Here is a 140,958-nt window from a genome sequence, read left to right as displayed (position 1 = left end):
TGTGTGTGTGTGTGTTAGGAACTCTGTGTGTGTGTCTGTGTGTGTGTGTGTCTGTGGTGTGTGTCTGTGTGTGTGTGTGTCTGTGTGTGTCTGTGTGTGTAGGCCTATTGGGGAGGTTGGGGTTGAGGGGGGGGGGGGGCGAGGGGGGCAGCCAAACAGTCCAACAGAGCTTGAGGACGTTATTTACAGTTATGCCAAAAACTGGTTGAGAAAAAACTGCTTGTTCATACCGATACATACCATAAGAGAGAGACGCTTTTTTTTTGACGCTTTGATATTTTATTGTCATTACCTGCCTAGGTCTATTGACAAGTGGGTGATAGGGTTAATCCATAAGAGAGAGAGAGAGAGAGAGAGAGAGAGGAGGGAAGAAACATAAAAATAAAAAAAATAAAAAAAAAAAAGAGCGTGCGGTGATTTCACGTCAGTCGTTAGCTTCTCTGAAAGGCCGGAGACTCAGTGGCTGACGTCTCTAGCGGTCTCTCCAAACACAGACGTCCGTCTGGAACTCCTGCAACGTTGTGAACGGGCTGAAACGTGTGAACGATCTTTCCACCCACTACTCCTCTCCCCCCCCCCCCCCCCCCCCATCTACTCCGCGTCTCCGGTGCTTTAAAAAAAAAAAAAAAAAAAAAAAAGGACAAAGGAAAAGAAACCCGCTACGTCAACTCATGCTTGTGAAACACACATGCCATCACAACTGAGAGACCAGACCAGAATACCCACCCCCCCCACCTCCTCCACTCCCCCTCCTCCCCCCTCGCCCCCCCCCCCCACCCCCACCCCCACCCCACAAACCTTCACCACCCCACCCCCAACTCCCCCCCCCCCCCCCCCCCCAAAAAAAAAGTGTCTAAAATAGTCAAGAAGAAACCAAGCAAACGAGAAAAAAAACAAAAAACAAACAAACAAACACCGTTAACGACCAAAATTTTACATCACCAGATAACACAATTGAAAAGTACTACTTGTATAACTCTTTTGTTTTTCCTTCTCACAACAGATTTCTCTGTGTGAAATTCGGGCTGCTCTCTCTCTCTCTCTCTCTCTCTCTCTCTCTCTCCTCCAGTACAGGGTGAACGCGTGGCTACACTGAGAGTGCCACCCTCCCCCCCCCCCCCCCCCCCCTCCCCTTCTTCCCATTTTCTGCCTGCAATTTTGTTTGTTTTCCTATCGAAGTGGATTTATCTACACAATGTTTCCGTGGGTTCTTTTACATGCGCTTAGTGCATGCTGCACACGGCACCTCGGTTTATCGTCTCATCCGAATGACTAGGGTCCAGACCACCACCACTCAAGGTCTAGTGGAGGGAGGAGATAATACTGGGGACTGTGGGATTCGAACCAGTGCGCTCAGATTCTCTCGCTTCCTAGGCGGACGCGTTATCTCTAGTCCATCACTCCGTGTGTGTGTGTGTGTGTGTGTGTGTGTGTGTGTGTGTGTGTGACTAAATCAAAGTACAAATCAAACCTTCAGGATCTTAAAAGTTTTCTCGGCGTGGAAAACACTGCAGAGCAGGGGAAGGGCCTTCACTGGGCCAGTTGATACATAGGCCGTCAGACAAAAGTTGGTATCAAGTACGTAACGCAGTGAACATGGACTTTGTGTGTGTGTGTGGGGGGGGGGTATGGGGGTATGGGTGGGTTGGAGGGTGTAAGCGAAAAGGAATAGAGGGAGAAGAGAGAGGGGGGATAGAAAAAGAGGGGGGATAGAAAAAGAGAGTGTATGTGTTTGTGTGTGTGTGGGGAGAGAGAGAGAGAGAGAGAGAGAGAGAGAGAGAGAGAGAGAGAGAGAATGACAATGACAAAATAATAAACTGATGTACTTTTGGCATTGTAAGCACATAGAATGGTAAGACTGTAGGTTACATAGCAGAACCTGAGCCACAGAGAGAGAGAGAGAGATAAAGAAAGAGAGAGAAAGACAATGACAAAATAATGACTGAATGTACTTTGGGCACATGTGGTTCGTCCGTCGGGATCGACGAGGACCATCTAGTCATCCTGGGGGTGGGTGGGTTGGGCTCTGTGGGTACGCAGATGACTGGTCAGGCTAATCCGCGCCCGGAAGGTTCTGACGCAGTGTGGACAGGGGATGGTGGCGGCTGTCGGGGACTTGCTGGCACTGCTTTTCCTGGCCTGTCTGCGTTGCTCTGCTGCAGCGATTCTGTTGGCTTCACAGGATTTGGCGCCTTTGTGGACAGCTGAGCGCCACTTTGGTCTGTCCATTGCATTCAGCTCCCATGTGTCGTGGCTGATGTTGAAGGCCTTCAGAGAAGCTTTCAGAGTGTCTTTGAAGCGCTTCTTTTGGCCTCCATGGCAGCGCTTGCCATGTTGGAGTTCGCCGTACAGCAGTTTCTTGGGGAGCCGGTAGTCTGGCATGCGAACTACATGGCCTGCCCAGCGCAGCTGGGCCTGCATCAAGATGGTGTCAGGGATCTTCTCTTGCCACTTTATGCCGAGAAGTCTTCTGAGGCTGGTGGTGTGGAAGTGGTTCAGCTTTTTGGCGTGGCTTTTGTAGACCGTCCATGATTCACATCCATAGAGCAGTGTGGTGAGAACTATGGCCTTGTATACTTTGAGCTTCGTCTCCAGGGTGATGCCTCTCCTGTTCCAAACGTTCTTATGGAGTCTGCCGAAGGCAGCGCTGGCTATGGCGAGTCTGGCATTCACCTCGTCGTCGATGACAACTGTGCGAGAGAGTGTACTGCCCAGGTATGTGAACTTGTCCACCGCATTCAGTCGTTGCTTGTTGATGAAGATGTTTGGTTCAACGTAAGGCTTTCCTGGAGCTGGCTGGTGCATCACCTCAGTGTTCTTTGTGCTGATTGTGAGGCCAAAGTTGTCACAGGCAGCAGAGAACTTGTCGACGCTGTGTTGCATGTCAGCTTCGGAGGCAGCATTGAGAGCGCAGTCTTCAGCAAACAGGAAGTCGTTGACGGTGTCTGTCCTCACCTTGGTTTTTGCTTGAAGCCTCCTGAGGTTGAAGAGTGAGCCATCTGTGCGGTACCTGATGCCAGTGCCTAAGTCAGCGTCTCTGAAGGCATCTGTCAGCATGGCTGAAAACATGAGACTGAACAGGGTGGGTGCAAGAACACACCCTTGCTTGACTCCGTTGGAGACGGAATGATTCTGAAGTCTCTCCGTTGTCTTGGACTCGGGCCAGCATCCCATCGTGTAGTTGCCGTATGATGGTGATGACTTTCTGGGACATCCGTACTTCGCCATGATTCTCCAAAGGCCATCTCTGCTAACAGTATCGAAGGCCTTGGTCAGATCGACATAGGTGGAGTAAAGGTCGGCGTTCTGTTCCTGACACTTCTCCTGGAGCTGCCTGACAGCAAACACCATGTCGATAGTCCCGCGTTCTTTCCGGAAGCCACACTGGCTCTCTGGTAGGAGACCTTGCTCAAGGTGCGCTATGAGACGGTTGAGTAGCACTCTGGCCAGAGTCTTGCCTGCGACGGACAGCAGGGATATTCCAAGATGGTTGTCACAGGCCTGACGATTTCCTTTGCGCTTGTACAGGTATATGATGGAAGCGTCTTTGAAGTCATGTGGAGCTGCCTCATGCTGTCAGATGAGCTGGAATAGCTGATAAAGCTTCTCAGTCAGCGCCATACCACCTTCTTTGTAGACCTCAGCTGTAATGGAGTCTGAGCCAGGGGCTTTGCCATTGGATAGCAGACGGGTAGCTTTCTGGGTCTCCTCCAAAGTTGGAATGGCATCCAACGACTCACTGACTGGCACCTGGGGGAGTCGGTCGATGGCTCCATCATTGATGGTGGAAGGGCGGTTCAGTACGCTGTCAAAGTGTTCAACCCATCTCTCAAGGATCCCATCCTTGTCAGTGATTAGGGTAGAACCATCAGCACTGAGGAGTGGAGCAGATCCGGAGGTGGTGGGACCGTAGACTTCTTTCAGGCCGTTATAGAAGTTCTTCATGTCATTCCTGTCTGCAAAGCCCTGGATCTCATTAGCTTTGTTGCTCAACCAGGAATCCTGCATCTGCCGCAGCTTCAGCTGAATGGTGCTGCGTGTGCTCTTCAGTATGTTTTTCTTTGACTGTGACTTGGGATCCTCAATGTGGGCTCTGTAGGCTTGGCGTTTGTCTTCCAGCAGCTGCTTGATCTCAGTGCAGTTCTCATCAAACCAGTTTTTGTGCTTCCTGGCAGAAGGCCCCAGGCACTCCATGGCAGTGTTGTACACCGTCTGATGCAGTGCGTCCCATGCTGCCTCCACATTCTGGTTGTCCAGCACAGTGGACTCAAGGCGTTCCTCCAGGGTGTCAGCAAATCTCTGCTTGATGTTGCCTAGCTCCAGCTTGTTGACATTCAGGCGTTTGGGTGTTTTCATGCCCTGAGACCGTCTCTTGGGCTGGATGCGGAGGTTGAGTTTGGAGACGATAAGGCGGTGGTCTGTCCAGCACTCGGCGCCGCACATGGCCCTCGTGACTCGTACGTCCTGCCTGTCCCTCTTCCTGACGATGATAAAGTCGATGAGATGCCAATGCCCAGACCGAGGATGCATCCATGACGTCCTGTTACGGGTAGGGAGGCAGAAGACGGTGTTTGTGATAAGAAGGTCGTGCTCGGCACATGTCTGGAGAAGTAGTTGACCATTGCTGTTACAGTTGCCAACCCCATGCTTCCCAATCACGCCTTCCCAGGAGGTGCTGTCACAGCCAACTCTCGCGTTAAAGTTACCAAGAATGATGAGCTTGTCTGCTTTGGGAACAGTGGTGATGACAGCGTTCAGGTCCTCGTAGAACTTGTCCTTGACCTCATCCGGGTTGGTCATGGTGGGTGCGTAGGCGCTGACAATGGTGGTAAACTTCTTCCCGTTGCATAAAGGGAGTTTCATCGTCATCAGGCGATCGTTCACTCCTTTCGGGGGGCCAGCCAGCTTGCCAACGAGGGTTGTCTTCACTGCAAAGCCAACTCCAGCCTCACGTCTCTCTTCAGGTCCGCGACCACTCCAAAAGAAGGTGTAGCCTGCGCCTCGCTCACAGAGTTCGCCTTCTTCTGCTAGTCTGGTCTCACTTAAGGCAGCGATGTCGATGTTGTACCTGGCTAGTTCACTCGCAATGAGTGCTGTGCGTCTCTGTGGTCTGGCTGAGTCGCCTCTGTCCAGAAGCGTACGCACGTTCCATGTGACAATGGTCAATGGGGTGCTCCTTGTTTTCTTCTTTCTTTCCTTTGTGTGTCGACCGCTTGAGTAGGGTCCCCGTCAGCCGCGGTATGCTGACTAGGGTGGTGTGGAACAGGCAATGTTTAGGGCACCTTTTCTAGCCCCTTCCTCATGCCATGGAGGTGAGCAGTGCTGTCCTGAAGAGGGCTGCTCAGTCGCTCAGGGGGCTGCCGATCTCCACCGCTGCTCCAGTCGGTGAAAAACGACCCTATGGCCTGAGCTGCCTGTGTGCAGGTCCGCGGCTACGACTGCCAGTGTACCCACACCTGTCGCTTCGTCGCTCGCCTGTCGCCACAGGACTTGGGGAAAATGATGGTATGGGATGAAGGATGACTGATGACTTGCGCAATGACTTTGTTTATAGTGAGGAGGAGTTGCGCACCGTCGACCTCACTTTCTTGTCCGAGACCGTCTGTATCCAGTGGCAAGACGAGGTCAAGACGACTGGAGATGGAAACGGATGCAGTGGATGACCAGGATGTCCTATGTGCCTCATCCTGCCCTCAGCACTCCACAGTGCTCTGCTGCAACCGCCTTCCTCTCCGTTGAACCATGAAGGTTTCTTCCGCAGAGTCCGCCGGATCCAGTCTTCACATGCTTGGGTAGACAAGCCCTAACTCACCGAGGGTTTGAGACCCGTCGGCTACCCTCACCTAGTTTAGCCAGCCTGTCAAAGCCGTTGCCCGGGGGTTGGGTGCTGCCGCATGCTAGCAGCTTCTAGGACCCATAGGTGAGAGCTGAGTGCCGGTGGGGACCAACAGAGGACGAACCACTTCCGGATTAAAGCACATAGAGTGTATTTAACATAGCAGACACTCTGAAAAAGAATGAGAGAGAGAGAGAGAGAGAGAGAGAGAGAATGAAACAGTCAGACAGATAGAGAGAAAGAGAGTAGACAGGGGATTGGGGGGGGGGGGAGGAGGGGAGGCCGGGGGGGGCGGGGGGGGGGGGGCATGACTAACATGAGACAGAAGAAGAGAGGTCAAGCCTCTAGCGGATCCTCTGTAAGCCTTCACATCAAGCCAAGCCCGTCTCCATCGTCGACAGACGGTCAAATGACCAGCGTCTGCTTCTCAAGCCGTAGCCATTTTGGGGATTTCTTCTCCAGGTGACCCTGTAGTTAGTTAGTCCTGCTGGAGAAGACAGCCCTTCCGACCACAGAGATCAGCTCACAAAAAAAAAGTTGACCAACAGCTCCCTGTTCGTTGACTGGAATAATAATCTTCATTCCTTTGTCTGTTCATATGGACAAGAGTATCAGTATCAGTTTGAGTAGCTCAAGGAGGCGTCACTGCGTTCGGTCAAATCCAGATACGCTACACCACATCTGCCAAGCAGATGCCTGACCAGCAGCGTCACCCAACGCGCTTAGTCAGGCTTTGAAAAAAATTTTTAAAGAAAAGAAATAATAATAATAAATAAATAACAATAAAATAAATAAAGTTAAAAAAAATATTTTTTTTAAATTGTCAATTTCTGGTGGGGGAATCAATTGTTAAAGTGTATTTGCGTCTTTGTGCGAAGGGGCTCGTTTTCTTTCATGACACTCTTTTTTTGTTTGTGTGACATCTGTAGATGATGAATGAATGAATGAATGAATGAATGAATGAATACGTTTCAATGCCCCCTAAAGGAGCACAGGAAATAAAAACAAATGGGTTGCCCTTGCGCATTGCCCTCTCCATAGACAATAACAACAACCCCTAGATGGTCCATTTTCCTCTACGCCCCCTTCCCGTCCCTCTCCCCCTCCCCAATCCCCGCCAAAAAAAAAAAAAGATGGGGAAAAAAAAAGAAGAGATGTTAGTGTTCATGCCTTGCACAACTCCCCTAGGGTTCCACGACAGTAATCACAGTATTGATAGAGCCTTCCGCCTTCTGGACCAACTGTTCCAGAAATCTCTCTCTCTCTCTATCTCTCTCTCTCTCTCTCTCTCTCTCTCTCTTGTGGTTCCAGAAAGCTCTCTTTCTCTCCCTCTCTCTTGTGCCTTGTCCTTTTTCTCTCTTTTATTTAGTGTCTATCATCATCTATTCCACATTCTGGTCCACTCTTTTCCAACAAAAGTTTATACCTGAACATCAGTAAGCATCGACCAGACACACAGTATAACTATAAATGAAAGACCCACAAGAAAAGTGACAGATGGGGGTGGGGGCGGGGGGTGGAGGTGAGAGAGAGAGAGAGAGAGAGGCTCTATAATTGGATTTGGTTTTTCAAGTAACCTCTCCAGATTTTCTTCTCTCTCTCTCTCTGTCTCTCTCTGTCTCTCTTCCCCCCCTCTCTCTCTCCCTCTTCCCCCCCCCCCTCTCTCCCTCTCCCCTCCCTCTCTCTCTCTCTCTCCCTCTTTCTCCCTCTCTCTCTCCCCTCCCTCTCTCTCCCTCTCTCTCTCCCTCTCTCTCCCCCTCCCTCTCTCTCTCTCTCCCTCTGCCCTCCCTCCCTCTCCCTCTCTCTGTCTCTCCTCTCTCTTTCTCCCTCTCTCTCACTCTCTCTGTCTTTCTCCCCCCCCCCCTCTCTCTCTCTCTCTCTCCCCCCCCTCCCATCTCTCTCTCTCTCTTTGTTTTTGTTACAGGATGCAGTGTAGGGGGTGTGGTGTGGAGAGTGAACAGGGGAAAAGGGGGTGGTGGTGTGTGGAGAAGCGGTCTGTATCGATATCTCATAATACCCTTACTATTTTGGTTGGTTGCACACACCCCCCCCCAGCCCCGCCGCAACCCCCCCCCCCCTCCCCGCCCCCCCTCCCCCCATTTTTAATACATGCATTGTATGCGCAGTAGAGATAAATATCAGGGATATCGGAAGGAACCACCAACAGTAAGAACATACAGCTGTGACAGAGAGCAAAGAAATTTAGGAACATGTACTAACAACTGCTGTGCAGGACCGTTCGAGAAAGCCGAGCGGGTTCTCGAGAGAGAGAGCATTGGACTTTCCTTCAATCTGACGGTACCAGTGTCTTCTTCTCTGTGACTGTTCGCTGACCTCTTCATCTTCTTGACTCTCCTTACCTCCACCACCCCCCACTCCCCCCACCATCCGTCACCACCATCATCCGACCACCCTTCCCCCCCCCCCCCATGCCCCCCCCCCCCTCTGCCCTTCACCCATCTCCCGTAAATAAAGTGATACGCGCGACCTATGCCTGCACTTCCAGAGGGGGGCTTGCATTGTGGAAAAAATCAATGGCATTAGCGCCAGTGTCCATGGACTGGGTACGACCGGCCGTTCATGAGAGGCTTCAAGTTTCTGGGGGCATCAGAGCTGGAATGTCCCGCCCCCCCCCCCCCCCCCCCCACCCCCCCCCCCCCCACCCCGCACACCTCTATACCCCCTCCCTCAGCCCCTAACCACAAGCAAACCATCCTTTCCACCACCACCACCACCACCATCCTACCTCGCCCCCCCCCCTTTCCCTCCTCCTCACCTCCCTTCGCCCCCTCCATCCCATCTCTTCCCATTCGCCTGCATAGACTCTCCGTTAACTCTATGCTGGCATTGGCAGACGTAGGCAGCATCTATTTGCATTATTTTATGCACTAATTAATCGGAAGGGGGTGGGGGGGGGGGCGGGGGGGGGGCGAAGGCGCAGAGAAAGATCGTGGGCCTATCGTGTCATCGTGTGTTTATTGGACGCTTCCCGTAGAGTCGGAGACAAACTGTGCGCAGCGACTCTCGCCACATTTGTATTCCGTCACGGATTAAAATCAACGTTTTGTATCGAGTGTTTGCCCAGTAACTATAATTATTGTCAATAATTTGGAACCGAAGACATGACATGCTGTTTCCCCCTTCGAGGAAGTTAATAACGGAAACGGAAATTATAAAATCTCTCTCTCTCTCTCTCTCTCTCTCTCTCTGTCTCTCTCTCTCTCTCATATAATTATATTATCTATATATCTGTATATGTAAATATATATATATATATATATATATATATATGTGTGTGTGTGTGTGTGTGTGTGTGTGTGTGTACGGTAGTTTTAATAGGAAGTTTATATATAAATATCTGTGTGTGTGTGTGTGATGTGTGTGTGTGTGTGTGTGTGTGTGTGTGTACGGTAGTTTTAATAGGAAATTTCGGCATCAGTCTGACGTAGGCCAACGCCCATCTGATCCAGACTCTTTTCCTCTTCTATTTCCGCCTTCATGGTCTGAAGAAGTTCCTGGACGCGAAAACTGAGACACCCTGCTTCTCGGCTTCATGTGACCGGTCCTCAGTGTTGAAAGTTTAATGCGATATAATTATCTTCTTCATCTCTGTAGTCGAATACAGAGTCCCCCAACCTCCCCTCCCCCTTCCCCTCTCTCTCTCTTTGCCCTTCCCACACCCCCTCCCTCATCGCCGACGTTCATCTCCTGCCATTCTATCTCTGTCTCTCGAATCACAATCTGAGGAATAACGAGGGATAAATACAGCAGATACGTGTGCACATGTGCTCGTGCAGGTGTGTGTGAAGAGCACGCGCGCGCGCACACACACACACACACACACACACACACACACACACACACACACACACACACACAGCGCGCGCGCACCTTCGTCAGTTCACACCCAATTCAAAGGTGAAAGAATCAAGTTTCACGATTTAATATATAGCAAGCTTAACAAGTAAGTGCATTAATAACAGATGATCATGTAATCACTTGCAGTGACCGATTGTTAGCAGGTGCACACAAACCAACTGATCGAAACAATTAACTCTCAACTGTATACATGCAGTATACATGATCATGTAATCACTTGGAGTGACGGATGGGGTAGCGGGTATATAAAAAACAACAACAAAAAAACAGCAACAACAACAAGTGATCCAAGCAATTAAATCCCAACTACATACATACAGTCGTCTCTTTCTGTTTCTTTTTTTTTGTGTGTGTGTGTTTTGTTTGTTTGTTTCTTAATTTCACACCAGCTAACATCTACCATCATTACACATACTATTCTCACTCCAATCCTCAAAACTCCCACACCCTCATCCGCTCAGCCAAAACAAATGATAGAAATTCCGACCGTTTTCCCAATAGTTCCCATCAATTTCAATCCTGAACCACCACCACCACCACCACCATCACCACCATCATGACCACTACAACCATCAACATCACCCCCATCACAACAACAACAACTAGCACTAGCACTACCACCACCAATCAATAATCACCATAATCAATACCACAACAACTAGCACTAACACTGGAACCATCACCACCACCACCACCATAACCACTACCACCACCATCACCACCACCATAACCACTACCACCACCACCACCACCACCATAACCACTACCACCACCATCATCATCGCCACCACCACCACCACCACCATCACCATCACAACCACTAACACTACCACCACCACTACCATGTACCACCATCATCATCACCACCACCACCATCACCACCACCATCACCGCCATCATGACCACTACAACCATCAACATCACCCCATCACAACAACAACAACAACAACCAGCACTAGCACTACCACCACCAATCAATAATCACCATAATCAATACCACCACAACTAGCACTAACACTGCAACCATCACCACCACCACCACCACCATAACCACTACCACCACCACCACCATCACCACCACAAGAACCACTAAGCACTACCACCACCATCACCACCACCACAACCATTATCATCACCACCACCATCACCACCACCACAACAACCACTAGCACTGCCACCACCATCACCACCACCACCACCACAACCACCACCATCATCACCGCCACAACAACCACTAGCACTGCCACCACCATCACCACCACCACAACAACCACTAGCACTACCACCATCATCACCACCACCACAACCACCACCATCACCACCGCCACAACAACCACTAGCACTGCCACCACCATCACCACCACCACAACAACCACTAGCACTACCACCATCATCACCACCACCACAACCACCACCATCATAACCGCCACAACAACCACTAGCACTACCACCTCCACCACCACCACAACCACCACCATCATCACCGCCACAACAACCACTAGCACTGCCACCACCATCACCACCACCACAACAACCACTAGCACTACCACCATCATCACCAACACCACAACCACCACCATCATCACCGCCACAACAACCACTAGCACTGCCACCTCCACCACCACCACCACCACCACCACCATAACCACTACCACCACCATCATCATCGCCACCACCACCACTACCATGTATCATCATCACCACCACCACCACCACCATCACCATCACCATCCTTCCCTTATCGTCTCCGAAGCCTGCAGTATTGCTCCAATCGATCTGCAACGGTCTAGCTGTCAACAGAAACAAACTGTGTTTCCTTCCGCACGGCGGTTCCTTCAACGGGCGGCTAATCACAAACTGTAAAAAAAAAAAAAAAAAAAAAAAATGCGTCCAAAACAAATAGCTTCCATCCCGAACCCAAACTCCCCTGCCTCCTCTCTCTCTTTCTCTATCTGTGTGTGTGTGTGTTTGTGTGTGTGCGTGTGTGTGTGTGCATGTGTGTACGTGTGTGTGTGTGTGTGCGTGTGTGTGCGTGTGTGTGTGTGTGTGTACGTGTGTGTGTGTGTGTGTGTGTGTGTGTGTGTGTGTGTGTGTGTGTGTCTGTGTGTGTGTGCGTGTGTGTTCGTAAGCGTGTGTGTGTGTGTGTGTTCGCCACCAAAACAGTTTTCACCACCATCCCCCAACCACCAGCCTCCTCTCTCACTCTCTCTCTCTGGAGATGTCCAACTACGTGTGTAGTAGTAGTAGTAGTAGTAGTAGTAGTGTAGTAGTAGTAGTGTGTGTGTGTGTGTGTGTGTGTGTGTGTGTTGGAGGGGGGGAGGGGGTTGCGTGCATGTGTACTCAACCAAAACAGTTTCCACCCCCATCCCTATCCTTCTCTCTCTCTCTCTCTCTCTCTCTCTTTCTTTGGAGATGTCCAACTACCTGTGTTACTTATTGCCGAGCATGAACATGCGCGCGCAAGCACACACACACACATGGATACGAACACACACACATACACACACACACATGCTTACTAACACACACACACACACAGACATGCTTACTAACACACACACACACACACACACACACACACACACACACACACACACACACACACACACACACACAAATGATGATAATAATGATAACGATGATGGAGTACTGGGGCGGGGTTGGGGGTTGGGGGGTGGGGGGGGGGCAGAGAGTTAATTACATGCACGTTTCACGTCAAGACCCACCACAGTTGATACAGCCGACGGAGGGGGAGGGGGGGAGGACAATCCCAGCAAAGTGGGGGAGAGGATCTATCTATCTACCTATACACATTGTCACCACCTGAAAATGACACCACGTATAAAGATGGAGCAGGGAAAATGCCCCTTCTTCTTCTTCTTTTCTTTTATCTCTCTCTCTCTCTCTCTCTCTCTCTCTGTGTCATATGATTCTGTGATTCGAATTCGCAACATTTTGAAAACAAAGCTCGGTGTTCTACCAACTGAGCCAATCAGACACCCGCATAGACACACACACACACACGCACGCACACACACACACACACACACACACACACACACACACACACACAGAGAGAGTCGCGGAATAAGGGTGGTGGATGGAGTTAGGGGAGAGAGAGAGAGGCAGACGGACAGACCGAGTGAGAGAGAAACAGTGAAAGTGAGACTGGGAGAGACAGACAGACAGACAGACAAACTGAGAGACAGACAGAATGAGAGAGAGACAGAGATAGAGACAGACAAACAGAGAGAGACAAGACACAGACACAGAAGTCTCAGAGACAGAGACAGACAAAACAGAGAGGAACAAGACACAGACACAGAAGTCTCAGAGACAGAGACAGAGACAGACCAACAGAGAGAGACAAGACACAGACACAGAAGTCTCAGAGACAGAGACAGACCAACAGAGAGAGACAAGACACAGACACAGAAGTCTCAGAGACAGAGACAGAGAAAGAGACAGACAAATAGAGAGGGACAAGACACAGACACAGAAGTCTCAGAGACAGAGACAGAGACAGAGACAGACAAACAGAGAGAGACAAGACACAGACACAGAAGTCTCAGAGACAGAGACAGAGACAGAGACAGACAAACAGAGAGAGACAAGACACAGACACAGAAGTCTCAGAGACAGAGACAGAGATAGAGACAGACTAACAGAGAGGGACAAGACACAGACACAGAAGTCTCAGAGACAGAGACAGAGACAGACAAACAGAGAGGGACAAGACACAGACACAGAAGTCTCAGAGACAGAGATAGAGACAGACAAACAGAGAGAGACAAGACACAGACACAGAAGTCTCAGAGACAGAGACAGAGACAGACACACAGAGAGAGACAAGACACAGACACAGAAGTCTCAGAGACAGAGACAGAGATAGAGACAGACTAACAGAGAGAGACAAGACACAGAAGTCTCAGAGACAGAGACAGAGACAGAGACAGACTAACAGAGAGGGACAAGACACAGAAGTCTCAGAGACAGAGACAGAGACAGACAGACAGAGAGAGACAAGACACAGACACAGAAGTCTCAGAGACAGAGACAGAGACAGACAAACAGAGAGGGACAAGACACAGACGTCTCAGAGACAGAGATAGAGACAGAGATAGAGACAGACAAACAGAGAGAGACAAGACACAGACACAGAAGTCTCAGAGACAGAGACAGAGATAGAGACAGACAAACAGAGAGAGACAAGACACAGAAGTCTCAGAGACAGAGACAGACAGACACACAGAGAGAGACAAGACACAGACACAGAAGTCTCAGAGACAGAGACAGAGATAGAGACAGACAAACAGAGAGAGACAAGACACAGACACAGAAGTCTCAGAGACAGAGACAGAGATAGAGACAGACAAACAGAGAGAGACAAGACACAGACACAGAAGTCTCAGAGACAGAGACAGAGATAGAGACAGACTAACAGAGAGAGACAAGACACAGACACAGAAGTCTCAGAGACAGAGACAGAGATAGAGACAGACTAACAGAGAGAGACAAGACACAGAAGTCTCAGAGACAGAGATAGAGACAGACTAACAGAGAGAGACAAGACACAGACACAGAAGTCTCAGAGACAGAGACAGAGATAGAGACAGACAAACAGAGAAAGACAAGACACAGACACAGAAGTCTCAGAGACAGAGACAGAGATAGAGACAGACTAACAGAGAGAGACAAGACACAGAAGTCTCAGAGACAGAGACAGAGATAGAGACAGACAAACAGAGAGAGACAAGACACAGACACAGAAGTCTCAGAGACAGAGACAGAGATAGAGACAGACAAACAGAGAGGGACAAGACACAGAAGTCTCAGAGACAGAGACAGAGATAGAGACAGACTAACAGAGAGAGACAAGACACAGAAGTCTCAGAGACAGAGACAGAGACAGAGACAGACAAACAGAGAGGAACAAGACACAGACACAGAAGTCTCAGAGACAGAGACAGAGACAGACACACAGAGAGAGACAAGGCACAGACACAGAAGTCTCAGAAACAGAGACAGAGAAAGAGACAGACAAAACAGAGAGAGACAAGACACAGACACAGAAGTCTCAGAGACAGAGACAGAGATAGAGATAGAGATAGACAAATAGAGAGAGACAAGACACAGACACAGAAGTCTCAGAGACAGAGACAGAGACAGAGACAGACAAACAGAGAGAGACAAGACACAGAAGTCTCAGAGACAGAGATAGAGACAGACAAATAGAGAGGAACAAGACACAGACACAGAAGTCTCAGAGACAGAGACAGAGATAGAGACAGACAGAGAGAGACAAGACACAGAAGTCTCAGAGACAGAGACAGAGATAGAGACAGACAGAGAGAGACAAGACACAGAAGTCTCAGAGACAGAGATAGAGACAGACAAACAGAGAGAGACAAGACACAGACACAGAAGTCTCAGAGACAGAGACAGAGATAGAGACAGACAAACAGAGAGAGACAAGACACAGACACAGAAGTCTCAGAGACAGAGACAGAGACAGAGACAGACAAACAGAGAGAGACAAGACACAGACACAGAAGTCTCAGAGACACAGACAGAGATAGAGACAGACAGAGAGAGACAAGACACAGAAGTCTCAGAGACAGAGATAGAGATAGAGACAAACAGAGAGAGACAAGACACAGACACAGAAGTCTCAGAGACAGAGACAGAGATAGAGACAGACAGAGAGAGACAAGACACAGAAGTCTCAGAGACAGAGACAGAGACAGACAAACAGAGAGAGACAAGACACAGACACAGAAGTCTCAGAGACAGAGACAGAGACAGAGACAGACAAACAGAGAGAGACAAGACACAGACACAGAAGTCTCAGAGACAGAGACAGAGATAGAGACAGACTAACAGAGAGAGACAAGACACAGAAGTCTCAGAGACAGAGACAGAGACAGACACACAGAGAGAGAGACAAGACACAGACACAGAAGTCTCAGAGACAGAGACAGACAAACAGAGAGAGACAAGACACAGAAGTCTCAGAGACAGAGACAGAGACAGAGACAGAGACAGACAAACAGAGAGAGACAAGACACAGACACAGAAGTCTCAGAGACAGAGACAGAGATAGAGACAGACAAACAGAGAGAGACAAGACACAGACACAGAAGTCTCAGAGACAGAGACAGACAAACAGAGAGAGACAAGACACAGAAGTCTCAGAGACAGAGACAGAGATAGACAGACAGAGAGAGACAAGACACAGACACAGAAGTCTCAGAGACAGAGACTGAGATAGAGATAGAGATAGACAAATAGAGAGAGACAAGACACAGACACAGAAGTCTCAGAGACAGAGACAGAGAAAGAGACAGACAAACAGAGAGAGACAAGACACAGACACAGAAGTCTCAGAGACAGAGACAGAGAAAGAGACAGACAAACAGAGAGAGACAAGACACAGACACAGAAGTCTCAGAGACAGAGACAGAGAAAGAGACAGACAAACAGAGAGAGACAAGACACAGACACAGAAGTATCAGAGACAGAGATAGAGACAGACAGAGAGAGACAAGACACAGACACAGAAGTCTCAGAGACAGAGACAGAGACAGAGATAGAGACAGACAAACAGAGAGAGACAAGACACAGACACAGAAGTCTCAGAGACAGAGATAGAGACAGAGATAGAGACAGACAGAGAGGGACTAGACACAGACACAGAAGTCTCAGAGACAGAGACAGAGACAGAGATAGAGACAGACAAACAGAGAGAGACAAGACACAGACACAGAAGTCTCAGAGACAGAGACAGAGAAAGAGACAGACTAACAGAGAGAGACAAGACACAGAAGTCTCAGAGACAGAGATAGAGACAGACAGAGAGAGACAAGACACAGACACAGAAGTCTCAGAGACAGAGATAGAGACAGACAAACAGAGAGAGACAAGACACAGACACAGAAGTCTCAGAGACAGAGACAGAGATAGAGACAGACTAACAGAGAGAGACAAGACACAGACACAGAAGTCTCAGAGACAGAGACAGAGACAGAGACAGACAAACAGAGAGAGACAAGACACAGACACAGAAGTCTCAGAGACAGACAGAGATAGAGACAGAGACAGACAAACAGAGAGAGACAAGACACAGACACAGAAGTCTCAGAGACAGAGACAGAGACAGAGACAGACTAACAGAGAGAGACAAGACACAGAAGTCTCAGAGACAGAGACAGAGATAGAGACAGACAAACAGAGAGAGACAAGACACAGACACAGAAGTCTCAGAGACAGAGACAGAGACAGAGACAGACAGACAGAGAGAGACAAGACACAGACACAGAAGTCTCAGAGACAGAGACAGAGATAGAGACAGACTAACAGAGAGGGACAAGACACAGACACAGAAGTCTCAGAGACAGAGACAGACAAACAGAGAGAGACAAGACACAGACACAGAAGTCTCAGAGACAGAGACAGAGACAGACTAACAGAGAGAGACAAGACGCAGACACAGAAGTCTCAGAGACAGAGACAGAGACAGAGATAGAGACAGACAAACAGAGAGAGACAAGACACAGACACAGAAGTCTCAGAGACAGAGACAGAGACAGAGATAGAGACAGAGACAGACTAACAGAGAGAGACAAGACACAGAAGTCTCAGAGACAGAGATAGAGACAGAGACAGACAGAGAGAGACAAGACAGACACAGAAGTCTCAGAGACAGAGACAGAGATAGAGACAGACAGAGAGAGACAAGACACAGAAGTCTCAGAGACAGAGACAGAGATAGAGACAGAGACAGACAGAGAGGGACAAGACACAGAAGTCTCAGAGACAGAGACAGAGATAGAGACAGACAAACAGAGAGAGACAAGACACAGACACAGAAGTCTCAGAGACAGAGATAGAGATAGAGACAGACAAACAGAGAGGGACAAGACACAGACACAGACACAGACAGCTCCCAATGATAAAGAAGAAGGTAACGACGACTGATAGCGACGACAACAAGAATGACAATGACGACGACAACGACGACGACGACGAAGAAGATGATTATCATTACAACGAAGCTGCTGCTGCTGATGATGATGATGACCATGATAATGACAATGATGATGATGATGATGATGATGATGACGATGATGCAACTTTCCGGTGAAGCGGCGCAGCGTCAAGATGTTGGGCGATGATGATGGATCGATGTCAGCCCAATCTCCATATCAATCAGGTTCACCGGCCCTAATTCAACAGGACAGGGCCACGGCACACAAAAAAAAAAAAAAAAAAAAAAAAGGAAGGAAACTCAGATATTGATGGAGCCTGCTGATTAACTTCTTTGATGAAGAAGAGGACGGTGGGGGTGAGGGTGGGAGATGTGGGGCGGGGGGGCAGGGGGGGGGGGGTGTTAGCAACAACGTTGAAATCAATTGTGTGTGTGTGTGTGATTTGATATATATATCATACATATATATATATATATATATATCAAATCACACACACACACACACACACACACAAAATAGATACATAGATAGTATAATTATATATAGAAAGATAAAAGAGATTTTTTTTTAAAAGAAATGTTTCGTCCATACGCTCAAACCTCACCACAAAAACCAATACGCTTGAGCATGTGTACGTCTTTTTGGTTTTTACTTTATTATATTGTATGTTTTGTTGTTGTTGTTGTTGTTGTTTTAAATCCGTCCTCTTCGTTGACTTTTCTTCTTCTTTTTTTTATTCTTCAAGGTCTCCCCCCCCCGCCTCCTCCCCTTCTCCCCCCCCCCTCCGCCCCCCCTTTCCCTCTCTTTACATCGTTTTGTTGTTTGTCGTGGTTTAATTGCATTTGCAGTTCTTGTAGGTGGGGGTGTGTGGGGGGGGCGGGGGGGGGGAAGTTGGAGGGGCAAGAAAGAGGTCTGTTAATCAGCAGGGCGTGCTTTGTTTGGAAAATGGCTCAACGCAGCCCACAGGTTGTTGCTTCTCTTCACTTTACTCGTTGTTCACAGCCAAACCCCTTTGTTGATTCTTCCCCAAGCTGCTATGTGTATATCGAACAAAGGTGCTCAGACCCCCACCCCCCAGCCCCCCCTTACCCCCCACCACCCCCCTCCCCCTCCCTCTCCTCCACCCGTCCCTCCCTCCTCGCTTCTGTACAGTATGATCTCTGGTTGGCGAGGAATTCAACTACAGAAATGTAGCGCTGAACGATACACTATTATATCTGGTTGGCGAGGAATTCATCTACAGACAGATCAAGCTGAACGATACACTATTATCTCTGGTTGGCGAGGAATTCATCTACAGACAAAGCTGAACAATACACTATGATCTGGTTGGTGAGGAATTCATCTACAAAGCTAAACAATACACTATGATCTGGTTGGCGAGGAATTCATCTACAGACAAAGCTGAACGATACACTATGATCTGGTTGGCGAGGAATTCATCTACAGACAGATAAAGCTGAATGATACACTATGATCTGGTTGGCGAGGAATTCATCTGCAGACAGACAAAGCTGAACGATATACTATCATCTCTGGTTGGCGAGGAATTCATCTACAGACAAAGCTGAACGATACACTATGATCTGGTTGGCGAGGAATTCATCTACAGACAAAGCTGAACGATACACTATGATCTGGTTGGCGAGGAATTCATCTACAGACAGAGAAAGCTGAATGATACACTATGATCTGGTTGGCGAGGAATTCATCTGCAGACAGACAAAGCTGAACGATACACTATGATCTGGTTGGCGAGGAATTCATCTACAGACAGATAAAGCTGAACGATATACTATCATCTCTGGTTGGCGAAGAATTCATCTACAGACAGATAAAGCTGAACGATACACTATGATCTGGTTGGCGAGGAATTCATCCACAGACAGACGAAGCTGAACGACACATTATGATCTGGTTGGCGAGGAATTCATCTACAGACAGATAAAGCTGAACGATACACTATTATCCCTGGTTGGCGAGGAATTCATCTACAGACAGATAAAGCTGAACGATACACTATGATCTGGTTGGCGAGGAATTCATCCACAGACAGACAAAGCTGAACGACACATTATGATCTGGTTGGCGAGGAATTCATCTACAGACAGATAAAGCTGAACGATACACTATTATCCCTGGTTGGCGAGGAATTCATCTACAGACAAAGCTGAACGATACACTATTATATCTGGTTGGCGAGGAATTCATCTACAGACAGACAAAGCTGAACGATACACTATGATCTGGTTGGCGAGGAATTCATCTACAGACAAAGCTGAACAATACACTATGATCTGGTTGGTGAGGAATTCATCTACAAAGCTAAACAATACACTATGATCTGGTTGGCGAGGAATTCATCTACAGACAAAGCTGAACGATACACTATGATCTGGTTGGCGAGGAATTCATCTACAGACAGATAAAGCTGAATGATACACTATGATCTGGTTGGCGAGGAATTCATCTGCAGACAGACAAAGCTGAACGATATACTATCATCTCTGGTTGGCGAGGAATTCATCTACAGACAGATAAAGCTGAACGATACACTATGATCTGGTTGGCGAGGAATTCATCAACAGACAAAGCTGAACGATACACTATGATCTGGTTGGTGAGGAATTCATCTACAGACAAAGCTGAACAATACACTATGATCTGGTTGGCGAGGAATTCATCAACAGACAAAGCTGAACGATACACTATGATCTGGTTGGCGAGGAATTCATCAACAGACAAAGCTGAACGATACACTATGATCTGGTTGGTGAGGAATTCATCTACAGACAAAGCTGAACGATACACTATGATCTGGTTGGCGAGGAATTCATCAACAGACAAAGCTGAACGATACACTATGACCTGGTTGGTGAGGAATTCATCTACAGAGAGAGAAAGCTGAACAATACACTATGATCTGGTTGGCGAGGAATTCATCAACAGACAAAGCTGAACGATACACTATGATCTGGTTGGCGAGGAATTCATCTACAGAGAGAGAAAGCTGAACGATACACTATGATCTGGTTGGCGAGGAATTCATCTACAGACAAAGCTGAACGATACACTATGATCTGGTTGGCGAGGAATTCATCTACAGATAGACAAAGCTGAACAATACACCATGATCTGGTTGGCGAGGAATCGCGCAAGCAAGCAAATACACACTAACAAGTAATTTTCCCATAGCAATCACCCATTTCGTCATGGCAACTTGTTCTTGTTGCTTATAGTCCAGCGACCGCACAGGGCCATATCAGGACTGTCAACCCCATTTCGCCATGGCAGCTCCTAGACTGCTCCTGCAACAGTTCATATCGGTCTCCACAAAGACCAGGGACCTGACGGTATCCCCAGCTCTGTCCTCAACAACTGTGCTGACTGACAAACATTGGCACCAGCACTAAGGGCCATCTTCCAACAATCACCGGCCATCAGCACTTTACCACCACACTGGCGAGAAGCAAACGAAATAATCATCACGTGCTTTCCGGAAACGAAAACGCCACGCCCGCCCAAGTCAACTGCTGCACTAACATCAGTTCCCTGTGTCACGAATACACGTTTTTCTGTTGTTGTTTTTACGCCAGATCCTCTACCACAGTGAAGAGCACGAGCTTTACTTCCATATTCTCAAGTGAAAAAAAAAAAGCTCCCATGACTCCATCACCTCTTTCAATACGGTTGGAAAACAAAATAAAATTGCTGACAGGAAAAAAATACAAAAAATCGGGTGGTGCTGTCAATCAAGCGACGCGCTCTCCCTGAGGAGATCAGCCCGAATTTCAGACAGAGAAATTTGTTGTGACAAAAAGAGTAATACGATACAATACAATACGATAATAATCGCACGTTGACATTGCGGGTCTTTGATTTCTCCAAGGCATTAATGTTTTAACACCACAAGAATCACTTCTTACCTGCGTCTGTTCATGTCCCAGTTCCATCTGTTCACCGACGACTGCTTCCACTACAGAAAAAATCAATCCCTTGACGATCATATCGCCTACCAGAGGCTTTTTTTCCCTTACCTGGAGGATTTGAATCAACGATTCTAAACGCAACATCTTCAGCCTTTGCTGCACAAAACAATCATCAAGAAAGTTTCAGTAAAGCCTCACTTGCAGACACGTTTTTTTTTAAGATCTCTAATGGGGCCCCATATAAATATTACAACGAAGAAGGCAAACTCTACCCTGGGCTTCCTTTTCGGAATCCTGCATAATAACTGCATAATAAGTATCCATATCATCATCATCAACCCACATACGTACAGCCTATCTCACCCACATCACACCCTGCAATGGATGGGCACAGTCGCCGAGTGGTTAAAGCGTTGGACTTTCAATCTGAGGGTCCCTTGTTCGAATATCAGTAACGGCGCCTGGTGGGTAAAGGGTGGAGATTTTTCCGATCTCCAAGATCAACATTTGTGCGGCTCTGCTTGTGCCTGAACCCCCTTCGTGTATATACGTAAGCAGGAGATCAAATATGTACGTTAAAGATCCTGTAATCCATGTCAATGTTCAGTGGGTTATGGAAACAAGACCATACCCCGCATGCACACCTCTGAAAACGGAGTATTGCTGCTTACACAGCGGGGTAAAAACGGTTATACACGTAAAAGCCAACTCGTGTACATACGAGAGAACGTGGGAGTTGCAGCCCACTAACGAAGAAGAAGAAGAATACCCTGCAAGGTTTTGGCACAGGTTATCTGCGACCCCCGTTTCAATGAAGATATTTACAGGATGAAGCCCACTTGTTCCATGGCGATTATGAATCCTTGACACCTGGCAGCATCACCAAGCTAACTGCAGCCACTGACAGAACACTGCTCATCTCACCTTGTTCTGCAGGACGGTTGAGGATTTGGTGCAGGTACTGACTCCAGAATACCTTCATTGACATTACCACCACACTGCTCATCCCCAGTCCTGCTTCAACGTTCAGCCACACCCAGCTTCTTTCACTGTAGTCCCAGCATCAGCACACCACGGGGTAATACTGATATCAGGTATCAGCATTTTTTTTTTTTTTTTTTTTTTTTTTTTTTTTTACGTATTGTGGTGCCTGTGACTCAAACTCACATTTTGAATGTGAGTTTGGTATTCTATATACTGAAACAATGAGGCACCATGTGGACAACAGATTATTTCACAAGTGCTTCACGTTCAGGAAGATAACAGTGAATGGATATTAAACAAAAAAAAACTAAAACAACACCCCCACACACACAAAAAAAAAACCCTCTTCATTCTTCATTCACCTGGCCTTCCATTCCCTTTCAGGCCCAGCAGTGCATGCTGCTGCAGAGCGAGAACCCTCTGGTATACAGCTGTGTGACTGAACCAGTCAGCTTCATATATATGTGTGTGTGTGTGTGTGTGTGTGTGTGTGTGTGTGTGTGTGTGTGTACATACACCTATTTCTTTCCTAATAAACAAAAATGACATGTAAATGTTCCACAAGGTTCCCTAAACTGAGTCACTACAAAACTGTTCCGAATTCACTCATATCACCAAAATAAGAAGACGAAGAAAAAAAAAACTGCTTCATATCAACCATAACATATATCTCTTAAAGGTTGTTTCAGCATAAAACGAATCCAAAAGAGAAGAAGAAGAAGAAATGAAACGGAGAGAATGTTACAAAATGGACAAAATGCAACAACATAAAAACAGATTTTCACTTTTGTTCAACATGAACAGTTTATTTCCCAAATTGCCCCTTTCCCTTTTATCACACAGATGTACATCCATCCTCAACTCTGTACACAATCTGTCCCTGGGGAGCCAAGGAAAACAAAAGACAAAAAGAAGAAGAAGAAGAAAAAAAAAAAGAAATCAAACAAAAACAGAAAAGATTACAAGATACTGATAACAAGGGCAAAAAGCGCATGATGAACGGAATAAATGGCAACGACAAAAGATTGGTGTACCGATCTACAGCATAACTTGGATGTGTTTTTTTCCCGATATAATATTTCTCAACTGTTTTCCACCATACTCCACCTAAAACTGAGCTACATATTGATATCAACCTATAATTTCTACTTATGTAAGTCTACTTCTAACATTCTACTGTAACTTCCTAATTCAGTTGTTGATAATGACATGTATTCGAAAGCATTTTGTGTGGGTATCTTAATCTGGGGAATAATTAAGTGGGATTTTTAATCAAAATCCATAGCTGGGTGGCAGTTCTACATTTGCTTAACTTTTAAGAATTCCCTCAAGACTATACCAAGTTCTACTGTCTCTTAAAGAGCCTAGCCTTGAACAATCTGAAGGAAAGTTGATTCTGAAAATCAAATTCTGCAGTTAAACACTAAAAGATGAAAGCTGCTCTTGCATAAATAATATTGTAATTAATTCATTAATAACTGACTGATTAGTTGATTTATGAAAGTGACTTCACATGACTTAAGTCTTTCATCTGAACCAATATCAGTATCAGTTTTGTTTCTAAATCCCTTGTGAAAGAGCTGAATAAATCATCACCCCCTTTACCCTTCCTCTTCCACACACCACTGTCGATTCTCTCATTTCACATGGAACAAAAGTGTGTGTCTTCAAGTCAAACTGTGGATTTGTAATGAACTATGGACAATGGCTTGGTTGCCCATTCTAGGAAACCATATCTGAAAAGATCCAACATCTTAATGCACTGCAGAAACCTCACACACACACACACACACACACACACACACACACACACACACAAACATACATGAAGCCTAATTTCACCAATACTGGTGTTCATCTGAGGGTGGACAGAGAAATCAAAAGCCGAGTCAGTATCTCAGAACACACCCAGCTTATCAAAAAACATTTCTCCTTCAGCCTACAAACAATGTCAACATATTCAACAAAATCAAGCCAAAGCATATACAGACAATAAGCACAGCATTACAAGGATATAACCGTCACATTACTCTGTCCAAAAAAAGAAAAGCAAATATTTTACAGGTTTTTCTATCAACAACAACAAAAACGAGGAATAAAAAAACAAAAAAACACACACAAAAAAAACAAGCATAATTTTCATGATCGTTGTCTACAACAAGAAGACCTATCTGCACATCAAACAATGACCAAGCCACAAAAATCTATGTACTGCCAATCTTGTGAGCAGCCTGAGGAACAAGACTTGGCACATCTCACTACCCCAAAGAGGAGACCAGACGCTAAGTACAGACATCTGAAAGCAAAAATCAGAGAGCAGACATCAACCTCATGGTTTTTACGACAGCAAAACAACATGGAAAATAGGGAACTGTACAGCTACCATAAAAATTAGGAACTGTATAGCTACCATACCTGACAACCAAACAAGTTGTCAAACCATTTTCTCTGGTCACCGTGATCTCAACAAGTCTAAAAAGTCCGCAATCAACTATACATTTGAGAATGCTGCAGTGAGTCTTGCCTAAATATGGTTTAATATACTTTCGGGTAAGTTCAGGGCAAGTGCTAAGTATACTGAAATATTTGCTTATACATGATAGAATAAAAAAAATGAATTTACAGAAAAAAATAATATAAAAAAAAAAAATATATATATATATATAAGTGACCGTAACATATGAGTGTGCTTGCTAAAAACTGTAACAGGAAAAAAAAAAGGATTATACGCGTACCTGGCTATAATCCTACACAAAAATATACCCATTTCATCTGAAAAACAGCATCTAGACACACATATATATATATTTTTTTAAGGGACAGAGATGCAGTGCGATAATATGTTCCTGGGAACATCTGTCCCAATTTCAAACTAAAGCAAAGCAATCAAAACTAAACAAAAACCAGCTGTGAAAACAAACACAGCACCAACAAAATTAAAACACACACTATTTTTAATGGCTCTGTTCAATCAGCCTTAGAATATATATACAACACGACATGGATACACTTTCTGTTGACAGATAAATAAAACATGTAGCAAACTGGAAAATGCATAGGGAAAAAACAAAACAAAACAATGTGCGACAGAGAATCAAATAAATAAGACAAAATTACACACGACCCTGAAGCTAAAGCCTACCCTCCTACTCAACACTGTGTTACCATCAGCAAAACAGCAGTTCATTGAATCATCAGCAACTCCACTGACTTTCCTACATTACATATACGCACTAAAAAAAACATAGCTTGTATGTAAGTAAGCGAGTACAGGTCAGTATGCAGGAAAAAAGTTATGGATGGTGGTTGAACATGTGTTGATGGATAGAAGGTTTGGTGGCGGTGGTGGTGTTTTAGGGACAGGGGGCGGGGGCGGGGGGCTCTCTTTTTTCCCCTGTCCAATCTTCTGTACCGTCAAAGTGGCATCATTCCCACGCCACTCATCACCACACTATTCAGGCATCAAACATCGCTGAACAGTGAACAGACCAGAAGGAAGAACATGTCAGAATGGCACTGTGAACTCTTGTTTGTGTTTTTATCCTGTGAGTTTCCAACAAAATAAATGTTGTTTCATTTCATGAAAATATGATATCCCCCTACATCATTCATATGCACTGTGTTCAGTGAGACAGAAATCCCAATCTGTGCCTCACTGTGCATAATCATTACCGTGAGTGTCAGAAGTAGGGGGTGTGTTTTCGTTCCCCTTTGTTCACGGTCCAGCCCAACCACACAGGGGGCCCTATCAGGGTTGAAATCAACACAGCCAAAAAACAACTGTCAATTTACTATTCTCAGGAACCTGATAAAGAAAACAACCTGACAGAGAAAATCATGCAAACAGTACTGTCAAGCACACCTAGCAACTGCCTAGACATTAAACACTAGTGTTATTTGTTTCGTCAAAGCCAGCAGGTATAAGGACTGATATTCCAGTCGTTGGGAAACGTCAAGTTAACCATCTAGTAATGTTCCATGAACTGACATGCACTTTTCGGTATCATCCAATATCTTCATAACTACCCATCATTTCTGTGTATGTGACAGGTGTTAGGTTTGCGTGCAATTTCATTTCAACCAGTGTAATTCCATGTCACTAAGTGTACATGTTATCCACACGCTTAGTAGCTATCGATGTCTCTCTGCACAGTTGAGAAGTCCATGGCATCTGATTTCACTTTATCACTACAAGTTACTGAAGTCTATCTATCACCCAGTTAATAACTGGTAACTATCCATTTCTGTTCATATGAATGAGGAGTGATGCATATAATGTTCATAAAACTCCTATGCACATGGAATATGAAACAAGTTATGAACATCTAACACAAAAAGACAAAACAATGCAAAAGCAATCAATAATATCAAAACGACAAACGGAATGTTGCAGAATAAGGAAAAAGCAATATTCATGTAAAAAGTATTCACAAAAAACATAAAGCTTCACAGAAATGAAAATTCATCATACATTTGACTTCAAAGAGATATGCAACACTAATGCTGAATCATCCATGTTAGACCTATTCCTAACAGAGGAAACGGACTGACTACATTCCTCTCAATCAGGAAAGAGATTATGACTGTCCAATGGTGTGACTGTTTGTGTGCATGCATGCGCATGAATGTGTGTATCAATGCATGAGTGCACGTTCAAGCACACAGGCTAAATTTACATTATCAACAAACTAATACATGGATGCATCTGCATACACATATTTGGCCTACAGCAATGCAAAGGGACAAAGCATAGGCTTCGAGAACAATATGGTTGTATCTGTCCTATCTAACCGGCAACAAAAACTGGTGTCACTTCAACGGTTAGTTCTTCCACCATAAGTAACATGACACCACAATGCTTCAGTCAGCTGTAAGCAGTTCTGTACTCAATAACATCATGACAGTTTTAAATCAAACCCATCCAAACTGCCCAGTAATTTCACAACACAATAATTATATACATTATTCATGATGCTTTTTTATTTCATAACTCATATTAACAACACTGGTTATTCATGATGCATTTCATATCAGAACCTGTCGATACTGATGGTTCATGATGCCTTTTATTTGGAATTTAACAACACTAATTATATATGCTACCTTTTGTTTCAGAACTTAATAACACTGATCATTTAGGATACCTTATTTCAGAACTTGACAACATTGATTATTCATGCCTTTCATATTGTAACCTGATCTGCATACAATTTATGAAAAAAATTAAAAAGTCCTGATTATCAATCTCTGTATACATGCATGTAATCATAAGTATCAATCAATATTTCCTACTTCCGGGAGGTTATCGGCCGTAGTACTTTCGTTTTCTCCGCATAGGTGGATAGTAGTTTGCACAGGACAGGAATGTCAGACCACTGCCGGAGTCTGCACTAGTTGGGTCACGGTTAAGTATGTGTAATTAAATCAATATTTCTGCTTGTACAAAAACGTGTTTGGATGACTGCAGTAACCATGACAAACAATAAATCAAAATGGTATGAACAGAAGAGATGATCACAAGCTTCTTATGTTTTATCTACCCACAAAACAAAGGTATATTTTTCCAATCCACAAAACAAAGGCATGTTTTTTCTAACCACAAAACGAAGGTATATTTTCCTATCCACAAAACAAAGGTATGTTCTATCTATCCACAAAACAAAGGCATGTTTTTTTTCTTACCACAAAACAAAGTTGTGTTCGGTCTATCCACAAAACAAAATTGTGTTTGATCTATCCACAAAACTAAGCTGTGTTTTAACTACCTGCAAAACAATGTTCATTTTCCTTCCGATGTCAGCCTCTCTTTAGTGACTGTGACTTTGCAGATCTTTCAAAAACAAACTGGAATGGCCATCCACATCTATGAGGATGATGTTTTGTACAAACAGAAATCCAAACATAATCTCACATACAAGCAACCAGCAAAAAAAGCTGCTAATCAAGTAACAGCTTGCAATCTACACATGCTCTCGTTGTAAACGGACCAATACCAAACCCTAAAAAATCAAGCCCTCAGTGCAAAGCACTATGTAAAATGTATAACAAAAACCTGTTCGGGTCTAAATTAGGACCTACAGATCATATCATCAATTATGTTTTAAAAAAGTACTGCAAAAATAGGCAAGACAGCACTTAAAAGAAGAAGAAAAAAAAAGTATGCTGTATTCAACTCCATTACAACTAATGCAGACAAAGGACCTGAAACATAAGTCAAAATTTCTCAAATATCTCCTCATCTTCTACCCAGATTCTCATCCCTAACTGATCTGTCTCACTCCACCCACACCGCAAAGCCCCTGCCCCTTCCCCAACACACACACACGTTCCACCCACACCCCAAAGCCCCTGCCCCAACACACACACACGTTCCACCCACACCCCAAATCTCCTGCCCCTTCCCCAACACACACACACACGTTCCACCCACACCCCAAAGCCCCTGCCCCAACACACACATTCCACCAACACCCCAAAGCCCCTTCCCCAACACACACACACGTTCCACCCACACCCCAAAGCCCCTGCTCCTTCCCCAACACACACACACACGTTCCACCCACACCCCAAAGCCCCTGCCCCTTCCCCAACACACACACACACGTTCCACCCACACCCCAAAGCTCCTGCCCCTTCCCCAACACACACGTTCCACCCACACCCCAAAGCCCCTGCCCCTTCCCCAACACACACGTTCCACCCACACCCCAAAGCCCCTGCCCCTTCCCCAACACACACACACACGTTCCACCCACACCCCAAAGCCCCTGCCCCTTCACCAACACACACATTCCACCCACACCCCAAAGCCCCTGCCCCTTCCCCAACACACACACGTTCTCTTAAGTCTCTACAGCACCATGAACACTACTTGAACACCCTCCATGATCAGGTGAGATGTGAAACCCCTCTCCCATACCCACCCCACCTTCTGTGACTGAGATTCTACTTAACAAGACGTTCAAGGGCACACAACTTGATATGTAGCAGAAAGAGTCCAAACAAATTTTCCCTGTACATTTTTTTTTTTTTTACATGACTCTACAGCTAACAGAAAGAGTCCAAAAATATTTGTCCCAGTGCATTAATTTTTTATTTTTTAAATTTTTTTTTACATAACTCCACAGCTGGCCAAGTCATATAATGGAAGCACACCTGTGAGCAAGCATTCAAATTTCATCCATCAGGTTTACCAATTTGCCAAAACAGTGCACAAACTGCTGACGCAAATCCTCTTCAAACTCAGATACACTGGACAAACTGCCACCCACAACAAAACAACAGTAGAAAATATACAACTCACTCCAAACAGTCTTGTAATAATGGATACGACTGACACCTCTTCTCATGGGAAAAAAAAAAAGGTTATGAATAATAAAAGATGCTGTGTCTGTTTCACGTGATTCTCTTTCCAGTTTCATCAAGACTGACAATCATTTTCTGATCCCTGAGACTGCACATTTCAAATTCCCTTCTCTAAAGATTTTTCTTCTTCTTCTGAATGTGACCAACTGTTTTCTTTGCCCTAAGAGACTATAAATTTCAAATTCCATTCTCAAATGATTCTCGCTTCTTTCAGAATGTGACCAACCATTTTCTATGCCATAAGAGACTGCAAATTTCAAATTCCATTCTCAAATGATTCTCGCTTCTTTCAGAATGTGACCAACCATTTTCTTACCCTTTGTGAACAGCTGCTTTATATAAGACATGACCGATTAAAAGAAACCCATCTTTTTCAAACCCACTTTGATACATCATATCCAGAACTGATTCCAGAATGGTGGGGACTGGGAAACGGATAGCCTACAAGACATCAACATTACCAGAATGAATGATAATGGGCAGTCTACCTTTTTTTTGAGTGACGGAAGATGGCATGGTTTGGTCACGTCATACGACATAACACCCTCTCCAAAACCATCCTGCAAGGGACTGTAGAGGGAGGGCGCAGACAGGGGCAGCAGAGAAAGAGCTGGTCCGACAACATCAAGGAATGGACCAAAATGACGATGCCAGATCTCCTCACGACAGCTGCCAACAGAACGGCGTGGCGAGCTATGACATCTTCCTCATGTCCCCCCAACGACCCCAGCGGTCGAGGGAATGAGTGAGTGAGTGATAATTCTCTGCAAAGAACTTCCTCCCTTCTGCTCCATCAAGGCCAAAGAGGAAAACAGTCCTTAACTTCTGTCAAAGTCTATATTTCCATCTTTCCAGTTATGCCCTTGGGTCTGTGACCCACAAATTTGATGATGTCCATCTGATGTTTTCCTTCCAACTAAATCTTAAATCTAGTTGTGCTTTGTGTTACAAAAATGCAGCATCTGTTCTTAAGATATCATCATAGCACCTGAAAAAAAAAAACCCACCCATTTCATTCCTTAGTTAATTAAAGAACAAACTTTCAACACGATATTGAAAAATCTGTGAAAAATTGTTTTGCAATGGTAAAGCAATGAACAACCGCACATCAACCACATATACACCAATCAGATTCTTGCGCGCATTTGTGCAGACATGCATGCATGTGCACTCTCTCTTTTACACACATGTATAGGAGAGACACCAAAATCCATCCACAGTATCTGTCCAACCAAATAAAAATTGACCCCTTCATGTCTTTTTACATACTTCTGTGGCCTCAAATGAAAAGGCAAGTCAACAGATAGTATCTTCAAAGTTTTAATGGTATAGTCAATATCTGCACAATTCTCTGGCTGAAACCAACACACACAACAAGAATATAGGTAAGAAAAGAATAAACAATATCTAAAGATTATCAAAAATAACATGATAACAAAAGATTATTGAAATAGAGAATGTCTTCATGACACATCAAACTGGCATAGTCTTACCAATGTAAACCATCACCAAAGTGTTTACAATAAATCCACAATGTGTGGATTGTAACGAAACAATGGCAGCTATTTTCTGTCCTCCTGTATACACTGCTTGTGACTCCTGTGTGCACCGTTTTCCTCAAGCAAGCCCACTATGCACATGGGCTGTCACACTCCACCACACCACTCCACTCCCCTCCCCCCCTCAGACCCCCTACCCCACCCCCTTCCTCCTCACTTGCTATTTAAGGAGCCATGTCCCATTTTCTGAGTATCACCCGCTTTGTATTTCATGTTACCATTACCCACTGAACTCACAATATGATCTGTGGAATCTTTAATGTGTGTAATTTCAATCAAATGCAGGCGAATACACATCGAGACAGTTGAATCGCTACTGGCAGTTACAATTATAGTTTGCCTGAAAGATCTTAAAAAAAAAACAAAAAAAAAACATTTTTTTAAATTCTACTCTTCACCCATCAGACACTGCTAGGATTTGAACCCAAGCCTTTCAAGACCGAAGGCTGACCTGTTCACTCACTATCATGCACGTCCAAAGATGAGCACAACATACATACTCAATGAGCTGAGGTTCATTACTCAGACTGCAGCCATTTTCACACAGCCTCACACCAACAATTCATCAGCAAAAAAAACAACAACAACAGCAACAACAAGCATTGGCGATAATTACATATTCACATTACATAAACAAGAAATTAATATACAAGAAATTCCCCTCCTCAACGAAAACAAACATAGCTGAACATATTGGCAGGACACAAATAATGATAGGAAAAAATAATAATAATAATGGCCTCAAAGCAAGCAAAAATGGCAAGAGCTGGGAACTGCTCATTCAAGGTCACCTTTTTCTTTGGAGGGGTGGGATATGGGGAGGAGGGGGGGGGGGGAGGTGATTTCTTTTGTTTCATCGTTCACCTTCAAAACCCATCAAAAAATCTCTATCAGCATAACAAAAACAAAAAATTAATAAATAAAAATATAGAAATACCCCCCCCCCCCTGTCCCCCCCAAAAAAAATAAAATAAAGAAAAGAAAGAATGGACCCCCTCTCCCCCAAGATATTTGGAATCATGATTATCACAATACATGTTCCCACAGAAATTACTTGGCATGGTCGATGGTGTTGTATAGGCACTGCATTGCACTTTTTTTCTGTCTAACATGCACCCACCCACTCAGTACAAACATTTCCTTGGTGGCAGTCCTTCACATCAAAGCAGGAACGCCAAATAAACAGGATCCACAGCAAATAAAACAAACAAAAACCAAAAAAAAAAAATCACAGGTCTGTACTGAAGTCATCGGAGCTCCTTGGTGTTTGAGCATTATCATGTGTTAAAACTGGACACACAGTCTTTCACAAACATAACGCATGGACACATACAAAGATGTGCACACATTAACACACACACACACACACACACACACACACACACACACACACTCCAAAACAGATTCTGACAACAACAAAAAAACATGCTTCATTAAACAACGCATCTTTTAGGATCTACACAGCTTCTGAAACATTTAATCGACATTAAATGGTCCATCCCTGACCAAGATGTCTAGCCAATACAAATATAAAATGTTCCATCTTCTTTTGAGCTCAATCCACTAAGCCTAGGGGTATATATTAATAGAGTCTATACATCAAAAAAAAAAAAAATCATGATCCTCATTTTCTTTAAAGATCAAACAAAACTGAAGAAAATCAATTTAAAAAACTGAAAAAGAAAGAACATAATATTCTGCAGAATCCTATGCAGTAACCATCACCGAATTCCCCACTCCTGTTTCAGAGTTGTTTCAGCCAGCTGAACTTGGAGGAGTCAGTAAACAATACTCTTTTTTTTTTAATTTTTTCCTGATAATAACATAATTTGTTTTGTCTGTGAATTTTGACACCAAACATCAAACTACACAAATAACACAATAATTATAATCCATTTGTTCAGAGGATTCACACTGACCATATATCATCTGAAGGGGTGAACACTGCACGCAAACATCAAGACCTTCTGCACAAGCATGCATATTCAGCCATTTTCACAATAAATGCATGAATTTTTTTTTTTTTTTTTTTTTTTTGTATGGCCATTCACAATTCAATGAATGAAAAAGCATGCAATCAAACAGCACACCGCCGAACAATACAAACAGATGCCCACATGCAACTAATTACAAGCACACACACACACAAAACATCACTACAATCATACAACAAATACATATACATTAACACACACCTCTCTTCCAACCCGCCCCCCTCCCCCAACACATACAAACAACCCAGACAACAACACCACCCATCACACACACACACCCTTCCAACCTCCCCCCCCCCCCCACCCCCCACCCCGCACACAAACAACCCAGACAATCACACCACCTATAACACATACACACACACAACACACTCACACTCACACCACCCCCCGAATCACCCCCAACGAACCAACCTCCCCCTACGTCTCCTCCCCTCCATCCCCCGCGCCCCCTGCGGAGGACGCCGCGGTGCTGTTGTCACGACTCTGGCCTTTCTCCTCGGCCGCCGAAGACGCAGGACTGTGGTGGGGCCCGGCCTCCTCGTCCCCGCACGACACGGGGGACGCCTGAGAGCCCGTGCTGCCTGGGCTCTGCAGGCGGATGTCCGCCTCCGTCGCGTTGGCCACGTTCTGCACGGGAAGCTTGCTCAGGCGGACCAGCTCTTGGGACATGGTTTCCAGGTCCTGCCCAGTTTCAGTTTCAGTTTCAGTTCTCAAGGAGGCGTCACTGTTATCACTGTATGGGTGAGTTTAACGACCTATTGACATTTCGCCCTTAAGGTCAAGTTCTTTGTGGCTAAGGCGTCACTGTGTTAGGACAAATCCAAAACGACACCACCACATCTGCTAGGCAGGAGCCTTGACCAGCAGCAAAAACCCAACACGCTTAGCCAGGCCTCAAGTGCATGTTTATGTGTTTGTGTACCTATCCGAGAGGATTTTTTCTGCAGAATTTCCCCAGAGGGTTAACACTCTCGTAGCAACGGGGTTGTTTTTTTTTTCAGTGCGCCAAGAGCATGCTGCATACAGGACCTCGGTTTATCATCTCATCCAAACGCCTAGACTCTCAGTTTGGTTCTTCAGTCAAACTTGGGAGAAAGGATGAGAGCGGGAATCTTCTTCTGCTTCTTCTGCATTCATGAGCACGAGTGGGCTTTTACGTGTATGACCGTTTTTACCCTGCCATGTAGGCAGCCATACTCCGTTTTCGGGAGTGTGCATGCTGGGTATGTTCTTGTTTCCATAACCCACTGAACGCTGACATGGATTACAGGATCTTTAACGTGCGTATTTGATCTTATGCTTGCATATACACACGAAGGGGGTTCAGGCACTAGCAGGTCTGCACATATGTTGACCTGGGAGATCGTAAAAATCTCCACCCTTTACCCACCAGGCGCCGTCACCGTGATTCGAACCCGGGACCCTCAGACTGACAGTCCAACGCTTTAACCACTCGGCTATTGCGCCTGTCAGAGCGGGATTCAAAACCACACCCTCACGGACTCTCTATACTGACAGCTGAGCGTCTTCACCATTCTGCCACCTCCCTCCTGCCCAGCGACATGTCACCAAACAAGCTTTGCTCGCTCCCCTTGTCATGTGTAGCAGCAGCAGCTGAGAGAATGCCAACATTAAGGTTTTACCACAGACACACACACACAGAGAAACACCAGGTCATTACAGAGTCTCCCTTTGTTTACACATGTGAGCTCCTGCCCCCCCTCCCTCACACCCCCCCCTCCCCCTCCAAAAAATGATCAGGGTCCAGTCAAATCATGTTGCCTACAACCCAGCCAACCGATCAACAAGGGGCCCTGTCAGGGATGCTTTAAAAGCTGTTATAAAAAAAAAAATCAATTCATTATCAGACAGCAACCAAAAACGTTAATCAAAAGTTCAATTAAGAAAATCTACTGAAAAACAGAAAAAAAACCAATTCAAAACCCAGGTCTTGTTCAGGCCCAGGTTAAGAATTAAATCAAGAAAGCCATTATTGTCGTTAGTAGGGGGCTTAGTAGGTGGTGTCCAAAGTATGTTAAATCAGAACAGGCACCACTGAACGCCACCCAAGTGACTCAGCAGCAGTGCAGGGTCTCCTCTGGTGTGTGGCCTCCTGGTGACCTAACATCGATGGTTCCCTGTGGACTGCCGACGCTGGAACTGTGACGGATGAACCCAGGTGTGGCCGTGTATGGGGGAATCTAAATGAGTGGCGTGGGTGTAATGCCACTGAAACGGTGCAGATGATGGGGCAGCAAAAAAAAAAAAAAAAAAAGAATTAAATCAAGTCAAAAACACTGGCTTCTTTCAGGAGACCAAAACTAGTGTCAGGCAGAACTTCATGAAACAGGGTCTTCCAGATCCAGCAATGAAGTATTTGTGTTTGGTATAATGAAACCAAGGTTGTTAGTAGATTATAATACTGAGAGGTTTTTGCAAGGCACACAACATGGAGCATTCTTCACCTTTCAGAAGGTAGGAACGCTTGAGAAGCAAGTGACCTGCATTCAGCCAGCACACGACACACTCTCCTCTTCCCTACTTCCCCCGTAACAGAAAAAAAAAAAAACTCTCTAAAATCAGGACTGGTCTACAAGACTTTGCTGTCAGACTGGGACCTCCATTCCTCTTGTGCGTTACAGTCGCACGTTTCCTACCTGTGTCAGGTGAATGATGCCCCCACAGCAGCCTGATTTCACACTGTGAAATCGGTTGTGACAACAACAAACAACAACAAAAAAGTAATACAAAACACAAAACAAAACAACACAATACAACATAAGCCAAGACAATGCCTGTCCCCCAAGAGTAACCATGTGTGGGTTGGGCATGTATCTTGTGTATTTGTTTTCTTTCCGTGTGTGTGTGTGTGTGTGTGTGTAGGGGGTGGGGGTGGGGGGGAAGAGGTGTGTATGCGTTAGCGTGTAGGTGTGTGTGTATGTTTGCAGACAAAGTGTGTGTGTGTGTTTGCAGATGAATGTGTGTGTGTGTGTGTGTGTGTGTGTGTGTGTGTGTGTGTGTATTTTTTTTGTTCTGTTCTTTGTTTTTTCCCGGCCAATGAAGAAAGCCTCATGTTGAGCACTCAAAAAAAAAAAAAAAAGAAGAAAGAAACAGAAACAGAAAAAAAAGGAGAAGCAGAAAATGAGAATACATGCAATCCACAGACTTGCACGCAACTGATGCCACAAGGAAAATAAGAAGGAAAAAAAAAAGAGAAAAAAAAGGTGCCTGTCACTCCTGTCACCCCTTCCCCTCCCTCCCTTACCTGCTGCAGGTGCATGTTCTTGGCTCCCTTCCTTTACCTGCTGCAGGTCATTGTTCTTGGCTCCCCTCCCTTACCTGCTGCAGGTCATTGTTCTTGGCTCCCCTCCCTTACCTGCTGCAGGTGCATGTTCTTGGCTCCCCTCCCTTACCTGCTGCAGGTGCATGTTCTTGGCTCCCTTCCCTTACCTGCTGCAGGTGCATGTTCTTGGCTCCCTTCCTTTACCTGCTGCAGGTGCATGTTCTTGGCTCCCCTCCCTTACCTGCTGCAGGTGCATGTTCTTGGCTCCCCTTCCCTCACCTGCTGCAGGTGCATGTTCTTGGCTCCCCTCCCTTACCTGCTGCAGGTGCATGTTCTTGGCTCCCCTCCCTTACCTGCTGCAGGTGCATGTTCTTGGCTCCCCTCCCTTACCTGCTGCAGGTCATTGTTCTTGGCTCCCCTCCCTTACCTGCTGCAGGTGCATGTTCTTGGCTCCCCTTCCCTTACCTGCTGCAGGTCATTGTTCTTGGCTCCCCTCCCTTACCTGCTGCAGGTCATTGTTCTTGGCTCCCCTCCCTTTACCTGCTGCAGGTGCATGTTCTTGGCTTCACTTCCCTTACCTGCTGCAGGTGCATGTTCTTGGCTCCCCTTCCCTTACCTGCTGCAGGTGCATGTTCTTGGCTCCCCTCCCTTTACCTGCTGCAGGTGCATGTTCTTGGCTCCCCTTCCCTTACCTGCTGCAGGTGCATGTTCTTGGTGAGGGTCTCCTCCAGCATCAGCTGCAGCTTGCGGTTCATCTCGTGCAGCTCCCCGTGGTCGCCGCTCTTCACCAGCTCCACCACCTTCCTCAGGGTGGCCAGCTTGTCCTCACCCCCACCCCCGCCACCACCCGACCCCTGCTGCTGGGGCTGTCGCCGCCCGCCCGCTGCAAAAAGGGAGGAACAGGTGTGCGTCACGACACGCCGACGAGATCAGCGGCATTGGACATTCAATCATAATAATAATAAAAATAATAATATTAATAATGATGATAAGGCATTTGTATTTCACGTTTCTCAAAGTTAATTTGCACTCGATCGATGCAGTGGCAGTTGTCTATATTCACTCACGGCCACACCTGAAAAAGACTAACCGCACCCAACTGATCAAACAGAGCACCCACGAGCCAAAAACAGCTTAAATCTAATTGTGCAGAAAAAAAAATTCACAAAAGCACCTCACAGAACAGCTCAGTTTTTTTTTTTTACTGAATTCGAATAGAGGGAGTGTTGGCTGTTGCCAAAGACTGACAGGCAGCAAATTCCTGTCAGATAGTGCACAAAAACTAAAACTGCAGTAGCCGAAAGACTTAACAGTTCACTGTGGGTACTTTAAAGATTTTACCCCCTGTTGCTAGGAGTCCAGTCGACAGCCCAGCGAAGAAAATTCAACTGTGTTAAACAATTACCATCATCAAAATATTGCAATCGGAAGGCTCTTATACTGAAGAGGTAAATGTTGACAAAGAAAACCACAATTCTGACGACGGAAGCTAAAGGTTGGGTCATTCAGACACCCACTGGACATCCGAGGGGTCTGTGTAGAGGAGAAGAGAGGACTGGCCGTACTGAGTGAGTTAATAATCCCAATAAATACTACAATGTCAATCAATCAAAGTTGTCGTTTGCTAAGACAATGTATCATGGGGTCCCACAAAGAGACAGAGATCACCAGAGGGATAAAGTCTCCTTTGGAGAAGAGTGAGGCCCTGGTGAGTATCAACCACACTGATGGTTTCCCTTTCACTTTCAAAGTGGTGTCAAAGCATCTGGACTGATCTGTATACACTACACAGCATCTGCTGTAAAAGAGAAAAAACAAAACAAAACAATCAGCAGCAGTTACCTGAACTTCGCATAAACCCAATACTCTGGTTGAGAGCCTACACTGCGTTTGTGTAAAACACTAACATAAAATGAAATAAATACACTAAACAGAACAAAAAAAAGTAAATAAATACGTTAAAATACAATAGAACGACAGAGATCTTGGAACTCAACTAATATCTACCACATCAGTGGTGGTGATGCCTTTACATCTAAGGAAACTAATATGTTATGTGTAAGTGATGTGTTCTGTGATGTGCATCTTGGCTGACAGTGTAACAGCAATAAACCACAGACAGGAAACAAATCATAATCCAAAACGAAAAGATTTTCTGTTTGAGGGAATTTGATCTTATCAGCAAAGTAAGATTAACTCTCTCCATACAAACGGCGAAAGAGACGACGTTAACACCCCAATTACCATCATCAAAATATTGCAGTCGGAAGGCTCTTATACTGAAGAGGTAAATGTTGACAAAGAAAACCACAATTCTGACGACGGAAGCTAAAGGTTGGGTCATTCAGACACCCACTGGACATCCGAGGGGTCTGTGTAGAGGAGAAGAAAGGACTGGCCGTACTGAGTGAGTTAATAATCCCAATAAATACTACAATATCAATCAATCAAAGTTGTCGTTTGCTAAGACAATGTATCATGGGGTCCCACAAAGAGACAGAGATCACCAGGGATCTATATAAATGCCACTATGTAGAAATGAATTTCAGCACTGCTAAAATACTACAGAATTGTTATTTCTACTGTCTATAACAAGGCACCATGCCGACATGACACTTTCATGCTAACATCTCAAATGATTGGAACTCCTTAAAGAACCAAGGAAAACAAAAGTAACATTTCTTTCATGCTTACAAAATGATGTATATTTTATGATGCAAAAAGGAAAGTTTCAAACATGACAAGCAAAAATTGTCTCTCTCCCCAAATGCTGTACATGAACATGAACAAGAACACACGAATCCCTCTTGCTATTGCAGAAGGTTTGCTGCATAGTCCAATTGGACATTTGTTATAATTGTTACAGTTGTTTGATGTTAGCGTTTCCTTCTATATTGTGCCTATGTCTCCCCTTTTAATGTCTTATTTTTTCCAATGCTCTGTATCTTTCCCCCCCCCACGCCCCCCCCCCCCCACACACACACACATATGCGCACACACACACATACACACACATCATTTATCACCCTCTGCCCAATACCGTTCCCACCTCCACGCTCCGCCCTCCCCCCCCCCCCCCCCCCCCACCACCCTTTTTTTTTTCCCGTCTAATATCACTTAAAGTTGAAGACATTAAACTGAAGACTACTACAAATCCCTCTCCTTTCTTTTTTTTTAAATTTTTTTTGATTCCTGTTTAAGTCACAATCCAACAACTAAAATTTCATCTGCATCTACAGAATCACATTTAAAGCAAAAATACTGCAAAAAATATTCAAGTGCTAAGACCAAGACTGTGCAAGCAGGAGATTACACATTTCCATTATCGTTCTGGCAAACTCTAGTGGAGTGATGGCCTAGAGGTAACGCGTCCGCCTAGGAAGCGAGAGAATCTGAGCGCGCTGGTTCGAATCACGGCTCAGCCGCCGATATTTTCTCCCCCTCCACTAGACCTTGAGTGGTGGTCTGGACGCTAGTCATTCGGATGAGACGATAAACCGAGGTCCCGTGTGCAGCATGCAATTAGCGCACGTAAAAGAACCCACGGCAACAAAAGGGTTGTTCCTGGCAAAATTCTGTAGAAAAATCCACTTCGATAGGAAAAAAACCAACTGCACGCATGAAAAAAAAAAGGGTGGCGCTGTAGTACAGCGAAGCGCTCTCCGTGGGGAGAGCAGCCCGAATTTCACACAGATAAATCTATTGTGATAAAAAGAAATACAAAAAAGAGCTGCAAAGACGAAGGAAAGGTAGCCAAAGCGGAGTGTTACCAGAATGCGTGTTCATGACATAGTGCTCGATGATGGCTGTCTTCTGCAGCAGGTCCTCGGCCATGCAGGCGTTGCTGGTCTCAAGGTGGTTCACCTGGTCACACACAGTGACACACATACACCATGCTTTGTCGTCGCCAAAAAGAGTAATTTCATTTGTGGTGTGCACGCTATATAAATGATGTATGAGAACCAGAGTCATTCAATATGAATACACGAAAGTCATAAAAATGCCTAAATGCTCAGGTGACATAAATCTCACCCGCAATGATCACACTCAAACAAATGCAATAATCAAAGAGAATTAATATCAAACTCAAATAAAACACAGTCATATGATTAAAACCAAACTATTCAACAGCATTTTAATTTAATACCGAGGAGTTTTGGACACACACACACACACACACACACACACGCATACAGACACACATACACACACACACGCATACACACACACACATGCATACAGACACACATACACACACACACACACACATACACACACACACATGCATACAGACACACATGCACACACACACACACACACACGCATACACACACACACACACACAAACACACACGTATACACACACACACACTCACACACACATGCATACAGACACACATGCACACACACACACACACACACACACACACGCATACACACACACACACACTCACACACACACACACATGCATACAGACACACATACACACACACACACACACACACATACACACACACACACACACACACACACACACACACACACACACACACACACACACATTCCTGTTCTGTCTTCTTTACCATACCGCCAGCCCACCGGCAATTTTAACCCAGATGCACCAGAACAAACAGGCAGATTCACCTTCTCTTCCAAGGCCCATTTCTGCTCCTGCATAGAAGTCAACCGCTTCAACAGTTCAGCGTAATCGTCGCCCGACTCTGAGGTGAGAGAGCTGAAACTGTGATTGCCAGTGTTGGGGGTGGTCGGCGACTGCAACACAGCAACCTAACACCCTGATTCTTCTTCTTCTTCTTCTTGTTTGCATTGTAAACGCTCAAGCTGGATACAATTCTGACAGAAATGAACAAGCGCAAGGTCATCCGTTCCCAATCTCCCTCCCCTCAAAAGAGAAAACAATCAGATATAGCTGTATAATGAATTATCTCACATTCATTTATCCCTTCATATCTAATATCTTTGTTACTACGTTGATTATGAAAGGACAGACTTAAATAAAACTGCCGAAGCTTACTTACAGGATACATACATTTATCACACTTATAAGCAAGAATCTGTCAAGTTCTATGAATGAGACAGATCAATCCCTGAGTTTCACATTCAAAATCCTCTTCTTCCTTTTTCTGTTCTTGTGGGTGAAAAAACAAAACACACTTGCTAATCAATCTAATTTAATCTTCACAAGAAAAACAATTGTTGATAAATCTGATCCAATCTTTACAGGAAAAAAGAATCTTGTTGGTCGAACTGATCCAACCTTCAAAGAAAAAAAACATCCTGTTGGTTAATCTGATCAAATCTTTCCATGAATCAATCTGTCAATCTGGTTCCTTCTTCTTCTTCTGCGTTCGTGGGCTTCAACTCCCACGTTCACTCGTATATACGCGAGTGGGCTTTTTACGTGTATGACCGTTTTTACCCCGCCATGTAGGCAGCCATACTCCACTTTCGGGGGGTGTGCATGCTAGGCATGTTCTTGTTTCCATAACCCACCGAACGCTGACATGGATTACAGGATCTTTAACATGCGTATTTGATCTTATGCTTGCGTATACAAACGAAGGGGGTTCAGGCACTGGCAGGTCTGCACATATGTTGACCTGGGAGATTGTAAAAATCTCCACCCTTTACCCACCAGGCGCCGTCACCGTGATTCGAACCCGGGACCCTCAGAACGAAAGTCCAACGCTTTAACCATTCGGCTATGGCGCCCGTCGTCAATCTGGTTCCATCTTCTGCCATTATCATCTACAAATTCATTTTTTAACAGTCTATAAAAGACACTGTACTTTTCCCTTACAAGCAAACAAAAAAGGAAACTTTCTTCCTAAAATTACATTTAAGTAACATATTTACCGTGCCCCACAAGTGCAGACTCTGGAAGGGGTCTGATTCCTGTCCTGTGCAAACTACTACCCGCCTATGCCGGAGAAAACGAAAGTAGCTACGGCCGATAACCTCCCGAAGTAGGTTACCTCCCCTTTGCATCCCTGACTAGCGCCCTCTTTTGACGGCAGCCATCTTGACTCCTGCTTATTATTATTATTATTATTATTATTATTATTATCATTATTACTATTACTATCAGCATCATCACCGTCATTAAACAAAGCAAGAGAGGACTACCTGAGGTCCACTGGCCACAGAATCTTTGCCCAGTCCACTCGCACCAGCACTCCAGGAAGACACAGAACTGTTCAACACACACACACACCATCAAAAAAATGACAAAGCAAAATCTGACAAAACCAGGTGTAATTACACAGCATGAAAAAAAAAAGCGATTCTACACACATAATGGACAAGTCTCAATAATGTGTAAATAATTATTTTTTTCTTTTAATCCTTCACAAAATTATCAATGTACACGCCTACCCACGCAATCTACGCCCACCTCCCCCCCCCCCCCCCCCCCCCCACACACACACACACACATCCCACCACCTTCACAAAATTATCAATGTACATGCCTACCCACACAATCTACGCCCACCTCCCCTCCCAACCCCCCCCCCCCACACACACACCACCACCACCACCCCAAAAAAACAAACAAAAAAACAAACACTCAAGCAGTCAAGCAACCCAAAAACACATGCACCTGTAAGTAATAAGAATAATAATAATAATGGATACTTACATAGCACACTATCCAGAAATCTGCTCAAGGGGCTTTACAAAAACACTTTGTTAACATAAAACATTACATCTATGTTACATACACACACCAAAATATGACTACACACACACACATACGCACACGCACACGCACACACTGCATACATACATTTTAACAATACATGTGTATCTAACAGCTACCCTAACATATACGCACACATAGGCAGGCACAAACTTACATAAACGCACGCGCACACAATACACATTCATATACATGCATACTCATATAAGTGCAAAAAAAAAAAAAAAAAAAAAAAAAAAATCAAACAAATGTATATCCCATAAAAGGTATCACAATCAATCAACTTTTGCAGTCACATCACACCCATCAACACAGTCAGTCTGAAGTGCAGAACACATTTTTTCCCCCCAAACATTCAACAGAAGAACTCCATTGAGTCTATATATATATAGCAAGCCAGTCCATTAACGATACAAATAAATTTCAATAAAACGCTTGCCTGCCATCACAGTGCATCAAGTCCCCAGGATCTGCAGGCCTGAACAGCTCCTCCATGCCTGTCACACACACACACACACACACACACACACATTTAGTTTATAAGAAACAGCCTATAATTCCACTGCCTACACACAGCTCTTAATACACAAGACTGAAACATTTGCTTTGGTTTTATCCATGAAGAAACTCACTAATTTTAATGGCAACTCAACAAATTACATTAATGCTGCTCAAAATTCTGTGCCTCAAGCTGAATTTAAAGATCTTCCAGTGAGCAATCATGAATCCAGCAGTACTATGGAATCTCAATCTGCACGAAAAATCATCCTTTTACAGTACCACAGTACAAGTAAAATTCAATCATATAATCAATCCATGCTTCCACTTCACAAGTTTCAAGTTTCAAGTTTTAATTATCCTTTCACTCCTATTGGAGTATGGAGGATTACTGCAAAATACTCATTTTCGTGCCCATAACAAACATTTCCAAATACACAACAATGTCACATAAAGTTGAGAAAACACAAATGTCTTTTAACTCCAAAAGTATAACTAGGCAACATTTGCAAATCTAATCATCTTACTTACAGCTAAAATGACTTTTTTGCCTCCTTTGAGCATATTACAAAAATTAAAAACCGATTTTGGAGACAAATATTTTTTAGGAACATATCTATTTCGTAACTGATCATAATTGGGACATTCCATTATAAAATGAAACTCATCACCAATCACAGACATGTTACAAACCTTACAAAATCGTAACTCTCGTGGTATGCCTTTGTGTCTCCCTGTTTCTATTTCCAGCTTATGATTACTACTTCGAAATCTGAAGAAGCTGATAACACAATTATCAGGCATTTGACTTATATATTTTTCTCTACCAAATCCACTTTTGAAATTTCGATAAAACAAACGCACCTAACAAATCTACTCTCCAACCTTCCCATTCTTCCTAAGAAGTAAACCCATGACTTGCAACAATATACAGAGTCAGCAAGCACACAAAACTTTCTATTCAAAGAAGTTTTAACTTCCACTAATCACTGTATTGTATTCTATTGCATTACATTGCATTGCATTATATTGTTTTTTTTGTCACAAGCTCTCTGTGTGAAATTCAGGCTGCTCTCCCCAGGCAGAGCACTTTGCTACAGGCTTTTTTTTTTTTAATCTTAATTTCACATGGTACATATATAAACAATAATATTAATAACAATAATATACTCATTTATGTCTGGAAATTAAATAAGGCAAAGAGAGAAAAACTAAAAAACTGAAAACAATAACGACAGACTGTCGACTCAAGATTGAAGCACAACCGGTTATCACAATTTTCAAACGGAAATAAACCCCTTTGATCCAACAACACGACGGGCGCAATAGCCGAGTGGTTAAAGCGTTGGACTTTCAATCTGAGGGTACCGGGTTCGAATCACGTTGACGGCGCCTGGTGGGTAAAGGGTGGAGATTTTTCCGATCTCCCAGGTCAACATATGTGCGGACCTGCTAGTGCCTGAACCCCCATCGTGTGTAAATGCATGCAGAAGATCAAATGCGCACGTTAAAGATCCTGTAATCCATGTCAGCGTTCGGTGGGTTATGGAAACAAGAACATACCCAGCATGCACACCCCCGAAAGCGGAGTACGGCTGCCTACATGGCGGGATAAAAACGGTCATGCACGTAAAAGCCCACTCGTGTACATACGAGTGAACGTGGGAGTTGCAGCCCACGAACGCAGAAGAAGAAGAAGAAGAAGAAGAAATCCAACAACACAAGGAGCCAGCCATGGTATCTCTACAAGAACGACCAACAACAGTAGACCCTTACTCTTGTTCTTGCTTTCGGACAGAACCTCCTGCAGACGTTCCTGCAGTTTCTCTGCCCGCTTTCTTTCCGAGTGCAGCTGTCGTTTGAGGTCCTTCAGCTGGAACACGCACCGCCCCCACAACACATACAGCACACGGCAAGAAACGTGAAACGTGAAAAGTCATTTATTGTCCACACAGCAATACAGCCCTCAGGACAAGGGGGATGTCATATTAAGCATATTGTTGCACCTCTTGAATGGTTCTAACATCACACACACACACACACACACACACGCACACACACATACACACGCACGCGCGCGCGCAAAATACATACTTAATAATGCATGCACTGACATGTGTACAGATACATACATGAAACGTGCGGTTAAATGTGGATCATCATTGGATTAGTTGTCATTTTGTTCCATTATCTTTTTTCTCACAAGCATTGCTTCTGCAGTGAATCTAGCTAGAGCCTTCAAAGAGTTTTCATTGTCATTCGAAATAATACTCACAACATGATTGTGGCTAGGATTACCAAAGAAAGAATTTATCATACTACAGTTTTTTCGTTTATCGTTGTATGCGGTACAATGAAAAAGAAAGAGCTCACGTCAAGAGAAAAAAAAAGAGAGTGAGATTCTCTGACCAGTCTTTCATCTATTCCACCCTGGGAAAGTTGCAGCCTCAGCAGGCTTCCTTGCCATACTGATGTGGAAAAACAAAAACAAAGAAAAAAAAAAGAAAAAAAAAAGAAAGAAAATATACTGGAATCGACCAGTTTTTCTTCCAAATTGACAGGTGTGGACGACGGGCGCAATAGCCAAGTGGTTAAAGCGTTGGACTGTCAATCTGAGGGTCCCGGGTTCGAATAACGGTGACAGCGCCTGGTGGGTAAAGGGTGGAGATTTTTACGATCTCCCAGGTCAACATATGTACAGACCTGCTAGTGCCTGAACCCCCTTCGTGTGTATATGCAAGCAAAAGATCAAATACGCACGTTAAAGATCCTGTAATCCATGTCAGCGTTCGGTGGGTTATGGAAACAAGAACATACCCAGCATGCACACCCCCGAAAACGGAGTATGGCTGCCTACATGGCGGGGTAAAAACGGTCATACACGTAAAAGCCCACTCGTGTGCATACGAGTGAACGCAGAAGAAGAAGAAGACAGGTGTGGACGCAGCAGGAAAAACTGCAGATGTCAGCTTGCAGTTTATGAATATGTAAGAACATGTACACCATGCAGATGTCAGTTCCCTTAGCTTGTAGTTTATGGATGTGTAAGAACATGTACACCATGTAGATGTCAGTTCCCTTAGCTTGCAGTTTATGGATATGTAAAAAACATGTACACCATGTAGATGTCAGTTCTCTAAGCTTGCAGTTTATGAATATGTAAGAACATGTACACCATGCAGATGTCAGTTCTCTAAGCTTGCAGTTTATAGATATGTAAGAACATGTACGTCATGCAGATGTCAGTTCCCTTAGCTTGTAGTTTATGGATATGTGAAAACATGTACACCATGTAGATGTCAGTTCCCTTAGCTTGTAGTTTATGGATATGTAAGAACATGTACACCATGTAGATGTCAGTTCCCTTAGCTTGTAGTTTATGGATATGTAAGAACATGTACACCATGTAGATGTCAGTTCCCTTAGTTTGCAGTTTATGGATATGTAAGAACATGTACACCATGTAGATGTCAGTTCTCTAAGCTTGCAGTTTATGGATATGTAAAAACATGTACACCATGTAGATGTCAGTTCTCTAAGCTTGCAGTTTATGGATATGCAAGAACATGTACACCATGTAGATGTCAGTTCTCTAAGCTTGCAGTTTATGGATATGTAAGAACATGTACACCATGTAGATGTCAGTTCCCTTAGTTTGTAGTTTATGGATATGTAAGAACATGTACACCATGTAGATGTCAGTTCCCTTAGCTTGTAGTTTATGGATATGTAAAAACATGTACACCATGTAGATGTCAGTTCCCTTAGCTTGTAGTTTATGGATATGTAAAAAAACATGTACACCATGCAGATGTCAGTTCCCTTAGCTTGTAGTTTATGGATGTGTAAGAACATGTACACCATGTAGATGTCAGTTCCCTTAGCTTGTAGTTTATGGATATGTAAAAAACATGTACACCATGTAGATGTCAGTTCTCTAAGCTTGCAGTTTATGGATATGTAAAAACATGTACACCATGTAGATGTCAGTTCTCTAAGCTTGCAGTTTATGGATATGTAAGAACATGTACACCATGTAGATGTCAGTTCCCTTAGTTTGTAGTTTATGGATATGTAAAAACATGCACACCATGTAGATGTCAGTTCCCTTAGCTTGTAGGTTATGGATATGTAAGAACATGTACACCATGTAGATGTCAGTTCCCTTAGCTTGCAGTTTATGGATATGTAAGAACATGTACACCATGTAGATGTCAGTTCCCTTAGCTTGCAGTTTATGGATATGTAAGAACATGTACACCATGTAGATGTCAGTTCTCTAAGCTTGCAGTTTATGGATATGTAAAAACATGTACACCATGTAGATGTCAGTTCTCTAAGCTTGTAGTTTATGGATATGTAAGAACATGTACACCATGTAGATGTCAGTTCTCTAAGCTTGCAGTTTATGGATATGTAAAAACATGTACACCATGTAGATGTCAGTTCTCTAAGCTTGTAGTTTATGGATATGCAAGAACATGTACACCATGTAGATGTCAGTTCTCTAAGCTTGCAGTTTATGGATATGTAAGAACATGTACACCATGCAGGTGTCAGTTCCTTTAGCTTGTAGTTTATGGATATGTAAAAAACATGTACACCATGTAGATGTCAGTTCTCTAAGCTTGTAGTTTATGGATATGTAAGAACATGTACACCATGTAGATGTCAGTTCCCTTAGCTTGTAGTTTATGGATATGTAAAAACATGTACACCATGTAGATGTCAGTTCTCTAAGCTTGTAGTTTATGGATGTGTAAAAACATGTACACCATGTAGATGTGGTTAAAGTGTTAAACTTTCAATCTGAGGGTCCTGGGTTCGAATCCTGGTCACCGGTTACGGCACCTGTGGAGATTTTTCTGATCTCTCATGTCAACAGAGTGCCTGAACCCCCTTCGCAAGTATGCACATGCTAAACGATCAAATTAATATGCTCATTGAAGATCCCATAATCCATGTCAGTGTTATGTAGGTTATGGAGTTTCAGTTTCAGTTTCAGTAGCTCAAGGAGGCGTCACTGCGTTCGGACAAATCCATATACGCTACACCACATCTGCCAAGCAGATGCCTGACCAGCGGCTTAGCCCAACGCGCTTAGTCAGGGCTTGAGAAGAAAAAAAAGAAAAAAGAAAAAAAGGTGAATAAATAATAGATAAGCGTACATAAATAAGTAAATAAATACATAAAACGATAAATAAATAAATAATAATTATAATATGAAAAAAAAGGTAGTAATAATAATAATAATAAATAAATAAATAAGACAACAATGATGATAAATAAGCAAATAAATGTAGGTTATGGAAACAAGAGCAAACCCAGCATGCACCCCCACGCTCCTGAAAATGGACTATGGCTACCTACACAACAGGGATAAAAAAAACCAGTCACACACGTAAAAGCCCACAAGTGAAAGTGCGAGTCGCAGCCTATGAATGAAGAAGGTATTCAAACAGCAGCTGACATACCCTCCAAAATAACGCTGGTGTTTCAAATGCAGTAGATACGCTGATCCTAGTTACAGTAACTGTCTGATCAATGCATGTGACAGTTGAAAAAATAAATAAATAAATAAACTATGAAGGTAGTCTGTGCGTGCTGGGACTCACCATGCTCATGCCTTTCTTTTCGTGGATCTTTTTTTCTCCCACGCCATCCTGGATGTTCTGGAAACAACAGCAGGCAGCCACCATCATTATCTACAGTCATCAGTCAGGCACGACCGTACTGAAAGTCATCGCAACATCCGAAACACATGGTCATCTCTCAAACACTCACCAATACTACTCACAAACACAAACATGCAAACTAACACACACACACACACACATATTCATATGGGCTGATCATCTGATTTTGTACACCCAAGCACGCACACAAACACACACACGAACAAACACCCACACACCCACACACAAATACCCACATGCACCCACCCACAAACATATATATAGAGGCATATAAACATAAACACATACATAGAGGCATATAAACATAAACACATGCAGGCACATGCACAGAGGCATGCGCAGGGGCGCACATGCGCACACACACACACATACACACATTCACACAAAGGCACACACACACACACACACATTCACACAGGGGCACGCACACACACACACACATCAACACACACACACACACGCACACACACACACACATCAACACACACATTCACACAAAGGTACACACACACACACACATTCACACAAAGGCACACACACACACACACACACACACACATACATTCACACAGGGCCACACACACACACACACACATCAACACACACACACACACACACACACACACACACATTAACACACACACACACACACACACGCACACACACACACACACACACACACACACACATTCACAATTATAAACAATTTGCCTCGGCCTGTTCTCTATCCCCACCATACCTGGTTGAGAGAGGAAATGGTCATCTTCAGCTTGCTCATTTCTTCCTGCATTTGAGACTCTTTCTCTTCCCATTCCTGTCCACAAAACAAACAGTGTTTCACTGTCAGTGTCTGGGACACAGTAACACAGCAGTCAAACAACACCAACAAAAAACATAGGCCGCGTAATCATTCTTATTTTCAGATATAAATGTGGGTTGTTGGTTTTTTTTCATGAGCAGAAATGTGAAATGCAGATTATATGTATATTAATAAAGCATACAACATTACCCTTAAAAACTGTATAAAAAATGAAGAAAACCAATTCATCCACATTACAAGAACTCTGCAGTATCCTTATAACCAAGGCTGTTTATTTCATTACCTCAGCTTTGAGACAAAACATTCTGGTCGGCAGAGCCTCAGACATCAGCACAATAATAATTACTGGTAAAAAAAACAACAAACAACACAAACACACGCACACACACATCTTCTTCTTCTTCTTCTTCTGCGTTCGTGGGCTGCAACTCCCACGTTCACTTGTATGCACACGAGTGGGTCTTTACGTGTATGACCGTTTTTACCCTGCCAAGGAGGCAGCCATACTCCGTTTTCGGGGGTACACACACATCAAAACATGGGTTAAAATATCTCCCACTTTCCAAACTGCAGTAGTGACTGGATCAGTCCAAGGACAAGAGGTTTTCCTGACAGACCTTCAGCTGCAAGTCGTGGTTCTCCTTGAGGTGTAGCAGTTCCGTCAGATGCTGCTCCCTCATTTCCCGGACCTCTGTGCTGTGCTGTTCCACCAAGGCTTCCTTGGTCTCGCTCAGCTCTCTTCTGCTCACAGCCAACTGCTCCTGCACGCCACAACACACAGCCGACATGGGAACGAGTTTGTATTTGTATTTGTATTTGTATTTCTTTTTATCACAACAGATTTCTCTGTGTGAAATTCGGGCTGCTCTCCCCAGGGAGAGCGCGTCGCCATACTACAGCGCCACCCATTTTTTTTGTATTTTTTCCTGTGTGCAGTTTTATTTGTTTTTCCTATCGAAGTGGATTTTTCTACAGAATTTTGCCAGGAACAACCCTTTTGTTGCCGTGGGTTCTTTTACGTGCGCTAAGTGCATGCTGCACACGGGACCTCGGTTTATCGTCTCATCCGAATGACTAGCGTCCAGACCACCACTCAAGGTCTAGTGGAGGGGGAGAAAATTTCGGGGGCTGTGCCGTGATTTGAACCAGCGCGCTCAGATTCTCTCGCTTCCTAGGCGGACGCGTTACCTCCAGGCCATCACTCCACTTGTAACCTGGAAATGGTGTATGTGCAATGATGTCGTTGCCTCATCAAGCGTCGTTCTTGACAATGGTTCAAAATTCAGTTTCCTGATGATAGGATCTCTTAAAATAGTGTCCTTAAAGCCAAACAAATCCCATAACAGCGGGAATCAGCAAAAGTTTCACTTAAAAATATATAAAAATATATATAAAAAATTAATTAAATCAAGATGATTTAATACAAAAAAAATATGTATATTCATATGAATATTCATACATTATGCATATAAACACACGCACACAAACACACACACCAGGGCTTTTTGTTAACACACACATGTGCGTCCCTGACTCTCTAAAATGAGAGAGGACGCAGTACAATATCGGCTAGGGGGTCCGTGGGATGCACTCAAATACTGGCATCAATCGAAACATGAACGATCACGGTCAAACAACGCACTCGCTTCTTCTCGTTTTACTTCTCACTTTGGTCGGCATCTCATCTTCACGAAATCCGCGACTGCTGCCAAGTTCTTTACCTTTGTCTTATCTCCCTTTACAGAAAACTGTTGCCCATTTCCAGTACTCTCACAACGAGGCTTGTCGAGTATTATGTGATACTGTTCGAAATCAAAATGCTTCCGCTATCGTGGCTTGACGCTACAAAACGCAAACAAGACGAAAAGGCTGATTCTGAATCAGCCGATGTCGATCAGCCAGCTTCAAAAGGGGATGGATCACCGAAAAAGAAAAGCTGCACTTGTCAACATTCATGGGAGTAAGAATTCAAATGGCTGCAGGACGATGAAGACGCACATGTAATGAATTACAGAACTTGTGTGAAATTTGCAACTAGGACATCAAGCAACTCCTGGGAAATAAATGCGTTTGTGACAGGATCGACAAACTTTCAAAAATTGTCCTTGTACGGTTTTTCGCTTTCAGTGGTTCACTCCTCTCAGTCTTTCTCTCTCACTCACTGTGTGCATGTACATCTGTTTGTCTGTCTGTGATAGGGAGAGGGGTGAGTGGTGTGTGTGTGTCTGTAAGTGCATGTGGATATATACATCTCTCTCTCACGCATGTGTGTGTGTGTGTGCATGTGTAGCTCTCTTTCTCTGTGTGTGTGCATGTGTGTCTGTGAGTTCAGAGAGTGTTTGTGAGTGTGTGCGAGTGTGTCTATCTCTTTCATTCATTCAATGTGTGTTTGTGTGTGAGTGTGAACTGACTGAAAGGCAGTGTGTGGTGTGTTTGGATGAAAGAATGCTTTTATGACCTGCAACTGATTGGACTCCCTAGAACCACACAAGGACTCCCTAGAACCACACAAGGACTCCCTAGAATACCTGAGTTCGAGTCCTGTGGACTCTCTAAGCAAACCTACTGTAGGAAGACCTGCACACGCACACGCGCGAACACACACGCACGCACGCACGCATGCACGCACACACACACACACACACACACACACAAACACACACACAACACATGTATACCTCAGTCTCCTTGAGCCGTCGCTCCAGCCAGCCCTTGGCGTCTTCCAGAGACCTGACCTTGCCCTGCATCTCCTCTATCAGGGGCTGTGCCTTGCTCAGTTCCTTCACTCGGCTCTGAAAACCCAGGGGTTCACATTCACATTGCAACACAGTCAGTCGTGTGCAACTGTGACCATCAGAACAGCAGAAGAGGTAACTGCTGTCCCAACTAATAGGCCAGAATTTCATAATGGTGGAGAGTATCTTGCCCTAGTTAACTACACATCACAACCGCTAACGAGGCAAATACTGTGTCTGTCGACAATCTGGGTTAGAATTTGACTGACGTGGAGAGTGTCTAAACCCAGATACCTCCCCACTCTCTCAGCCAGGATGGCTTCAGGACAGCTGGCGTTGGGGTGGTTCCCAAAGGACAGCCGGTGCAGTCTTGCCTCCTGGTTTGAGAGTTAATAGTCCTTCATAAAAGATAAAGCTGTAAATGAATTCCAACAGCAGCTGAGAAAGTACTGATCATACAGCTCTCACTCTGGTGATGACCCAAAAGAAAGTTAATGTCAATCTCTGACATCAGCCTAGCCATGTACCTCTAGGTTATATTCTGAGCATCATACGTGTAGCCCTGGTTTACTGGTGAAGCACCCGACCAAAATGTGAGTTTCCACAGGTTTGGTGGCTCCAACATCAGACCAGGGTTTTCTCTTCCCCCCTTCGCTAGACCTTGACTGGTAGTCTGGGTGCTGACCATTCGTATGAGACAATAAACTGCAGGCCCGAGTGCACCATGCAATTAGTGCATGTAAAAGAACCCACGGCAACAAAAGGATTGTCCCTACCAAAATTCTGTAAAAAAAAAAAAAAAAAAAAGGAAATTTTTTTTTTCCTAAAATTACCTTTATCTAACATACTTTACCATGACCCACTAGTGACAACTCCGGCAGGGAGTCCGATTCCTGTCCTGCGCAAACTACTACCCGCCTGTGCGGAGAAAACGAAAGTAGCTACGGCTGATAACCTCCCGGAAGTAGGTTACCTCCCTCTGTATCCCTGACTAGCTTCCTCTTTTTCCGGCAGCCATCTTGACTCCTGATCCTGTGCTCTTCATACGGCTAAGTTTTTTTGTTTTGTTTTTTGTATTTTCTGTCTGTCTATCGATTCTTTGACACGACATCAAAACAAATCCACTTGCAGGCAGAAAAAAATGTCAGCACTGCACTGTGGTGATACGCTCTTCCCAAGGAGAGCAGCTCAAATCACACACAGACATTGTGACAAATAAAGTCATATAATACGACAGAATCAATGCAATATATCCGCCCAAGCTCAACAGTTCTCACACACATGCATGCACAGTTTTACATTACAACAACATCTCCACAACATTCACAAAGACACACATCAAGTAAGACGCATACACACAACTGACTGACTGATTGTTCACTCGCACACAATTACTTATTCTGTCTCTCTCTCTCCAACAACTCATGTGTGAGCATGCAAGTTGTCAAACCTGCAGGAGAAGTTCTCTCCTTCTTTATAAGCATGTCTCTACGACTCTCACCTCTCTGTTCATTCACTTTCAATTTTGTTTTTCATTCAAAATTATGTGTGTGTGAAACGATATCACCATCCCAAAAATATGAATGCTCACCTCCGGCATCAGCAATAAACGAATGCTCATGCACACACACACACACACACACACACACGCACACACACACGCACACAAAGACATAAAATCACACACAAACTCACACACACACACACACACACACACACACAAACTCACACACACACACACACACAAACTCACACACACACACACACACACACACACACCCTGCTCCACATACCCACATCAACCCTCCCACTTACACACACACATCAACCCTCCCCCTTAAACACACACATCAACCCTCCCACCTCACACACTCACACACCAACCCCCCCCCCCCACCCCTCTTACACACACACATCAACCCTCCCCCTTACACACTCACACACCAACCCTCCCCCTTACACACACACACAAACACCTCCCACTCCACACACACACCCACACACCTACATCAACCCTTCCCCTCACACACACACACCAACTCTCTCCCCCCACCCCCCCTCTCCACTCCCACACACACAAACACCCCCCCCCCCTTCCACCACCACCACCACCCCGCCTACCCACCCCCACCCCAACAGCCCCCCAAACCCCACCCTACCCCACCCCAACACACCCACCCACCCACCAAACCCAACCAGCCGCTCACCTCCAAGGCCACAATCTCGTCCTGCAGCCCCTTCACCTCCCCGCGGTGCCTCTCCTCGGCGGCCAGGGTGTGCTCGCGGTGGGCGTCGTACTCCTTCTGGTACTTGATGGCCAGCTCATCCAGCAGGGCCTTGCGCTTCTCCGCCACCCGGCTGGCCTCCTGCAGCGCCGTGATCTGCCCGTCTCGCTCCTGCTGGGCCGCCTGCAGCTGGCTCACTGTCTCCTCGCTGGCTCTCTGGCTGGCCTGACAACACAGCAGCAAGCAAGGGGGGTTTAGGGGGTGGGGGTGGGGGTTGGGGGGGGTGTGGGAGCTGAAGGGGGTGGGTGGTGTGTGTAGGAGGTGTGAGGGTTGAGGTGGGTGGTGTGTGTAGGAGGTGTGAGGGTTGAGGTGGGTGGTGTGTGTAGGAGGTGTGAGGGTTGAGGTGGGTGGTGTGTGTAGGAGGTGTGAGGGTTGAAGGAGGTGTGGGGGTTGAGGGGGTGGGTGGTGTGTGTAGGAGGTGTGGGGGTTGAGGTGGGTGGTGTGTGTAGGAGGTGTGAGGGTTGAGGTGGGTGGTGTGTGTAGGAGGTGTGAGGGAGCTGAAGGGGGTGGGTAGTGTGTGTAGGAGGCGTGGGGGTTGAGGGGGTGGGTAGTGTGTGTAGGAGGTGTGGGGGTTGAGGGGTTGGGTGGTGTGTGTAGGAGGTGTGAGGGAGCTGAAGGGGGTGGGTAGTGTGTGTAGGAGGTGTGGGGGTTGAGGTGGGTGGTGTGTGTAGGAGGTGTGAGGGTTGAGGTGGGTGGTGTGTGTAGGAGGTGTGAGGGTTGAGGTGGGTGGTGTGTGTAGGAGGTGTGAGGCAGCTGAATGGGGTGGGTAGTGTGTGTAGGAGGCGTGGGGGTTGAGGGGGTGGGTAGTGTGTGTAGGAGGTGTGGGGGTTGAGGGTTGGGTGGTGTGTTTAGGAGGTGTGTGGGAGCTGAGGGGGTGGGTGGTGTGTGTAGGAGGCGTGGGGGTTGAGGGGTTGGGTGGTGTGTGTAGGAGGCGTGGGGGTTGAGGTGGGTGGTGTGTGTAGGAGGTGTGAGTGTTGAGGTGGGTGGTGTGTGTAGGAGGTGTGAGGGTTGAGGTGGGTGGTGTGTGTAGGAGGTGTGAGGGTTGAGGTGGGTGGTGTGTGTAGGAGGTGTGAGGGTTGAGGTGGGTGGTGTGTGTAGGAGGTGTGAGGGTTGAGGTGGGTGGTGTGTGTAGGAGGTGTGAGGGTTGAGGTGGGTGGTGTGTGTAGGAGGTGTGAGGGTTGAGGTGGGTGGTGTGTGTAGGAGGTGTGGGGTTGAGGGGTGGGTGGTGTGTGTAGGAGGTGTGGGGGTTGAGGGGGTGGGTGGTGTGTGGGGCAGCTGAGGAGGGTGGGTAGTGTGTGTAGGAGGTGTGGGGGTTGAGGGGGGTGGGTGGTGTGCGCAGGGGGGGTTGGAGTTGTAGGGGGGAAGGAGGGGAGTCAGGTTGTCATGTTGAAGAATGAAAGCGATTGGTTGTACGTTGATACTGATGGCTGTGAGAGTCATGTTGTTGTGTTGAAGAACCAAAGTGATCGGTTGTTCGTTAACACTGACAGCTGAGAGAGTCATGTTGTTGATGGTCTTGAGAGCTTTAGTATGTTTAACAACAACGGTGATCCATGGCAAATTAACACTGAAGATCCACAGTCATACTGTCTTATTTAAGAATGAAAGTGAGTGTTCATTAATACTGATGGCTGTGACAGAGAGTCATGTTGTTGTGCTGAAGAACGAAAGTGATCTGTTGCACAACAGCACTGATGGTCGTGAGCAGCCATACAGAGTTTAACAATGGTAACCCACTGTACCTTAATTAACTCACTCAGTACGGCCAGTCCTCTCTTCTCCTCTACACAGACCCCTCGGATGTCCAGTGGGTGTCTCAATGATCCAACCATTAGCTTCCGTCGTCAGAATTGTGGTATTCTTTGTCAACATTCACCTCTTCAGTGTAAGAGCCTTCCACTTGTAATATTTTGATGGTGGTAATTGGGTACAAACGCTGTTAACGTCGTCTCGTATGGAGAGAGTTAAGACTGATGGTCGCGAGAGCTTTATCATGTTTAACAACAACAGTGATCCACGGTAAATTAACACTGACAACCCTGAGTCATACTGTCTTATTTGTATTTGTATTTCTCTTTATCACAACAGATTTCTGTGTGTGAAATTCGGGCTGCTCTCCCCAGGGAGAGCACGTCGCTATACTACAGTGCCACCCTTTTCTTTTTTTTTTTGCCTGCGTGCAGTTTTATTTGTTTTTCCTATCGAAGTGGATTTTTCCACAGAATTTTGCCAGGAACAACCCTTTTGTTGCCGTGGGTTCTTTTACGTGCGCTAAGTTCATGCTGCACACGAGACCTCGGTTTATCGTCTCATCCAAATGACTAGCGTCCAGACCACCACTCAAGGTCTAGTGGAGGGGGAGAAAATATCAGCGGCTGAGCCGTGATTCGAACCAGCGCACTCCGATTCTCTTGTATCCTAGGCGGACGCGTTACCTCTAGGCCATCACTCCACACATTTAAGAATGAAAGTCATTGTACATTAATGCTGATGGCTGTGAGAGTCATATTGTTGTGTTAAAGAACGGAAGTGATCCATTGTACATTAATACTGATGGGCATGAGAGTCATATTGTTGTGTTAAAGAACGAAAGTACTCTCTGGCTGGCCTGACGCGCAGTGGAGAGGGGAAGAGGAGTCAGGTTGCTGTGTTGAAGAACAGAGGTGATCCATTGTACATTAATACTGATGGACATAGGAGTCAGGTTGCTGTGTTGAAGAACGGAGGTGATCCATTGTACATTAATACTGATGGACATAGGAGTCAGGTTGCTGTGTTGAAGAACAGAAGTGATCCATTGTACATTAATACTGATGGACATAGGAGTCAGGTTGCTGTGTTGAAGAACGGAAGTGATCCATTGTACATTAATACTGATGGACATAGGAGTCAGGTTGCTGTGTTGAAGAACGGAGGTGATCCATTGTACATTAATACTGATGGACATAGGAGTCAGGTTGCTGTGTTGTAGAACGGAAGTGATCCATTGTACATTAATACTGACGGACATAGGAGTCAGGTTGCTGTGTTGTAGAACGGAAGTGATCCATTGTACATTAATACTGATGGACATAGGAGTCAGGTTGCTGTGTTGAAGAACGGAGGTGATCCATTGTACATTAATACTGACGGACATAGGAGTCAGGTTGCTGTGTTGTAGAACGGACGTGATCCATTGTACATTAATACTGATGAACATGAGAGTCATGTTGTTGTCTTAAAGAACAAAAGTGATTGATTGTACATTAAGACTGATGTCCGTGAGTCATACTGTTGTGTTAAAGAACAGAAGTAATCCACTGCACCCTGATGACGGTGAGAGTCATATTCTTGTGCTACAGAACAAAAGTGACCTGTTGTCCATTAATACTGATGGCTGTGAGAGTTGTATCGTTGTGTTTAAGAACAAAAGTGACCTGTTGTCCATTAATACTGATGGCTGTGAGAGTTGTATCGTTGTGTTTAAGAACAAAAGTGATCTGTTGTCCATTAATACTGATGGCTGTGAGAGTTGTATCATTGTGTTTAAGAACAAAAGTGACCCATTGTACATTAATACTGATGGCTGTGAGAGTCATACTGTTGTGTTTAAGAACAAAAGTGACCCATTGTACATTAGTACTGATGGCTGTGAGAGTCATACTGTTGTGTTTAAGAACAAAAGTGACCCATTGTACATTAATACTGATGGCTGTGAGAGTCATATCGTTGTGTTTAAGAACAAAAGTGACCTATTTAACATTAATACTGATGGTTGTGAGAGCCCTATTGTTGTGCTGACACAACCATCCCCCCCCCAAAAAAAAGACACAAAACAGACAGTACCTGGAGCTGTACAGAGAGGTCGTCGTTCCTCTGCCTGAGGCTGAGCAGCTGAGAGCTGAGCTCCTTGATTTCCTGCTGGTACTTGTTGCTCTGCTCCTGCAGCTGGTGGTTCCCCACCAGACTGGCTGCATCCACCTGCATGCACACGTATTGTGTTGCACTGTGTTGTGGTGCATCAGATCTTATTGTAATGTCTTTTAACAGTCAATACTTATTGTCACAACAGATTGCTGTGTGAAATTCAAGCTGTTCCCCACCAGGCTGGCTGCATCCACCTGTATGCACACATATTGTGTTGCACTGTGTTGTGGTGCATCAGATCTTATTGTAATGTCTTTTAACAGTCAATACGTATTGACGTATAGAGCTTCAAGAATATGCGCTATAGCAAGAAGTCTTCATAAATTAAAAAAATATTGTCACAACAGATTGCTCTGTGTGAAATTCAAGCTGTTCCCCAGCATACTGGCTGCATCCATCTGCACGCACACATATTGTGTTGCACTGTGTTGTGCTCCATCATATCTTATTGTAATGTCTTTTAACAGTCAATACTGACTGTCACAGCAGATTGCTCAATGTGAAATGCAAGCTGCTCCCCTCCAGGGAGAGCAGAGGCCGCTTGCTGAATGCATTCCACACACACTGATCAACAGGCGAGATGACAGAGAGCAAATCCGGAAAGGGAAGAAATCAAATTGTTTTCACACACACAAAAGTGGTTTGGTTCCCCTGAGCAACTTGCACACCCTAGTTCATGAAGCTCAAAGGAAGGGCGATATTACTCCACAAATTTGACACTCAATCCTCTGTTTTCTTCTGATTCAATCTGAACACACACTCAGGCGCATTTACATGTGGACATGTTCAGCCTGTTTCAGCATCAGTATGTTCTGTCAAATGCACGTATACACAGGTAACCACCCAAGTGTAACTTTAATACAGAAATACTTTCCGCTCAGAAACGACCCGTTTCTTTAAGAATAATAAGAAACTCATAACCAGCAGGTTCACATTATGCAGATACCATGACATAACCACATCACCAATGGTGATGGTAACAAACAAGGCTCCTACCTGTTTCTGCAGTTCATTCAGCTTTTGTTGCAGTTCTTGCGCTTGTCCCTCTGACGATGTCTTCAGGCTTTCTTGAACCTGCAGGAAGAAGGTCACAGAAATGGAAAGACATTCACAAAAACATCCATGTTATACCTTTATACACACAGTTTCAAGAATTTTTTTCTTCTTCCTTACATATTACAATCTGTTACTGCTCTTTTCTGATCTTCGTAACAGGTGGTTGCTGTTGTTTTTAAATTACTCATGAAGACAAGTGTTCTTCCTGTGCTTTTCCCCCACAGACAATGTGCCCAACACTCCATCCTCACTCCAGCAATTAGGTGGCTCTTCTGTGATGACAGAATTTCACAGCAGGGGAAAAAACAACCCAACTGATTTACAAAAACTGAAAGAGCACAAGAAACAATGGCTCAGGCACCAGTGAAAACTACTTACAGAAATGATCATAGACAGTTGTGAACTGGTTACTACTGTATTCTGAGTGGGTCGCTGGGTTCACTATCAATTATTCATGAAGTGCTCCTGTTCAGAGTTAGCTGTATCTTTTACAGCATAGTACTTCTGTTATAATCTGTCATTTTTCAAAGCTTAAACAAAAAAACAATCTTTCTAAACAGACAACAGCTGATGGAGCTCAGTCACTTGTGAACCTCTTACTCCCCAAACTACAGTATGGACGCATCATGATCCTTTAAAAAAGAAAGTAGAATATCCCTACTGATTCTCATGATCCTTCAAAGAATAAAGTAGATTATCCTTACTGATTCCCATGAACCTTCAAAGAATAAAGTAGATTATCCCTACTGATTCTCATGATCCTTCAAAGAATAAAGTAGATTATCCCTACTGATTCCCATGATCCTTCAAAGAATAAAGTAGATTATCCCTACTGATTCTCATGATCCTTCAAAGAATAAAGTAGATTTTCCCTACTGATTCCCATGATCCTTGAAAGAATAAAGTAGATTATCCCTCCTGATTCCCATGATCCTTCAAAGAATAAAGTAGATTATCCCTACTGATTCTCATGATCCTTCAAAGAATAAAGTAGATTATCCCTACTGATTCTCATGATCCTTCAAAGAATAAAGTAGATTATCCCTACTGATTCTCATGATCCTTCAAAGAATAAAGTAGATTATCCCTACTGATTCCCATGATCCTTCAAAGAATAAAGTAGATTATCCCTACTGATTCCCATGATCCTTCAAAGAATAAAGTAGATTATCCTTACTGATTCCCATGAACCTTCAAAGAATAAAGTAGATTATCCCTACTGATTCTCATGATCCTTCAAAGAATAAAGTAGATTATCCCTACTGATTCTCATGATCCTTCAAAGAATAAAGTAGATTTTCCCTACTGATTCCCATGATCCTTGAAAGAATAAAGTAGATTATCCCTACTGATTCCCATGATCCTTCAAAGAATAAAGTAGATTATCCCTACTGATTCTCATGATCCTTCAAAGAATAAAGTAGATTATCCCTACTGATTCCCATGATCCTTCAAAGAATAAAGTAGATTATCCCTACTGATTCTCATGATCCTTCAAAGAATAAAGTAGATTTTCCCTACTGATTCCCATGATCCTTGAAAGAATAAAGTAGATTATCCCTCCTGATTCCCATGATCCTTCAAAGAATAAAGTAGATTATCCCTACTGATTCTCATGATCCTTCAAAGAATAAAGTAGATTATCCCTACTGATTCTCATGATCCTTCAAAGAATAAAGTAGATTATCCCTACTGATTCTCATGATCCTTCAAAGAATAAAGTAGATTATCCCTACTGATTCCCATGATCCTTCAAAGAATAAAGTAGATTATCCCTACTGATTCTCATGATCCTTCAAAGAATAAAGTAGATTATCCCTACTGATTCCCATGATCCTTCAAAGAATAAAGTAGATTATCCCTACTGATTCCCATGATCCTTCAAAGAATAAAGTAGATTATCCCTACTGATTCTCATGATCCTTCAAAGAATAAAGTAGATTATCCCTACTGATTCTCATGATCCTTCAAAGAATAAAGTCGATTATCCCTACTGATTCCCATGATTCTTCAAAGAATAAAGCAGATTATCCCCACTGATTCCCATCATGGTCATTTGTCAGAACACAACAATCATTCCCAACCCTCGTCCCTGATCGTCAAATACAAGAATCACAAAAACAGTGTACAGAAGTGCGAAAGAGAAATGTCAATGATAAAGATGATGATGAAGATCCAGCAATAGTCATAACAGTAGTAGCAGCAGCAGCAGCAGCAGCAGCAGAAGTAGTAGTAGTAGTGACTTGCAGAAGTGGTAGTGGTAAACTGCTTGCCTGTTTTGCCTTTTCCAACTCCTGCTGCAGTTTGTTGATCTGGTCCTGGTAGTACTTCTGATCTCTGTCCCTCGCTCCCTGCAGCTCCTCCGCCTTTTTCCTGACACACAAACCCACAGCGGTGACAACAGAGACAGTCAGTCAGTCGCAGGAAGACAGAGAGACGGAAAGAGACAGGGGGAAAGAGAGACAGAGAGATCTGTGACTTAAAGCGCAACACATAATGAATTGCACGCGTAACTGTCACAGTCACAGACAGACAGAGAAACAGACAGAGACAGGGAGAAAGAGAGACAGAGAGATCTGTGACTTAAAGCGCAACACATAATAAATTGCACGCGTAACTGTCACAGTCACAGACAGACAGAGAGACAGAGAGAGACAGGGAGAAAGAGAGACAGAGAGATCTGTGACTTAAAGCGCAACACATAATAAATTGCACGCGTAACTGTCACAGTCACAGACAGACAGAGAGACAGAGAGAGACAGGGAGAAAGAGAGACAGAGAGATCTGTGACTTAAAGCGCAACACGTAATAAATTGCACGCGTAACTGTCACAGTCACAGACAGACAGACAGAGAGAGACAGGGAGAAAGAGAGACAGAGAGATCTGTGACTTAAAGCGCAACACGTAATAAATTGCACGCGTAACTGTCACAGTCACAGAGAGAGAAACAGAGAGAGACAGGGAGAAAGAGAGGCCTGTGACTGAACGTAGAACATAATAAATTGCATGCATAACTGTTTTCTCTTCAAATAGCCTTGATACAATGATCAAACAGCCTTCAACTCTTTCAACGCCATACTTGACCTTTGGCGACTAGACAGTGCACTGCCACTGGCGACTTTAGAAATCCAGGGGCCATGCTAAAAGGACCATTTTTCACACTGTAACAAAGCTTGACAGTTGAAGCTAGTTTCCCACCAACAGAACAATGACTAACCTTTGCTCCCTGATGCCGTTTTAAGTTAAAGGAGCCCACTGTGTTGTTTTGACATGAACTGAAGCCTGTGACGGAGAGCATCCTATCTAAAATATCTGGGAAGTGTTTTTCACACAGAAACTTGGTGATAAAAGGAAATTTTCTATCTAAAATTACGTTTAAATAACATACTTACCGTGACCCAACTAGTGCAGACTCCGGCAGGGGTCTGACATTCCTGTCCTGTGCAAACTACTATCCGCCTATGCGCAGAAAACGAAACTACGGACGATAACCTCCCGGAAGTAGGTAACCTCCCCTTTGTCCCGCTGGCTAGCGCCCTCTTTTTCCGGCAGCCATTATGACTCCTGTTCCAGTGCTCTCCATACGGCTAAGTTTTTTTTTTGTATTTTCTGATTTTTAAAAAAGAAGAAAAAAAAAGATCACTTCACTTAAAAAAAGGGAAAAAATGGCATAAGTCTGTCTTGATGCATATGGAAATCCAGCACTGTAATGATCTCCACAATTAACACAGCCAAAGGGTGGGAAAGTGAAGAACAACCTTTCATCCAAACTGTATACAATCTTGAAAACCTCACCGCAGCATTAATATAAAGAACCGCAATTGCAACCCCATAAAAACAACTGCATTAGCACAATACAATTCACAGTAATCAGCGAAAACACACTGAGATGTGGAACATTCACATACATTTCACCCAGAAAAACCTATAAAGAATAAGAAGCTGACACAAAACAGAATGAACTAAATGCAGATAAGTTCAGGTGTATAAAAAAAAAAAAATGAATCAAAGAAAACAAAAATGAAATTAAAACATGTAAACTGATTTCCTTCAAACTCAACATTTTTGCTTAAAAACACATGAAGTGCTGATAGTCACAAAATATATTCAGGATGTCAGTATCAACTCACTTGCTGTCTTCAAAAAGCGTCTCCTTTTCCGACTGCAGCTGCAGAAAACTGAAACATATAAGTAAATCAAATATAAATTCTATTAGCAAATAGTAAAGAGTGGCAACTCTCTCCACACACAAGGCACATAACTTCAAGCCAATGCTGCTTACACTACCAATTCAGCTAGCACACAGTTAAATAAAAGGTACACTGGAACAAACCCACACACTTCCCCAAAAGAAAGGAAGCGCCGGGCTTGTTCTTATACCGATCATTTGACATGTGCACACAGCAGCAAAGACAGAAGAAATGTGCAAACACAAATTAGCTTTCATTCAAGACTGGCATTGCTTCTTTAATCCTGAACAAGCCACACAGAACCCACGGACAATACAGAACAAACACATGGTTGCCTCGGTGGTTTTTCAACTGGAAATTAATAAACAATAAGGCCAGGAGATCAACTGATTAGCAAATAGTAAAGAGTGGTAACTCTCTCCACACCCAAGGTACATAACTTCAAGCCAATGCTGCTTACGCTACCAATTCAGCTAGCACACAGGTAAATAAATACTATTAGCAAGTAATTTCAATGTCATTCTTTGAGCAGCACACAGCTATCAACATTTGTGTGTCAGTTGATTTATGTGCTACATGATGAACAAAGAGACCCAAAGTGAACTCTTACCTTTCCTGCTTCTTCTTTAATTTTTCACCCAGCTGAAACAGAAGCAGAAGCAAGCAAAACTGTGTGAACTGATGCAAACTGCTTGCAGAGAACAATGCTGTCAACTGCTGATGCTACAAAGTGCTGCTCTCTTTGTGTGTGTGTGTGTGTGTGTGTGTGTGTGTGTGTGTGTGTGTGTGTGTTGGCAAAACAAACACAGAAAACACAAAGAAATAAAAACTCCAAGGCACTGAAATGAAATGTTTTTTCTTCTCTCTCTCTCTCTCTCTCTCTCTCTCTCTCTCTCACCAATCTGTACTGCCTGCCTTTTCCTTATACAAGTGTAGCACCCTTGCACCAGTGGAGTAGAACCAAATGGAAAAATGAATGAGAAAATGAAACTGCAATCACAGGAAGTCCTGAGGAGATTGATCATGTGGGATCACCTGGAGCTAACAAAGCTGACCAAACTGAATATTTCTTTTAAATCATAACACTTTTTTCATTTTATAATAATGGTTACATTTTCTTATTTGCTAACTGGTTTATCTTCCAATAAATGTTTTTTAGGGGTTTTTTTGTTTTTTGTTTTTTTTAGTGTTTCTGGTTGTCCAGGTTCAGCTCAGTGTTATATTCCACACAGATCAGAAACAAGCAACCAGCATCCCTCTGGGCAGATATGTGAAAAGAAAAAAAAACTGCATTTGTTAAATTCTTTACCATTAGCAAAGCAATGACCACACTGAAACCCAAACCGTATTTTGTTACCAGCTGCAGAATATCTATTTCTATGCTATGGCATCACAGTGCACACAGCATTCAGCTCGTGTCCAGTACACTGGATAAACTGTTTGTTGTTGTTGTTGTTGATGTTCCTTGCTTTCCAAAATACTCTACCTTCTCTCTCTCCTCTTCCAGAACTCCTACTTGTTCCTTGGATTTTTTCTGCAAGATGCAACACAGCAAAAAATCATTTCAATTCAAGTCAACTGTTTCACTGGATCCGTAAACATACCATCGATTCGTTGTTTCAAAAGCACACACACCCATTTGCTAAACAAACACAAGATTTCCAGATTTAAGACTGTTTCCTTTCACCCATGAGGTAGGGAGGATAACAAACAAAAGAACATGCACACAAGTGTACACACACACACATACAAACACACGCACATCACACTCATGCGCACACACATCCCCCCCCTCACATGCACACACACTGCTTTATGCTCTTTCTAAACATTAATTTCTGTACGTCAATGTGTCGTTTCAGCAAACAGCAATGTGAAAACATCTCCCTTCTCCTCTCACAAACAGATGCACTTACATTTTACACGACACACGCACTTCCACATGTCAAGAGCCAATTGACAAATGTACCCCACATTCATCCTCACATTCCGTATTCTAATCAATCCTAAAAACAGCTTCTGTTTACTTTCTTCATTTTTTTTTTTCTTTTTCTTCCTGTTTCCTTCTTTCCTCTTTCTGCAAACATAGTTTGCTAGTTATTTTAAAATAAAATGAAGAAATCTGAATAAACTATGTTATCTCTTGTAAAGTTTTTTTTTTTTTTTCTAGTTATTGATTCTTGTGTACCAAACAAACTGGGAAAGAGCAGCTCAATGGATTAGAAAGTGAAGAACAACAACCAAAAACACTAACAGCCTAGGTCTCATGCCGCAGTCATTGGTGTGTCATCCCAATACAAGCTCCATGAAAAGTTTCTTCTATGTGAAGAAAGTGTTGTGATCCAACTAAATATTAATGCTAATGGCGTTGTTGAGAGAGCCAGAGGTAGAGGGCCCAGACTGATCGCGAATCGATTGCGATCGTGCCTTAATTTTAGCCCAATCTCCCAATCGAGCTACATAATTGTGCAACCTGTTTGAAGACATAATTGGACACAAAACAGAAACGCCAAAGGATCGATAGACAGATAGAAAATGCGAAAAACTTAGCCGTATGAAGTGCACAGGAACAGGTGTCGAGATGGCTGCCGGAAAAAGAGGGCGCTAGCCAGGGGGACAAAGGGGAGGTTACCTACTTCCGGGAGGTTATCGGCCGTAGTACATTCATTTTCTCCGCATAGGCGGATAGTAGTTTGCACAGGACAGGAATGTCAGACCCCTGCCGGAGTCTGCACTAGTTGGGTCACGGTTAAGTATGTGTAATTAAAATATTAATGCTAAAGACTGGGGTCACCTTTTTTTCGATTCCCCAGGTAAAAAGCTTGCTCTTGCTGGACAAACGACAGAATACCAAATGGCATTTGAGGACTGGGTCTCCACAACTTGATGCCTGTGGTGCTTTCAACATCTCATCACAAGTTTTCTTTGGTCATAGGATACATTTTGGTGATTCACATCTGACACAAAATCCCATAGATATATATGTGCGTGTGTGTGCATGTATGTGCTTGCGTTTTGTCCTTCTACCATAGCGTTAGCTCTACTTTTGAACACTGGAGATCAAAAATACTGTATTACCAGCTGTTCCTTCAAAAGCTGCTTTTCTTCTCCTTCTGTGTCAAGCTTTAGCTGCAGATCTGAAACAGACAAGAACAGCATAAATGCTTGTCTTTGCTTCATGTACATGCACATTTGGGCTGAATTTTTTTTTTTTTTTAAGCATCCACCTCAGTATTCAGCACATCATGTACATGCATGAGAATGTCTGTTTCATACATCAATGATGACCAACATCACACCAGTACAACATCTCTGCTAAAAAAATTAAAAGAGGGCGCTAGTCAGGGATGCACAGGGGAGGTAACCTACTTCGGGAGGTTATTGGCCGTAGCTACTTTCGTTTTCTCCGCATAGGCGGGTAGTAGTTTGCACAGGACAGGAATCAGACCCCTGCCAGAGTCTGCACTAGTGGGTCACGTTTAAGTATGTGTAATTAAAATTACAAATATGTCAACACATAGGGGGAACCATTTGAAAAATCTAAACGTATAACAACATTAATGACATCAAAGTCACAGCAACAGAAAACAAAAGATGTCTACTGTTTTCTACAGGAAACAAAACAACATATAACAATCAATATAACGAAATTATGATGACAAAAAAAAAAAGAGTAAAACAAACACATTTGAATTGAATATTTTATCAATGGTGTAACGATCACATACAAACCAACCATTTTCTGAAGAAAGTAACAATCAAGTACATACCAATCATTTTCTCAACAGAGTAACAATCATGTATGATCCAGTCATTTTCTCAACAGTGTAACAATCATCAAGCATACCAATCATTTTCTCAACAGAGTAACAATCATCAAGCATACCAATCATTTTCTCAACAGTGCAACAATCATCAAGCATACCAATCATTTTCTCAACAGAGTAACAATCATCAATCATTTTCTCAACAGTGTAACAATCATCAAGCATACCAATCATTTTCTCAACAGTGTAACAATCATCAAGCATACCAATCATTTTCTCAACAGTGTAACAATCATCAAGCATACCAATCATTTTCTCAACAGTGCAACAATCATCAAGCGTACCAATCATTTTCTCAACAGTGTAACAATCATCAAGCATACCAATCATTTTCTCAACAGTGCAACAATCATCAAGCATACCAATCATTTTCTCAACAGTGTAACAATCATCAAGCATACCAATCATTTTCTCAACAGTGCAACAATTATCAAGCATACCAATCATTTTCTCAACAGTGTAACAATCATCAAGCATACCAATCATTTTCTCAACAGAGTAATGATCATGTATGATCCAGTCACTTTCTCAACAGCGTAACAATCATCAAGCATACCAATCATTTTCTCAACAGCAAAACAATCACCTACATACCATTCATTTTTTCAATCAGCTCCTCCACCTTCCTCTGCGACTGTGCCACACTTGCATTCACAGCTGAAAAGAACACAACTGACATAGTTTAAAGTCTGATCAGATTACCAAGCGTATTATTCTTGATAAGCCATCTGACTTTCTGCATGAAGATGTTACTGTTTGTATTTGTATTTGTATTTCTTTTTATCACATCAGATTTCTCTGTGTGAAATTCGGGCTGCTCTCACCAGGGACAGCGCGTCGCTACACTACAGCGCCACCCATTTTTTTGTATTTTTTTCCTGCATGTAGTTTTATTTGTTTTTCCTATCAAAGTGGATTTTTCTACAGAATTTTGCCAGGAACAACCCTTTTGTTGCCGTGGGTTCTTTTACGTGTGCTAAATGCATGTTGCACATGGGACCTCGGTTTATCATCTCATCCAAATGACTAGCGTCCAGACCACCACTCAAGGTCTAGTGGAGGGGGAGAAAATATCGGCGGGTGAACCGTGATTCGAACCAGCGCACTCAGATTCTCTCGCTTCCAAGGCGGACGCGTTACCTCTAGGCCATCACTCCACTTTGACTTCCAGAACTATTTGTAATATTCACCAAAAATTCACCAACCTGAAAAAACAAAAAGAATAGATCAAAAGTATACAAGAGCATATGTTTTACTGAAGGAAAATGAATGGAAAATATAATTATCATATGTCCCATGTTGACAGGATGAGAAAACTCACAATCATGCAATTAGTAAGATTTTTTAGAAATAAAACATATGAAAAAACAACTACAAAATATATTGAAAAAGTTGGGGTTTTATTCTAATCTTTGTATTCTTTGTGTGGAAATGATACTAAACCATTTGCAAATGTATTAGACACACCAACAATGTACAATTATGTTGTTTTCCTTCATTTTCAAGTTGTTCTACACACACGCACACACTCACTCACATTCACACACACAAAACACACCTACACCTACTTAGAAACAATATTATAAAATTTACAACACAATGTAAACAATATTTCAGTTAGAAGCTTTCAGCTGGGGAGGTTTCATTGTAAAAGAAAGTTAAATGCAATTTCTCTGCTTTAACTCACTCCAGACGAATAGTTCTCTCCCTTGCTTTTCCCTACAGACGACCCATTTGTTAGGGTAAGGAAAAAAATCACAAAAAATACAAAATATAAAGTAACTGAATGAAACTCACTGTACCTGACCCACTGACCCCTCTCCTCACATCGTGTGAACGCCCACCCCCCTCCCTCTTCACTGCTCTCAGAAGCTGAGTTACAATCAGTAACTTCTTGCTGGTAGCTTTCTTCACTGCAGATACTTTATTCAACGTCTTCATCATTCTCGTTGATTGTTGAAACCTTCAGTTTGAAGCATTTCGAACACTTCAGCAGCAGTAAAAGCTGCAGCTGTGACCTAGTTTGCTTCAAAAATTTCCGCTTGTATCGCCTGTGACGCCATTTTCAATACGTATGCAGATTAGCTTGTCGTGTGGGGTCCTGAAGTCGCTGGCTTGCTGTGGAGTGTGTTGTTAAAAAAATCTCATGAAGAAACTTTCCATTAGACCCTTGACACGTTCGCAATGCCCGGTGTAGCTGCGAATGTTATGCTACCCCATGAGGAAAACGTGGACAAAATTTTTAATTGTCGAAACCGCTACAGCGTTCCATTGTCCGGAACATTACCTTACGTCAGGAACACTATAGCATTACATCGTCCGGAGTGAGTTAAGACAATCTGAACGGACTGGTCGAAACCAGATTTCCACAGCATCCAGACGCAGCTTCATCCCTGCAATCATGCATGAACAGAGCAGCACCACAACTCTCACTGCAAATGCTCTTGTAGGCAGACCAGCCAGCTGTCTTGCTTGCCAGTCCTTACCTGTTGTCTGTGGATCGTTGTCAGCCTGGCCTTCCACCTCCCGCTTCTCCTCACTGAAACAAATACACACCGTTTTCGTCAGCCTTCTTGACATGTCTGTAAAATGCAGACATGAGTGTGTTCTGTCTCCTGATAAATGATAATAATACTAGTCAAAAGCCACCAACAGAACACGCACACACGCACACACACAGAGTACACACACACACACACACACACACACACACAGAGTACACACACACACAGAGTACACACAGAGAGTACACACACACACAGAGTACACACACACACACACACACACACACACACACGCACACACACACACAGAACACATTCACAACCAACAGTTTAACAAAGATTCATTCTGCATACACACCCCGAGTCAAACAAGCAATCCCTGAACCAAGAACAGGCAAAAAGCAAAAACAAAACAAAACAAACAAAAAAAGATGAAACACTATCCTCTCACATATTTACACTGCCTACATAACAAAACAAAACAAAACAAAAGAAAATATATATATATATATGTATATAAAAGAATCTTCATATCCCAGACCTGACATCCTCACTGCCAGCAGGCGACTGACGCCCTTTCTCTTGATCTTCCGACTTGAGCTTCAGGGCTTCTCGCAGGTTAGACAGCTCCTTCTCATACTTGTCCTGGGCAGCTGGACAGGAGAGAACGCAAGCGGTCAGGCAAATGGGGGGGGACTTGGGATGAGTAGAATGGGGAGGGGCGGGGGTCAGGGGGTATGGAGGGTGGGGGAGGGGGGAGTAAAGCCACTCAACTGGTATAGAGGATGAGGCAGCAAAAAATAAAAACACAAACACACACATGCACATATACCTATAAATATACAAACATAATTATAAGAAAAAAAATCTAATTAATTAATCTTTTTTTAAGTCTCTCTCCCTCTGGATGTAAATAAGTATGTTCACTGCTTATCTATCATCCACATGAAATATAATTTATCCTGCCCCTTAAAGTCTGGAGACTGGACCACTTTTATTCAAAGTACAAACGTATGAACACAGACAGTTTGTGAATGTGTGCACGTACGAGTGAGCGAGTGAGTGAATGCGTACATGTGTCCTTGAACATGTGTGAACTTGAACAAGCGCCGTGACATGCGGTTCCGCCTTTCAAACTGTTGCACATACGCACCGGTCAGGTTCTTCTGCAGAGCAGCGTTCTGGGCCTGTAAATGGCGCACCTGGTCCTCCACCTCCGATCCTTTCTCGGCCGCAGCTGACGTTCCCCTGCTTCCCTCCTGTGCCCCCCCTGCCTGCAGCTCCTGCACTTTCTTCTCCAGCTCCTCATTGCTGGCCACCAGCTGCACACAGTAACCAACCATGCCTTGTTAGGTGGGCGCAACTGCAGCTGAGTGGTTCAAGCGTTGGGACTTTCAATCTGAGGGTCCCCGGGTTCATTCTTGGTTAGCGGCGCTTGGTGGGTAAAAGGGTGGAGATTTGTTTTCTGATCTCCCAGGTCAACATATGTGCAGACCTGCTAGTGCCTGAACCCTCTTCGTGTGTATACGCGCGCAGATGATCAAATACGCACGTTAAAGATCCTGTAATCTATGTCAGCGTTTGGTGGGTTATTGAAAAAAGAACATACCCAGCATGCACGCCCCTGAAAACAGAGTACTGCTGCCTACATGGTGGGGTAAATAACCAAAACGGTCATACACGTAAAATGTTTCATGTCTGTCTCAGTGTGTAAATGTCCATGCCTGAAATCTGACTGAATGACACAGGAAACGAATGATAAGCACCCAATGGAAGCAGTCTGGTAGGCAGCCTGTTTTGTATGTGACCATGAGTTTGTAAGGCACAGAGGAAAGGCACTATATAAGTATACACATCATCAACATCAGCACCGTCTGATTCCACTCTTCAATCGAAAGGTGCATCAGTCGAGAGGATAAACTGCTGAACTTTCAATCTGAGGGTGAACGAACATACTCCTCTTTTTTTTGTCACCCCCAAAATATCCAGTTGCTTTGCATCTCATGTTAATGTAAATGAGACTTTTACTTATCACTGTAAGAACAACATGGTACTTAGCAGTTTAGTTCCATGGTAACCCCCAAAAACGGAGTATGGCTGCCTACATGGCGGGGGTAAAAACGGTCATACACGTAAAAGCCCACTCGTGTGCATACAAGTGAACGTGGGAGTCATACACGTAAAAGCCCACTCGTGTGCATACAAGTGAACGTGGGAGTTGCAGCCCACGAACGCAGAAGAAGAAGAAGAAGAAGAAGAAGTTCCATGGTACTTACCTGTTTGATTCATCTTTCTAAATGGAACCAGACTGTAAACACATGCCAAAGAATTTTTAAAAGCATTCTAACTATACAACTCTGAAAACAACTAACTGAACTTAGCAAAAACTGTAATACAAATACAACAAACATACATCAACACACATACGTTATATATCAATACACAAACACATGTATGCATGCATACATGCACGCACAAACACACACATCAGCCCTTCTCTCCACACACACACACACACACACACACACACACACACACACACACACACACACACACACACAAACACACTAGCTCCTGCCCATCAACAACCACTTACCATGGACAATTCTGTCATCAGCGTTTGGTTCTGAAGCCGAAATTCTTCCTCTTGGCTAATCAGTTTTCTCTGGAGTGAATCATTATCTTGAAGCAGTAATTCTGTCTCCTGAAAAAAGCACACCAGATGAGCATAAAATATGTTCCAAGCAACTAACTGAACATATACAACAAACAACCATAACACAAAATGAACCCATTTTGATGCAACAAATACAATATTTTCATTTTCATTTTGTCATGCTTAAATGAAGTATCTCCTCTACTGTCAGCTGATCATCTCTCGAATGCTGCTTTTTCATTTGCCTGTACTCAAATCATTAACTAAGAAACTACAGGCATATTTGAGTGCTAACGCAAAGACAGAAGCATTTATAAGTGTGGTGCGCAAACACTTTGATCTTTGATGATTTCTGATGACTCAATCTAAAAATGCGGCAACAAAAAAAAAAAAAAAAAAAAAAAAAATCAATTTAAAATTTTTCAGAATAAACTCACTCAGCTCAAACCTTTGACTTCTAAAACTATTTGGTCTGATGCCTTTTTTTTTCTGAAAAGTGAATCTGGATTGTGGTTGTGTGTGACTGTGTGTATGTGAACTGAGTAAAATAAATGAACAAAAGAAAGATCAATGAGCATTCATCTGAAGAAAAAATAAAAGCAGCACTAACACAGTTCAACACACACATCATGTTAATTATTATGTAAAATGATGATACATAATGACATCAGGAAAAAACAACTTACTTTTGCTTTCTTGCTTTTATTAATCGCCTGGAACAAACCATAACAAATATATATATATATATATATATATATATATATATATATATATATATAAATTATGTCAAATAATAACACAACATTAAAAGTAATCATAAGAGAACAACTTTTGTGGCGGGGGGTTCTAAATAATAATCTATTAAGATGTACTATTTTGTGTTTTTATCAAATTCAATCAAATCAATCAATTCTGAATTGATAAAGGAAATTTTCCCCTCAACATTTTAACAGCATCTGCTTTGTTCACAGTCAATGATAAAAGAGATAATCAGCGGCACTGACGGTCATTTATCTTAAAAGAGCCAGTCTACCAAAACAAAAGTTAAGACATAAACTGTTCACTACAAACAAAACAAAATAAAACAAACACAAACAAAAACCCACTAAACAAAAGCACATTACTTGTGATTTCAGTCATAATGTTGATACACCTATACAGAGATTCAGTAAATCAATGAACTTATTTAAAGCAGACAAAACACTTTTTCCTTGACAGGAACAACAGTTTGATCAATTCTATAAATTCCACATGGAGCAATCTCGTGTGAAAAGACTAAAAACAATACAATATACCCCAGGCTGTCTCACATACTGTTGTGGTAATTACCTTGTTTGCTTTAGTAAGCTCTTTGTCCAGGCTCTCAGTCTTGCTGGTTGATTCCCCAAGTTCTGTTTTAATGAAATGAAAAAAAAATATCAACAGCACCTGATTGTGAGTTAAACAATACAAAGTCACATCCATGCAGTTACAGGATCAGGCAGGACAATAATATCAATAACTTGAACTAGCTTGTACCAGGTGAAGGCTAACTGTCATAGCTGACAATAAAAGCAAACTGACAGTTCTCTAATTGTTTTGTCTGAACTGTCTGTTTTTGTTTGGTTTTTTTTTGGTTTTTTTTTCTTTTCTGTAATAAAATTCAAATTTACTTCAAACCTGGGATGGCTGAAAGGTGAATAAATATATGCGCTTTAAAAACTTCTGGCACCATCACATGAAAGCTAAATGTTGTTGTGAAATGTTTTCAAAAAATATATATATAGTATAACAGTGAAAAAAAAAACCAACCCCCCGCTTCCCCACCAACTTTTTTTTTTTTAATAAAAAAAGATTAAAATAAAACACAACTTTAAAGCAAACTGTCAAAAGTTGTGGTTACACAAGCATAATGAACTTTCTTTTATAAAGACACACAGTAAACATGTAATCTGTACACACTTTTTACAATCCAGTCATGCCAGTTTTAAGTAGCTCTGTAACAAATTAAACAAAGTGTAATAACGTAACAGCATGTAGTACTCCAATGTTATTGTTATGCAATCATTCTGCAGCAGTGTTTTTCTTATTATATATGAATCTGAAATAATTAGGCTAAAAGACATGTTTCTAAAGATAGAACTTCTTTCTCAAAGATAAAACTTTACAAATAATGAAACCTACCACATTATCAGTTTTGTTGGTCTCATGTTTGACTTTTTTTCTTTTCTTTTTTTTCCTTTCCAATTACTGAGAGAAGTTTAGATTTACCTCTTTCCAACTTCTTGCATTTTCCTTCAAGTTCGTAGTTTGTTGTTCTTAATTCTAGCAGCTGAAGCTGGAACATACCAAAAAAATCAATATGATGATACACACCTGGGTAACGATATACCAGACAATACAACAATTTAGCTTGTAAAGTAATCTTCTACCTTAAAACTTGTAAACATCTGTCTCAAACTGTCAAAGTCATAAAAGGGCACAAACAAATTTTAATTACACCAATATTAAAAATTTCTAGAAATTGTTGAGGTGGTGTTCATTCACACATCTTATGATCTTGCATATCACTGCATCATATAAAAAGAATGATTTGTTAAAAAAAAAATATATAAAAAATACACCAAAACTAGTGCAAGAGCTCCAAACAAAAACTGGAACAATGGACTCTAGCATGACAAGTTATGTTGACAACAATCAACTTAAATAGTTATATGTAACCAACCATCTTAGGCAAACGCACTCACACACATTCACATACACGCAGATGCAAACACTCTTTGTTCAAGTATTTCTGTAATTCCCATGTTTTGTGTTTGTGTACATATATTATGCTAAATATACAATTTTATACATATCTTATTGTACATGTGTGTGAGTGCATGTGTGCATGCGTGCGTGCGTGCATGTGTGTGTGTGTGTGTGTGTGTGTGTGTGTGTGTGTGCTCAACAAACAAAATTATTAGCACTTTTTCTCGCAGATCATTACATTGGAAGGTTGGCTCCCCACCTCATGATTCAAATCTGGGTGTTAAGCTGGGTCTATCAAAATCGAACTGCTCCCCCCCACCCCTCCCCTATCCTCCTCCTCCGCCCCCGCATTTAAACATCCTCACCCCCTCATTGCCCCATTCACACACAACTCTCTCCTGTCCGTTTAACACATATACATGTGAGTACCAATTAACTGAACTTGAGCTGGCAAACACACACACACACACACACACACACACACACACACACACACACACACAAACACGTGCACACACACGCACGGGAAGGGAGAAGGGGGAGGGGTTGATTCGTCTGCCGTGTTAACGTTGACAGTCCATACAAAAGAAGAACTACACCAGTCAGAAAGTGTTTTCACTGTGTGTTCTAAGTATGTTTTAGGTGTTATGTCATATCATTTCTTGTTTTATGTCGGTTAGTCTGGTCCTAAGTTAAAAACATCTTCACGATATACTCTTTACTTCGTTAAAAACTTTCGACGATGATCCGTCAGTCTTCATTTCTGCTCACATTGATTTGATTTAATGGAAAATCACTACTTTCGTGTAATGCAACTCTGGCCTAAAATTGTTAAGCCTTTTATCGGTTGGTGTTCATTAAGTCATTGTTTAGTGGAGTCCACTGATTACTGAGGAAGTCGTAGGTCCACCAACTCAACAGAGCTACAATTGTAGATCTTGTAGCAGACAGCAGTACTGTTACACACCCACCGCATGCGCAAAACACAGCTGAATTTGCAAAACTGTAAAACAACGACAGATTAGGGATACTGTGAAGCATGCATATACACACTTTAACAAAGTCAAAGATTTTTTTCCCCACAAAAACCAACCAACCAACCTGCATCCGATGAAATTCGTCTTCTGACAAAGCGGATGCCATCTTTGCACAGAGATCCCAATGTTATGATTGAAATCGAGGTTCGCTTACAGAGTTGTACATCTTGATGACACATCTTAGTTCTCTCCCTTCAATCAATTTCGGTGGTCAGATGTTATGTCTATGTCGACGGTGGAAAACATCCCAAACTCTGACCCTCCCAACAATTTTTTTTCTTTTTATTCTCTGAGAACGGACCACGAAGTGCGCCACGCCCCAGTGGCCACATTTAGTCCGTATGATATACAATTACCCCTTCCCTCTTTTTCATTTTTTTGATACTATGTTATTCCAAGAAAGTAATAAATTCTTTGTCATTGTGGTACATGTTATTAATATTATCTATCACTGTTCTTTGACATGCTATTTTACTGTACACGTTTGCGCAGAATTTGAAATTGAATTGATGTTTAGTTGGTTTTCTGTGAAATTGTTCATTTGTTTTTCTGCCTTGTTTAACTTTAACTGTTCTCTGTTGTAAATTTTCAAGTTTAACTGTTAAGTGATGTAATGATCATATTGAAGTTTGAACCACCATCCTGTATCACTCACTGGCATCCCCTCCACACTTCTGGAGTGTTATAGTGGTCAGCACCACCATTACTTCTGCTGGGGACATCTGTCAGTGCATGTGCGTGAAACATGATCATGCTCTGACCCATGTGTGCGAGCATTCTCTTGCAAGTGCACATACGTTCACACGTGTAGAAGACAGCGCATGTTCATATGTTCTTGGGTGTGCAAAAGCACATGCTCAGTTGCATCCATGTGCAAACGTTCATGCGTACATGTGTACTAAAGTGTGCGTGTGGTGCATGCTGGTGTCTTTGTGCAAATGTGTACACTTGTAAATATGCAAACGCGTACATGTGCGCTGTGTGCAGATGGTGTAGACATGAGCAGGCATAAACGCGCAAAGGCAGGTACTTCTTTGTATGCACGCTCATGTTTCTCTGAGCAGAGTGTATGAGTGCATGCATGCTTCCTTATATGGGCGTGCGAGTGCACATGAATGCACGTTTGCAAGAACCCTTGTGAATAAGTGCATTCTCTGTGCACACACATACATGTATGTTTGCTTGCCTCAAGTGTATATGCACCTGTACACAAGTGTATTTGAACATGCTTGTGTGTGGTGCATGCATGGGTGAACCTTTCTTCCTCCTAGTCCATGTCAAATATCAACTTGCTGATTCTTGTTGTGGTTGGTGCATGCTGGGTTTTTCTAGGTTCCCAGGAAAGTAAGATCTTTAGTGTACATATTTCATTTGCATGCATATACATGGAGTAAATGGAGTTCAAGCATTAAGCTTCGCAAATTATTGACCAGAGAGATAACAAAAAATCTCCACCCTTAACCCAACTGCCAGTCCAATGATCAATAACACTTGGCTACTGCACCATGACTGTATGATATGAATTTATCCAATTCACAAGTGAGATCATACTCCAGTACTGTTTCCAGTTTCTTTGCTTTGGTTAATCTACTTACATATGTTACCAACTTAAGCGGTGTGATGGCCTAGAGGTAACGCGTCCGCCTAGGAAGCGAGAGAATCTGAGCGCACTGGTTCAAATCACGGTTCAGACGCCGATATTTTCTCCCCCTCCACTAGACCTTGACCGAGGTCCCGTCTGCAGCATGCACTTAGCACATGTAAAAGAACCCACGGCAACAAAAGGGTTGTTCCTGACAAAATTCTGTAGAAAAATCCACATCGATAGGAAAAACAAATAAAACTGCATGCAGGAAAAAATACAAAAAAAAAAAGGGTGGCGCTGTAGTGTAGTGACGCGCTCTCCCTGGGGAGAGCAGCCCGAATTTCACACAGAGAAATCTGTTGTGATAAAAAGATATACAAATACAAACAAATACTTTGAAATGTTCTTCAGACATGGTCTGCTTGTTCTAAGTCACTTCTTTATAATTTGACCACGCCCAATACATGAGCGCATTTGTTCTGGGATTTTTCATGGATCTTTTTAAACGCTCAGTAGCACCTTATAGACAGAAACGTAGTGTACTCCATAGACAAAGCAGATGTTTTCATTAATGAATGGGCATTCTTTCAAGATATTTGTTTCTTCTTCAACTGATGCTTGCTGACATAATGCTATTCTTATTAAAAGACTGGTTGATGTCATTGTTCATGTAGCCATTCAAAGACTGTACAACGCCTCAAATTTCTTTATCCTTTTTATGGTTTTAATCTCATTTCACTTTGAATTTCTTTTTTAATTATCCTGTGTAATTGTACTGGTGAAAGAAATCTTTTTACTTTTGACTGTGATCATGATCAAGAATGTAATAAACCACACATGTGCATGTGCACATTAGCCCACGCACACACATGCATACTCAAACACAGAGTTGAGAGCTATATATGCACACACTCAACAAATAAGATGTCTATTGCAAAAAACAACACAACAGGGGTCTTTCTTTGTCATAATCATATTATAATCATGCCAATATCTTATGGACAATATATACATACATACATTTATATTTGAACACATTCTGAATATGATGTCAACTGGTTACTACAAAACGTGCTTGACAAACTGGAAAGGCACTAACAATGGTAAGTACATTTATATTACAATAATCATCAATTATTTTAATGCAAGTTAAACAATTATCAATCATCAATAATGTCTTTCAAGGGAACTGAAAAATATTTAAAATGCTGGGTAACTGTCCTCTTTAATTTACCATTCAATTAGTAACACACACACACACACACACACACATAAGTATGCTCCAGCTCTTACACTCTTTCACACAACTTCCAATCTGAAAACTATACAAAAATGTCCCCACTCTCTTTCAAACACACAAAACATGAGTCTGTGTGTGCCTGTTTGTGCCACATGCTTTGTTGCGTGTGTATGTGTGTGAATGAACACGTGCATGTGTGTGTGTGTGTGTGTGCTTGAATATGCATGCATATGTATGCATGACTATGTAAGAAGTGAAATGCTTTTCTTATGTAAGTGAATGAAATAAAAGTAAGTGTGCAGAGCTTCTTGTTGTTTCAACTATGGTTCATCCAGCAGTTTAACCAGCATGTGGAGGGCTGATTCAATTCCAAACTTTTTCAACATCATTTGGAAAACTTCAGGGGCTGATTCCAAAACACCTTTCTTGTCCCTTGCAATCACTGAAAAGAAAGGAAATCAGATGCAGTCAACACGAGTTAATTTTATTTACTGTTTTTCATTGACATTCACAGCATTATTCTGCTTTATATGTCATACATGTGTATTTTAAACAATCTTTTTCAGCGTAATTCTGCTTTATACGTCATATATATGTATATAAAACAACATTTTTCATCGGGCCTATGCTTTCACAGCACAGACAATAGGAGAGTACCCCTCCTCCCCAAGAAAAAATTACACCCATACTGTCCCCAAATCCATACTTTAAATATTCCGCTATCTCTTTCATATACATATACATATACATAGTATACGTACAAAGAAACACTGGTTGGTTGTATAAACTGCATCATGTTGCTTAAACGTATGTTTCAATGCCTCCAGTGGATACAAAAACCAAATTCCTTGCCTTGCCTTACTGACATTAGCACATACCCCTCTCAAGATTCAGACAAATTATATTCTACATAATGTATATCCTGGATGCAAGTACATGTATATTCCAAAAGGAAATGTGTCTGAATAAATACTATTATATATCAAAAATAATTGTGATATGTATCAACAGGTGTGTGTGTGTGTGTGTGTGTGTGTGTGTGTGTGTTCACAACATTTCAGTACCTTCTGGGTAAGCTTCCACCTGAAGCTGAAGATCTGGCACAACACTTCTCATGGCCAGCACTCTCAATCCCCATGTAATGTGAAACTTCACACTGAAACAAACAATGATTGCTCCTTCATTTAATTACCGTACAAACAGCTATTGAGCTCATTGTTAAAAAAGCAGCATCCCCTATATTTTGAAAGAACTGGGAATTTATTCACACATAAGCAGCAGTGGCTTATAAGCCGCAAATGTTACACACACAAAAAAACATGCGCTAAAATGTTTCAAAATTAGACACCGAAAGTGAGAAGTTCCACAGACCGCCTTCAATTTGAAAGCTGCATTGCGTCGAGTTATCAGCATGATGGAAGAGGTCTGAGCAAGGCCGATCAACTGAATGTTTCATGTGCATAAAGGCCATGTGATGTATGTAAATTCGGAGGGCAAAAATGTGAACAGTTAACACTAGCATCTTTCAACTGTGAGTTTTGAATTCACGAAGAGCCAAAACAGTTTTGAAACCTAATGTGAATCTGAAAATAGACTGGAGACTTACTGCAAGACTTGATTTGACCTGAATGTGTCATCAGGAGAACCCGCAACATTGGGAAAATCCACAAACAAGCCGCACCATTTCAGCCACAGGGGTCATAGCTGAGGGAAAAGGTTGCGACTAACAGTCTGAATTTTAAGGTATTTTTTCTTTTCTTTTTACTCATCACTAATGCAAGGCACTACATCTGTCCTAGGAGATGAAGAAAAACATCAGTATTTGTTTGTCTTTCAGTTCTGTCTAAACTGCATTATTCAAGGATGTATTCATGCTTTTATAGCTCTCATACAACCCAGTTGCAGAATGCTCAAAGTCGCACATACACATATTCACACACGCACACACACACTATACTGCACCAGAGAAGTATATCAATGGACAATCATTTTGTTCTTTCTTTTGTTTTTTCCTTTCATAATTACATCAGAGTTCCAATTACATCTATAACTGATGAATCTCTAAGTGATAGAACAAATACCATTTGATCATGTTATCACCAATTTAAATGTAAACTGTATCATACATTGATATCATTTTCAAGAAAAACACCTGATAATGCACTGCAACTCAAACGAAATAGAGACTGAAGCCAAATGAAGCTGCTTACTCATGCTTGGGGTCTACCATCACTATGCTGATGTTGTGTGCTTCATCATTAGCATCTACGCGCTGCACCAGTTCTGGAAAGGTGGTTGCAAAGTGGTTGATGGCTCTTTCACGGTCTTCAATCCAGCGCCCATATGATGACATCAATTGGAAAAGATCTCGGACATTCAGTTCAGTTGCAACACTGGAATTAAGAGGGAAAAAAAAAAGATAAGACTCTATCCTATAATGTGATCTGTTAGAGTCATGGGATACACCACATCAGTGACACTGTTTCGAAAAATAATATGAATTACAAAGAATTAAGATGAATGTGGACAAAATCACACGAGTTCATATAGAAATCCCCTGCATCTGACTCATTATAATGAAAGTACAAACTTTCAGACTCTGTGTGTGTGTGCATGTGTGAGAGAGAGAGAGCAAGTGAGAGAGACAGTGTGTGTGCCTGTGTGTGTGTGATATTAAATGCATGTTCAGTGAATCATCTTAATTAAACATAATGGAAAATAACCCCAACCAACCTGTACAAATGGGGCTTGAGAAGAGCCACCATATCATCCCTGACATCCATGTCTAAGGTTGTCACCTCAGCATTTGGCTTTCCCGCCTGTGTCTATTGAGCAGCAAAAGATCAGAGTAGCAGAAACAACAAGCCTCCTTATCATCAGCAACCACAATGATAATATTGTTTATTTGGTCTTTCTTAAAACCAGACATGTTCAAGATACATTTATATTATAATATCAAAAATAAACATCAGTCAGTCAAAACTAACAAGAACACGCACATGCATGCATGCATGGGCATTTTTATTTTTACATAGACCAAACATGAGCAACAAAGCATGCGCGCACACACACACACACACGAACATACACACACACATGTGCATACCCCCACGCACATACATACAAGCTTACTCATAGATACACACATCCATCATATAAACTGTTCTCCTGCATTCATGATACAACTGCGTCAGTCTGTCGGTCGACTTGCTTAAACGGATAATTGTTTCATCAGTTTCAATGTTTTATATTTGGATATGTTAAATTTGACATGCTACTAATGTTTTACACGAAAGTTCTGGACAAACTTTTGATTTGAATGGGAAATCATTTGATTTCAATTCACAGAGAAGTCCTCAGGTCTTGTACTGACTGACTGGATGCACATAAGATGGGCTGCTTATATCAGCGCACATGTAACCCAGATGATCACTTTGCATTTTCAAAACTTTTTTTTCAGCAAAATCATTACAGATTGTCTTTTCAGAACATAAAAGAGCATATATCGATTAATAATCTTACAAATACAGTTTGAAACAAAAAAGACTGCAGGGACAGGCTACTCCCAACTCAGTAACAGGGTGACCATCCCAAAGCTGGCGGGTCCCCAGGTGGAGAATAGGGGGGCAGTCCTCGGATATGTGGTTTAGCTATGAAATTCGCAACCCTGGACCTACTAGCAATGTTCCTATAAGGATGGGGCAAGGCAACTGGTAGCACTGCTGCACTCACTGAAATACCCCTTGTGTTCTGCAGCAGATTCATCATAATGATCAAGAGGTGTACTACAACCCATAGCCCTGAGGTGAGTTCCTCGGAAAATAAACCCCCCTGCGCTCACAGGGCAGATCTTTGGGCCATGTGCTAAGGGCGAGGTAACCAGGACAGAAAGCCCCGAGCGCTGAAGACAGAGGTGTTGAGCCACACAGCGCACTCTGACAAACCACAACATCAAACATCGCGTACTGACAACGTCAGGCGATCATTTACTCAACATGTGGACATACATACACACACACATGAATAAAATTATATTTTCTATAATTAAAAAAAAAGAAAAAAAAAGGGATGGCTGACTCAGAAAAGGAAAAGAGACAAGAAAATACTAACCTTGTCAAAATATTCACATACGTCATACTGAAGCTTAAACTGCATTCCTCCTGCTTCCCCTGATATACTGTGCTGTCTCAATGAAGATGCTGTGCCTGTTATGTTAGAAATCAGTAATTCAATGCAAAGCAACGCATAATAATAATCTGTAGTTTAATGTGTGAATCCACTGCTTTACATAGACTCTGCAAATAGGTGATCTTATCTCTCTCTCACACACACACAATCACCATAGATCATCTGATCTGAAATGACCTCCAGACTATCATTATCAACAACAAAAATCTTAATATTTGAAAATACTTAATCAAAATCCAAAGGCCAGCAATAACTGCATCCCACAATTTGTTCAGTTTCTTTCTTTCTTATACCACAGTGAGTATAGTAAAACTAAAAAGACAGAAAAAACACTTCTTTTTTTTTTTCAAGACAGAAGACTGATTATCTGAACCGACAACTTGCAGTTACACTATGATCAATGGGAAATGGTTTTTTATCCTCTTAAAGGGAATCTTTTCCAATTTTTTAACTTAAATCATTTTTTGTGTTGTCAAGAGTATGTGTTCAATGCGCATTACACAATTCAAAGCGTAGACAGAGTTAAGTTCAAGAAAAGTGGAACATACATATTCCTGATCTTTTTCAATAAACTTATAAGAAAAATATTATGTACCATACCTTGCTCAAGCACGGAATGAGATGTTTCTGATATGGTCACGCCTGACAGTATTTCATTTTCCTTGACCTGAAAAAACGTTTTTACTGAAAGCCTTGTTCACACTGTTGTCTTCATACAAACTATAACAACATACGTTACATACATGTATATTAATTTTTGTCTGATGAACTTATTTCAAAATGTCCACGCTGTTCTCTGTTTACAAACTGTTACATACATGTACATGTACAGTCAAGAAACTATTGGTCGAATGTGTTTATTTTTGCTTATACATTTACACACACACGCACGCCCACACGCCTACATACACAAACACAAATACATGCACACATACATACACACCCACAACTGCACACACACACACACACATCTTTATGCCCACACACACATGTACATACACACTCAGCATACACAGCTAACTTACACACACATGCACACACACACACACTCAGCATACACGGCTAACTTATTACCAGCTGCTCCAGTTCATGTATCTCCTTTGTGACAGATTCCAGTGATGGCAGTGGTGATGTGACATCTTGTGGCTGTTTCCCATCATCTCTTTGCAAAACAAAACAAGAGTTGAAGATGAATAAACATGTAATGTGGTCAATGTGCTTTTGCTTCGAAATCATGCATGTGTACATTCCATTGAAATGCATAGTGTGTTTGACCTACAAATAGTGTTCTGTCTATTTGTCTTCTATTTTGTCTTTCCATCTTGAGTCATATCTGAGAAAATCTGGGGTAAGGAAGGATGAAATCTTTGCTTATTCATGTTTAAACTACTCAATGAGGCATCACTACATTTGGACAAATCTATACATGCATACACATCTGCTAGGCACAAGCCTGACCAAGCATAACTCAGCGCAATTAGCCAAAACTTAGGTGCACGTATATAATTTGCGTACAGGTGTACAAGAGTGGATTTCATCTGCAAATGTTTGCTAGAGGAAAACACTTATGTTGCCATGGGTTCTTTTTCAGTACACCTAGAGCATGCTGCATACAGGACTCCAGTTTATCCTCTAATCCAAATACCAGACACTCAGTCTGATTTTCAAGTACACTCAGTTTGATTTTCAAAACAAACTTCAGAGAAAAAAGCAAGACCGGGATTTGAACCCTGACCCTCACAGACATACTGACAGATAATCATCCTGACCATTCTGTTCGTGTTACCTCTTTACTTTGAGCGTGCATGAAAAGGGAATGTGATTATGTGGAATTAGGGACGGTGGTATCTGTGCTTTTGTGCGAGTGCACAGGGCTAGAAATTCCCAGATATATTTTAGTGGTCCCTGGAACAAGTGGACTAAAAAAAAAATCTGCTCATTCCCCAAATTTCTGTTAACCCCCTTTAACCAGTAGAGTGCCTATAAGACGTCAGCTGATGTCCTACAAAAATATTGCCATAGTGCCTATAAGACGTCCACTGACGTCCTGCATATGTTCCGATTTTTCCTTCATTGGAGTTTGGTTCAATTCACATAAACAGACTCTGAACACTTAGTTTGATGTGTCTGCATTATAAAAATACTATTTAAATGAACTTACATCAGGTAAAAGACCTCTTTATACTCGATAATGATTTGCTAACTGACCAATTGATACGTGAGTGGAAAAGGGGGTTGCATCATGTGCAAACAAATGCATTGAAAACTGTGTACAGTAAAGCAAATAGTCACAGTCAGCAGATTTACACAATTCTGAGAGCTCTGCTTGTGATTATGGACAGCTTACGCAATGAAGAAGGATCTCTCTTGTCTGATGATTGGTTTGAAAACGAAGGTGATTGACAACGACAGTTATGAAACTAACAGCCCATTTTTATGGAAATTCAGTCCGTCCATCCAATCAGACAGCGTTTTTGAACAACTGGCAATGACTGACAGAATACGTACAGCCAGTGTTGGAAGAAGAGAAGGAGAGGGAGAGGAGTGATGTAAGACAATAGGTCGAATGCCAGCCAGAGGTCATCAAGGGGGCGTGGCTTTTGGGAAGAGTGTACCCACATTTCAAAGCAGACAGAAGGCAATCAACAACCGCCAATGCCCCACGATTTTCATGAAACGCAGTGCTAGCCCTGCACTGGCCGTGAAACACGTGCTTTTTGTTTTTAATGCTTTTTTTTCCGCTGAATCAGAGGGATGACTTGTTTGAAGAGGTGGCAAGCCAGATGCACAGCAGACACTTTAATCGGCCCACGTGCAACTTGAAAGGAGAGAATGTCATCAAAGAACTTCACCCTCTCATTCCCGAGCGCTCTTTGCTGTCAAAAAGCTTGCCAGTTCAGTTTCTGGGACTGTGATTGACCTTTTACATTGACTTTACTCACTTTTGTCATTATTGGGACAGTGATTTACTTACATGTCTGCAAGAGCTGTGATTTGTTTTCATAAGCTTACAGCCTGTTTTAATTTCTTCTACAGGTATAATCTGACAATAGGCTTGCTATTTCTTGCTGTATTTTGTTTCTTTTCTTTATGGATGTCATTATGTAGAGGTGGAAATAGACTTTTTTGCTGCACAAAAATTATTATCTTGACTTAAATGCCTGAACAGTTACCTACAATCAACCTAATTGGGAAAAAAGCCCAGAAGCAGAATCTACACTCATTTTCATTCACAAAAACCTTTACTTTCTTTCTGTATCACCCATAGCTTTTGTGCTAGAATTTTTTGTGATTTATTACCCACGAATCCTCAAAATTCCCTGGCAAGTGGAGAGCACTTTTTTTTTTTTTTACAAAATTCTCTGGCATTGAACTGGTTAAGGTTAAGAAGTGCTAAGTACAAATAACTAATGGAACCTGTGGAAGCCTAATTTTTTTTATAATAAAGGTTCACAACTTCCAGAGCAGGAGAACCCAAACTTGAACAGCATCATGTTGCTGGCTGCCAAAGTTTGAAACATACAAATGACGGTGTGCTCTGCTTTTGAGATACGTGCTTTGAGACAGAATAGATCTATTGAACTGTGCTGACAGATGTTTAGTTAACTTCCAGAATATGTCTTGTCTCACACTGCAGGCATTCAGTTCTGCAAAACTGAGTAGGGGTGGTATGGTGGGGGGCAGGGACTGGAAGTTTCAAAGTGAAAAGGAGAGGAGGGAAGTTACCCTTTTACTGACAGTAAAAACTTTGTTGCCCAATGGTCAAGTGGTGAGTGCATGTCCACTTGTATAGTTGTCCCAATCAGATGGTTGGGTATTTCAAGCCCTGATGAATGTGCACTTCTGTGTTGTAATGTGTACACTGATTAAATCTGTGTGTGCACTTGAGCTTAACGACAAATATAGCTACATTACACTCAGTTTCAAAATGTTTCTCATGAAGTGGCAGTTTCTCTTAATCTGAAAGCTTTGTATAAAAACAAATAAAATTTTCAAACTGTTCCATAAGAATTTGAAGACATTAATTTATTAAATTTAATTCGTTCTGATTAAATTTGAAGATTGTGTAAAAAAAAAAAAAAATTTTTAATAAAAAAAAATGTCAGCACGAATATTCTTTCGAGTTGGGCAACAAAGAACAAAATGCATCATATTCTTGTGAGTCTTTACCTAATGGTCAAATGAAATCGCTGCCATTACATGTTCCGTATCCATAAATTCGGCACAATGCAAGCGAGTGAGAGAGTAGGGTGAGGAGGGAGGTGAGGGGGGTAGATCATGGTTCGTTTCATTAACACACCTGAACTGCTTCAGCCGCTGTTCCAATAGCTGGATTTCATTTTCGAGATCATTGATAATTTGTTTGTTTTTCATTTCTTCGTCCAGTACATCCTGCATTGCAGGCCTATCTCCACCATCTGATGGCGCCGCTCGCTGCCTTGTAAACATCTCGATGCAATCGCGGGCATTCCAGGGAGGATTTTTTATATATGTATATCTTACTTCTGACAAAGACTCAGACCTTTGTTTCTATTTAATGTCTAACCTATAAAGTCAGTGTAGTATGACAAGGAAAAGAGAACTGTCATCATTTACATGCGAAGAGTCGGCATACATGACACTGACACTTGATATTATATTTGTTTTGTATATCAGGTGAAATTTACAAACATGACCCCCTATTATCTAATTACCAAAAGCTGATGAAAAAATGAAAGAACTGCACGATCCTTGTCATTGATACAATTTCAGTTTCCTGTCAGAGTGGATTACTTCTTCATAACACTCTCGTTGCCATGGGTTCTTTTTGCAGTGCGCCAAGTGTGTGCTACACACGGGACCTCGGTTTATCGTCTCAACCGAATGACTAGACGCTTGGTTTTCCAGTCAAACTTGGGAGAAAGGGGTGAGAGCAGGATTCGAACCAACACCCTGACCCGGCCTCAAGAACTCTATATTGGCAGCTGAGCGTCTTAACCATTCTGCCACTTTCCTTCTGTTTGATATATATATATATATATATATATATATATATATGTGTGTGTGTGTGTGTGTGTGTGTGTGTGTGTGTGTTGATATACATCACCAGTTGATATATATATATTGATATATATACATGAGAATGTGCACGGTATGCCGGTGTGTGTGTGTGTGTGTGTGTGTTTTTTTCCTGTAAATTCAAACTTCTTTCCTGGCCACGTTGACTGATATCAAAGACGGTATGATGTAATGTTAGTGACGGAGTGCATCAGTGTATGTGTGCATACTTGCATGAGTGCGGCCGGCATCATTGCATGTGTGTGTGCGCACTGCATACTTGTATCAATGTGTACGTATAAGAAAATTATAGTACGATATTTTATGCCTTCAATGTGATTATTTATACAGGTATGTTTGCGATTATTGTATACCTTCTTTCCTTCCATCAGCCACTGACTCCACTAATTTTATGTGTGGTTTGCCCCAACATTTACGTTTTCTTATGTCAACTGTAATCATTGCATGTTTCCAACTGTGATTTTATGAGTGGTTTTCAACATTATTTTATGTCGTGTACATGACATGAATATATGTTGGAAACCACATATAATTATTCAATATGTATCATTATCAAAAACATATTGAATGACTTTTATTATTGTGTATTGTTTATGTGTTTTACACCATGAATTAATTAATCTTTGGAAATCATAGATATTCAGCGTTCTGTTTTCGGGGTATCTAATTCACCGAGATACATATTTACATCTATAAAATTATGTCTGTGATCTAAAATGGTTTTTCGTTGTTCTGCAACTGTAGCTAGGGCCAGGATGAGGAAGTAGACGAAACGGATGTTTGCCAGGGGCTCTCTAACTGTCGAGGAAACTTTAGGGACAAGCTCACGTGACTGTATGACAACAGCAAGCAAGATGGCTGCAGGGAAGAGCAGGATGTTGTGCCAACTTTTAGCTTGTGCCTGTGTTTTTGTTATTTTGCACGCTACCGCTGCATCAAACGTTGTGTCATTCGACCAACAAAATAAGAAAATAAACGCAGATGTACCAGCAAGAGTTGAAAGACTCTTACGATCGAAAAGGAGCGTTGAAACTGATTCGGAACGCAATGACAACAAATGCGACAGTCAGAAAGAAAAATTCAATAAAATAATTGCTGGTGACAAACGCTTAGAATCAACGGTAAGTAAATTGTTTTGTTACATTCTAACAGACCTATTTAAGCTGAAATCATTGCACAAATTTGTTGAAATTCAAACTGTATGTTTTCTTCAGTGCATGATCATCAGACTCAGAGCCAAAACGACACATGAGCGATGATGTGATCAAAATGCCAATGTAAACTTGTAGAACTTTAAACACACAAAAAAAACAAAAAACCTTCATGCCTGTTTAGATCCATACATACACATTTCATATATGATAAAGGCTGACGCATTTTGTTGGGCATTACCGTGATTTTATAAACCACAGCTCTGACTGTCTCGAACAACATTCACATGACACAAGTGCACATGACATTTTGACACAGGCAGATGATTCACAGCTAAATCGGGAAACAACTGGGTCATAGTACAAAAATGGACTTAAAAAATTGGAATTATATTATTTCTAACATGAGAATGAAGGATGTCTTCTCAGATCATGTTTGTATTGAAATGGAGTCATATTTCTTTGATCTTTGATATCAGCTGATGGTTTCCATTGCATGCAGTACGCAACTTTGCAAGCAGCAGGTTACAAGAAGGAGTGAAATCAGTGAGATCAAGGAACATTCGCAGTTCTTGTACATGTGGAAAGAAGTGTATACTTATTACCTATTACTGTATTGAAATTTTGATTGCATTTTTTGGTCCTCTTATTTAGTCTTAACCACTTTGTCACTATACTTCCTTGAAGTCGTAAGTGTGCTTTCAACTTTATGAACAAAAAAAGCAGTTCCTGTTGTTGTTTTTTTTCATTGATGAACTTAGAAAGTGTGTGGGTCATTCTTCAGTGCTGGTTGTCAGTGGGGGTCACTTCAGTAAATGAATTGGCTATATTAACATTTTTACCCGTCCACTCTTCAATGCTGAAGTCAGAAACAAAATCTACCCAAATGGGTATACCGGCGTGTGACAAAGTTGTGCACCATCTCTGGTTCGACATTCTTATATTATATTTTTACCCGTCTGCAGTACAAAACGTACATGAGAAAGTCCAAAATGGGTGAAAATGTTAATTATATATATAAGTTTGTCGACTACAGTAGAGGATTTTAAAACGAACTTGTCGAGATTAGAAAGGTGTCTAAAATAGTAAAAAGGGATGCTTTGGGGGGCATTCCATGCACCTAGCAAGGGGCTTGGAAAAGAAGGGGGGAAACGCAAAGTGAAAGAGAAAATGTGACCCATGGGTCAGTTCGAAATCACCCGTTTGGAAAAATCTTCAGCACTGCGCCGCGTAAAAAACTTTGAAAGCGGTAAGTGAACACGGAATGAAGTGTGTTGTTAGTTCACGCGAGGGTGACAACAAGTGCATCACAACACAAGTTTTGCCATTGTACTTACCAACACTATGATCATTGGCGGCGGCTCCGATGCATGTAATGTCGCACAGTGCCGTCAAGGTAGCGGTACTGGTTATGTGTCACATTGTATGGGTACAGTGAGCGTCCGTATCGTCCTTCTTCAAAACATCTGAATAGGCTTTCCACATGCCGTTTTGCTGCCACGTCGCAACACAAGCCCAGCAGTTCTGCCCATTCCATAAAAATTATCGGATTCAGGCCGTTTTCGTACACGAATGTGCACACTAAAATTCTGTCAAAGTGCACAATGTTCTTCGTCCAGAACAAACGTCGGATTCTGTGTGGCCAACGTGTGACCGGACCTATGATATCAGTGATATCATTCCACAGTTGGCCAGTGTGCGCGTTGCGACGGCGCCGACGCTCGGAAACATCATCATTGGGCGGTGCTGACTGGTTGGACATGATGCCAACAGACTGAAACAGACACAAATGTAGGCCTAGTGGACGGCGGCACAGATTCCCTACTCCACTCACATGGAACATATTAACGCATTTGCTCATGCGATTTCATCCTCGTGACATTCCACACATGAAAATCCACTTCTACGTGTAGTTTACACATGCACGTGCGATGCCAAGCCATCAGCCCCCGTGGCTTTCGAGGTAACGCGGTGTATCCGTGTCGAATATGTTTGTAAATTGCAACTTAGGCATCCCAGTGTTAATCAAAGATGTGCATATATTACAGAAAGAATAGTACATGGAGGATAACATTTCAGTGTGTTTATTCACGCGTTTGTTACATGGACCCATAGGTTTTCTGCCTTGGCATTGGAAACGATGAACATGAAATATATGAAATGGTACTTACAGTATGTACAGTATATACAGTGATGGACGGACAGCCTGACTTCAGTGCTGGTGCCGTGCTGGGGCTGGCTTCCAGCCTGATGGGCATTTCAGCACTTGACGAGTCCATTTCTTGGTTTTGGGGAGGGGGGGCCGAAGTCTTCGTCACTGTCCACATTGGCTAGGCCCAGTTGGGTGTCCATTTGTCGGATGCGCTGTCTAGTTTGATCAGCCCATGTCTGCATGTGTGGAGGCAATGAGTCAGTAGAAACGGCGTGTTCATAATCATGTAATGTATGAAGGTACACATCACTGATAACACGGATGACAGTGAATAAGGCAACAGAGAGACACCGAAAGACTGTACACGCATGTTCACTTGAAGAACAGTATACATTTGGCTTTGCACAAATATATCTGAAATATATACATACCGATTCAGAATGCCGTTCTCCCAGTGTCTGAAGTGGTGGATGTGGTGAGGATGCCAAGGGCACCTCCTCACCATTGTTGGTGTCCAGCTCACTAAGGTAGAGGTCAAAGTCCTGCAATAATAACACTGATGTACAGGCATACTTATTCACAGCAACACACAACGCCATTGAACTTACAAACATAGGCTACACCCCATTGCGCAGCTCACATTTACGAAACCCATCGTCACGTAAAATCATGAAGACATACATCACAGTGTACAGTTTCGAAATGAATCACATTTCAATTAACAAGAACTGTTCACTGAAAACAATACAAATATGACAAGTTTCATACACTTCACAAACAATAATGTATATGTACTCTGTGGTATATGTTGAAATATTGATTCATTCCGTTTCATACATGTACGTACAGATGATTGTGCGGCTCTTTCAGTTAACAATCATGGTGCCGTATTCATGGTTTCTGTTAGTGTGTTCCTGCCACTAAGCTAAAACGTCAATCGAAATACATATCTTACCGGGTTGGGGGAGCTGTCCACTGGTGTCAATGTGGATGGTCCGGGCTGTGGCGAGGAAGGCCATTGTGGGGACAGTGTGGGTGGGGGAGGGCTTCCATCCGCCTGTTAAACATACATAAACCACTTCGGACATTAAATCACATAACCAAAGATGAGTTCGCCAGACGATCAAACATAAAATGCAAGTGTGCATTACAACGAGCCACCAAAGAAAGCAATGCAGTCGCTTATGACTGGAAAATAACAATTACCGTGGACACGTCCAGGCCTCCCAGACAAGTGAACAACAGGAGAGAGTTCTGGCATCACAAGACTGTGCTCACTGGCTGCGGAACACATGGGGCGTTCCTGCAATGACACCAACACATCGTCCTTAACAGCTTCAATGGCAGTTTGTGTGAAAACAAACATCATATTATACTTCACAGTTACATTGACTGAGGATTATACGACAGATTTTTGTGACGGAGTGAAGTTCACTTTCAGCCTGAAGTCAGTGGTTGTACCACCTATGTTTGTATAGGATGAGACTCCACCTACATGGCTTTTACAGGACCACTACATTTTTCACCGAACAGCGAAGAAAAGGAAATCAGACATTTTTGATGATATATGAAAAACAGCCAGAAAAGAGAGGAATAGAATTAGAAACACAAGTGATGGCCCATTAGATTTATTCAATTATTGGCAAGTAATTCTAATAATATCAGTTTCATGAGTTTGTCTTGTAAGTTGTATGTTGATAAACTCTGTGTTTCTTTGATTTTATGAGTGCATGACATAAATTTCATGCTGTATTATTTCATTTCAACAACATTCTGTTCAAAATGATTGTGACATGTGTCACATTTAATTTCAATGTATTTTATACTAAAAAGTTATGTGCATGAAAACAATGCATTGATATTTTAAGTTATTTGTCAAGTGTACTAGCAGTCTTCTAAAGAACTTAAATCACTTCTGTGAGATTTTTATGTCGAGTATAAACCACTTTTATGTCAAAAGTGTCATTGACATGCATGTCCCAACTTCATCGATACAAAACATGGAAATAAGTGAATTTTGTTGTTTTCTTCCAGTTGTGCCTGACAGTACAGAGGATTTTGATTATTAAACAACCAGTTTGAAGTGTATTTAACCAGTTTTGTTTTTGGCTTCAGTTCCCACTTTGTGTGACTAGCACTGAAGAATGACACGTATGTTTAAATTTGTAGTTTTCAGCACTTTCTCCTGAGCAATACCACTGGTAACACTTTTCCACTGTGATCTTGCTTCGCAAAATTACAAGTTTACAAAATGACTGTGTTTAACAAGAAATGTTCAGTCCACTCCAGAAGTTTTCCTGTAACCTTTTATATTTTTTTATAATTCAATAACCTTTATGATTTTAATAACAGTTATCACTTAGTATGAATTTATTCAAAACATTCCTCATAAGACTTTCACAAATTTTGCAAACAAAAGACAAGTCTCCAGTTGACATGGTCATTTTTGGTTCCTGTTTTGAAAACAAATTTTTTTTTTTCCAAATGTTATTTTTGCCAAATAAGATTTGTCAGGTAATCTTGTGATATTTCAGCAGTCTAGGGTGTAACCCATAGGAAATAGCAAGTTTTAATGTTGTTACTTAGTTTTTCAGTTTTTCACATTAATTGATAGTAAATTACATTTCTGAAATGACTTTTTCAAACTCTGTGGAAGTGCATACATACCTAGAGTCATACACACATGCACAGACACACACAGTGACACACTGTGACACACACACACACACACACACACACACACACACACACACACACACACACACACACGCTCGCTTCATTTGAAGGCATACATGTACTAATCATACCATGAAGGCCTCATTATTGTCCTGACAGCTGCGGAAAGATATCTTTCTGATCTAGCTAAAGCTGTCGTTAATGAAAGTATTTTGCACACAGTGAATCATTTGCTTGCAGACTTTGATTTATTGTTGGTGTATTGTTGATGTTCCACTGAGCAGGAAGTCTCAGGACTCAGTGCATTAAGCCTAATCTGTTAGTGTTCGGTGCTGAATTAGGTAATTGTTTTCAGCTTATTTTGTTTACCGTAGTGTGTAGGGACAACCAGCTCAGTTATTACATAGCATAGAATTGTCAGACACATAATGCATATATATTTTTAAGGAAAATAAAGCCATAAGGTAATGTATTTAGAGTTTTCCTGAAATCAGAACATAAATCCTTAGTTCAGTACCTTGGATTCAGAAGAAGAAAAATCATATGTAAACCTTCCCATTTAAATTTAATGATTTATTGCTTACACTACAGTGATTGGCTGTACAAGTACATACAACAGAAAGAAAGAGAGAGAAATTAAACAGCTACATATTTGAATACATACAGTATACATGTACAAAAATACATGGTTTCCTTAGACCAGCTTTGTTCACTCACCCATTGAACATATCTTTGAGAATGTGGGGGGTGAGGTATATCTATTGATTTTCTTGGCAACATATGGCCTGTCTAAAGGATACCTGACAGGGAAAAGGCAAGTGGGACAGGGATAAAACTGTCATAATTTTGCTCTGAGTTATCAAAAACAAAACGTAATAAAAAAAATATATATAGCTGGGTTTTGTACTTTGTGTAACTGTTGTGTCTTTACAGCAATTAAAATAAAGACAACAGAATTATGACAGTAAGTTAAATAACAGAAAATGAGTTGTGACCTGGGAGATTGAGGGGTGGGGGGCGGGGGGGCACTCCAATACCAGGATTAAACAATGGTCGCGCAGATTGATATTCCAACAGTGAAATAAAAACAACATTCAGCTGTTGTACCCTTCATGTGACATGTCTGTGATATATAACACTTTTAAAAACTTTTTTCTTTACATTTGAAACAATATTTATCTGACTGACCCATTGACTGAAGCACAGCCAACTCTCTTCTCTGTCTTAGTTTAGTTAAACTTAAGTTAAACTATCAACTTTTCATTGAAAAGCAAAAGTCATGTGCTGTGCTAATATGTGCTCAGTTCATCACCCGGCCTGTCAGTGTCAACAGTGCTGGGCTGTATGTAGAATTACAGACCCTTCAGGAAGGCCCTGATTGAGCTAGGTGTCTGTTGATTTTAGGAAATGGGTGATCCTTACACTTTCATCCATTTCATGTATCGAGTGGTGGTCACACACACACACAGAGGCAATACAAGTGATTTCCTGAATGACTCAGGAACTTCAATGCACAGCACTGTCACACTGGAGACACAATAACCCGTGCACGCAAACTTGCACACTTCCTTTACAGTAACTAAATGCAAAATGAAGGGTAGCAGCACATGGCATTTAGAGTTCATGCAGATTCATTCATACTGAAATAACCACACAAGAAGGTTGTGTCGTAATCACATATTGCTTATGTGGTGTGTGTAAAACTAATAGATGCTCATGTATTTATAATATTTCAGTGCCTGCAGATGGCACACGCCTTGTTTACTGCAAACCAGTATGTTTAATGTTGATCCAAAGTCAGCTTTTTAAGAAGTTTGATAAATTAGTTTCATATATTAATTATGGGCGTTTTGCACATGCTGCATATTTCTAACATTGGGTCAAGCCATTAGATAATGAATTACACCCTTTTAGTATAACCAAAAGAAATAATTTGAATGGATGCAAGTAAATCTATTGTTTGGTGTCATATACTGTACCATGTCAAACTGATGCAAACTAGGCCTATTGGTTTGCTCTGCTTGGCCAAATTTCGCGCGGCTAACAGTGAAAAGACGGGCCCACCCGCTCTCAGCCAATCAAAAAAATCTATTGTTCCATTTTGCAGTCAGGAACTTCTTACATTTGACCCTTTCATTGGCTTTTAAAAGGGGAAGGAAGAAACTACTAATAGTACTATGCAGATATACAATACACAAACTTTATTGTCTATACTTTGGTACAGAGATTTTCTTTTTGGCAGCAGCACATGTCCAACATAAGAAAAACAAACAAACAAACAAACAAAGATAACATTATTTACCACATACAGTATTACTGTTATACAGATGGGAAAATTCCTTTTTGTGTTTCTCTTAGTCTTTGCAAACAATAGACTTCGGTGGATATGGATCAGATTTACAAGTTACTGTATCTAAACAGAATCACTATCAGTGAAAAATGTTGTTGTCCATGAGTTTGTGTGTGTGTGTGTGTGTGGGTGGGAGGGTATGAAAATGATAATTGTTGTATAAACATCTTCAGTTATTTAACTGACTAAAGACACATCATCGTAAAAATATACAATGTTATTCATTAATCAGTGGTGATATATCTGCTTCGTAAATTGTATATTTTAAGTTTAAAATTTTATATCAGATATTCTTGTAGTGCTTACAGAAATGTTCTTCATTCAGTCATTGTTATATGTTTCAGCATGTCTTCAAAGATGAGACGAAGTTCAGTCTGGCTTTGGCCTGGGCTGGTGAAAATGACGACGGGGTAAGCATGTGATAATGACTTTAATTTTGATTTTGAAATCAAAAAGTCTTGGTATGTTTCACAGGCGAAGAGAGTGTGTATGTAGGCATGTGAGTGTACTTTTTTGTGCACATTCTTTGGTACTGCTTTTTTTTTGTAGATTAGTCTTTGGTACCACTACTCTTGTCGAACTTCTACTGTTGTAGACGAGTCTTTGGTGGTACTTTTACTGTTGTTGGTGAATCTTTGGTACTTCTTCTGTTGTAGGTGAATGTTTGGTACTGAATAAATGTTGTAGATCAGTTTTTGGTACTGTACAACTGTTGTAGATGAGTGTTTGGTACTGTATAACTGTTGTAGATGGAGTGTTTGGTACTGTATAAGATGAGTGTTTGGTACTGTATAACTGTTGTAGATGAGTGTTTGGTACTGTATAACTGTTGTAGATGGAGTGTTTGGTACTGTATAAGATGAGTGTTTGGTACTGTATAAATGTTGTAGATGAGTGTTTGGTACTGTATAACTGTTGTAGATGGAGTGTTTGGTACTGTATAAGATGAGTGTTTGGTACTGTATAACTGTTGTAGATGAGTGTTTGGTACTGTATAACTGTTGTAGATGAGTGTTTGGTACTGTATAACTGTTGTAGATGAGCGCTTGGTACAGTATAACTGTTGTAGATGAGTCTTTGGTATTGTATAACTGTTGTAGATGGAGTGTTTGGTACTGCATAACTGTTGTAGACGAGTCTTTGGTACTGTATAACTGTTGTAGATGAGTCTTTGGTACAGTATAACTGTTGTAGATGAGTCTTTGGTATGGTATAACTGTTGTAGATGAGAACAGTAGATGAGTCTTTGGTACTGTATAACTGTTGTAGATGAGTGTTTGGTACTTTTACTGTTGAAGATGAGACACTGGTATTTTTTACTGTTGTGGATGCGTCTTTGGTACTTCTACTGTTGTAGATGAGGTTTTGATACTGTTAGTGTTACTGCTGTAGACGAGACTTTAGTACTTTTTTTCTGGTGTAAATGAGACCTTGGTAGTTTTGCTGTTGTAGATGAGTCTTTGGTACTTCATAACTGTTGTAGGTAAGTGTTCACTGTTTGGTACTTCTACTGTTGAGAGTTTGATACTGTTACAGTTGTAGGCGCGATTTGAATACTTTTTCTGGTGTAGATGAGACATTGCCCTTGGTAGTTACTAGTTTCCTTGTTGTAGTTGAAATTTTGGGTAGTTTTAGTGTTTAACTTGAAGATGAGATGTTGTTACTTTTAATGTTGTACTTGTAGGTCCTGGTAGTACTGACCTCCCGTGTGGAGTCCATCTATACGGCAGAGTCCACTCTATGGAGGAGGTGAGTGAACTTACAAAAATTCACCTTTTGACAACCTTTGGTTTGATTGTTATAACACGTGTGTGTTCAGTGAATAATTTTGTGGGATTTTTTTTTTCCTTTACTGTGTTCACAGTAAAATCTGAAAAGGGTGCCAGTAATGTTTATCAGTATCATTGAAACCAGGCCTTGAGGGTTTCTGTATGCTTTCTTTTTCATGTCATCTTTTGCTTCTTTTTATTTATTTTTTATTTTATTATTATTTTTTTTTAGCAGAAAGGCTTGAACACTTCATGCCATTTTATTTGCTTATTTATTTCATTGATTTATGAAGATATTTATTTGACAGTGGAACACACTATGTTGAGGAGCATGTGATTTGAAGTCCTAAGAGGTTTTGATATGTTTTTCTTAAAAGAAATTCAGATAGGTAATGGCGCTCTCCGTTTTGTTTTGTTTTACCAGATGTCCTGTCTGTCTCTCCTTTGTATGTTTACACACACACACACACACACACACACACACACACATGCACGCACGCACATATATGGGGTGTATTTGACTGCATGTGTGTGCATGGATATGTGTGTACGCATACACTGAGGTGAAAGAAAGTGTTTGTTTTGCTACGTTGTTGAATTTGTGGTCAACAGCATCGACTTTGGTCGCCACTGGAAGAACATCAGCGAGAGCGTCCAGTACCAGGGATTCCGCAGAGGGGACGGCCTCCAGAGAAACCCCCACAATCCCAAATGGGTGAGGTCCTTGCTCCTTGTTGATGTGAAGCTCTTGCTTTTGAAAACTATTCCAAACACATGCTGTCAAAGTGCTGAAATTCGTGGGGGTTTTTTGTGGGTTTTTTTTTAGAAAAAGAGATGTATATCGACATTTTCACACATATTGTATTTCACTTTCGTCACAACAGATTTTTCTGCGTACTGTCAATTTCCTTGAAGACTGTAAATTCCACCCCCACATGCCTCCTTTTTTGACTCACTTGTGTAAACAAAGTGAGTCTATGTTTTAACCCGGTGTTCGGTTGTCTGTGTGTGTGTCTTTGTGTCCGTGGTAAACTTTACATTGGCATTTTCTCTGCAAATACTTTGTCAGTTGACACCAAATTAGGCATAAAAATAGGGAAAATTCAGTTCTTTCCAGTCATCTTGTTTAAAACAATATTGCACCTCTGGGATGGGCACAAAAAAATAAAAAATGAAGCCTCAAAAATGAAGCCTAATTATATGCAATTATTACTGCATTTACTGTTATATTTATATTTTTTGTATTCTCTAAACTTGGCACTTTGATCTGATATTCTGACCCAACAACAAGTGCAGTCATTATTATCATTTTTTGTTCAAACAGGAACTTCTTTTGCTAAGCATGGAAGTTTTATTTACTTTGCAAACATTTTGGTGCTGATAGTAAAAAAAGGGAAATTACTCTGTAGTTAATGCTAGGGGACTTAATTTGCTTTAAACTGATCTTTCTCATCTTAAACATTACATTTTGAAATTATACTCAATACATAAAAAGCTTGGATTTTTTTTTTTTTAATTTTTTTTTTAAAGTGTATCACAAGTGAGTCTTCAAGGCCTTGCCTCTCTTGTTTTTGTTGTTGTTGCTTTGTTACATTTTGGACATGCGTTACTTTCAGTTTATTTTCGTGCTGTCAGTTCTGTTGTCTTTTTTTTCCCCACTGTTGTGCTTTGTTGCGCGTTGGTATTTTGACACCCCCAACCATCCCTGCCTCTCTACCTTGTCTACAGTTTCACCATTATTAATGTAGTTATGAATTTTGTTTTTCATTTCTTGTGAATTAGACTAGAGTTAGGCACGCGTGTGAACCACTGGCGTGTGAGCGCTTTGATTTGTCTCTTCCTAACATTCAGTGCGATATCAGTATATGAAGACTCATTGTTAATGTACATATCATAATGATATTGTTGTTATTGTTGTTGTTATTGTTGTTATTGGTGTACTGTGTGGGACAGCTGTACATAATATAATAATGATGCTATTATTGTTGTTGTTGCTATTGATGTACTGTGTGGGACAGCTCTAAATGATACTGTAATGATATTATTATTATTGTTGTTGTTATTGATGTACTCTTGTTGGACAGCTGTACCTGGTGAGCTATCAGAACATGATGTACACGTCAGAGGACGGGGGAGAGACGTGGACGAAGGTGGGCCTGGTGGACGTGGTGAAGGGGGACCTCATCTTCCATGAGAGCAAGAAGTACAAGGACCACATCATGTTTGTCACCTCCCACGACAACAAGGTCGGCACAGTGCGCTGCATGTCAGCGGGTCGCAGCCACACACATGTGTACACTCCGTGCACACGTACACGCATGCGTATGCTTGCAAGCACACCAACACACGCACTCACACACACGCAAACACACACCATCACATGCACGCAAGCATGTGCGCGCGCGCAGACATACACACACACACACACACACACACACACACACACACACACAATGTATACTCATGTATGCAAAGCAGCAAGCATGTTAAGGCATGCAGTCACACACACACATGCACGCACGCACGCACATGGGTAGAAACTGACGCATATATGTATACACACACTCACACCATATATATATATTGTATGCATACTTGTATGCATGTGCATGCTCATACCCACACACATTTGTATACATGCTGGGAAGTGGCAGTGGGTTGTGAAGTCTTTAATATCTTCAATGGATGGGTTGATTCCTTGGATCAGCAGATGTTACTGTGGTATCATTATTAGTATTTTCTTGGTGGTTTTCATGTCTGTTGTAGTGTCAGTTGTATCATTATTAGTGGGTTGTGTTTGGTGGTGGGTTTTTTGGGGGGTTTTTTTTTTGTTTTTTGTTTTTTTTTGGGTTTTTTTGTGAGATCAGTTGGTTGTTTTCATATGTTTTAGTATTATTTGTATCATTATTAATGATATCTTGGTGATCGGTCAGAGATTTTCATGTCTGTTTTTGTGTCAGTTTGATCATTATTAGTGTTTCCTTGGTGATCAGTCAGTGGTTTTGGTGTCTGTGTTACTATAGTTTATTTTTCATATTGTCACAGTTGGTGATGACCAGAAACAATTTCCGAGACATGGACGTTGTGAAAGACGATGGTGTTGTGACAGCTAAATGGTAAGAGTCTTCGGTTGGTTTGGTTGTCTTACATGTCTTGTGTCTGGCAGTAGCCTTGGTGAATTGTGTATAGATCTGTTGCACTGAAGGGGATCATGACTTAGATTATTTTCCTTTTTAATTTACAAGTACATTATCATGATTTGACTTCCTGTATCTTTTGACATCCATCATCATAAATATATTGGAAGCCTTAGGAGTCCAATTTCATTTTTAGCTTAACAAGAATTTCCAGTTTCCATCAACAGAGATGTGACACATCTGTTCCAGTTCAGTAGAAAATAAAATTGCTTTCAGTATGCCTCTCTGTGCCGTGGACAAACAAGCACGGAAAAGTCATTCAAGTAATACAACATCAAGGAGAAAAACAGAAGAAAAATTTTTTTTCTTGTTCAGTATTGGAACACTAGGCCCACATACAGTGATAAAAGGTTCATTCTCCATTCAAGAAATGGGATAACTAATTACCATTCAGTGGTGAAATTTATTTCTGCAGAGATACCATGTATCAGCAGCTGATTTTAAGCAGTATGTTCCTACGTATGCACACACACTGACAAAAGAGTAAGGCAGGGAAAAAGATGGCTTATGTGATAAAGAAGTTTTCAGGTACATTTTGAACAAAGTGAAAGAGTTTCTGTCCTCATCTCTGATTATCTGTGTCAAGGCATCTGTGTGACTCAACGTTTATTTGCTTGCTTTCAGGGGTTCTGAGGATTCCAATACTGCTACACAGATGTTCATAACGTATGGCGCTTCCTCCAATAACTACAAGCTGTTCCCATTCTTTGGTATGCAAGTGCTTGGTATTATGACAGTGTTGTGTTATTTTGGGTTATGATGTGTTGTCTTGTGTATTAATGAGAGATATTTCTGGTGTACAATTTTAAAATAAACAGTCTTCTGTGTATTGGAGACACTGTCGGGTGTTAGGGATGATACCTGATACCTCTTGGTGATGGTAACAGATGGTAATGTCCTTAGCGAGATGCATAACAGTTGTCTTTTGTCAATTCTGCTGACAATGAGGTCTGCCGGTGGTGGGTTTACAGATGATGACATCCAAACCTACAAACTGCAGCGCCGTCCAGCAGAAGGTGGAAGCTGGAAAACCATCCGGGACTATGTGGTTGATTTTGGCCTTCAGGGCGACTTCCTGTACGCCTCTGTCTACACCTCCAGCAAGCCAGCCCCGGTGAGTGTTGCTGGTGTTTGTTTCACTATGTTTGAAGCAGAGGAGAGGTTTGTCATGTGTCAGGGTGTGAGGGTGTGTATGTTGGGTTTTGTTTCACTATGTTTGAAGCAGAGGAGAAATTTGTCATGTGTCAGGGTGTGTATGTTGGGTTTAAAAAAAAAAAAAAAAAAAAAATTTAGGGATGCTTTGCAGGCATTTGGATTCAAAAGGGTTAAGGTATCAGAGTCTGGGTTGTCAAGCATTATTTTAAAAATATTTTTTAATGTCACTTCACAGTTTCTTGAAGGGTTCTATTTTATGAAGTTTTTGATAGGAAAAGTTTGCATGAGATTGGTGGCATTGATTTCTTTTGTGATGCAGTATAGTGAATTTGTGTATGTGTGTGTGTGCATGCATGCTGCAGAATAGTGAACGCCTGCTGATTGTGTCCAATGATGGTGGAGATATGTGGAACGAGGCTCAGCTGCCCACCATCACCAGGGACAGGGTAGGGTACCGCCTTTTGTCTGTCTGTCTGTCTGCTTTTCTTTGGGAACAGAACATCCCAGAATGGTGTGAGCATGCATGTGCAAGTAAGGCTGAGTGTTTGTGTTGATGTTTCTTTGTGTGCAAAGAGCCTGAAACATTCTTGCTACAGAAGGAATGAATGTTGAAAACGCTTCAGAGATCGAGGCAAAGGAGTATGAAGAAGTCCGATTCACAAGTGTCTGTTGGTGGGTATTCCCACTTCAATGTAGAGGATGTGAGTGTGTCTTCTTCACATGATTTGTGATATGCTTTTCTGAGAGAGAAGTTAGAAAATTTCTTTCAGTCCTTTTGATCTTGGAAAGCATTAAGTTTATTAGAAGAGTGTATCTGCTACATGTATATTTATATATTTATAACTCTGTGTCCATGAGTCTGTATGTGCACAGAACTATGAACGGGTAAATGTTGGGTGCTTGTTTTTATTTCCAATGATGTGTGATTGTTTCAGTTTTTCTCTGTGCTGGACATGTCAGAGCATCTGATCTTCATGCATGTGGACAACCCTGGAGGTAGGAGCATTCAATGTGCATGTTTATACAGATGAACAATAGAAGATTTCGCTCTGTTTGGGGAACGTAGGCAGGCTCGTGAAGTTTGGCCACATAGCCATTGGACATCACTATAATGTGTGCAGTCCTGCATCAGAGTGAAGTGATTGTGTTAAAAATTGTCAGTTTGTGAAGACACACACACACACACACACACACACACACACACACACACACACACACATCTATCACGCAGAGGTATCATCTGCACACACACATTACAAGCATCATCTTGGAATTTTTGTGACAAGAACAATAGCTGAGTGCTCAGAGTTTTTGCTTTCAGTCTGAGGGTCTTGGGGTTTGTTCCTGGTGTCAGCACCTTGTGGGTTTTTCTTATATCTTCGGTTATATTAAAGACAGACCCACTTGTGCCTGAGCCCTCTTCCTGTGATTACATATGCAGGAGAGATGAAATATGTTTGTTGAAGATCATGTTATTCATTAACATTTCATGAAACTCCCATTTCATGGGTCATGGAAACAGGAACATATCATACCGTGCATACGCTCTCCCAAGAACAGAGTATGACTGCCTGAGTAGCGGAGTGAAAACAGCAATACACATAACAGCCCAGTGGTAGGGTAGATAGGTGTGAAGGAGGGAGTAGCTGGCCAGAAAAGTTTCAGTTTCTCAATGAGGCGTCACTGCGTAAATCCATGTACACCGCACCACATCTGTTTGGCAGATGCCTGACCAGCAGCATAACCCAACGTACTTAGTCAGGCCTTGAGGGCATGCATGTATATTTCGGAGTGGATTTCTTCTTCAGAATTTTGCCAGAGGACAGCACTCTTGTTGCCTTGGGTTCTCCTTCAGTGGGCTAAGCGTGTGCTGCACACGGGACCTCAGTTTATTGTCTCATCAGTATGACTAGACTCTCAGTCTGATTTTCCAGTCAAACTTGGGAGAAAGGACTAGAGCGGGATTCAAACCCAGACCCCCACGGACTCTGTATTGGCAGATGAGCGTCTTAGCCGTTCTGCCACCTTTGTGATGGTCAGCCAGTCTTGATGAAGGTTTGTGATGGTCAGTTAAAGAAGGTTTGTGATGGTCAGCCTTGATATGATGATGTGTGCAGACACGGGGCACGGGACCCTGTACACATCGTGGAGCAAGGGGATTTTCTACTCCAAGAGCATGGAGCGCCATCTGTACCCCAACTACAACAGCATCACTGACTTCTACAAGGTGAGCACTGACCACAAGATGGATGAATAGTTCACCAGCATACAGCCGAACACAGTCATAACAGATAACTTGTTGAGTCTCTGTCTGTTTGTCTGTGTCTTTTACTGTTGTCTGTTTGTCTGTGTCTTTTACTGTTAGTATGACTGGTGCTGCTACCCAGTGCCTCACCACTGTTCTGTTGACTGTTTTTTGGGGGGATTTTTTTTGTCAGTACACCTTCCATACCTCATCCACCATTATATGAGTGTGTGTGTGTGTGTGTGCTGAAAGTAATGAATGGGTATATATCTTTTTCACCATTGTAGCGAATTACCAGTAAACCAATGAGAAGATGAAGAAAAATGTTAGTCCACATGCTTTTCTGTCTCTTTCTCTCTGTGTTTGAGTGTTCTTTGCTCGCACTTCTAAAAGTTTTGGTGAAGAGCCAAACGCTTGGTTGAATGCAGAGTCATCGTCGGCAGCATCAAATTTTGCGAGCTGCAGATCAAAATTAGATTTGTACTGTTGGCAAGGCGATCATTCATTTTGTTGTATTTCCAGGTGGAATCGATGCCGGGGACCTACATTGCCAGTCAGCTGAGCGAGGACAACAGCATTCACAGCCGCATCACGTTTGATCTGGGCGGTGAATGGCAGCCGCTGGCCAAACCTGCCGACATTGACTGCAAGGAAGGAGAGGTAATGCCCTGTGAAATGTCTCTGCTTTGGGTGCAGATTAGTGTTGAACTCTGCATTAAACTACAAACCAAATTATACAAACTCCCCCAGCTCGATTATTTTGCAAATTTAACCGTCTCTCTTTCTTCATTGTTTGAATGGATATTATTTGGTCTGGGGACGAAATGACAGGGAATTTGTTCAGATTAAAAGTGTTGAGCGATGCGATCTATAAAAAGACAGAAAAAATATCTGTGCTCCTGAACCTGTGCACTTTGTCATCTCCATGGTACTTTCTGAATGTGCTGTCAGTGTATATATTGCTGAATGTGTAATCTGTGTATACATTATTTGCTGAATGTGTAAGCATTACTTGCTGAATGTGTAATCACTGTGTAAGTTACTTGTTGAATGTGTAGTTTGTGCGTTTCAGGGAAATTTATTAGTTTAGGTCATTCAAAAGCTGCTTTTTTTTTTTTTTTTTTCTTTTCTCCAGGAGTGTTCACTGCAGATCCATAACTCCTATAGTATTCACCGTGGAGTCAAAGCTCACCCCCCATACAGCACCAAGGACGCCATTGGTCTCATCATTGCCAATGGTATGGCTTGTCTCTGTGACATCAGTTTTAGCTTTTGATGTTCTTTGATCTTGGTCTTCCAACAACGTAAGTGAGTGACAGTTTAAAAAGAGTACACATCATAAGGTTTACATGGTATGTATTTTTTATTTTGTAGAAGATATTTATCAACAACTCATGCAAAACTTTTTATTTGTATGTGTGTGTGTGTGTTTGTAAAATTATGCTTCTTTGCTTCTTTAAGGCAGTGATTAACCGTCTTGAAAGAATCAGCTGACTAAAATTGCTGTAGCAGTGAAGAATTTAAAGGTTAACATGTTTGTTAAAGATGTGAGAATAGTGAAGAATCTGTGATATGCTTTCATCTTTTTGTGATTGTTCTTGTGGTTCTCTAATTTTGGGATTCTCCATGCACATGGAACACACCATGAAGCAGAACTTACGAGCATGTGTTGACTGAAAATATAGAACTCACACTGACACTGATCTTCTGTTGGTTACTGTATGTCCTGTGTTCTTTACCACCGTATGTATGTTTTACATCAGAATGTTGTTCTTTAGTGTCAGATGTTTTCAGTTCTTTCATACACAATATTTCATTCTGTTATTCATTAAATGCTAGATGACTTGGCATGTTTGGAATGTCTGTAGACTGTTGGGAGGGGGAAAATGCTCCTGCATGTAATGTATCTAAAGTATTAGTCCAAGAAAAGTAACTACTACTTATACTAACTAATTTATTATCATTAAGAATGACGTCCCTTGCAGGAGAGCTTGGTCTCTGTAACCTTGAACGCCAATGGTGGTTTCTAAGTAGAGTTAAGAAGTTTTCATCTGTCTTCGCTCATGTCTTCAATTGTGTGTGAATCCACAACATCCTCAAACATTTGCAGAACATCTTTTCCACTTTTCCATCTCGCAAACATTACACTGCATATTTTGTGGATCTGTTTCAGCTCATGTTGCCAAGAACCTGCAGACCACAGACCCTGATGTGTTTGTTTCCTCCGATGGTGGATATTCGTGGAGAAAGGTGAGAACTTTTGGCTTTTAGTATAGTGCAGTGTAGTTTATTGTGGTTCAGAAACATCATCCGCAGTGGGGTACATTGGCATCGTCTCCTAGTTGTGCCAGCCACGTGGATACTGATGGTGGGGTTGCTCTGTACTACCAGTTGTGTATCATGTTCTGTTGCATTTTGATTTATGTTTAAAAGTTCATCTGTTTGCATTTAGGTGTATAAGTGAGTGTATAAATGTCAACTGGAAAACTAACCACAGAGTCATCTGTTCCATCGAGTTATCTGTTTCTGTGACCTTTCTGTGTAGAAGCTTACCTTGATTCTTCTTCTGTTTGGAAGACACAACTCTGAAGGTGTGTGGAGGGCTGATGTCTTGCTGAAGTTGTTCATAACTAATGGGCATTAAATGGTTGTTACTGATGAGGGCGCTAGTCAGGGATGCAGTGGGGAGGTAACCTACTACGGGAGGTTATCGGCCGTAGCTACTTTCGTTTTTTCCGCATAGGCGGATAGTAGTTTGCACAGGACAGGAATGAGACCCTTGCCGGAGTCTGCACTAGTGGGTCACGGTAAGTATGTTACTTAAACGTAATTTTAGGAAGAAAATTTCTTTTCATTGTCAGTGATTTGTCCTTGGTACTGATGTTTCATGGTTACTGATTTGCCCATGTTACTGATGCTGGCTGTCACTGTTGTTGTCAGTGTTGTTTCATTGTCACTGATGTTTCCATGTTACTGATGTTACTTTGCTACTGATGCTGGCTGTGACTGTTGTTGTCAGTGTTGTTTCATTGTCATTGATGTTCACTGTCACTGATGTTACTGGTGCTGGCTGTCACTGTCACTGTCATTGTCAGTTACTGATGTTACTTTGCTACTGATGCTAGCTGTCACTGTCGTTGTCAGTGTTGTTTCATTATCACTCATGTTCCACATCACTGACATTTACTTTACTTTGCTACTGATGCTAACTGTCACTGTTATAGTCAGTGTTGTTTCATTGTTACTGATGTTCACTGTCACTGATGTTACTGGTGCTGGCTGTCACTGTCACTGTCATTGTCAGTGTTGTTTCATTGTTACTGATGTTCACTGTCACTGATGTTACTGGTGCTGGCTGTCACTGTCATTGTCAGTGTTGTTTCATTATCACTGATGTTCACTGTCACTGATGTTACTTTGCTACTGATGCTGGCTATCACTGTCATTGTCAGTGTTGTTTCATTGTTACTGATGTTCACTGTCACTGACATTACTTTGCTACTGATGCTGGCTGTCACTGTCATTGTCAGTGTTGTTTCATTGTTACTGATATTTCATTGATACTCTGACGTTTCATTGTTACTGACATCACTAAACCACCGACGTTCTGCTTTGCTGACGTTTCATTGTTACTGACGTCACTAAACCACCGACGTTCTGCTTTGCTGACGTTTCATTGTTACTGACGTCACTAAACCACCGACGTTCTGCTTTGCTGACGTTTCATTGTTACTGACGTCACTAAACCACCGACGTTCTGCTTTGCTGACGTTTCATTGTTACTGACGTCACTAAACCACCGACGTTCTGCTTTGCTGACGTTTCATTGTTACTGACGTCACTAAACCACCGACGTTCTGCTTTGCTGACGTTTCATTGTTACTGACGTCACTAAACCACCGACGTTCTGCTTTGCTGACGTTTCATTGTTACTGACGTCACTAAACCACCGACGTTCTGCTTTGCTGACGTTTCATTGTTACTGATGTCACTAAACCACCGATGTTCTGCTTTGCCTTCTCGTCAGGTGCTGGACGGGCCTCACTCCTACATCATCGCCGACTCTGGCGGCCTGATCGTGGCCATCTCCATGGAGGACCCCTTCCCCCAGGAGGTGAAGTTCTCCATGGACGAGGGGCGCTGCTGGCACGTGTACAAGTACACGGAGGAGAAGATCCACCACACGGGGCTGCTGACGGAGCCCGGCGGCAAGTCCATGACGGTGGCCCTCTGGGGCTACAGGGAGGAGGACAAGAAGTGGACCATCCACGTCATTGACTTTGCCGACGTCGTCTCTGACCACTGTGGGTGCTGCAAGACTAGCTATGTTGTGTTGTTGTGTTGTGTTGTGTTGTGTTTGGTTGTGGTTGGATTGTTGACCACTGTAGGTGCAAGATAGCTGTATTGTATTGTTTTGTAGCTCAAGTGGTAGAGCGCTCGCTTATCATGTGAGAGGTACGGGGATCGATACCCCGCATCTCCAGTTTCTTTTCACTGGGTACCTACGCGCGGTACCATGCCTCGTACGCCATCCTACGAAGGCAGGGATCATGATGCTGGGACTGATACTCGGCAAGAGACCTCTCCAAAAGCGTAAGACGAGACAGAGCGAAAACCTGACATGATGGCGTGGAGAGCCTTGGCCAAAGGAATGATTCAGCGCTTATAGCTTTTAGAGTCGTTTGATTGGCTAAGAGCGGACCGGGCAAAGAGGGGCGTCTTTTCACTGTTAGCCGCGCGAAATTTGGCCAAGCAGAGCAAACCGATAGGCCTAGTTTGCATCAGTTTGACATGGTAAGTATATGTATCACCAAACATGGAGTATAATACAAACTCCTCCTTTTTGTATTGTTGACCACTGTAGGTGCAAGATAGCTTGTTGTATTGTATTGTTGACCACTGTAGATGCAAGATAGCTGTATTGTATTGCATTGTATTGTGTTGTTGACCACTGTAGGTACAAGATAGCTCTATTGTATTGTAATGTATTGTATTGTATTGTGTTGTTGACCACTGTAGGTACAAGATAGCTCTATTGTATTGTATTGTATTTTGTTGTTGACCACTGTAGGTACAAGATAGCTCTATTGTATTGTATTGTGTTGTGTTGTTGACCACTGTAGGTACAAGATAGCTGTATTGTATTGTATTGTATTGTGTTGTTGACCACTAAAGGTGCAAGATAGTTGTATTGTTGACTACTGTAGGTGCAAGATAGCTGTATTGTATCATATTGTATTATCTTGTATTGTTGACCACTTTAGGTGAAAGATATCTGTGTTGTATTGTTTTGTATTGTTGACCACTGTAGATACAAGATGGTTGTATTGTATTGTATTTTTGACGACTGTAGGGGCAAGATAGCTGTATTGTATTGTATTATTGAGCACTGTTAGTACAAGATAGCTGTATTGTATCGTATTGTATTGCATTGTATTATATTGTATTGTTGACCACTGTAGGTGCAAGATAGCTGTATTGTATTGTAGACCACTGTAGGTGCAAGATAGCTGTATTGTATTGTTTTATATTGTTGACCACTGTAGGTGCAAGATAGCTGTATTGTATTGTAGACCACTGTAGGTGTAAGATAGCTGTATTGTATTGTTGACCACTGTAGGTGCAAGATAGCTGTATTGTATTGTTTTATATTGTTGACCACTGTAGGTGCAAGATAGCTGTATTGTATTGTAGACCACTGTAGGTGCAAGATAGCTGTATTGTATTGTATTACTCTTTTGTCACAACAGATTTCTCTGTGTGAAATTTGGGCTGCTCTCCCCAGGGAGAGCGCATCACTACATTGAGAGCACCACCCATTTTTGAAATATTTTTTTCCTGCATGCAATTCTATTTGTTTTTTGACGGGCGCAATAGCTGAGTGGTTAAGGTAGCATTAGGGGAAGAATTTTGACCAAAAATCATTAAAAAATGTGTTTTGTGTTTGTATAGCTGTTAGAGGCGTTTGATTGGCTAAGAGCGGGCCAGTCTAAGAGGGGCGTCTTTTCACTGTTAGCCGCGCGAAATTTGGCCAAACAGAGCAAACCATAGGCCTAGTTTGCATCAGTTTGACATGGTAAGTATATGTAAACACCAAACATGGAGTATAATACAAACTCCTCCTTTTTGTGTTTGTTGTGAATTTTGCAAGAATATTGTTTAATAAAGCAGGAACAGATGAAGTTATAAAGCTGTGCACTGAACATATTTGAAAATGTAATAAATGTATTATTGGGCACACTTTGCTATAGTCAACTGGAAACGGAAATGGTTTGTCCACTCTTACAGCCCTTCACTTTTCTCTTCTCATCAAGATTTCTTTACTTCTCTTGTGTTTGGCTGGCTAGCGATGACTGTGTGCATGTGTGTTACAGGCAGGGCTGATGACTATGAAGACTGGGTGCCCCATGAAAGCCTGAGGAAGGAAGACCCCAGCAGACACGGCTGCCTGCTGGGAACACGCATCACCTATCAGCGGCTGAAGCACGACTCCTGGTGAGCTGCAGTTGACTTCCACACATGTCTGCCAGCGAGCGGGATTGTTGTTGTAGTTTTGTCTTTCTGATTTTCAGAGGCATGCCTACGCATATGTTCAGTGAATAATTGTAGTTCCTTCGAAAATGTGTGCTCAGTGGGGTTTTTTCCTCCACCACTGATGTGTATTCTCAGGTATGACTGAGATATAGGAAAGATTTTCAGTGGTCCTGCTAGATTGTTCAAGGTTTTTTGTCTGTGTATATTATATCTGGGGTCAGTTTTGCATTATCGACTGATGTTTAACACACACTGCAGTGAATTCTGTGTATCAGTCTTGCTGTTAGATCTGCTTGTTAGAATATCATATATGAGTACGATTTATGATTATTTATTTATCTTTTATTTTATTTTCAATTTCAGGTGTCACAATGGCTATGAGTACACACCAAAAAGATCTGATAAAATCTGCCCCTGCGCCATTGAAGATTTTGAGTGGTGAGTAGCACACTTTGTACATTGGTGCTCTCTCTGTCTCTCCTCCTCTTCTCAGTCAGCACAGAACACTCTGCTCCGACTATGCGGATGATGATTGTGCCCTCTGGACTGCTGGTGTGGGGATTCCTGACAGACTGGGCCAAGGTGTGGTTGTGTGACTGTATGGATATGGGAATGGAGGGGAAAAAAAAGTTGAGAGGGTTATGCAGTTGAAACCACATTGGAAATGGGACAAAACACATGCACTCACGCACACTCTCCGTTCAAATTATTTTTTTGAAATGGAAAGATATACATGTATGAAAAGTTAATGCAGGTAGTGTCCCATAAAATGTATCACACAAGAGGTTTGCCTATCTGATGGATCATAATAGTGAATAAGAGGACTTAAAGGTTGAAACTTTAAAAGATAGTAGTATAAAAGATAGTAACAAAGGTAAATGTCTAGGTCTTTGATGTTAGTTTTTATTGGGTTGTCATAGTAACACAGAATACAGCTATGTCAGATATTTCTTGTAAGTGTTCTCTAGTTTCTCTGCAATTATCAACAAAAATATTAAAAAAAATTCCCACAAGTCTGGCCATATAATTATGTGACCTGGTTGAAACAAAATTTGACAAAAAACAAGAACGCCAGAGAATCGACAGACAGACAGAAAATACGAAAAAAAAACCCACCTTAGCCGAATGGAGAGCACAGGAACAGGAGTCATAATGGTTGCCGGAAAAAGAGGGCACTAGCCAGCGGGACAAAGGGGAGGTTACCTACTTCTGGGAGGTTATCGGCCGTAGTTTCGTTTTCTCCGCATAGGCGGATAGTAGTTTGCACAGGACAGGAATGTCACACCCCTGCCGGAGTCTGCACCAGTTGGGTCACGGTAAGTATGTTATTTAAACGTAATTTTAGATAGAAAATTTCCTTTTAGATAGAAAATTTCCTTTTCAAACAGCATGTGATTTTTTTCTTCTTTCTTTATGTGCTTTCAGTGATTTTGGCTACTACCGACCTGACAAGCAAGAGAAGTGCATCAAAGATCCCAATTACAGTGGTCCAGAAATCGATGTCTGCTTCCGAGGACATGAACAGAAAGTCATCAGTGAGGGGTGAGTTTTAAGGAGTGGATGCTCATCATTCCCCCTCCAGCTTTCAAGTCATCCTCAGCATTCCAGTAGGGAGTCCTATGAGATAGTTTATCAAAGATTATCAAATGGAAACTTAAAAGAGTATCTAGAGGTTTGCCTTGTCACACGTATTGTCCGTGTGTTCATTGGTTTTGATCAGTGTATCTGACACAAAGCTTAGTGTTGTTCATTTGTGGTCGGTTGGTTAATTTATCTTTTTGGTGTATTCATACAAGTTGGTCGTTTTGAATAAATCTGATGACAATACTTTATTCATGCGACACTTTCCTGGTTTCAGAGTGGACAGTAAAGATGTGTAATTGATTGCTCTGTACTGTGTGGGACAGTAACAAGCTGTCGCCAGTTGTTCTGCTCTGTGCTGACCTTTAGATAGTGCCTTCAGGATATGCCCCATCTCAGCCAGTTAGTGCCTCACACATTGTTTTGTTTTCCCCATCGTTGCAGGAGCAGCCACTCCACTGGATGTACTCCAGCCTTCTGCTCTGTCTCACCTTACTTTTATTTGTCAGAGCTTTGTTTCATTTTCCCTATATTTCTGTTGTCTTTTCGCCATTACCTATGCTTCATGGCTTCTTCTTGGTTGGCCCCTTCACTTTCCAAAAAAAGCAGCAACAACTAAATCAACAGGCAGAGTGAAAATGTTTAATTAACTTGCTGGCCATTTCTTTGGAATGGAATGGAAAAAAAACAACAACAAAAAAACAAAAACGCTCACACACAGAAAAAACAGCAACAAAAATGTCAGAAGTTCACACTCGAGCACATGAAACAGAGAAAAGAAATGAAAAAAAAACATATAATAAAATAGACAAAGACCAAACAAAAAATGACTTGCATCATCTAGGTTACATAAGCAAGCAAAAAGTATGGATGAAGCAGATATGTTCACATTGTTTAGATCAGTTAAAGTTATACAAGAGAGGAAAAAATCACTGGATCAGATTACCATTAACCAGTGCACTATCTTTTCTAATACTTGAAAGCCTGTGTCTTAGATGGTTTCATCACTGTTGAAGGAGATGATTATCACTGTTGTTATTCCTTTGTGCGGCAGAATTACATTCTATATATTCCATAGTTGTTGTGGTTTTTTTTATACTTTAATAAATCTGTATCATTACTTTTGATCAGTTATAATTTTCCAACAAAAACAGTAGAGCGGTGATTCTTTTTTCTTTTTCTTTCTAAGTTGCATTAAGTTTTAGAAATGATATGGACTGTTACTAATCGGACCAATATTGTACGGATCATTTTCTTACCTTCCAGGTATCGCAAGCTTCCGGGTGATGTTTGCAGTGAACAGGAAGGGTTTAAACCCAACAGCAAATACATCAATCTGACGCAGATCTGTGACGGGCGCATTGCAATTGAACCAAAGATGGTAAGATACTCCAGACTGTTGTCACTTCGACAGAACCATCGGGACACCTGTTTTGCTGTCCATTATTCATTTAATGCATCCTCCTGTCTCTTGCTGCCTCTTTCTAACATAAGTTTAAAAAAAAAAAAATTGTGTGGCATCCTTAACCTGAAATTTAATTACACATACTTAACCGTGACCCAACTAGTGCAGACTCCGGCAGGGGTCTGACATTCCTGTCCTGTGCAAACTACTGTCTGCCTATGCGGAGAAAACGAAAGTAACTACGGCCGATAACCTCCCGGAAGTAGGTAACCTCCCCTTTGTCCCACTGGCTAGCACCCTCTTTTTCTGGCGGCCATTATGACTCCTGCACACTGAAATTTTCTCACATGCACAAATGCACAAACACAGAGGCACACACACACACACACATACACAGCGTGTATTTACACGCATCAGAGCTGCAGATACAAACGTCATCATTGCCATTACCACCATCATCTCATCTTTACTACCACCACCACTGCTTTTGGCAGTATCTTCCTCACCATTATCATCATCATCATCATTTTAAAAAAAAAAAAAATTTTTAAATTAGCAGCATGATGGTCATGAATCCTTATCATCATCATCATCATCATCATTCTTTTTTTCTCCATTATTTATTTCAGCTGTTTTCTGCTCATGGCTGCATGGTGTATGGTTGAGTACGGTTTGTCATTTTTGGGCATAGCCTTTTATTTTTTTAAGCAGTATGGTTGTCATGAATCCTTATCATTATCATCCTCATCATCACATCATCATCATTATCATTCTTTTTTCTCCACTGTCAATTTCAGCTGCTTTCTGCTCATGGTTTGCACGTGTGTGTGTGTGTGTGGTTGAACGCAGTTTGTCAGTTTTTCGGTGAGGCTTTGTGCGAATGGGTGATGGCCAGTGCCAGTGCATCGAGTCTAGATTAATTTGAGAGGAATGCACTGATACAAATGCCATTCTTTATCATCAGTATTATTATTATTATTATCATTATCATCATCATTATCATTATTAATGTTATCAGTGTTATCATTATTATTATTATTACTATTATTGTTATTAATGTTCTAACTTTTGTGTTCAGGAAGAGGAGGGAGGAGGCCACAAAGTGTTGGTGATCGCCTTGTTCTTTCTGGCTGCCATCATTCTCTCTGCTGCCTTGGCCTACTTTGGCTACAAGATGGTCCTGCTACGACGACAGTGAGTGGTCACGGATCGATTGATTGATTGATATGGATGCTTATGCAGAGCTTGTCCTTGGTTAGAGACCAAGCTCTAAGCTTTTTACAGAGTCGTTTGCACACAAGGCTGCCAGCTGGAGTGGAGCCCACAGAGAGCTGCCTTTAGGCGCTCATCATTTGTTTCCAGTGTGTCATTCAGTTGGACTTGAGTCATGCGCAAGCAGGCACACAAACACAGACACACACACACACACACACACACACACACACACACACACACACACACACACACACACACACACTGAAGGGATTGCATCGCCGTCATGCACCATGTAGACAGTCACTGTGTCAAAAATGAAGTGAACAGTGCCAGTTATGTCTCTGGTTTTTGCTGTTGTTTGACCCATTCCTTTCCAAGTAAAACTAAGTGATCTTCTCATTCCAGGCGGAGTAACAATACAAGCAGTGAAGGCTGAAAGGGGATTGATTCAGAAAAAAAAACCCAGCTCAACTCAAAAATCATTTTGGCCTAGTGTTGTGTCTTTGGGAAAGGCACTTGACTATAATCATTTTGGCCTACTGTTGTGTCTTTGGGAAAGGCACTTGACTATAATCATTTTGGCCTACTGTTGTGTCTTTGGGAAAGGCACTTGACTATAATCATTTTGGCCTAGTGTTGTGTCTTTGGGAAAGGCACTTGACTATAGTCATTTTGGCCTACTGTTGTGTCTTTGGGAAAGGCACTTGACTATAGTCATTTTGGCCTACTGTTGTGTCTTTGGGAAAGGCACTTGTCTGTAATCATTTTGGCCTAGTGTTGTGTCTTTGGGAAAGGCACTTGACTATAGTCATTTTGACCTACTGTTGTGTCTTTGGGAAAGGCACTTGACTATAATCATTTTGACCTACTGTTGTGTCTTTGGGAAAGGCACTTGACTATAATCATTTTGGCCTACTGTTGTGTCTTTGGGAAAGGCACTTGACTATAATCATTTTGGCCTAGTGTTGTGTCTTTGGGAAAGGGAAGTTCCTGTTTGAACAAAAAATGATAATAATGACTGCTCTTGTTATTGTGTCAGAATATCAGATCAAAGTGCCAAGTTTAGAGAATACAAAAAATATAAATATAACAGTAAATGTAGTTTGCATATAATTTGGCTTCTTTTTTTTAAATTTTTTTGTGCCCATCCCAGAGGTGCAATATTGTTTTAAACAAGATGACTGGAAAGAACTGAATTTTTCCTATTTTTATGCCTAATTTGGTGTCAACTGACCAAGTATTTGCAGAGAAAATGTCAATGTTAAAGTTAACCACGGACACACACACACACAGACGCACGGACACACACACAGACACACATAGACAACCGAACACCGGGTTAAAACATAGACTCACTTTGTTTACACAAGTGAGTCAAAAAAGCACTAACTGTAAGCTGGTAGTTACACAGTGTAGGGATATTCACAAGTCTAGCATTGTTTTCATGATAAAACTAGGTACTATGTATGAGGGAGGAGTTGTGTGGTTGGTGTTGTTACAGCAAAGTGGTGTACCGCTACTCCATGTTGAACCAGACGGATGACAAGGACTTTGATGAGGAAATTGAACGGACGCTGACTGGTTCAACGCACGTGTTTGGGGAAATGTCGGATGAGGAGGTGGGACTTTTATTATCTCTCTGTCTCCCTTTCTTTCACTCTCTCTGTCTTGTCCAAGTTTCACTCTCTTGCTCATTCCATAGCTAAGTAGGAAAATGCCGAAAATACTTTCACATTTACACAGACATCATGTTATTGTGTGTGTGTGTGTGTGCGCGCTCGCTCACGTTTGCATATATTTTGTGCATGCGTATTATTTGTTGGTTTATACATGCAACAGTATTGTAAACAAGTATTATGAAACATATTATGCGTATGCGAGGTTCACAGGAGACAGACTAGGGCCCTGAAGTACTGCCGAATTTGTGGATGTGCCGTATCGCTTGGTATGATTACGAATATGGTGCGGTCAAGCAGACAGTTCATCAGAAGTGAAAGATCAGGAAATACTTCGCTGAAATGAACACAGGGAATAGGCTGCTGGAAAAAAGGATGCTTGATGCGTGAACAGAAAAATGGTGATTGGAGATGGGGAGGTAACTAGCCATAGGTACTTTGATTTTTGTCTTTTCTGTATGGGATGATATTTTGCACAGGACAGGAATTGGACCCTTGTTGATATCTAACCTAGTGAGTCATGACATTGTATGTAATTTTAGGGGAAATTTTTCTTATCTTTGAGAACAGTCCAGAATACGTCTTGCTTGTCGTGAGCATGTTTGTTCACTGTGTGTGATGTGCCGTCAACAGGAACTGCCAGCTGACCCTCGGCAGAATGGACACGTCCAGAAGGGTCAGCCCAAAGTGAGAGGTTACCATGATGATTCTGATGATGTAAGTATACATCAGGCATGGTTGTACAGAATAGTACAGTGCTGAGGGCTTGTCCTTGGCTTCAGTGTGAAGGCAGAACAGTGAATAAAATTCTGCATTCTGTCGCAGAGGTAGATCGATGTTTGGGTATGAATTGTTGACATGATTTTCTTACAAATGTGGGTATGATTGTTGACAGGATAGTAAGAAGTTGGGTACACTTGTCAACATTATCGTATCATGGAAGTTTGGGTGGGTCTACATTTTCTGTATTGTGGTGATAGCCTCTGCTCAGGGTTTGTGTTTGGTTGTGCTGTAAGCTGCATGACTGACAAACTGTGTAGAGTGTAGGAGTGGGGTGGGGAGGGGTATTTGTGTATGTGTGTGATATGGACCCTTTGAACTCTGTACGATATTTATAACAATAACTCACTGGAAGTTCAGTGAAGTATTCTGTTAGGTACAGTTACATTCATTTTATACGATATTTATAACAGTAACTCACTGGAAGTTCAGTGAAGTATTCTGTTAGGTACAGTTACATTCATTTTGCTGAGGAGTCATCATTGACAGAGAGTTCAGCTTCAGGTCAGCCTCATAACACTGGTATATTTTGATAAAAAAACAAACAAACAAAAAACATACTATCTGTAAGAACATTCGAAACGAGTAAAACTCATCATTCGCTCATTGAGTAGAGGTCTGTGTAATTGTGATGAATGCTTTCTGTCATGTGTGGGAATGGAATGGAAATGTTCATGAACCAGACAGCTTTGACCGGATAGGATACGTGTGGCAAGGAGTGGGGTCTGTAATGTCTCCATTGTCTTTTGTGTTTTCAGGACATGCTGGACTAATTGCTGAAGCCAGCCTGTGATCTACACCCCCCCCCCCCCCCCACCCCCCTTTACACCATTCCTTTTCCATCTCCGTGGGGTCTTGGCTGGGCAGAATGGTACACGTCACCATAGATCTGCTTGCATCATTGTCATCAACACCTGTGCATCTGAACATAGTCCATTGTTTGTTGTAGTTGTAGTAGAACTGAGTCTGGTACAGATCAGATCCTTCTCTAGCGCTGTGGAGGAGAAGAAATTGGTTTTCAAGCGATACAAAGAGGTGGTTGCCATTTGGGTGGAACCTTCAGTTGGATCAGTGTGATGTTTAACCATTCACTTTATGTGAATAGTTTATGATAATGACACCTTTAGTTGACATGATCATGAATATCAGTTTATAATATTGACCCCTTTAACATGGCCGTGTATGTCAGTTTATAATATTGACACCTCTGACATGACCATGAATGTCAGTTGACAGTATTGACACCTATGACATGACTATGTGTGTCAGTAAACCACAGATATCCATAACACAATATCGCTCCTGCTTTGCAAGTGGAGGGCAAGTACTACTTCTCAAGGTACTGTGTTGGGACACAATGCATGCCCATATGTCACTTTGACAGTTTGAACAGCCGTCATCTGTCCATAAGTTTGAAAACAAATTTCTTCTTCTTTATCTTTGTTGGATACATACTTAGGTAGACTTGTTTCCACTGAAGATATCCAGTGGGATTTTGGGTTTTTTTTTCCTTACCTGTCTAGCTAGTGGTAGATGTTTCGAATCAGAATGGAAATGTGGAGGGAAGTTCTGTGTCTTTGGATTACTGTTTCTGAAATATGCAAACGTTTGCTGATAATGTTTTGTGAAAGCTTCTGTACTTGTCAGTGTTTTCTTTGTTTTGTTTTTTTTGTTTGTTTGTTTTTTGGGGTTTTTTTTTTCTGTTTGGCATCTGGACGTTTTATATCAGGGTTAACATGATAGTGCTAGAACTTTCAGGATATGCTGGAATGTTTGCAGGAAAAAACGTGACTTGATGAAATTGTTTGTGATGGTGTGGGTCAGCACTTCATGTCAGTGCTTGTGGCCCTGGTGGTAAAGCTGACTGTGGAATGTGAAAGAAATACTGGGTACAAAAAAAAAGTGATTGCAGTTCATGTCAGTGAATTTGAGAAATGAAGATTAGAATAAAGTGGATTGGGGGGAGGGGGGGGGGGGGAAGTTGGGGTGGGTTTTTTTTGTTGTTGTTGTTTTTTTTTGGGGGGGGGGGGGGGGGGGTTGCTCCTCCAATGGTTAATGGAAATCCATGATCGGATGATTCAGCTTTTCATGTTATAGTAAGAGAAGGTAAAATTGTATCGCAGTTAGTAAGGGTAAATCTGTACCTTAGCAAAGTAAATGTAAATTGATATGTTAGCGAGAAAAGTTAAATCATCTATTCTCACATTGTTTTCAGTACTGGATGAGAGTCCACCAAAGCTGGTGTTTCAGTGACTTGAACTCTGGATCCATGTGTTTTTGTCGAGACAGGGGTGCAGGTGTGTCCAAAAATAGTACAGAGGTTCAACAGTACATCCAGAAATCTGGGTTTGAAAACTCTTGTTTCAGATCAGTGCCGGATAGGTGAAATTGTGATATCTTGTTTGCATATTTATTTTGTTACAATTAGCAATTCTAAAATAGCATGAAACAACAGTTCGTGTGTATGATGAAAATAAAGGAAGAAAAAATGAAGAAAGAAAGAACCGTGAAGGGGTGCTCTATCTCCACCATTGACATGTTCATTGTATGTCGACATGAACATGAAAGTATCAAGTTCTGTGTATTTGTTTACTGTTTTACTTGCCTCCATGTCAGTTCCTGTTTGAAGTATTTGGCAAGTGTTTCTAGTTTTCGTCATGTAGTATCCAAGCCAGAAAGCCATCACAGGAGTTGGTTGAGAATTTGACAGATAGAATAGTAAAACTTGCATTGATATTAAAGCAGTGGAATTTTGATGGGTTTTTTTTTTTTTTTAGAAGTGTATGGTGATTTAGCACACGTCTTTCCTGACAGTGAGCAAACGAATATCATTTGGACCAACCGTTGCACTTTATACATGCTCTTTCCCCCCCACAGTCATACGGATATTTTAACAAAAACAAAATTTTTTAAATGATGCCCTGAAATATGCAAGTGTGTAATGGTCTGCAATATATTTCTTATGCTCCATTTTCTTCCTGACACTTCTCCTTCTTTTTGTTTTTGTTTTTTACTTCTTTTAAACATTTTTTTTTTCAGAGAAGACCGACAGGTTTGATAATACAAACACATTCTTTATCCAGAGCACTCCTGATAACATGTACCAGAATTTCTTTTTGTTCATTTATGACATATTTTTGTATTTTGTATGTTCATGTACAATATCTTTAAATTTTGCTTCGGAAATAAAAATAACTAATAAAATTTACAAAAGAAAAAACAACCACCCAGATTGGTTTGTGAGAGAACGAGTATGAACTGCATGGTTTGGTGGAATAATGTGACAAGACATTGTGGTATTGGCTGTGGTTTTCACAGAAAAAGGGAGAAAGGAGAAAGTCTATATGATTGTGTGCATGTTTTGGTCTTGCATTTTGTGACTTGCTCATTGTGAATTGTGTTTATTTCATGACTCATGCAAGACTTTTTTTTTCTTTTTTTTTTTTTTAGCATTTGTTTTGTGATCTCGATGGAACTATTCAGACATTGATTGGATTGTTAGTTGGATACATATTTATTACTCATTCCAGCACATGTATACATGTAACTGAGAAATACTGATAAATTTGTTTAACTTTGTATCCCATTTATATGCTTATATTCATGTATATAAACTGTTAAATAAAGTTAGAAAAAAAAGAACATAACAAAAAGATGTATCACTGAAGTTACATAAAAAAATCTAATAAGAACCCAAAAGGGACGACTACACTCCTGCATTAATTTCTTGCTTTTGGCTTAAAATTTGTTATTTATTTTTTCATTTAGGCATCGTTGCTTTTCCAAGAATTTGCTCAAGTCGGTGTGCTATTTTGCAGTCACTGTATAACTTTTGAACTATGTTTTGAAACAAATCTTCTCCCTGATATCTCCGAAGGGGATGAACTTATAGAAACAATTCTCTCCAGTAAAAGGGGTGTTCCATTCCCATTTCTTTTTTCCTTCTCTTTCTGTCACATAGTTATTGTAAGCATTCCTGGATCTGCGATGCACATGATGCATGAACAGGGCTGTTCATGTCATTGCGTCCGGATGCCAGTTGTTTTGTGAGGTGTAGAAATATTTGGAGGAAGGTATGGTTTATGATGTGTAGAAATATTTGGAGGAAGATATTGCTTGTGAGGTGTAGAAATATTAGGAGGAAGGTACTGTTTGTGAGTCGTAAAAATATTTAGGAGGAAGATATTGTTAGTGAGATGTATATTAGGAGGAAGATATTCAGTCTTTGCTCAGGTATGATAGTTTTTTATACTGGTCAACGGGGAAGTGCATACATTTCATTCTTTTGTTGTACCTGATGGATGGGTGATCTTGGCCTGTCTGATGATTTGGTGTTCCTCTTTTCTTCTTACTTTTTGGACTCAAGCGTCTAACTGAGAATGTCTTATTAACCACCTGGATTTTGTTTACCATCTGCATAAGTGTCCATGTGTGAAAGAGTTTGTTTAGGATAAACTTACATATTCTTAACTGACGCAAGTGACAGAGAAACCAAAACTAGCAAGATGGTAGCATAAACGATTTTAGCAGCAATAAGTTTCTTTCGTGTTAAGAGTTTTCCTATGTCGGCGCTAATTCCATAGACTTTGGAAAATCCTTACGCTGTGATTGCTTATAGAACCCAGCCCCAACCAGAGATAGAAGGTCACAGTCTTAAACATGGAATCATCAATTTTCTTTCAAAAAAAGAATTTTTTCAGAGGTTGTAGAGCTGCTTTCATTCAATGTGCATCAAAACTAGAATAGATACTGGCCACAAAAACTAGAATAGATACTGGCCACATTGATAGTAGTACCACATCAAAAGTCCGGCGTCAAAAGGTCAGGGTCAAAGAATGACATGGGGAAAAGATTACTGTTGGCTTAATAGGGCTTAGGTCTTATGAAATCTTCATAAAGCCCACGTTCAATTCAAGAAGTCAAAGGGTTATTGTTGTGTTCAAAATATGTAGCATTTTCATTGGATGTTCAGTTTTGTGCTGCACCCCACTAGGCCTGCAACCTCCCCACCCTCTTTTCTTCTCCTTATTTTTCATTTTTCATTTCTTCATTCCTGTGCTGGTTGTAGAAGTCAGACAAGTATGTCTTGAAGGTCTTTTTTTTCTTTTTTTCTTGCCTGTCTTTTTGTTATGTTTTTCTGCTTGTCTGTCCATCAGTATGTGTTTAGAGACTCTTTGTTTTTAAATCTAAAATGCATGTTTATTTGGTTTCATTTTTTTCTTTCTTTATGTTTTAAAACTAGAATTACTTGTATCCTTTGCTATTGCGGTGTAGTTTGCAGTTGTATTTTTAAAAGAACTTTGTACTTGCAGTTGGTTTGGTTTTTCGTTCGTTACCTGATTATTTTAAGTTCTGAAGGAACATGAGAGATTAAGTTAACTGATGTACATGTGACATACTGTGACAGAAGCCTGAAACTGGGGCAGTGGTGGCGGTGTGTGTGTGTGTGTGTGTGTGGTTGGTTTCTTCTTTTTTTTCTGATTTATGTGTTGCTTTCTGTATTTATCTCTTCTTGAAAATATCCTGTGTGCATGATTCCTTGGTTGGTGTTGTGGTAGAAGGGGATTCACTTGATTTAGTTGGGAGTTTATGTTGTATCTACGTCTTAGAACTGGCTCTGTGCTGGCAAGGTAATTCAAATGCACAGCATAGTTTCGTTCATTTCGGTTTATTTTCCTTGACTGGTTATGTTCCTGTTTCATGCTGTGTGTGTTTTGTGCAGTGTAGCTTTTGTTTCTCAGATGAATGTGTGTAATATCAAAATATTGTGCAGCATTTTAGTCAAGCTTCCAGACTTCCTTCAGCAAATCTGTGATCAGTTTATTTCTGTATATTTGTGAGCAAATACAACACTTTTTGAGAAGATGGAAGTGGAAAATGTGTAAAGGGAAGAATTATTAAAAAAAAAAAAAAAAAAAAAAAAAAAAAATCAGATGCATGTAATGTTGAAGCATGCTTTTGAATATGTGCTAAACTTTTGATTTTTCCCCTCAGAATCCTAGCTTTTTGATTGCTTAACAGACTTGAAAATTGCTGATGGGGGTGTTTCATATTGATTCTCTGAAATTTGTATTGAGGGTACTACATATAGATTCTCTGAAATTTCTATTGAGGGCACTATGCATTGATCTACTGTACACATTGATGCCGTACGGAGGAATGTCTGTCCTGGAAATTTGTAGAAGCTGAAGCAAACTTATTCAATTTTTAATGGCTCAGCAAATTATCAGGAGCAAATTGTCATTTTTCTTACTATATATTAGGCGGGCCATGGGAGCAGGAGGAATAAAATACAAGAATAGCTAGCTTTACATTTGAGGGGTTGGAGGAATACCTCCAGTGACATACTGGTTTTAGGATGCAAGGACTTAAGTAAATATTGGGCTTTCAGCCAACATCATTCCTCTGTTTCAACTTTGTTGTGCTGACACCATCATAATTGTTAAAAAAAATACTATATTTTGGTGCGGAAAATTAGCACCATATTGATGTTAAAATATTGAATTAATGTATTGGAATGTCAGCCATATATCTTTTTTTCAACACTCTTCAAAAATATTTGATATAGTGTGAGATTTAAGTGTTATTAGTGTATGAAGTTTGGTACAAGTTGATTGTATTCCATTTGTCTTTTGTTTTCAAGGAATGATTTGCTGTTATTTTCAGCAGATTCGTGGGTTCAGATTCACATACAAACAAGTAATTGCACATTTGGGTATGTTGAAAGGGGACAGTGTTTTTATGATTTGTCTTCGGCAGTTTGCTATAATTTTTGGTGTGTGTGTTTGTTTGTTTTTTTCCACATAAGATTTTCCATTGCTGCATAATTGTATTTTAAACTTGAATAAACATGACTAACTAACAAACTGTTTCCAGCTAATTGTTAGCTAATTATTTGTGTGTGTATTTGTGTGTGCGTGCTGTGACTTTATATTAACCCATTCAGTGCCTTCAAAGTTGTGTAAATCTTCTGACTGGGACCACTGTCTTGACAAGGCAAAGTTTCTGACAACTTCTGCGCATATGAGGCAAACCAACTCTTCATGTGCACTCCACGTGGTCCACTTGACAAAACATTAACAAGAAGAAAGGGGTCTTCCACCTGGCATATGCTAATTTAAATAGCATGAATAAAATATTTACAGGTACATTAAACTAAGCATTCTGAGTCTGTTTATGTTCACTGACAAACTCTGATGAAGGTAAATTGCAACAGATGCACAAGACACTATAGTTGGCCCAGTCTCAATCTGGAGTGAGTGAATGTCATCAAAGACCTTCCTGTTCTAAAGGGGGAAGCTCTTAGTTGTCAGAAAGCTCAAATGCTCAGTTTCTGAGGACTTGACTGAACCCACATTTGTCATTGTTGGGACATTTATTCACATACATGTCTACAAGAGCTGTGATTTGTTATAAAATTATAACATTTTTTAATTTTAATGATAATAATAATGGTATTTATATAGCACTGAATCTTGTGCATAGACAAATCAAAGTGCTTTCACACCAGTCATTCACACGCATGCATAACTCTAAAACTGGAGAAGCTGAAGACAAGGAAGGGGCAGGGAAAGGAGGCTATTTTGGGAAGAGATGGGTTTTTAGGCCAGACGTGAAGGAGCTGAGTGTGGAGACTTGACGAAGCTAAAGAGGAAGTTCATTCCAATTGCAAGGTCCAGAGACAGAGAAAGAACGGCGGCCAACAGTCGAGAGTTTGAATCTGGGTATGCATAAACAGAGTGGATCCGAAGTTGATCTTAGTGAGCGAGATGGAGTGTAGAGGTGAAGGCAGCCACAGAGATAGGAAGGGGCTGATTTGTGAATACATTTATAACATAGAGTGCTGATCTTGTACTTTATTCTGTGTGAGACAAGAAGCCAGTGGAGATGTTGCAAAAAAGGAGTGATGTGCTCAGATCTTTTCTTTCTGAGGACGAGTCGGGCAGCAGAGTTTTGTATGTGTGGATGAAGCAGGCAAACCGGACAATAGAGTTACAGTAGTCAAGGCAAGAGAGAATGAGAGAAACAAGTCTAAATGTTGCGTAAATGGACAGATATTTCCAGATGGAACTGATGCGCCCCAATAGACAGTAGCAGGATTGACATGTCTGACTGATAAATTTTTGCATGGACAGTGTGTTGTCAAGGACAATCCTGACTGAACTGGAAAGAGGGATGGATGTACTGCCAAGTCTGATTGTGTCAGTTGTGATGGAAGAGAGTTTTTGTTTAGTTCCTATGATCATTGCTTCAGTTTTGTTTGCATTCAATTGTAACTTATTTAGGGTCATCCAATTTTGAATATTTTCTCCTATAGGTATAACCTGACAAGAAGCATGTTACTTCCAGCTGTATTTTATATGTTTTCTTTTTGGAAGTTATTCTGTGGAGGTAGAAATAGACATTTTTGTAGCACCAAAATTATTACCTTCGTTTTGAAATGCCTGAATAGCTATATATAATCGAAATGATTGAGGGAAAGCCCAGAATCAGAATTTACATTCATTTTCCATCACAAAAAATATTTGCTTTATTTCTGTATCTTCTATAGTTAAAATCCAAACCAACAAGAGCTATCCCTATCCATATTCAGCAGAAAATGAAATGGCAGAAGCATAGTGGTTAGCACAGTGGACTTAACACAGGTATTTAAAAAAAAAAAAGTTTAATTTCTTGATTGAAAATGTTGCATTTCAAAGGTTTGTGCTATACTAGCATTGGTACCTGGCTTCATCCATTAATGATGAATGTGTGTGACTACTGGCCAATGAAAGGTCAACTTGACTTCAAAGAAATATATTTCAAACATCACAGCATGAGGGAATAGTGTCAGAATGTAGACTTCCAGGCGAGTTTTATCCCGCTGATCTACAGCAGTGCAGTGGGTTATCAGATGATTAATTTATGCTAATTACTCTAATTTGGAGAAGAAAGGCATGTGAAACACTTTTTGGAACAAAAAAAGAAGAAAAAGGATCTTCCATGGACTGCATGCAACTGACCCCCACAACAAATATGGAAACCAAATATTCTGAATATTATACAACAGAACATTCTAAAGATGTCCAAATCTGATCACCTTCACCTTAAAGTCTAGAAAAGGAAAATTGGTTGATAAATTAATGTTACAATGTAGCGTCCACATATCATGAATAACAGTGCCTTGGTCAAGATACATTCTAAGAAAGATATTCCAAAATACGTCTTTTATAAATTTTGAAATGATGTTCCAAAATACGTCTTTAGTAAACCATTGTCTGAACATACATCAGGTCAATCGCAAGGGATACCTGGAGGTGATCCTGCAAGCACATCCAAGCCAAACAGCTGACTTCCTCTCTAAAAAGACATGACTGTGATTCTTTTTCTGAAACCTGTTTGTCATGTGGATCAGTTCACTGACCCAACACAACACTCCTTCCTCTCAGGTTCTGGAACAGAACTAGTTACACAGACCAATCTGTTTAGCACATGACACCACTGTTACCTGCACATGACAGTCTTCCTCCAATGCAGAACATGTTTTACGCAGTTTAATCTGCTGAGCGCACGATGCAACTCCTGTACAATCCTTCACATCTGAAACAGAAACCATGAAAGACAACCTCCTCCCCCACCCACCTCACCTCCCCCAGCTGCCCACTTCCTGTTGCTCCAACCATGTGCTGATCCAACCATGAATTTCAATCAAGAGCCTTAAAAAAAAGGTTATTTAAAGGAAAAGAAAGACTAAATGTATACCAGACAAAATTTACTTGAATATGTATATCACATGTGTGGTGATTAAATTACAAGCATTCTTATTCTTTTTTCAGTTTCAGAATGCTGTTACTCCTATGCTGTGCTGTTATAACAATTTCACTCAAGAATCCAAAATAATATATCAAAAAAGAGTTAAGACTTAACGCACTCATGACAAAATTTACCAGATGTGTACACCACGTGTGTGGTGATAAAATTTATAGCATTCATATTCTTTTTCATTGTCAGAATGTACCTAAATTTCTCTGTACCATTCCTTAAAACTGCCTTGCAAGGATTTAAGTGTACACTTGCTATTGTGTAAAACTGTCTTTGATGCAAAGACATGTCACTTCTTTGTACAATAGAACAAACAAAAACATCCATGACAGAACAAAACAGAACTTTACATCATTAATCTTCATTTTGCAAGTGGACCATCAGTTCTTTCTTGTAATAATATAGAAGTATTCTCACTCATATCGGGTTTGTTTTTTACTTTTAATCATTTTTTAATCGCACTTTTTTCTGTTAAATGCACTTAAAGCATTTTCCTCCACATGTGTATACATATATACATCTGGCACCTGCGCATAGTGACAGTTGATATTCATGCCAAGACATTTCTGGTTTGCCAGAGACAAACCATGTCAATAAGGACAAAATTTAATTTCTACACCGCATGTGCGGTGATTCAGATTCTCACTTACATTCTTTTTTTTCTTTCTTTCTTTCTTTTTTTCTTTATTTTTCAGTCTCCCAACCATACACAAGAACATGACCAGTGAATTGACATTAGCTGAGTTCTTGTTTTTTCAGACAATTACAATGTCCGCACTTCCAAAGATATAGAACTATAGTGAAAATATACGAAAAGTTAATACATGAATTCATTTACTGAGAGCAAGGCATCGGTAACTTGTTCTTTGAGCCGTAACGTTTGTGTTGGAAATAGGCACAGCAGACCACAAACACAAACAGCACGACCGATAACTGTAAATGACACAGAGTGACCTTCCCTGCGCCAAGTCAATGTCAAGCCTCGATTTAGACGACCGGCAAGATGGAGGCCATCATGTCAAGATCCGTGGCTGTGTTTGCTCCTCAACTGTAAGTTATTTACGCGGTTTTTAATTTATTGGTTGCATGCTATATATTCCCATAGTCATGAAAAACTGTTTGTTTAATTTTTATGTCGACCAAGTACATGTCACGAAACGTGTCGGACTGGAAATTGCAAAGGTCGAAGAGGACGATGGTCACCATAGACTCCACAAGACAGGGCGTCTGCTTAGCAGACTGCTGATCATGCCAGTTCAGTTATCAAGTTAATCTGTTTTAATCATTTATCATTACAAGTGCAACCCTTAGAACCGAAGAACCACATCGGTATATTTTGATATTCTTAGGAGAACTGAGCAGTAAACGTAACATCTGAAACAGAGCAATTAACTTAGTTATTGAGTTCGAACTTTTGATAGTTTAACAAAACGATGAAATGCTGTACATTTATGAAGTTTATGGAGAAAATCTGATTAGCAATGTGCACACAACTTTCAACATTGACAGGTGGCATAAAATTGATTCCTTTGGTGTCACAAAAGCATGCACACATGCATACACATCAAACAGAAAATGCATGCACACACACTCCACACACGCATGCACGCGCGCATGCACGCACACACACACACACACACACACACACACACACACACACACACACACACACACTGCACACAGGCACATTCACTTCTGATAAAACGAGTATGGGGAGGACTTGTTTCTATCTTTAAATTTTCACTCAGTGACAAGACTTACCATGCTGGACCAATGTAACTAAGCAGTGGATTTGACTAAAATTTGGGTGTACACATTTTAGTATTACTTTGAATTGACAGTTATAGAAATGTATCCATCGCTGAGCTAGTGTCAGTATTATAGTGTAGTATACATTTGTATCTTTATTTTACTTTTAAGTTGGTGAGAATTGATGTTTGATGTTAATTTTTTTTGTTTTGTTTTGTAGGACTCAGGTCAGAGGGATGGCCACATTGAAGGACAGTAAGTTGTTTTGTATTAGTTTTTAACATATGTAACATATCCATGCAAATAAAGTATACACACGTTCACCAGTGTATATTTATATGCATGTGTACTGGGGGTAACTGAATGAAACTGAAAGACGTGTTTGAAAAAAGTCATTCTCAACAAAATGGACATAATGGACATAACTGACTTTCTCCAGTTAAAAAAGCATTATTAAGTCTTCTCCGTAAGAGCATCAGGACCCATCATTTAAGTTCTTGAAGAGTCCAGGAACCCTTGCTTTATGGATTATTTTTGCTTCTGTTGACATTGTTTTTAACTCTAGATATAAGTACTAAAAGTAGTTGTACCAAGCTTTGAACTTTTCAGTTTTTCATTTTCTGTACAGTTCATAATTTGAATCCATTTTGAGGCTTGTTACTGTGAAATCCTGAGCAAAGTCCAGCAAATGAGATAACCTATTATTGTTGTTGCTCGTAGTGAGCTCTAGATCAGTGGTATGGTATAGTCTTTCACATTTGGTGTTCTGTGTTTCACCAGCCTATACACCTGTTCTGGAGCCTTTTCAGTATGGGACTGAAGGAGAACAAAGAAATATGTTTTACAGTGTGTTCCAGTTCTAAGTTTGAAAAGTGTTTTGCTGAAGGCATCAGATTGAGGAGGGGTTGGTGGGACAAGCATTTTGGACAGATAATGTTTTTTTATTTTTTCTCTTTTATCTGTAAGAAGTGGAGGAAAGATACAGTTACTGGTTCTGCAATCAGAATTTCCATCTGACCACTGTGTTTCAACAACAGCACAGCTGGTTGTTGGATGTATATCATTAGCAATATCCATTGACTTTGACGCCATGATTGAGATAGTAGATATTTAAAGGAAGAACTTGTAAAATTATAAACTGATAAAACAGAATACCTTTTGATGTGGCTTAGAAACTTTGTGGATGAAACATTTGTATCCAGTTCATACTCGTCCATGTATAGGAACAGAGTCACACACACACACATATACACACGGGCGTGCACACACACACACACACACACACACATGCGTGATGGTAGTTTTTGGACCAGCCTCACCTTATTCAGAGGGTGTGCTACAAACCTAATGCTATGAATTATGGTGTGCAGTTCGCCTTCGACTGAAGTCAGTGACCAACATTCAGAAGATCACCAAATCCATGAAGATGGTGTCAGCTGCCAAGTACGCCCGAGCTGAAAGGGAGCTGAAACCAGCGCGTGCCTATGGAGCTGGTGCAAAAGGTATGTATGCCATGGATGGATCAGTCATTTTATTATTTTCAGTACACACATATTTGAAATTAGTTGTTTACCCTGTTCTACTCTTAATGTTTTTTTGTATGCGTGTTTTTTTTCCTTCTAATTAAATATAGTTTTGGATACAGAAGATCACTTTTGATATAAACTGCTTTTTCTTGCAGCTTTTTTTGAGAGTGCTGAGTTGCAACAAGACAAGGCCCAGCCCAACCAGATGATTGTGGTGATGTCGTCTGATCGTGGTCTTTGCGGAGGTGTTCATTCTGGTATCTGCCGTGAGTTGCGTGGCATTCTTGGGGAGCGCGGGCCCACTACTGAAACCAAACTGGTGGTCGTTGGAGACAAAGCCAAGGGCATCCTGCAGAGGTACATAACACTTCCTCTGTAAACATATTCTTGAATTGAGCCCACATTACATAACTGGAATTATTTGCTTTGTTCAAGCTAATACTGAGTTTTTTAAATAAAAAGATACATGTAGTTTTGTTCCTTATATCTGTGGCATTGACACATGTGCCAGCTTGTTTTTTGTGATGCATTATTTTCTGCACAGTGTCATTTGCATTGGATTTATTGTGAAATCACATACTTCCACAATACTTTCGGATATTTACAGCCATCAAAATGCATGTGAAGTGTGGTGATAACAGCGTTTTAGATATGTGGAAGTTGAAGCTGACATTGTTCTGGGGTATCGTTTTGACACTTGACAGCATGAAACACCACCAGAGGTGGGTGCACAGAAAGAAACTTTGTCAGTAAATAAAAAAGAAGACCATAGAAAAAAAAAAGGCTTACTGACTGATGGATAGAAAAAAATGCTGAAAATGTCAAGAAGACGTTGATGCAGTGCATCTTTGCAATGTGGGAGACCTGTTACATTGCCGTTGACCTTTGTTGATTCCTGACTTTCACAACTTTGCAAAGAATGTTCAGAAACATGGATCTGTGAAGCATGTGTAGCATTAGACCATGGAATGGAACATCTGCAAGCAGTAACATACTGCATAATGAAATGGTGGTGCTGCTTCTATGTATTCCAATCATTGTCCAGCAGTAGAATGACCTTTGATGGGACAGTTTCTCTTTTTACATTATGATTATGTTGAAATATGATTGTAGATCTGTGAAATGGTACTTTCCTGTTTTCTGTCTCTGTATCAGCATACGACATTTTCTTGACTGCATTTTCAGTGTAAAGTGTTTTGCTGAAGTGCCAGTTCTGTATTGTTTCAGAACGTTCAAGGACAACTTTCTGATGTCCTTCAACGAATATGGACGCAAGCCCCCAGTGTTTGCTGACGCTGCGTTGGTGGCTAACGCCATTCTGGACGTTGACTACAAGTTTGACGTGGCCAGCCTCTATTTCAACACCTTTAGGTAACCGTTTACAAGCGTTTTGTTATAAACCAGGCACAAAAAGTTATGGGTCACCATGATGTCAGGGGTACATTCTTAAAAGAATAGATGCTATTAAACTGAATAAACATATGCTAAAATGTCATTTTGTGGATATTGCAATAAATAGAAAGTGTTTTTGGGGCCAGATTTGTTACCAGTAGAGGATCCATGTTTATACTTGTCTGTAAAAAAAATGCAGATTTTACACAAAATATGGTCTGTTTTGCAGATCCAGTTAAAAAAAAAAAGCTGTTTAATTAGACATTCTTAACCGTGACCCACTGGTGCAGAGTCCAGCAGGGGTTTGGATTCCTGTCCTGTCCAAACTACTAGTCTGCTATGCAGAGAAACCGAAAGAAGCTGCGGCAAATAGCCTCCCTTGGTTTTTAACTTCCATGCGTCCTCTTTTCTGGCAGCCATCTTGGATTTCCTGAGGAGTCAGTCTGAGACAATACTGACATCCACTTAAGAAAATCAGCTGAACTGTTCTAAGGAATGTTCCGTGTTGTATGTGCGCCATAAAATTCGGAGTATGCTTGTGTGTATGGCAAAGTAAAAATTGTCATTCCTGTAACAGCCCAGTCACATAGCAAGAGGCAAATGTATGAGTTACGATTGCAGAAACAGTGAATCGGTGTATGGCTGTATTTGGATTATGTCAAAGCTTGGCCTAAAGAAATACTATTCAAGATGGGAGATTGAGGGCGGTAAGGCTCTTTCCTTTCTTTTTTTTTTTTTTCTTTCTCAATTCCCCATAACATACTGTCCTACCCAGCTCCTCTTTATAATAACTCTCTTGTAACAAGGATTTCTTGTGTGATTTTAACCACACCAGTTTGATTTAAATAACATGTAAGAATGTAAATTGCCATTGTTTAGGAGATTTAGAAACAAGAGAAAAAGCTCAGTGAATCATTTTGTTGTCTGACAGGTCAGTGGTGTCCTATCGTGTGACGGAGCTGCCCCTCTTCAACCAGGACCAGGTTGCCAAGGCTGACAAGATCAGCCTGTACGACAGCATTGATGACGAAGTCCTGCGCAGCTACAACGAGTTTGCTCTGGTTTCCCTTGTTTTCTTTGCCATGAAGGAGGGGGCTTGCAGTGAGCAGAGCTCTCGTATGACTGCCATGGACGCTGCCAGCAAGAATGCCGGTGCGTGTTAATGTGTGTGTGTGTGTGTAGCAGTAGTATTAGTCTTCAGTGCAACATCTATCCGCTTTAAGTGATATTAGATGGGGGGAAAAAGGAGAGGGGAAGAGGGGAGACTTTAGGGGTTGGTGATGGAGGAAGAATGTGTGTGTGTGGAAGGGGTGTATGTGGTTGTGTGTGTGTTCATGGATGGGTATGAAATTTTTGCATTTTATCAGGAACTAAAATTTAATTCTTAACTTCTGTAATTCAGCATGACAAAAGACTGACAAAAACATTTCAAGACATCTGTTTTATATCTGAGTGTGTGTGTGTGTATATATATATATATTTTTTTGTTTTGTTGTTTGGTTGTTGTTTTTTTGTTTTTGTTTTGTTTTTTTGACAAAGAAATCTATTTTCGACATCTGTATATCACCTGCAGATTGAAGTATATAGGGTTTTGTATCCATTTTACGAGCTTTGGAAAAGTTATCATCATGTGTATAACTGAGAATGGCTGTACCTGAGGTTGGCCTGTTGTGTGTGCAGGTGAGATGATCGACAAGCTGACCCTGACCTTCAACCGTACCCGACAGGCAGTGATCACCAAGGAGCTCATTGAAATCATCTCTGGTGCTGCTGCCCTATAAGCACAGGCTGGGGGGAATAGGGTGTTTAGTATGTCAGACTCTTTTCATTTTCTGACCCAGTGATTTACTGGGTGTCAGAAACTTTGTGAGGTCTAAGGAAATGTGAAAGTGGTTAATCATCGTTTTTGTAGTAAAATGTTGACGTGTCAGCAAGAAGTCACTTCAGATCTAGTTCATTGCCACTCGTTGAAGTATTGGCGTATATGACGTGTGCACAGTTGTGGAACAGAATAAATATTATGGAGAATTCTTAGATGATTTTTTTTTAGAATGAAATGATTTTTTTTTTCTGAGAATGAGCCTTGATGTTTCCATTCAGCAGAAATACCACCACCACCACCACCACCACAATGACAGGGTTACTGAAAAGGTCCAAAAGAAACAGAGCACAGATCTTAATTTGTTCACAAATAAAGTAATAGTTGACAAACACAGCTCAACCAGTCATGTTCCATTACTGAAATCCATCCAGTGATTCTGATTGCACAAAACTACATTTATGACTTTAGATTTTGGGCAACACTGCAGTTTTAAAAAGATCCATTGCCTCCAGCACAATCAGCATGAACAATGCAGACTCTGAATTCTCATCTCATAACTTTAGTGTCTGTTTTAGGAAAAAAAGTTATTTAATGTCAAACCCTGTCTTTATAGCACATCTCGAATGTTTGGAGGATAATGGAGGGCAATGTAAACAGAACAGAGGAGAATAAGCAAAACGGCATTTTGTACCTGATACTGGCACTTACCTAAAGATGGAAGGGTAAGGCAGCAATTTGTGTCCTAAATAATTTTTGAGTGATGGGTGTTTCCATCTTGTTTCCCTCACATAGTTTTTATCCTGATTATCAGTAGCCAGAATTTTAATTAATTCCATATCCCAAACCCCTATCCAGTGTCCCATCCTTCCTTTATCTCCATTGAGTCACAGTTGCTGGTATCAAACACCGGCAAAAACCATAGAATCTGAAGCAGTCCACATACCTTTTAGCTGCCCACAAAAGTCAGAACAGGAAAGAATATGGGAAATCACCATCAACCTCTTTTTGCACTTGACATGAAAAAGTCTGGTTATATTATTGTGAACTATTCAGACTAATTCCACTCTTACAAATGATCTGCCCAGCTCTGTGTCAGCTTTGTGCAGGGTCAGTATCTCGTGGCACCTGGAACAGTTTTTGCAAAAGCACTGCAACTGTGCCCATAAACAGCTGCTTTGGATCTCATTTACCATTTGCCTTTGTTGTCTGGATGTTATAAGTCTAGTAACAATGTGTAGATGTAGACCTGTAAAAGAGGAAGGATATAAGTTATATTGAACTGACATGTCATAAAGAGGAGGGATGTAAATGATTGTCAACTAACATCAAATTTGCCTTCTTCAAGTGACTGGTCACCCAAAGCTTTCAACCTTCTAAATGTGAAGGTAGATGCTGAATCAACAGATGTGGAGGTGGTGCCGATGAGAGAGTGCTTTGAGGGTTGTGCAAATGAAGGGATATTTACAGGCTCTGCGAAAATGAGTATGTACGTGAGTTAACAGCATCCAAAAAAGTACCTGATAAAAACATATAAGAAATATTAAAATAAATACATTTTACATGCAGCATGGATTAAGTGCTCACCCTCATCTCAACACTGCCAACCTCCCCAGCCCTTAGCACATGCTGCCACACAGCACATGCATGAATGGCCATGCAAACTTACCTCTGAGGTGCGGCTGTGTATCGTGAGCATGTTTGCGTTTTTTTATTTGTGTGTGTGTCCATGTGCCTACCAATCATGCCCCAGTGCCGATTTGAACACACAGAAAACTGATAATTATAAACCATCTTCTGCATGTCTGGGCAGGTTGTTCAGGTACATGATCAAGTCCACACCAGCAAATGCCGAACATGCACAGATGACTGCCTTCTCTTTTCTCTCTTTCAGTGCAGCAGCATGTTGGATATAGACAACTGTGATTGCCTGTTTGTGTATGATCTGAAGTAAATCACATCAAGGATCATCACCAATTGAACAGGCATATACATCATTCTACAATCCACTCACTGCTTTCTTGTTTGCTGTCTGCCTCTCTCTTTGAAATCTGTCACAAATAAAACAAATTGAAAAAAGCCATTAACATTTGTTCTTGCAGTCTACATAACATTTTTCAACTCCAGGCTTGACCTCATCGCTATAGATTTGCCATAACACTACTAATGTTTGCTTGGGAAAGCTGTTGACTGGAGTCATTCAGTTTCTGGTTAGTATGCCAGAGTTGAGCTTGATTGTTAAGAAATGTGAAAGTGAGGAAAAATAGAGCACAAACATGCAAAGCAAATCCTCCACTCACCCATTTATAGGGTGCATGCAGAAAGGACAGAAAAGCTGTCCACACTTACATTCTGTATGACAAAGTACATCCTTTAAACATACAACAGATTACATCGTCTAACTGGCAACAGCATTATTATTTATATTCATATTGCAGCCATTTTCAGTCAGAGACCAAACACTGAGTGCTTTACAAACATGGAATCATTTGCACTACAGGAAGAACACAGTCATTCAGTCACTGGTTAGAGTTAACTGATAGGTACCTTTAGGTACTCATCATTCATTTCATGTGTCTTTCAGTCAGGCTTTCAATTATGCACACATGCACAAGTATATCAGGATGGATTTTCTTAAGAATTTGGCAGGGACAACCCTTTTATTTACTTTCTAAGTGCGCAAAGTGCATGCTGCACGCAGGACCGCAGTCTATCATTTCATCTGCATCACCATCCACAACTGGGCATGGAGACTGCAGCAAGCTTGGTGGCTACAAAGAGAGTAGTAGAGTGGTGCAAGGGGTGAAAAGGGTTAGCCTGACATCAAAAAGAGCTGACAACCAGGGAGAGGAGGGGAAGAGAGGGAAGGGGTCGATGTAAATGTGCAGATGACACAACCACAGGCATTCGACATACCAACAGGGAAACTACACTAAAACTTGTGTGTGGACCTAGTTACACATTTTGTTGTGTCTTTGACAGTTTATCATGGACATGAGTTTGTGTGCATGCACTGTTCTACAATACATCACATTATGCTCCTTCACCTTCCTTTCATATATATTTTTACTCCTGCAATCAGTTATATTACATCATTACATGTGCTACTGTATAGGACAATGCATATACGCGTATTGCATGATATGTGTATTGCAACTGAGGTTAAGGACTTCATTCAGTACCTTTCACAACATTACACAATACGCAGTGTTTTTGTAAGTTGTTCAGTAAAGTTATAGATAATGTACTGTGCCAGAAGAATGTGTCAAAAGAGGGTGCTAGCCAGCGGGACAAAGGGGAGGTTACCTACTTTCGGGAGATTATCGGCCATAGTTACTTTCGTTTTCTCTGCATAGGCAGATAGTAGTTTGCACAGGGCAGGAATGTCAGACCCCTGCCGGAGTCTGCACTAGTTGGGTCACGGTAAGTATGTTATATAAACTTAATTTTAGATAGAAAATTTCCTTTATGAGGCTACATTTCCCACTTTATAAAGGAAAGGGTGAGAAAAGTTTTAATGTTAAAAACTACAGAAGCATGACTTTGTCAGACTGTATTGAAAAATTGTTTACACTGATTTTAAGCGACAGATTGTCAAGCTGTAATAACTTGCTGTATTAAAAAACAACAAAAAAACAAAAACAAACAAAAACAAAAACCCAAAAAACACAATCAGATTTTAGGCACATGCATTCAACACAAGATCATGTTTTTGTTAAAAAACAACAACTCAAAACACAATCTGATTTTTGGCACATGCATTCAACACAAGATCATGTTTTTGTTATAGCATTGGCTGATAAAAGTGATAGATTCATGCAGAAAAAAAGTAACAACTGCATAGTGCATTTGTTGATAACGAAAAGGCGTTTGATTCTGTTTTGAGGCCAGCAGCATTGCAGAATCTACTAAGATCACAATTTCTAGCAAAATGTTTGATATGACAGTAAATATAAGTATATATGATGGTCAGTCGTGTCCGACTATGACCATCAGAACAGCAGAGGAGGCAAATGCTGTTCTGACTATTTGGGCTAGAATTTGATTAGAGTGGAACTGGCCCACAAGGCTGCAGCACTAAGAGCCAGTGCAATTTTGTCTCCTAGTTTGAGAGTCATAGTCCTTCACAAAAGACTAAGCTGTAAATGGTTTCCCATTGACTGGAGAAACCATTGATAATACAGCTCTCACTTTGCTGTTGGCCCAAATGTAAACTTATGTCAATCTGTGATATAAGCTGAGTGTTGGGCCTAAAATATATGTACAAGCAAATAAAACATTATGTTTTTATCAATGGGAAAATATTTTGGAAGTTTCAGTGGGGTTAATCAACGAAAAATTCTTTCAACCTTTTTATTTTCATTATTTTGTTAATTGTAACAGTATCTTATTGATAGTGGTTGTTATCCCATTAGAATTGATTTGTCAGGATGTGAGACATATTCAGTTACTCATTCTTGTCTAATCCCAGGTCTTCTTTGCACTTGGCAGCTTGCAAAAATATTGCCAGAACTTGAAAGTTGAAGCATACCTAAGAAATGTTTCTCTGTGTGTGTGTGTGTGTGTGTGTGTGTGTGTGTGTGTGTGAAACCTTTTATTTCATTTCAGTGTTCAAGGATTAGGAGTTGTTAATTACTTTAGATATTTAGACATCCAGTTCAACAGAGCAGGTACATTTTTAAGGAAGAGAAAATTGTCCATGAGAAAATATGGAAAGCTGTGTTCATTTTTAGCAACAACTACAAATGTGTGTGTATGTGTGTGCGGGCACGCATACGTGCATGCACTTATGTACCAACCATTCCTGTCAACATATGCTTTCATGTGTGTGTGTGTGTGTGTGTGTGTGACTGAATGTGCCATTGCCTGCCCTCAAATAATTGCTCAGACTGTTTTCTTCAAAGTGAGTAGCTACAATCAATATACCGATTTTTTTTTTCTTTTTCTTTTGCTGCTGCTACCACTTGGAGGGGTGGTGTTTTTACCTTGGTTATGAAGAAAAAGAACAAAAACATCTAAAACCTAGCAAAACCTAATATATTTTCCCAAGCGTGGAGCTGCCTGTCATCCTACCAGCTAATGCCGGCCCTGAGCACAGCCTGCTGCTCTGTCAAGCATACAAATCACCACCCTGACAGCACACACACACACACAATTAATTTACTGTTGGGAAGGCACGGATGGAGGAGTGGGGAGGTAGGGGATAGGGATGGATGGACTAGGGCAGGAGA

General features: G+C 41.5%; 4 protein-coding genes across 4 annotated transcripts; 2 read left to right on the top strand and 2 right to left on the bottom strand.

The window, feature by feature from the left end:
- Window positions 1–33,942: 33,942 nt before the first annotated feature.
- Window positions 33,943–77,595, bottom strand: LOC143299537 (GRIP1-associated protein 1-like). Its single transcript, XM_076612807.1, has 28 exons — window positions 77,548–77,595; window positions 75,967–76,033; window positions 75,046–75,107; window positions 74,403–74,429; window positions 73,657–73,764; window positions 72,214–72,382; window positions 71,602–71,713; window positions 71,043–71,095; window positions 69,151–69,213; window positions 67,808–67,866; window positions 66,216–66,263; window positions 65,340–65,371; window positions 64,670–64,717; window positions 62,812–62,911; window positions 60,479–60,556; window positions 59,402–59,536; window positions 55,499–55,741; window positions 53,235–53,348; window positions 51,174–51,317; window positions 50,476–50,550; window positions 49,656–49,712; window positions 45,817–45,913; window positions 43,982–44,039; window positions 42,969–43,035; window positions 41,466–41,594; window positions 40,591–40,684; window positions 37,513–37,703; window positions 33,943–34,218 (listed from the first exon to the last, which is right to left on the bottom strand). The coding sequence occupies exons 1-28, from the start codon at window positions 77,587–77,589 to the stop codon at window positions 33,955–33,957; spliced, it is 2,736 nt and encodes a 911-aa protein (XP_076468922.1). The 5' UTR covers window positions 77,590–77,595; the 3' UTR covers window positions 33,943–33,954.
- A 2,436-nt stretch (window positions 77,596–80,031) lies between these two features.
- On the bottom strand, window positions 80,032–88,982 carry LOC143299648 (centromere protein P-like). Its single transcript, XM_076612957.1, has 8 exons — window positions 88,797–88,982; window positions 85,571–85,658; window positions 85,097–85,163; window positions 84,419–84,513; window positions 83,042–83,133; window positions 82,519–82,701; window positions 81,373–81,464; window positions 80,032–80,750 (listed from the first exon to the last, which is right to left on the bottom strand). The coding sequence occupies exons 1-8, from the start codon at window positions 88,943–88,945 to the stop codon at window positions 80,629–80,631; spliced, it is 888 nt and encodes a 295-aa protein (XP_076469072.1). The 5' UTR covers window positions 88,946–88,982; the 3' UTR covers window positions 80,032–80,628.
- Window positions 88,983–90,387: 1,405 nt separating this feature from the next.
- On the top strand, window positions 90,388–121,411 carry LOC143299714 (sortilin-like). The gene is made up of 23 exons (XM_076613087.1): window positions 90,388–90,675; window positions 98,228–98,293; window positions 99,568–99,632; window positions 100,265–100,367; window positions 101,737–101,898; window positions 102,698–102,768; window positions 103,474–103,559; window positions 103,821–103,963; window positions 104,367–104,450; window positions 104,940–105,000; window positions 106,122–106,231; window positions 106,772–106,909; window positions 107,385–107,487; window positions 108,423–108,499; window positions 110,277–110,553; window positions 112,624–112,744; window positions 113,147–113,221; window positions 114,209–114,325; window positions 115,631–115,745; window positions 116,848–116,963; window positions 118,486–118,603; window positions 119,294–119,377; window positions 120,199–121,411. The coding sequence occupies exons 1-23, from the start codon at window positions 90,391–90,393 to the stop codon at window positions 120,211–120,213; spliced, it is 2,592 nt and encodes an 863-aa protein (XP_076469202.1). The 5' UTR covers window positions 90,388–90,390; the 3' UTR covers window positions 120,214–121,411.
- An 8,784-nt stretch (window positions 121,412–130,195) lies between these two features.
- LOC143299690 (ATP synthase subunit gamma, mitochondrial-like) lies at window positions 130,196–135,942 on the top strand. Its single transcript, XM_076613047.1, has 7 exons — window positions 130,196–130,291; window positions 131,211–131,245; window positions 132,361–132,492; window positions 132,672–132,873; window positions 133,744–133,887; window positions 134,840–135,060; window positions 135,589–135,942. Exons 1-7 carry the CDS (start codon window positions 130,245–130,247, stop codon window positions 135,687–135,689), a joined length of 882 nt encoding a protein of 293 aa, XP_076469162.1. The 5' UTR covers window positions 130,196–130,244; the 3' UTR covers window positions 135,690–135,942.
- The last annotated feature ends 5,016 nt before the right edge of the window (window positions 135,943–140,958 follow it).

The sequence above is a fragment of the Babylonia areolata genome, chromosome 25 (genome assembly GCF_041734735.1).
Source record: "Babylonia areolata isolate BAREFJ2019XMU chromosome 25, ASM4173473v1, whole genome shotgun sequence".
Classification (NCBI taxonomy): Eukaryota; Metazoa; Mollusca; class Gastropoda; order Neogastropoda; family Buccinidae; genus Babylonia; species Babylonia areolata.
Note: the sequence above shows the minus strand (reverse complement) of the source record. Positions and strands in the feature narration are given on the sequence as shown.

Excerpts from the sequence above, each read along its gene's own strand:
- LOC143299537 (XM_076612807.1), bottom strand. The coding sequence starts at position 77,589 with ATGGCATCCGCTTTGTCAGAAGACGAATTTCATCGGATGCAG. Across the intron at positions 69,214-71,042 it reads CAACGATCCACAGACAACAG|CTGTGAATGCAAGTGTGGCA; the intron begins GTAAGGACTGGC and ends TGTTCTTTTCAG. Across the intron at positions 65,372-66,215 it reads TGGAAGAGGAGAGAGAGAAG|CTGGGTGAAAAATTAAAGAA; the intron begins GTAGAGTATTTT and ends CTTCTGTTTCAG.
- LOC143299648 (XM_076612957.1), bottom strand. The coding sequence starts at position 88,945 with ATGTTTACAAGGCAGCGAGCGGCGCCATCAGATGGTGGAGATAGGCCT. Across the intron at positions 84,514-85,096 it reads TCATTCCGTGCTTGAGCAAG|GCACAGCATCTTCATTGAGA; the intron begins GTATGGTACATA and ends CTAACATAACAG. Across the intron at positions 81,465-82,518 it reads ATGGTAGACCCCAAGCATGA|TGTGAAGTTTCACATTACAT; the intron begins GTAAGCAGCTTC and ends TGTTTGTTTCAG.
- LOC143299714 (XM_076613087.1), top strand. The coding sequence starts at position 90,391 with ATGACAACAGCAAGCAAGATGGCTGCAGGGAAGAGCAGGATGTTGTGC. Across the intron at positions 102,769-103,473 it reads GGTGTTGTGACAGCTAAATG|GGGTTCTGAGGATTCCAATA; the intron begins GTAAGAGTCTTC and ends GCTTGCTTTCAG. Across the intron at positions 112,745-113,146 it reads CGGCTGAAGCACGACTCCTG|GTGTCACAATGGCTATGAGT; the intron begins GTGAGCTGCAGT and ends TTTCAATTTCAG.
- LOC143299690 (XM_076613047.1), top strand. The coding sequence starts at position 130,245 with ATGGAGGCCATCATGTCAAGATCCGTGGCTGTGTTTGCTCCTCAACT. Across the intron at positions 130,292-131,210 it reads GCTGTGTTTGCTCCTCAACT|GACTCAGGTCAGAGGGATGG; the intron begins GTAAGTTATTTA and ends TTTGTTTTGTAG. Across the intron at positions 132,874-133,743 it reads GCCAAGGGCATCCTGCAGAG|AACGTTCAAGGACAACTTTC; the intron begins GTACATAACACT and ends GTATTGTTTCAG.